General features: G+C 45.7%; 1 protein-coding gene across 2 annotated transcripts; it reads right to left on the reverse strand.

Annotated features, from left to right (window-relative positions):
• Nucleotides 1-1,024: 1,024 nt before the first annotated feature.
• Nucleotides 1,025-68,178, reverse strand: DAB2 (DAB adaptor protein 2). Of its 2 annotated transcripts, XM_072135422.1 has the most exons (15): nucleotides 67,946-68,178; nucleotides 34,276-34,465; nucleotides 32,393-32,532; nucleotides 32,207-32,305; nucleotides 29,538-29,669; nucleotides 29,289-29,372; nucleotides 28,296-28,322; nucleotides 25,936-25,989; nucleotides 22,315-22,377; nucleotides 16,882-17,562; nucleotides 12,390-12,561; nucleotides 11,656-12,294; nucleotides 4,738-4,838; nucleotides 3,654-3,744; nucleotides 1,025-2,701 (listed from the first exon to the last, which is right to left on the reverse strand). In XM_072135422.1, exons 2-14 carry the CDS (start codon nucleotides 34,361-34,363, stop codon nucleotides 3,676-3,678), a joined length of 2,349 nt encoding a protein of 782 aa, XP_071991523.1. In that variant the 5' UTR covers nucleotides 34,364-34,465; nucleotides 67,946-68,178; the 3' UTR covers nucleotides 1,025-2,701; nucleotides 3,654-3,675. The 2 variants fall into 2 exon arrangements, with proteins under 2 accessions (XP_071991523.1, XP_071991530.1); XM_072135429.1 differs by lacking the exon at nucleotides 16,882-17,562 and having other exon boundaries at nucleotides 67,946-68,175.
• Nucleotides 68,179-144,179: the final 76,001 nt, after the last annotated feature.

Below are 144,179 nucleotides of genomic sequence, written 5' to 3' on the forward strand. Positions count from 1 at the left end.
AGGAGATTACTACATATTGTATATACAGCCACCACTAGGGGGAGCTCAAGAGATTACTACATACTGTATATACAGCCACCACTAGGGGGAGCTCAGGAGATTAATACATACTGTATATACAACCGCCACTAGGAGGAGCTCATGAGATTACTACATACGGTATATACAGCCACCACTAGGTGGAGCTCAGGAGATAACTACATACTATATATACACCACCACTAGGGGAGCTCAGGAGATTACTACATTCTGTATATACTGCCACCACTAGGAGGAGCTTATGAGTTTACTACATACGGTATATACAGCCACCACTAGGAGGAGCTCATGAGATTACTACATACTGTATATACACCACCACTAGGGGGAGCTCAGGAGATTACTACATACTGTATATACAGCCACCACTAGGAGGAGCTCATGAGATTACTACATACTGTATATACAGCCACCACTAGGAGGAGCTCAGGAGATGACTACATACTGTATATACACCACCACTAGGAGGAGCTCAGGAGATGACTACATACTGTATGTACACCACCACTAGGAGGAGCTCATGAGATTACTACATACTGTATATACACCACCACTAGGAGGAGCTCAGGAGATTACTACATACTGTATGTACACCACCACTAGGAGGAGCTCATGAGATTACTACATACTGTATATACAGCCACCACTAGGAGGAGCTCAGGAGATGACTACATACTGTATATACACCACCACTAGGAGGAGCTCAGGAGATGACTACATACTGTATATATACCACCACTAGGGGGAGCTCAGGAGATGACTACATACTGTATATACACCACCACTAGGGGGAGCTCAGGAGATTACTACATACTGTATATACAGCCACCACTAGGAGGAGCTCAGGAGATGACTACATACTGTATATACAACCACCACTAGGAGGAGCTCAGGAGATTTGTTTTTGTAAAAAAGAATAACATTGACTTCCCAAATGTTTAACATAAGACTGTAGATTTTCTCATTGATGATGATGCACAACAAATTAATGCATATATCTCTCTTTTAATACATTATATTGGTCACACAAGAATTAAAAAAAAAAAATGAAAAAGAAGTCTATTACATTTCCAGAAATCATAGATTGGTTTATTTTACAAAAAAAGTGCATTGATAGGAGAAGTATATAGGGAGGGGCACATGACCCCTCTCAAGAAATCAACACCGATGATTCAATTCCAGTTTACCAAGAGTAAATATATATATATTTTATGCGATTTATTGGTCATTTCCTATTTCCAGTTTACAAATATTACAGTTTATCAAAAGTCACGTTCAGCCGCAATTTCGAGCTGATACCAGATCAACTACCGGGCAAAAACAGATACAAAAATATTCCATCGATAGGTGGAGTTTGGTTTTAGAATTTGTAGCCATTGCAGAAGAGTTCCGGAAGGTTCCACGCCCTGGCCGGTGCTATGGTGGAGGCCGTGCCTCAGGTTTCATGGTTCCTTCTCTAAGTATCAAATATCTTCCTCAGTCGGGTTACAAAAATTGTCTGCCACAGTCCTGGAGGTATTTCAGAAGAGTCCACATTTCCAAAATTCCGGTCGGGTTGTCGGGTGATGAGCAAATGAGTTATCAGTGATAATGTGATAAAAAAAAACAAAAACATAAAAAGCCACAGAAGTATTTCCAAAAATACAAAAGGGGTTCTATACCCTAAACTTCTCAATGAAGAACCGATCTCAGGAACTCAGTTTCCCTGTAGTGCCCCCTGAGGTGAAACGGTGTATGACACTTTTCACTTAAAACTTCTGTAACACATGAAGAAGGGTTTTGGGGGTTCTCCAGAATAAGCAGTGCCCACTTTGGTTATTAGATGAACAAGAGACCCCACCCCTTTAATAGGGTATTTAAATAGTGCATTTCCTTTAATCTGGCATCTTTTCAGCACAGCAGCTCCCCTGTGATTTATGTTCTCTATGAATGGCCACAAATATCATTACATATTGATGCTGCACTGGGGGGCGTGTCCTTACACTGCTGTGCTCTTAGCTCTCTGCACTGAATAGCTCCAACCCCCCACCCCCCATTTGCTCTGAATAAAAGTGATCGAGCATTTCTAGTTCCGTCACTTACAGCTGAGGAGATGGGGATGTGGAGCAGTTTAATGCACAGAGCTGAGAGCACAGCAGTGTGAGGACCAAATGTTTTTTAATGCTGGGGATGCTGAAGGGTCCAGTAGTGTTAAGACCACCCTAGTCCCCTCAGTAGGAGTGAGAGATAGACAAAGCAGTGCTGAGCTTGTCATGTGGCACACAACAAGATAAAATTTAAGAAAAAGCGGATCCCAGTCGTGCCTGAGGGACTCCTGACTCCTAGTATGGCCTATGCATTTCTGTGCAGCATGATGGGCCTTGCTGGGGTCCATTTGGCAATTTTGGGATCTGTCACCTCTGGATAAAAGACTAAAGACATGTATCAGAAGAGTATCCCAATTAAGGGAGCGAGCGAAAAAAAGAGGAACAAAGATGGAGGAGCGTGATCCCACAGTGCGGGGAATTACAGGTTAAATCTGTGGATATCATTTGGTTTTCAACTTTCACACTTTTTGACCCAATAATTTGATGTAAAAAAAAAAAAGGGCGAGCGTGATAGCGGCAGGGGGGTCGCTGACGTAGATGACAAGGTGATCCCCATGTTCCTCTGGTGTCCATGTCTGCAATGTAAAGACAGAGAGATTGTACGTGATATCATAATATACCGCCATACCGTGCTAATGCTATTCTGTCCACATCCATCATTACCGTATATACTCGAGTATAAGCCGACCCGAGTATAAGCCGAGGCCCCTAATTTTACCACAAAATACTGGGAAAACCTATTGACTCGAGTATAAGCCGAGGGTGGGAAATGCATTGGTCACAGCTTCCCCAGTATATAGCCAGCCAGCCCCTGCCCCAGTGTATATAGCCAGCCAGCCCCTGCCCCAGTGTATATAGCCTGCCATACCCTGCCCCAGTGTATATAGCCTGCCAGACCCTGCCCCAGTGTATATAGCCTGCCAGACCCTGCCCCAGTGTATATAGCCTGCCAGACCCTGCCCCAGTGTATATAGCCTGCCAGACCCTGCCCCAGTGTATATAGCCTGCCGCCGCTGCCGGACAGATCGCACAGAAGATATACAGGGGTCGCCGGAAAAGTGAGTTTAGATATATTTAGTTTTTTGACTCGAGTATAAGCCAAGTTTGGGTTTTTCAGCACATTTTTTGTGCTGAAAAACTAGGCTTATACTCGAGTATATAAGGTATATACATTATATGTAGTGTGTAGCGGTATAAAGTATTTGTACTGTGTTGCAGTCTTGTTATGTTAGCGTATATTGGTATTAGGTAGGTGTACAATATGGCGGCACAATCTATAGCATACTGTGATATTGTGGTTAATTGGTATTGTATGGCGTCAGACAGTATAGTCTGTTTATACTTCTTAGTCGAATTATTTTACTGTATTACCTTTTATTTAATGGCTCTCTATGGTGACATTAGTCCTGCGTACACTATTATGTTATTTGGGAATAATGGGAGTATTATTTTATGGTACTGGATGAGTTGTATGCAAAATTTGGCTCTACTTTTGGGATATTCTTAGCCTAAGGAAGGGTTACTTACAGCAAACAGAAAAGATGTATTCCTAAGCAAATGGATTTCCAAAAGGGTCCCCAAATGGATCAGACGCCTTTATGGGATGTGCCATTGAGTTCTGTGGAGAAAAACATAGCATAGAGAAATATGAAGAAAAAGATACCATAATGTCAGGAAAAAAATGAGGAGATCACAGCCCTGTGCCACTGCTCATGTGTTACTAAAAATCATCTTCTGGTCATAGAAAACCAATTCAATCTGCCTAAAAGTACACAGACTGCAGGAAGGAAGTGTGTGTCTCCAATATGTCCTCCCCCTATACAGACAATACAGGAAGGAAGTGTGTGTCTCCAATATGTCCTCCCCTATATAGACAATACAGAAAGGAAATGTGTGTCTCCAATATGGCCTCCTCTATACAGACAATACAGGAAGGAAGTGTGTGTCTCCAATATGTCCTCCCCTATACAGCCAATACAGGAAGGATGTGTGTGTCTCCAATATGTCCTCCACCTATACAGACAATACTGGAAGGAAGTGTGTGTCTCCAATATGTCCTCCCCTATACAGACAATACTGGAAGGAAGTGTGTGTCTCCAATATGTCCTCCCCTATACAGACAGTACAGGAAGGAAGTGTGTGTCTCCAATATGTCCTCCCCTATACAGACAATACAGGAAGGAAGTGTGTGTCTCCAATATGTCCTCCCTTATACAGACAGTACAGGAAGGAAGTGTGTGTCTCCAATATGTCCTCCCCTATACAGACAATACAGGTAGGAAGTGTGTGTCTCCAATATGTCCTCTCCTATACAGACAATACAGGAAGGAAGTGTGTGTCTCCAATATGTCCTCCCCTATACAGACAGTACAGGAAGGAAGTGTGTGTCTCCAATATGTCCTCCCCTATACAGACAGTACAGGAAGAAAGTGAGCACACCACTAGTGTTTTGTTTTTCTTGGTGGTCACCTCAAAAGTTGACAAAACCTTTAAAGCTGCCCTTTGAGGTTATTCTTGGATTGTTCGCAAGCAGACAATAAGGCTGCAACTTGCTGATACCATATCTATATTTTCTTCATATATTAGAATCTATTGGTAGAGTTTTACTCACTGAGTTTTGAAGAGCAGCCCCGAATGAGCCTGATCCAAATGGGGATGCAAAGAGACCGTCTGTGGGCAGTGTGTGCGCTCGTGGAGCTGGAACTGGTGGCTCTGTATGTTACAAAAAAATAAGATAAATTAAAATCTTGAGAAGAAAAATCTGATATGTATGGTAGTATCAGCAGAATACAGGCTGTGTCTATAGTAGTGTCAGCAGAATACAGGCTGTGTGTATAGTAGTATCAGCAGACTACAGGCTGTGTGTATAGTAGTATCAGCAGAATACAGGCTGTGTGTATAGTAGTATCAGCAGACTACAGGCTGTGTGTATAGTAGTATCAGCAGACTACAGACTGTGTGTATAGTCGTATCAGCAGAATACAGGCTGTGTGTATAGTAGTATCAGCAGACTACAGACTGTGTGTATAGTAGTGTCAGCAGAATTCAGGCTGTGTGTATAGCAGTATCAACAGAATACAGGCTGTGTGTATAGTAGTATCAGCAGAATACAGGCTGTGTCTATAGTAGTGTCAGCAGACTACAGGATGTGTCTTTAGTAGTGTCAGCAGACTACAGACTGTGTGTATAGTAGTATCAGCAGAATACAGGCTGTGTGTATAGTAGTATCAGCAGAATACAGGCTGTGTGTATAGCAGTATCAATAGAATACAGGCTGTGTGTATAGTAGTATCAGCAGAATACAGGCTGTGTCTATAGTAGTGTCAGCAGAATACAGGCTGTGTGTATCTCAGTATCAGCAGAATACAGGCTGTGTGTATAGTAGTATCAGCAGAATACAGGCTATGTCTATAGTAGTGTCAGCAGAATACAGGCTGTGTGTATAGTAGTATCAGCAGAATACAGGCTGTGTGTATAGTAGTGTCAGCAGAATACAGGCTGTGTGTATAGTAGTGTCAGCAGAAAACAGGCTGTGTCTATAGTAGTGTCAGCAGAATACAGGCTGTGTGTATCTCAGTATCAGCAGAATACAGGCTATGTCTATAGTAGTGTCAGCAGACTACAGGCTGTGTGTATAGTAGTGTCAGCAGAAAACAGGCTGTGTCTATAGTAGTGTCAGCAGACTACAGGCTGTGTGTATAGTAGTGTCAGCAGAAAACAGGCTGTGTCTATAGTAGTGTCAGCAGAATACAGGCTGTGTGTATAGTAGTATCAGCAGAATACAGGCTGTGTCTATAGTAGTGTCAGCAGACTACAGGATGTGTCTTTAGTAGTGTCAGCAGACTACAGACTGTGTGTATAGTAGTATCAGCAGAATACAGGCTGTGTGTATAGTAGTATCAGCAGAATACAGGCTGTGTGTATAGCAGTATCAACAGAATACAGGCTGTGTGTATAGCAGTATCAACAGAATACAGGCTGTGTGTATAGTAGTATCAGCAGAATACAGGCTGTGTCTATAGTAGTGTCAGCAGAATACAGGCTGTGTGTATCTCAGTATCAGCAGAATACAGGCTGTGTGTATAGTAGTATCAGCAGAATACAGGCTATGTCTATAGTAGTGTCAGCAGAATACAGGCTGTGTGTATAGTAGTATCAGCAGAATACAGGCTGTGTGTAAAGTAGTGTCAGCAGAATACAGGCTGTGTGTATAGTAGTGTCAGCAGAAAACAGGCTGTGTCTATAGTAGTGTCAGCAGAATACAGGCTGTGTGTATCTCAGTATCAGCAGAATACAGGCTATGTCTATAGTAGTGTCAGCAGACTACAGGCTGTGTGTATAGTAGTGTCAGCAGAAAACAGGCTGTGTCTATAGTAGTGTCAGCAGAATACAGGCTGTGTGTATCTCAGTATCAGCAGAATACAGGCTGTGTGTATGGTAGTATCAGCAGAATACAGGCTATGTCTATAGTAGTGTCAGCAGACTACAGGCTGTGTGTATAGTAGTATCAGCAGACTACAGGCTGTGTGTATAGTAGTATCAGCAGACTACAGACTGTGTGTATAGTCGTATCAGCAGAATACAGGCTGTGTGTATAGTAGTATCAGCAGACTACAGACTGTGTGTATAGTAGTGTCAGTAGAATTCAGGCTGTGTGTATAGCAGTATCAACAGAATACATGCTGTGTGTATAGTAGTATCAGCAGAATACAGGCTGTGACTATAGTAGTGTCAGCAGACTACAGGATGTGTCTATAGTAGTGTCAGCATAATACAGACTGTGTGTATAGTAGTATCAGCAGAATACAGGCTGTGTGTATAGTAGTATCAGCAGAATACAGGCTGTGTGTATAGCAGTATCAGCAGAATACAGGATGTGTGTATAGTAGTATCAGCAGAATACAGGCTGTGTGTATACAGTATCAGCAGAATACAGGCTGTGTGTATACAGTATCAGCAGAATAGAGGATGTGTGTGTAGTAGTATCAGCAGAATACAGGCTGTGTGTGTAGTAGTATCAGCAGAATACAGGATGTGTGTATAGTAGTGTCAGCAGACTACAGGCTGTGTGTGTAGTAGTATCAGCAGAATACAGGATGTGTGTATAGTAGTGTCAGCAGAATACAGGCTGTGTGTATAGTAGTGTCAGCAGAATACAGGCTGTGTGCATAGCAGTACCAGCAGAATACAGGCTGTGTGTATAGTAGTATCAGCAGAATACAGGATGTGTGTATAGTAGTATCAGCAGAATACAGGATGTGTGTATAGTAGTATCAGCAGAATACAGGATGTGTGTATAGTAGTATCAGCAGAATACAGACTGTATGTATGGCAGTATCAGCAGAATACAGGCTGTGTGTGTAGTAGTATCAGCAGAATACAGGCTGTGTGTATAGTAGTGTCAGCAGAATACAGGCTGTGTGTATGGTAGTATCAGCAGACTACAGGCTGTGTGTGTAGTAGTGTCAGCAGAATACAGGATGTGTGTATAGTAGTATCAGCAGAATACAGGATGTGTGTATAGTAATATCAGCAGAATACAGGCTGTGTGTATAGTAGTATCAGCAGACTACAGACTGTGTGTATAGTCGTATCAGCAGAATACAGGCTGTGTGTATAGTAGTATCAGCAGACTACAGACTGTGTGTATAGTAGTGTCAGTAGAATTCAGGCTGTGTGTATAGCAGTATCAACAGAATACATGCTGTGTGTATAGTAGTATCAGCAGAATACAGGCTGTGACTATAGTAGTGTCAGCAGACTACAGGATGTGTCTATAGTAGTGTCAGCATAATACAGACTGTGTGTATAGTAGTATCAGCAGAATACAGGCTGTGTGTATAGTAGTATCAGCAGAATACAGGCTGTGTGTATAGCAGTATCAGCAGAATACAGGATGTGTGTATAGTAGTATCAGCAGAATACAGGCTGTGTGTATACAGTATCAGCAGAATACAGGCTGTGTGTATACAGTATCAGCAGAATAGAGGATGTGTGTGTAGTAGTATCAGCAGAATACAGGCTGTGTGTGTAGTAGTATCAGCAGAATACAGGATGTGTGTATAGTAGTGTCAGCAGACTACAGGCTGTGTGTGTAGTAGTATCAGCAGAATACAGGATGTGTGTATAGTAGTGTCAGCAGAATACAGGCTGTGTGTATAGTAGTGTCAGCAGAATACAGGCTGTGTGCATAGCAGTACCAGCAGAATACAGGCTGTGTGTATAGTAGTATCAGCAGAATACAGGATGTGTGTATAGTAGTATCAGCAGAATACAGGATGTGTGTATAGTAGTATCAGCAGAATACAGGATGTGTGTATAGTAGTATCAGCAGAATACAGACTGTATGTATGGCAGTATCAGCAGAATACAGGCTGTGTGTGTAGTAGTATCAGCAGAATACAGGCTGTGTGTATAGTAGTGTCAGCAGAATACAGGCTGTGTGTATGGTAGTATCAGCAGACTACAGGCTGTGTGTGTAGTAGTGTCAGCAGAATACAGGATGTGTGTATAGTAGTATCAGCAGAATACAGGATGTGTGTATAGTAATATCAGCAGAATACAGGCTGTGTGTATAGTAGTATCAGCAGAATACAGGCAGTGTGTATAGTAGTATCAGCAGAATACAGGCTGTGTGTGTAGTAGTATCAGCAGAATACAGGCTGTGTGTATAGCATTGTCAGCAGAATACAGGGTGTGTGTATAGTAGTATCAGCAGAATACAGGCTGTGTGTGTAGTAGTATCAGCAGAATACGGGCTGTGTGTGTAGTAGTATCAGCAGAATACAGGATGTGTGTATAGTAGTGTCAGCAGAATACAGGCTGTGTGTATAATAATATCAGCAGAATACAGGCTGTGTGTGTAGTAGTATTAGCAGAATACAGGCTGTGTGTATAGTAGTATCAGCAGAATACGGGCTGTGTGTGTAGTAGTATCAGCAGAATACAGGCTGTGTGTATAGTAGTATCAGCAGAATACAGGCTGTGTGTGTTTTAGTATCAGCAGAATACGGGCTGTGTGTGTAGTAGTATCATCAGAATACAGGATGTGTGTATAGTAGTGTCAGCAGAATACAGGCTGTGTGTATAATAATATCAGCAGAATACAGGCTGTGTGTGTAGTAGTATTAGCAGAATACAGGCTGTGTGTATAGTAGTATCAGCAGAATACAGGCTGTGTGTGTAGCAGTATCAGCAGAATACAGAATGTGTGTATAGTAGTATCAGCAGAATACAGGATGTGTGTATAGTAGTATCAGCAGAATACAGGCTGTGTGTGTAGTAGTATCAGCAGAATACAGAATGTGTGTATAGTAGTATCAGCAGAATACAGGCTGTATGTATGGCAGTATCAGCAGAATACAGGCTGTGTGTGTAGTAGTATCAGCAGAATACAGGCTGTGTGTATAGTAGTGTCAGCAGAATACAGGCTGTGTGTATTGTAGTATCAGCAGACTACAGGCTGTGTGTGTAGTAGTATCAGCAGAATACAGGCTGTGTGTATAGTAGTATCAGCAGAATACAGGCTGTGTGTATAGTAATATCAGCAGAATACAGGCTGTGTGTATGGTAGTATCAGCTGACTACAGGCTGTGTGTGTAGTAGTATCTGCAGAATACAGGCTGTGTGTATAGTAGTGTCAGCAGAATACAGGCTGTGTGTATAGTAGTATCAGCAGAATACAGGCTGTGTGTATAGTAGTATCAGCAGAATACAGGCTGTGTGTATGGTAGTATCAGCTGACTACAGGCTGTGTGTATAGTAGTATCAGCAGAATACAGGCTATGTCTATAGTAGTGTCAGCAGAATACAGGCTGTGTGTATAGTAGTGTCAGCAGAATACAGGCTGTGTGTGTAGTAGTGTCAGCAGAATACAGCCTGTTTGTATCATAGTGTCTGCACAATAAATGCTGTGTTAAAGAACATCAGTATAGCAAAGATTTATGCATATACAGTAACAGAAATAGAAATAGAAAAATACAGTTTATCTGCACAATGAAACAATACAGACCAGCCACCTCAGTTAAGGTGAAAGAGACGGCATCATTGCACAAGAAATGCTCCATCAATAATTACACATGATGTAGATGAAATATCGCAGTCGCAGATATGCCCTTATTTAATCTCACTTTAACCTTCACAGTTCTCTACACCACTGCAAAGTTTGCAGCATGAAGGCGCCCTACAGCGCCATGCGAAATTATTCATCCCCCTTGAACTTTTCTAAATTTTAGGCTAGATAAAGCGCCGGATGGCGCGAAACGGCTGTCGCCTTTGTATGTAGCCTAAAGCCGGATTTGGATACAAAAAGATTTCACAAACGTTAAACCTCCCAGTGAGCCGAGTGCAGGCGCCATATTGTAATGGAAGGAGCATCAGACCCTGCAAATCTACCAAGACCCGGCCGCCCCTCTAACCTTCATCTCACACAAGGAGAAGACTGATCAGAGATGCAGCCAAGACGCCCCCGACCCCTCTGGATGATCTGCAGAGATCTACAGCAGAGGCGGGAGAGTCCGTCCATAGGACAACAATCAGTCCCTGCACAAATCTGTCCTTTATGGAAGAGGCAAGAAGAAGCCATTTCTCACAGATATCCAGAAAAAGTCTCCTGGGAGACACCAAACATGTGGAAGAAGGGGCTCTGCTCAGATGGAACCAAAATGTAACTTTTTGTCCACAATGCCAAACAATATATTTCCCATAAAAGCAACACAGCTCATCCCCCTGAACACCCCACCCCATTGTCGCACATTGTGGGGACAGCATCAGGGTTTGGGCTTTTCTTCAGCAGGGATAAGGAAGATTGTTAAAATTGATGGGAAGATGGATGGAGCCAAATCCAGGGCCGTTCTGGATTCCACTTCACAAATGTGTTCCATTTGTTCTTGATTCTTTACCAAAAAATTACAATTTTACATCTTTATGTTTGAAGCCTGAAATGTGGCAAAAGGTAAAAAAGTTCAAGGGGGGCGAATACTTTCACAAGGCGCTGTATTTTACTTTCTAAGGACACATAGACACATTTACGAAATTTTAATCCATCAAGTCGATGTTTCGGTGTAATGCTACACCTACAATGCTTGATAAAGGTGTAGCATTACACTGAAACGTCGCCTTGATGGAATAAAATATCACCCCTTTCAACAGATTCCGAGTGCTGACTCATCACTGAATTTATTTTCGGACCCACCCCAAGGGATCATCGGCTTTTGCATCCACTGTTAGCAGTGCTGCTCTGGACTTTCCATTTTTATCTATCTATCTAGAAAAAACGAAAGTCCAGCAGCACAGTCTATCCAAAAAAAAACAAAAATCGAGAAAAAGTAAGGGTGCTATCCTTCACTCTCGCCAACAGAGTCCATCCATCAATCCATTTACCTATTTGTCTTCTACCTGTATTCTGCTCATATTCCCTTACACACAGCCTGTAATCTGTCTTCAATATATCATTCCTCTGGGGAGAAAGTAAAGTGTTGCAGTAATACAAGTTCCACTTATTCTTGCAGAACATTAGGGGACACCTTACCATTCATTTTAGAAGACAGTTGACTAATATCAAAATCATCGTGGTCCGCGCTTTCTTGGGGAATCCCAACTTTACTATTAAAATAATTGGTGAAAGCTCCAGATGCTCCGATAGAGTTATTCTGCTGTTCCCCGCGCCTCGCCGGTACGGCAGGCGGCTTGGCCAGCTGATAGTCTTTGAACATATCTTTCACGTTCTTCCTTTCCTTCTCCCCTAGTGGATCCAGAGCGGTGAAGGCATCACTTTCCTTCTTTGGTGACTCCTTCAGCGGTGCCGGTCTTGGCGGTAGCTGCGGAGGATTTGGTAAGGCAGGAACTGACTGGATGAGTCCTGGGGTTGAGTTGAGTAAAGCTGGTGGTCTAGCTGGAAACATGTTCACTTGGAATGGGTTGGTGGGCTGTTGGTTCCACGTTGGCACCGGCTGACTCCACATGGGTGGGTTCTGTACAGGTGGAGGAACTATGAACGGTGTTGGCTGATTCCAGGAAGGCACTGCTGATGGAGCCGAGTACACACTAGACTGACTGAATCCGTTCTGTGCCACCAAAGCTGGGTTAGGAATTGTGACTGGTGGTTGGCTATAGAGTAAAGGCTGTGGATTCCACTGCTGAGTCGGAGGTGAATTCAACGGTAAAGAACCTGTGAGAGATACATAAAGTTATTACAGTTATGTAGGAGGTGGTGGGGATTCCTATGAGAATCACGTTATGGGGTCTCCATATGTAGCCACTCACCAGGAGCTCCAATGGGTGGAACAGTGGACAGACCGGTCTTACTGAACAGATCCAGAGGATTGGGTTGTACAGAGCTTGGTGGAGCCGGTACAGCTACCGATGAGGCCAGCTCAGGGTTCGTTCCGGGATTGGAGGAAAAAATATCTGACCCAAATAAGTCATCGGAAGTTTGCTGCATTAAAAATAATATCAATGGAAGAGTCACAGACTATGAATATTATAATGTAAAGCAACTTGCAGGCTTAGACAAACATGGCCTCTTTCTTCTAAAAACAGCACCACACATGTCCTCAGGATGTGTCTGGTATTGCAGCGTAGACCTATTCACTGTAATTGATCCAAGCCTCGATATCATACATAACCTATGGAAATCCCTTTTAGTGTGATACATATGTAGTGATAAGGGGGCACAAACTTTATTAAAATCATTAGAATATTCCAATAGACATCATAATAACTGACAAAAGGTTCACCACATTACATATAGTAGGATGGAAATCCTGTACTCACCCGCTCTACACGGACATGGCAGCACAAGGCAACAGATAGGACAGGAATTATTAGATTATTCATGGAAAATCTAAATGCTATGTGTAAATGTTGAAAAATAAAAGTCTACTAAAAAACACCTAAAATAATAAATTGGCAACATTTCCTTCATATATTTTTTTTCAATTGTTTATTTTATTTTTAGAAGACAAATGTTCTTTAAAGGGAACCTGGTTTAGGGCCCACAAACCCCCATCATGCATGTTATGAGAGTAAGTGCATTATATACGTAGGTGCATTGTAAAGGTGAAGGTAGGTGAATTATAAAGGTGAAGGTAGGTGCATTGTAAAGGTGTAGGTAGGTACATTGTAAAGGTGTAGGTAGGTGCATTGTAAAGGTGAAGGTAGGTGCATTATAAAGGTGAAGGTAGGTGCATTATAAAGGTGAAGGTAGGTGCATTGTAAAGGTGTAGGTAGGTGCATTGTAAAGGTGTAGGTAGGTGCATTGTAAAGGTAGGTGCATTGTAAAGGTGGAGGTAGGTGCATTGTGAAGATGAAGGTAGGTGCATTGTAAAGGTGTAGGTAGGTGCATTGTAAAGGTGTAGGTAGGTGCATTGTAAAGGTGTAGGTAGGTACATTGTAAAGGTGAAGGTAGGTGCATTGTAAAGGTGAAGGTAGGTACATTGTAAAGGTGTAGGTAGGTGCATTGTAAAGGTGAAGGTAGGTGCATTGTAAAGGTGAAGGTAGGTGCATTGTAAAGGTGAAGGTAGGTGCATTGTAAAGGTGAAGGTAGGTACATTGTAAAGGTGTAGGTAGGTGCATTGTAAAGGTGAAGGTAGGTGCATTGTAAAGGTGAAGGTAGGTACATTGTAAAGGTGTAGGTAGGTGCATTGTAAAGGTGAAGGTAGGTGCATTGTAAAGGTGTAGGTAGGTACATTGTAAAGGTGAAGGTAGGTGCATTGTAAAAATGAAGGTAGGTGCATTGTAAAGGTGTAGGTAGGTACATTGTAAAGGTGAAGGTAGGTGCATTGTAAAGGTGTAGGTAGGTACATTGTAATTGTAAAGGTGAAGGTAGGTGCATTGTAAAGGTGTAGGTAGGTACATTGTAAAGGTGAAGGTAGGTGCATTGTAAAGGTGAAGGTAGGTGCATTGTAAAGGTGTAGGTAGGTGCATTGTAAAGGTAGGTGCATTGTAAAGGTGGAGGTAGGTGCATTGTGAAGGTGAAGGTAGGTGAATTATAAAGGTGAAGGTAGGTGCATTGTAAAGGTGTAGGTAGGTACATTGTAAAGGTGTAGGTAGGTGCATTGTAAAGGTGAAGGTAGGTGCATTATAAAGGTGAAGGTAGGTGCATTGTAAAGGTGAAGGTAGGTGCATTGTAAAGGTGTAGGTAGGTGCATTGTAAAGGTAGGTGCATTGTAAAGGTGGAGGTAGGTGCATTGTGAAGGTGAAGGTAGGTGCATTGTAAAGGTGTAGGTAGGTGCATTGTAAAGGTGTAGGTAGGTGCATTGTAAAGGTGTAGGTAGGTACATTGTAAAGGTGAAGGTAGGTGCATTGTAAAGGTGAAGGTAGGTACATTGTAAAGGTGTAGGTAGGTGCATTGTAAAGGTGAAGGTAGGTGCATTGTAAAGGTGTAGGTAGGTACATTGTAAAGGTGAAGGTAGGTGCATTGTAAAAATGAAGGTAGGTGCATTGTAAAGGTGTAGGTAGGTACATTGTAAAGGTGAAGGTAGGTGCATTGTAAAGGTGTAGGTAGGTACATTGTAATTGTAAAGGTGAAGGTAGGTGCATTGTAAAGGTGTAGGTAGGTACATTGTAAAGGTGAAGGTAGGTGCATTGTAAAGGTGAAGGTAGGTGCATTGTAAAGGTGTAGGTAGGTGCATTGTAAAGGTAGGTGCATTGTAAAGGTGGAGGTAGGTGCATTGTGAAGGTGAAGGTAGGTGCATTGTAAAGGTGTAGGTAGGTACATTGTAAAGGTGTAGGTAGGTGCATTGTAAAGGTGAAGGTAGGTGCATTATAAAGGTGAAGGTAGGTGCATTATAAAGGTGAAGGTAGGTGCATTGTAAAGGTGTAGGTAGGTGCATTTTAAAGGTGAAGGTAGGTACATTGTGGAGGTGAAGGTAGGTGCATTGTAAAGGTGTAGGTAGGTGCATTTTAAAGGTGAAGGTAGGAGCATTGTGAAGGTGTAGGTAGGTGCATTGTAAAGGTGAAGGTAGGTGCATTGTAAAGGTGTAGGTAGGTACATTGTAAAGGTGAAGGTAGGTGCATTGTAAAGGTGTAGGTAGGTGCATTTTAAAGGTGAAGGTAGGTACATTGTGGAGGTGAAGGTAGGTGCATTGTAAAGGTGTAGGTAGGTGCATTTTAAAGGTGAAGGTAGGAGCATTGTGAAGGTGTAGGTAGGTACATTGTGAAGGTAGACACATTTTGAAGTTAAAGGTAGGTGCCTGGGATCTACCCCTTTTTTTCTTCTGAAACCTACTGAAAACCTCCGTAAATTGAAAAAACCCTGCACCAATGTTTATTAGTAAAAGAACTGTTCCAGCCTCACTGCTGTGCTCTAAGCTCTCTGCACTGAACTCTTTCACTATCCCTCCCCTGAGTGACAGCTATAGCAGGCTTCTGGTTGCTTACTACAGCAGTCACCCAAGCAGAGGTGTGGAGAATGAGTGCAGCTCTATGTACAGAACTAAGAGCACAGCAGTGTGAGGAGCCCTGGGGCAGATAAAAAAAACACTTTTTAAATTGTTTATAATTGTGGAAATTTAAAGATAGTTTTCACATTTTTACTTATTTATGAATGTTTGGTTTAAGTGTTTTGCAGCAGAACTATTTGAGGAAGAGGAGTAATAATTACCATAGATCCCGCCTGAGAGCCGAGTGAAATGTGTGAAATGCTTTGAACGCTCTGAATAGATTTCCATGAATATGTGCATGTAACGGGCGCCACAGAAGTGCATAGAACATTGTGCACAGTCATGGCATTCCCCTTCAGCCATTCCTTAAAGGGGTCGTCTAGCACCACACGGCTGTCAAGCCTGCTGCAGCCCTCAAATATAGCTAGACTAGACAATGCTATCAATGCTCTAGGAGCTAAACAGCCTGGACCCCAGAATGATACATTGTAACAAACTAGCAGAGAGCGTTGTGCAGCTGCTGATGATGTTTCAATCTAGAGTCCAGGCTGTTTAGCTCACAAAGCATTGTCCAGACTGGATACAATTGTCTTCATTCAGAGGCAGTGACCCTGTACATATCTAGTCCTGCTCTCAGCTGGTAAGTGGAGACAATTGTATCGAGTCTAGGCAATGCTCTGTGAGCTAAACACATCTAGCAGCGGCACAGATCTCGCTGCTTGTTTGTTACAATTTATCAGTCTGCAGCCCAGGCTATTACTTCACAGAGCATTGTCTAGACTGGATACAATTGTCTCCATTTCTCAGCTAAGAGCAGGACCAGCTATGTACAGGGTCACTGCCTCTGAATGGAGACAATGGTATCCAATCTAGACAATGCTCTGTGAGCTAAACGGCTTGAAAGCCAGACTGATACATTGTAACACACCAGCAGAGATTTGTGCAGCTGCTGATGTATTTAGCTCACAGAGCATTGTCTAGACTGGATACAATTTTCACCATTCAGAGGCAGTGACCTTGTACATAGCTAGTCCTGCTCTCAGCTGAGAAGTGGAGACAATTGTATCCAGTCTAGACAATGCTCTGTGAGCAAAACACATCAGCAGCAGCTGTAAAGATCTCTGCTGGTTTGCTACAATGTTTCAGTCTGGAGTCCAGACAATTGTCTCCACTTCTCAGCTGAGAGCAGGACTAGCTATATCACTGTCCCATTCACTGTCAGCATGCAGAGATCTTGGATGGTAATGGATTGTTACATAAAGTTTTTTTAGAACTTTCCAAAACTGAAACCGTATAATAATAACTTGGGTTCTGTTACATCTGCACATTACAACGTTGGATCATACAGACATTACATACAGCACAGTAGTCACCTTGACACTTCTCCTTCCTCTTCCAGGCTTGGCACTCTGTGGCGGGGGGCTTATAGTTATGGGGTCTGCAGGATGCGGACTGCTATTGTCCTTCTTGTGATTGGCGCTCCCCTCTGAGTTCCTCCGTGATCCGTTGTGCACATGCCCTCCTTGGGGTGAGGGGTCGGGCTGCGGTCTGCTCCTAGAGCTACATTGTCCTACCACACCATTGTGAGTCCTGCACCCGGGCCCTGCCTGGCTAGCTGGGAAGGGCCACTGGTCTGACTTGACCTCTTGCTTACCAGACTGGCCCGATATTTGGTCAAACTGCTGTCCAAACTGAATGTCGTCAGCGAGGGCGCCGTTAGGGCCGCCGGGGCCATTCATGACGCTTTTTACATTTTCCGCCTTATGATTGAGAGATTTGGAAGAATCAAATGAAGAAGAGACAGAGACTGATTGGTCTTTAGAGGTGAACGGGTCATCACAGAATGGATCTGGATTAGGTGCGGGGAAGAAGCTGAGTTTGCTAGAAAATGGGTTTTCAGGCGAGAAAGGTGAATGCGCTGCGGGATGAGGAAGAGAAGAGGAGGAGGAGGGAGCGTGGAGGACGCCATTGGAGGTGAAGGGGTTGCCTTTTACACAGTTCTGATTGGTGTCGATTTCAGTGTTTAGATCCACTAACAGGATATCATTACTTTCCTGGTGACACGAAGAGAAATGAAATGAGACGTTAGATAATCACACATGCAAATCAGAGAAATCAAATGAGGCCGAAAAAGAATGTGCCCCCCTCCTGATATTTCCTGTGATGGTCTTTAGATAAGACGTCCATTACTCCAGTGGTGGATTTCCTTATAACACATCTCATTCCACTGCATGGGACCCCAGGGACCATGGGGGCCCGACGCAATTGTGGTATCACTGTTGTTTAAAAGGAGCTGATGAAAGGTCTCATTTAAAGGGCTTTTCCCATGAAGGCAAGTTAGCTAACTTGCTGATCAGTGGGGGTCTCAGTGCTGAGACCCCCGCAGATCGCGAAAATTAGGGGTCCAATCGACGCCCCTCAGACTAATGGCGCAGACCGTTGTGCTCCAGTAATCTCTATGGAGCTGACGGAGATCATAGTATCATAGTTTATACGGTTGATTAGATTGGTGAATGCGGCGCTTGGCAATTACCGTCCGCTCCAAAGAAAGTACCGGAGCAGAACGGTCATGCGCGGGCGTCTGCCCCATTAGGAGCGTCAAGGGGTCGGTTTGTGATCTGCAGGGATTTCAGCACTTAGACCCCCATGGATCAGCAAGTTAGGCCCCATCCCGTATGTAGGGCTTAACTTGCCTTCGTGGGAAAACCCCTTTAAGGGGCATTTTGAACCTGTTTTTGGTCTGTTTTTAAGCATTCCGTCCAATAACGCATTTGTTTTTGACAGGTTCTACCAATTATCGTAATTAAAACTGGTCAAAAATGGATGCCTTTTTAAAAACCGCATGCGTTTTTGGGTGGACTGCTTAAAGAGGACCTGTCACCTATACTTTCGGCACTAGGAGCTGCTTACTAAAGTAAGCAGCTCCTAGTGCTTGATCAAACGCCGCAGTGTTAGAGTGATAGCGTTACCGGAAACCTCTGGTAACGCTATCCAACACTGCGGCGGGGTACAGTGTAATCATCGGATGTATTCATGAGGGGGCGGTCCGAGGCGCTGCCTCTTCCCCGGACCGACCCCGCTGGCTCCATAGGCTGGCAGTCACCGCCCCTAGCCACGCCCCAACCCTGCCCCCTCTTGAATACGTCGGACAGCTTTGCGAATTACATCCTACCCCGCCGCTGTGTTTGATAGCGTTACCGGAGGTTTCCGGTAACGCTATCACTCTAACACTGGGGTGTTTGATCGAGCACTAGGAGCTGCTTACTTTAGTAAGCAGCTCCTAGTGCCGATAAATTGGGTGACAGGTCCTCTTTAAAAACAAACCAAAAACGGGTTCAAAACGCCATGTGTGGCATCACCCTCAGGGTGTTGTCCAATTTCTGCATAAATGCCATAGACTAATGTTTAAACAGCATAAGGAGACATTAATAGACCCACAATTAGAAGCCCCTCACCCTCTGCTGAGGTGGACAAGCGGCATATTTGGAGTCCTGCTGTGACCTACCCGAGACGCAGCGGTCACCACATATGACACTCAGTTAAGCAATAGATGAACTTTGATGGTTTGTCCTCAATAACAAACATCAGACATTTCCAAAAATAATATGGCCGGTGGTTAATGAAAAACGACTGCGAGTTAAAAGGTGACTCTGTACCAACAGGTAAATATTAATATGAAGCCGCTGCTGACATGTACAAAGCCAAAGGTCACCAGACGCGTCTACGAGCAACACATCAACAGGAGGGACATATAGAGACTGGTATCTGGTACATCAGTCTTAATTCACCTCCCCGCGCTTGGAGGTGGCCACTTAGTAGATCCTGATAGCATTCAGAAATGCCCCCCCCCCTTCCCCTCACCAAACTTTAGGTGTGACAGGACATAGAAAACAAAAAAGGTGGTGTTAATGGGTCGTGTTATATGCCATGTCCACCACAAAGCTAGAAGATAAGAAAAATCTCCTCCAGTGGGTTCACCCCTCCTCATCACTGACCTCCGAGGTCTCTAGGATGAGGCTCATCTGCACAAAAGTGAATCGTTTGTCATCACAATATTAATGAAAATATCCCCTTTTGGGATATCGCTCTAGTAGTCAGAGCTATGTTTTACTTACACAAAACTTCAAATCCTCTTCAAAGTCATAGAATAGCATGAAGGGAAGCTCAGGGCATACTTTATTTTCAAAGTCAGAATTCTATGTTTAAACAGCATGTAGAAATCTCCTGAGCTCCCCCTAGTGGTGGTGTATATACAGTATGTAGTAATCTCCTGAGCTCCCCCTAGTGGTGGTGTATATACAGTATGTAGTAATCTCCTGAGCTCCTCCTAGTGGTGGTGTATATACAGTATGTAGTAATCTCCTGAGCTCCCCCTAGTGGTGGTGTATATACAGTATGTAGTAATCTCCTGAGCTCCCCCTAGTGGTGGTGTATATACAGTATGTAGTAATCTCCTGAGCTCCCCTAGTGGTGGTGTATATACAGTATGCAGTAATCTCCTGAGCTCCCCCTAGTGGTGGTGTATATACAGTATGTAGAAATCTCCTGAGCTACCCCTAGTGGTGGTGTATATACAGTATGTAGTAATCTCCTGAGCTCCCCCTAGTGGTGGCTGTATATACAGTATGTAGTAATCTCCTGAGCTCCTCCTAGTGGTGGTGTATATACAGTATGTATTTATTATCTCACCCTAATAGTGGTGGCTGTATATACAGTATGTAGTAATCTCCTGAGCTCCTCCTAGTGGTGGCTGTATATACAGTATGTAGTAATCTCCTGAGCTCCCCCTAGTGGTGGCTGTATATACAGTATGTAGTGATCTCCTGAGCTCCCCCTAGTGGTGGCTGTATATACAGTATGTAGTAATCTCCTGAGCTACCCCTAGTGGTGGTGTATATACAGTATGTAGTAATCTCCTGAGCTCCCCCTAGTGGTGGTGTATATACAGTATGTAGTAATCTCCTGAGCTACCCCTAGTGGTGGTGTATATACAGTATGTAGTAATCTCCTGAGCTCCCCCTAGTGGTGGTGTATATACAGTATGTAGTAATCTCCTGAGCTCCCCCTGGTGGTGGTGTATATACAGTATGTAGTAATCTCCTGAGCTCCTCCTAGAGGTGCTGTATATACAGTATGTAGTAATCTCCTGAGCTCCCCCTAGTGGTGGTGTATACACAGTATGTAGTAATCTCCTGAGCTCCTCCTAGTGGTGGTGTATATACAGTATGTAATAATCTCCTGAGCTCCTCCTAGTGGTGGCTGTATATACAGTATGTAGAAATCTCCTGAGCTACCCCTAGTGGTGGTGTATATACAGTATGTAGTAATCTCCTGAGCTCCTCCTAGTTGTGGCTGTATATACAGTATGTAGTAATCTCCTGAGCTCCCCCTAGTGGTGGTGTATATACAGAATGTAGAAATCTCCTGAGCTACCCCTAGTGGTGGGGTATATACAGTATGTAGTAATCTCCTGAGCTACCCCTTGTGGTGGTGTATATACAGTATGTAGTAATCTCCTGAGCTCCCCCTAGTGGTGGCTGTATATACAGTATGTAGAAATCTCCTGAGCTACCCCTAGTGGTGGGGTATATACAGTATGTAGTAATCTCCTGAGCTCCTCCTAGTGGTGGTGTATATACAGTATGTAGTAATCTCCTGAGCTCCCCCTAGTGGTGGCGTATATACAGTATGTAGTAATCTCCTGAGCTCCCCCTAGTGGTGGTGTATATACAGTATGTAGTAATCTCCTGAGCTCCTCCTAGTGGTGGTGTATATACAGTATGTAGTAATCTCCTGAGCTCCTCCTAGTGGTGGTGTATATACAGTATGTAGTAATCTCCTGAGCTCCCCCTAGTGGTGGTGTATATACAGTATGTAGTAATCTCCTGAGCTCCTCCTAGTGGTGGTGTATATACAGTATGTAGTAATCTCCTGAGCTCCTCCTAGTGGTGGTGTATATACAGTATGTAGTAATCTCCTGAGCTCCCCCTAGTGGTGGTGTATATACAGTATGTAGTAATCTCCTGAGCTCCTCCTAGTGGTGGCTGTATATACAGTATGTAGTAATCTCCTGAGCTCCCCCTAGTGGTGGCTGTATACACAGTATGTAGTAATCACCTGAGCTCCCCCTAGTGGTGGTGTATATACAGTATGTAGTAATCTTCTGAGCTCCCCCTAGTGGTGACTGTATATACAGTATGTAGTAATCTCCTGAGCTCCTCCTAGTGGTGGCTGTATATACAGTATGTAGTAATCTCCCAGGCTCCTCCTAGTGGTGGCTGTATGTACAGTATGTAGTAATCTCCTGAGCTCCTCCTAGTGGTGATGTATATACAGTATGTAGTAATCTCCTGAGCTCCCCCTAGTGGTGATGTACATACAGTATGTAGTAATCTCCTCGGCTCCTCCTAGTGGTGGTGTATATACAGTATGTAGTAATCTCCTGAGCTCCCCCTAGTGGTGGTGTATATAGAGTATATAGTAATCTCCTGAGCTCCTCCTAGTGGTGGTGTATATACAGTTTGTAGTAATCTCCTGAGCTCCCCCTAGTGGTGATGTATATATAGTATGTAGTAATCTCCTGAGCTCCTCCTAGTGGTGGCTGTATATACAGTATGTAGTAATCTCCTGAGCTCCCCCTAGTGGTGATGTATATATAGTATGTAGTAATCTCCTGAGCTCCCCCTAGTGGTGATGTATATATAGTATGTAGTAATCTCCTGAGCTCCCCCTAGTGGTGATGTATATATAGTATGTAGTACATCAGGAAGAGAAAAAAAGTTGAGATAATGGAGTCAAGTACTTACTGTTGGACTGTTGAGATCTGGCGGTGTGGACATATCACCAAATAAATTCATCTGGTCAACACCCTTAAAAAATGAAGGAGAAGAAGAGATTTACCACAATGGAGGGGGAACAGATACATAATTCCTTATGTAATTCGGCAGACTTTGTAAAGACCACCCCTCTATAAGACCATTGAGTTTGTGTGTGGTCTTCTGAAGGAGACCAACCTTCTACCAAGAAATAGCCACCACCTATGGACCTTCTTCAGATATGACCTTAGCGACCTCTTGGATGTCAATGTATCCTAACCAATGATCTTCCAGATCTACGTCAATAATAGACTAAGACTGCAAACTTTTTTTCAGAAATTGCGCCCCACTTGTCCAGAGGTTGTGTGTGGTATTGCAGCTCACCCTTATTCATTAAGATGAATCTGAGCTGCAATACTAGACATGACCTATGGACAGGTGTGGTGCTATTTGAGACAAATTATTTTACTATACTAGGTATAGTCAACAGTGGTCAGTGGACACAACGTGAGCATGCACTGAAGAAATAAAAAAATGTGATGTGAAGCACAAAAAAAATACCCAAACTGGTGAAAATTGATGAGTTTCAGAAGTTTCTGCATTGCGATGAAAAGTTGGTATTGTACTGGAGCTGGATACAGTCAGCCTGCGCACAGGGGGGCAGCCACAACATTGCTGCATTTCTTCCAAAACAGCGCCACACTTTGTGCATGGGTTGTGTCTGGTATTGCAGCCTCTTCTAAACTGATTTGGGTTCAGCTGCAATACCACAAATAGCCTGCGTGTATGAATGAGCGCTGTTTTCGGGAGAAAGCCGCCAGGTTCCTCTAATTTTACACCACTCTATAAAATCTACATATGATAGGGGCTGATTGTTTGCTTTTTGACCACTAAGACCTTCACTAATTACAAGGAGAGGCCAAATTGGGCTGCACCTGTACCTGGGACTGTCAGAGTCCTATAGGGAAAGAATGGAAGAGTATATTGTATGCTGTTTCCTTTAGATTGGGGAATGGGACCCTTGCCTTTGTGGTCGCAGCAGTCAGACCCCCAGTGATCATCAAGTTATTACCTAACAATTATAATTTGTGCCACCCCTTTAAGTGCCACTCCACCTGGGACATAACCTATGAATTTAGAATTCCCCTTTAATCTGCCTTAAAGGGATCAATAGGATTTTATAATGGGCTCACCCCCTGGGTGCAGGCATAGGGTTCCCTTGTACATAGATCCCTCCTGAAGGGACATGATGTAAAGCAGCAAATGTATACAAAATATTATACAAAATTATACAAAATGTATAAAAACACTGCCCTAAATAAAGTGGGAAAATCATAATAAAATATGGGAAAAAGTTATAAAAGTGATCAGACCAATGATACACGACAGAGCTTAGTGCAATAGTGACATAATGGAGAGCAATGTAGAGGTGAAAGTCGGGAGTGAAGTTGCTCTACTACAACCCCCATAGAGATCAATGACATATTCAGCTCTGCTACATCTATTCAAGTCAGTCCTGATTCCCTTCCATGTTAGGATGTGGTTTGAGTTGTTTTTAATGGTTGCGGTGGAAGGTACATCATAGGTCAGGATGTAATACTACATTTCTCCTCTAGGGGCCTCTTGCCTCAGTGGGGGACATGTATCTTAGTTTTTTTTTTTCTTTGGTGCATAATTGAGACTTTTGGAAGGTCCTTTTTGCACCTTATGCATGATCATGTCTTTTTTTCTTGTGATACATATTAAGTTTTTCCTGTTTTTCTTGTGACTTTGCCTTTTTTTTGAGACTTTTTATTGCAAATGACTCAAATCCACATGGACACAAGCCATGAGAGGGGGGGGGGGGGGTTATATACAGGAGTGGACAGTACTTTTAATATTGGATTTTTGAGGCTGAGACCTGCATTTTTTAAGCAATCTAGCCACACCCCAGGGAGATGATGACATATGAGGGTGCGGTCACACATGGCGTTTGCGATGCTTTTATAAAACCATTGTAGGAACGGCTGGTTAGAAAGCGTTTCGATAAACTGTTGGAAGTGTAAGCAGCTGTGTTAACATTTGACTGGTTAGAAAGCGTTTCTCTTCAATGATGGAAGTGTAAGCAGCTGTAAAAAAAAATGCCTTCTAACCAACCAAACGTGTGGTTACATGTAAAACACATGCGTTTCGGTGATGCTTTTAAAAACACATCACAAACGCCACGTGTGACCGCACCCTTGGAAGTAACCAATACATTTCAAAATGTGAATGCAAAAATTTTTTTACAATTTAAAGCATGTGAAATAATTCCAAATTACAAGTTGCCCTGCCCTGGCGCAAAAATACAGGGGAAAAAATGATACACAAGTGAAAAGTTGCCCGGAACATCTTGAAAATAAAGATACATAAGATGTGCCAATGTGTGCTAGGGAAACGACAGCAAAAGTTGCAGTAAAAAGTCGCAATTAAAAAAAAAAGTCGCAAAAAAGATTAAATAAAGATACATGTCCCCCGGTGACTCCTGTTATTCTCCTTATTATTCTCAATCTGACTACATCTACTGCTTGATGTCTTCTTCCAATTTGGCCAGGACTGCACCAGCCATGAGGTGAACCTCTTGCCTCAGGCAGCACCTCCTACAGAGAGATGGGGGGTGGCAAAAATATTAAGTGATATTTATTATATGCCAGCGCTTGTGATAGCCGTCACTTCAGGCGCAGCCGAGTACATCAAAAGATCAAAAGACTCTTGATGTATTCGGGTGGGGGTGGGGGGTTAACTTTTTAGGTTACTCACTACCTGTCTGGAGCTGGTGTTAAGAGAAAATAATCTCATGTGCTAGGTATAGGCTAGCAGTTGCGATTTTTTTGTGGTTTCTACGCCATTGTCTAGGCGCAGAAACCCTGATAATATCCCCTGATATGATGGGTGTGAGACACTGCATGGAGAACCCACCTGATATATTACTACAGGATGGGTCAGAGGGGGCGCCGTTCTATAGTGCACCTCAGGCAGCAGCACCCCTGACTTTGGCTTTATCCTAATTCTCCCGATTCGACTTCCTCCAGGTTATTGCTCCGTTTTTGATCATCTGCTTCGAGATTTTCACCTATAACTTAGGTTCCTATGTGGATCCCTAGAGGTGACTGTAGGAAGTGCAGCTATTATAGATAGAATGTGATGGGAGAACCGCTCTGCGTAGACCCAGGGACGTCTCCTATATCAATCCTATAAGAGGACCACCACACACAGCTTATACTATAGGGCACTGTGATATTACATAACCCCTTGTTGTCTGGATGAGCTTTCACACTCTACAATCCCTTCATGTCACTATTGCACTGTGCACTATGACACTTACCGACACATATTCAGCCTTAACAATCTTTGTTTTTGGTCTGACAAGGGAAGGAAAGATTGAGATTTAGTGAAGAGGAGGGGGAGGGGGGGGGCTGGTGTGTTCTCATGTATTATAGTAGTTCATATGGGGGGATCACAGTGATATTATAATACTATCCCCCACCGCAGAGTATAGGAGAAGATTATTATAATACGGAGGAGCTGCTCATATACATGAGAATCACTATACAGCATACACATGGAGGAAACCATCAGCAGGCGGCTACTTACTAATTTCATTTTGTCGACGTCATTGTCAATGCTGAGCAAAGCATCGCTTCCATTCTGTAAGAGACGACGCCGATGTTTAGATATAACATCCATAAGATACACGGCTGAGCAACTATGTCACTTGTATGTATTTAGCTCAGCAGTGTTGGAATATAATATAGGGCGGTTTGGGTGGTAGCCCAGGGGAACAAGCCTTCTATGGGGCCCATGGGCAACCAAACCACCCACCAAATGTTATACTCATGAAATCCTCAAATATCAGTTCCTGATCTCAATACACATGTACATAAGAGCCATTTCAGGACATTTGAAGGTCCTCCAAAGGTCCTGAAGCTGCAGATTGAAAGCAGGCAGAAAGGACACATCCTCCATTCCCCAAGAAGCTGATGAAGCATAGTACCAGATGTAGGAAGTGATTCCCGACTTGTAGGGACTATAATTTCCATACAGCCCAGGGCCCATCCGCCCATGTTACTCACTAAGTGAATCACTGCAGATGCTGCTGTAAGAACAGGATAATATGTATGTATCTTTCAATCCTTGCTCATTATTTCTACCTCCTCTTCCATCCGTTCTCCCCTGTTACCACCCTGATCACACATCCCATTGACACTCCATTGCACCACAGTCTAATTGTATCTGTGCAGATGCTGCTGTAATCACAGGATAACCTGTATATGTGTAACTCCTATTGTTTGCTCCCATTACAATTCCACCTGCAATTTACTTCCTTCATCCCCTATTAGTTCATGTGTTGTCACACATGTCTCTAACACTGGATCTGTGCAGATACTGCTGTAATCACAGGACAACTTGTTTTTTTTATTGGGTGCCCTGATAACATTTCTACCTCCTCTTCCATACTTTCTACCCTGTTAATTGTTTAATCACTCATCTCTCTGACAATGTACTAGGGCAGTGTAACTGAATATGCGCAGGTGCTGCTGTAATCACAGGACAACTTGCTTTTTATTGGGTGCCCTGATAACAATTCTACCTCCTCTTCCATTCTTTCTACTCGGTTACTTCTTTAATCACACATCCTTCTGACAATGCATTAGGACAGTGTAATTGAATCTGCGTAGATGCTGCTGTAAGCACAGGACAACTTGCATGAAAGTATCTCTTAATGCTTGCTGACATTACAATTCTACCTCCTCTTCCATGCTTTCTTTCCTTTTACTACTTCTGTAATCACACATCCCTTTGACACTGCTTGGAGACAGCTTAATTGTATCCATGCAGATTCTGCTGTAATAAAAGGACAACCTGTGTATTTGTAAGTCCTTTTATTAGCTTCTATTACAATTCTACCATATCCTATCTCGCTTCTCTCCCACTAGTCCGTGTGTTGCCTGATGTTGAATTAGTGCTGATGCTGCTGTAATCACAGGACACTATTAACTTTAAAAAATTACTCTCCAGTCTCAGAAATACCTTGTTTTTTGTATTAATGTATAAAATATATCCATTAGTCCATCTACTTTAATCCATTGCATATTTTGCTACCTGCCTCTTTGTCTTCTATTGAAACAGAGAGGAAGTAAATTACTGCAGTATCACAAGACTCATCCCGCTTTGTCCCAATGGGGGTCATTTACTAAGGGCCCGATTTGCGTTTTCCCGACGTGTTACCCGAATATTTCCGATTTGCGCAGATTTCCCCTGAATTGCCCCGGGATTTTGGTGCACGCGATCGGAAATGGGGGGGGGCGTGGCCGAACGAAAACCCGACGGAATCCGAAAAACCGCCGCAGTAAAAAAAAAAAAATGTGTCGCGGAGATTTACTTACCCGATCCATTCGCGATCCAGCAGCGTGTTCTCTGCGCTGGATTCGGGTCCGGCCGGGATTTATTAAGGTTGTTCCTCCGACGTCCACCAGGTGGCGCTGCTGCGCTGAAGTTTCCCGGAACGCACTGGATTACACCGAGCTGGGCTGAGTGATGGTAAGTGCAAGCTCCGCGACACATTTTTTTAAAAAAATGCAGCGGTTTTTCCGAATCCGTCAGGTTTTCGTTCGGCCACGCCCCCTGATTTCCGCCGCGTGCATGCCAGCGCCGATGCACCACAATCCGATCACATGCGCCAAAATCCCGGGGCAATTCAGGGGAAATCGGCGCAAATCAGAAATATTCGGGTAACACGTCGGGAAAGCGCGAATCGGGCCCTTAGTAAATGACCCCCATTGTCTCCATTAAATGAGTTTTAATTTTCAGGACACTGCCTCTGGATGAGCGCTCTATTCTAGTGTTGACAATTATTAACAACCTCATTGGCTACAAGACACTTCTATCCCTGATCATTTTGCTTACAATACAATTTAAAGGCACAGAAAAAATATATTTTTTTTTAACTTTACCTCGACCGGCTGGTTACCTTCTTCATTCTAGAGAAAAAAATACACAAATAAATAAATAATATATGAAGTATGATACAAAATAGAATTAGAATAATTTTCTTGTTACTGTGGGATGACTACGACTACAAAATTTGACAATGCATGACACTGTAACAGTCAGAAAATGTTTTTGTCCGAATATATAAATCAATGTTATTCCATCTGTGACCACTAGAGGGAGCCATACATTAATCTAGAATGAAGCAGGGTGAGAACTTTTGTTATCAAAAGACAATTTTTTTTAAATAAAAGAAATCTTTAAAAAAATACATATTGTAGGACATATCAGGTACAAGTACACTCGAGGAACTTCAGAAGAGTCCCAAAAATTGTTAGTAATATCTTGGTGATATTCCAGTTTTGTTTGTGTGAATGGGCTGAGCTGCAGTATCAGGTGTGGACACACTGCCCTGTGTGGTGCTCTGTCTGGATATACAAAAATGGGGGGGGCTGTGTTCTACTGAGGGGGGGAACCCAATCCCCTATGATTACTATTTATTCTAAGGATTGGCCATCACCTGAAAATTTTAGACAACACAACACTAGGAAACCCAGCAATAATCTCTAGAAGATCCAATAGGTGATTGATCTCCCTACAGCACCCCCACAGGAAATGTGAAGTATTACACAAATTATTACAGTGAACTGGTCACTGCCAGAGTTCCCACTGAAAGCACCAAAAAGGTTTAAACACAATATCAAAAATTAATCCAAAATCCAGCTCCCCCTGTCTGTGGGGTCGGCGATTTTTAACTCTATCATCTCCAGAGTGCACACCCACAATGATACCATGTAGTTTACATGTTCTGTGTATATCTGACATGTAGGTATATGTGGAATTAGCCCCTTCATTGCTCCAGATATACCAGAATTAACCCTTGCACCACCCTAGACCACCCAGGACGCTAGAACTGACGCACTATATGCGCTTTTCATCTGGGACACAGGACGCACCTTCTTCTTATCCTCATCTTCCTTCTTCTTTGTGTTATAGATGACCTGGAATAAATCCTTCAGATCCACAACCAGAGGCTCAGCCTGAGGACAAAGAGAAAACCTATAAAAGTAAGGAACGGAAACTGTACAGGATCCCTGACCTGACACAGATACAGATGTAGCAGAGCCGAGCTTGTCATGTAGTTTACACGTTACCATCGTTAGTAACTCTTATATTCCTATGACCCCGTGCACACCGTGCTGTACCTGCTGCGCTGTTTTAATGGCAAAGAACTGGTGCTGTCCTTCAGCTCCGCAGACATAGCCAAACGCTCGGTTGTCGGTCACATCTCGGGCAATGAAAGAAATCTTATTAACAGGATGTTCATGTTCGATGACCTGGAAAGTGATGACAGGGCAGAGTAAGGATTCTGTATATAGGAAGTCTAATCATCTTACTGCCCTCACACTGCTGTGCTCTGAGCTCTGTGAATTCAACTGTTCTGTAGTCCCTTCCCTTTGCTTGGAGTGATAGCTTAATACTGGCTGCAGAGAGCACAGAGCACAGCAGTGTGAGAACAAGCCCCTAGCACACTTGGAGAAGTCACAATCCTTGAACATAAATCCATATTTCACAGTCCTGCTGCTACTAACAACTAACACAATGGCATGATTGCACGTCTCTAAGAAGAGTACACTGGCTGCAGTGAGCATAGAGCACAGCAGTGTGAGGACACGTCCCTAGCGCACTTGTAGAAGCTACAATCCTGGAATATAAATCTATATTTCCCAGTCCTGCTGCTACTAACATACACAAATGTATTAGTATGCATCGCTACATGGATAATACTGAACACTGTTTGCAGAGAGTTCAGAGCACAGCAGTGTGTGGATACTGGCAGCAATCTGCAAGGTCAGTTATTGAATGTTGGTTACCCGCCTACCCACCAGGGATTATTTTTGGAGTATTTTTGTGGACGGGACCAGTAGGGTGGACACAATGTTATTTCTGTGTCCTGTAAAGATCGTGCGGCTGTTACTGGATTCTGAGTGAACTCCCCGCCGCCCCGAGCCGCCTCCTCACACCATCGCTCCAGGACATATTTAAACAGCTGGGGGTCATAAAAGTGCGTCACCCCCTGACGGCCGAGGCGTCCAGCCGCATCTACCGGGACGTTGTGTTCCAGATGACTAAGGCTTTGGTTGCGCAAGTGTTAGAATATTTCTGTTTAATTCTCACTTCATTTTTTTCCTCAAATATCTGTGAAAAAAAAATATCCAGAGCGGAATTTTCTGGACGTTACTCCTGATGGAATGTGGCCTGCTAGGAACGTCCCCATACATCTGCACCCTAAGTAACCCACTATAACCAGAACCTTAAATAACCCGCTATTACCTGCACCCTGAGTAACCTGCACCCTAAGTCACCCGCTGTAACCTGCACCCTAAGTAACCCACTATAACCAGCACCCTAAGTCACCCACTATAACCAGCACCCTATGTAATCCGCTATAACCAGCACCCTATGTAATCCGCTGTAACCTGCACCCTAAGTAACCCACTATAACCAGCACCCTAAGTCACCCACTATAACCAGCACCCTATGTAATCCGCTATAACCAGCACCCTATGTAATCCGCTATAACCAGAACCTTAAATAACCCGCTATTACCTGCACCCTGAGTAACCTGCACCCTAAGTAACCCGCTATAACCAGAACCTTAAATAATCCGCTATTACCTGCACCCTGAGTAACCTGCACCCTAAGTCACCCGCTGTAACCTGCACCCTAAGTAACCCACTATAACCTGCACCCTAAGTCACCCACTATAACCAGCACCCTATGTAATCCGCTATAACCAGCATCCTTTGTAATCCGCTATAACTTGCACCCTAAGTCACCCTCTGTAACCTGCACTCAAAGTTACCCACTATAACCTACACCCAAACTAATCCGCTATAACCTGCACCCTAAGTAATCCACTATAATAACCGGCACCCTGAGTAATCCACTATAACCGGCACCCTGAGTCCACCGCTATAACCTGCACCCTAAATAACCCACTGTAACCAGCACCCTAAGTAACTTGCACTAACCTGCACCCTAAGTACCCAGCTATAACCAGCATCCTTAGGCCCGTTCCACACTTGCGAGTGTGATGCGATGAACTCGCATCACACCCGCAACGCGAGCTGCCGGGAACGCACGGCCCGAATGCTGCACACCGGGAGTGAACTGACATGCTGAGTTCACTCCTGCGGTGCATCGTTCGGGTCGTGGGTTCCCGGCAGCATGCGTTGCGAGTGTGATGCGAGTTGGTCAACTGCTTGGTCAACCCTTGGTCAACTGCACCCTTGGTCAACTGCTATTACTTGCACCCTAAGTAACCTGCTATAACCTACACCCTATTTAACCTGCTATAACCTGCACCCCGCGATACCTGATATATCCTGCACCTTAAGTAACCTACTATAACCTGCAACTTTAGTAACCCTTTATAACCTGCTCCCTAAGAAACCTGCTGTAACCTGCAGCCTAAGTAACCCACTATAACCCACATTAACTTGCACCCTAAAAAACTAATATAACCTGCACCCTAAATAATCCTCAATTACCAGCACTCGAAGTAACCCACATTAACCTGCACCCTAAGTAACCCATTATTACCAGCACCCTAAGTAACCCATTATTACCAGCACCCTAAGTAAACCATTATTACCAGCACCATCAATAAATAATCTACACCCTTAGTTACTGGCTATAACTTGCACCCTGTGTAACACACTATAAACTATATATATAGTTTGTGTAACCCACTATATATGCACCCTAAGTAACCCGCTATGACCAGCACCCTAAGTAAACCAACACATTTGTGGCAAATTAACACTAATCCATTCTTATAGGTAAAGAAAAAAATTTTATAAAAACTTACGCCCGTTTTCTCGTCAATGATTTTAATTCCGGAAAGTGAAATGTTCACCCAGATCCGCTGCTTGTGTTGTCCCTGAGATCGAGCGGCGACTGCCATACCCTGCAAGATATCACGCCATATAGTGCTGTTACCGGGAGGGGGATACATTGCATTACTATAAAGTCTACCAGGGGGGGCAGCTCTTACCTTCAGCTTCATCATGGAGTCCTGGCTCATCTTATCTCCACGCGCCTCCGGAACATCATCGATCCCAATTAATTTGGCTTTATACCGTACTCCATCCCCTTTAAACCTGGCTAGAAGAAATTCATCGGTTTTCTCTGGACCTGGGGGAATAGCAGATGGTCAACTCCTTTCTCGAATGTGTGGAGGACTAGAACCCCCGACATGCCAGGGCTTGGAAATGTGGGGAATCTGCAGTATAATACCGCCATGCGTGTGAGGTAACCCAATACTCTGCACAGCATGGCGGCTCATTTCAGTGGTCACACCGGGTCCCTCATTCAGCACATTACATGGGAGCCAGATGTTTGTGGGCTCCAGGACACATGGCTTGGATTAACCAGAGAGGTTCTGTACTATGTTTGCTCCTTGACATGATCTTGAAGAAGCCTGGAGGTGGTGAGGATGTTCACCTGTCATAACACTGTCCTGCGGCTTCTCCTTCTGCTCGGCCTCATCCACCACCACAAACATCTGTTACATTTTCCGCTCGGCTTATAACTAGATGTCTGATGATCCTCTATTACACGGCAGGTCCAAAGACCTACTGCAGAGTTCCTCAACTGGAGGACAGTGGTCAGAAGCCAGACCAGCTGTCTAGATCCTTGAGAACTTCTTCATAGAAACACCAGAGGTGGCCAGTGTCTCCACCAGTGTAACTATGACATCGGACCTACTTCTGGAGCCAGGAACACAATGGGGCAGATTTATCAAGTGTCTGAAAGTCAGAATATTTCCAGTTGCCCATGGAAACCAATCACAGCTCAGCTTTCTTTTTACCAGTGCTCATGAATATTTTAAAGGGGAGCTGTGATTGGTTGCCATGGGCAACTGAAAATATTCTGACTTTCAGACACTTGATAAATCTGCCCCAATGTTCTGGTCGTAACAAACATGAGAAGCTTCTCCTGTAGGACAATGCCCAGTGTACAGGAACCAGGAACGCTGCTAGTGGACAGTGGTCAGAATCTGGACCTGTTGTCTAGATCCTTCCAAGTTCCACATAGAAGCTCCAGAACAGCGCAGTGTCTCCACCAGTATAACTATCACATCAGACCTATTACTGGGGCCAGGAACAAAAGATTCTGGTCCGAACAAACAGGAGGAGCTTCTCCAGTAAGAGAATACCTAGTGTTCAGGAAGCAGAAATGCTACTGGAAGACTGTGGTCAGAAGCTTCAAATCCAGATCCTTGAGACTTCCTGGGGTCTGAATAAAATCTCCAGTGATAAAACCTTCCTCCTACATTTGCCTTAAAGGGACCAACTCTTTATAGTCCTAAGTGTCAGCATTTAAAAGAATATATGGGGAACGTATGGGGAGGGACCTTTGCTGTGTGCTCTACTTCAGTTTGTGGTATAATGTCTTTGGAATTAGTCATGAGAACTTCGTCTCTTCTCAGTGAGCTGGATCATTATAAAGAGCCGGCTCTTCCAGCTCCTGAACTGCTCCCTATTTAATATAATTTAGGGAGACTCCCTTCAGGGGCGGAGTCACCCGTGAAGGGACGAGGGTTTACTGAGTTATTGGCTCCCTGCCCGGAGTCAGCTAGTACACAGAAAATATTTTATATAGAGAGGGAGGGGTCAGGGGGAGGAGCAGGAGAGCCCCCAATAAACGTCACATGTTCCGTCCTCCTGCTTGGCCCGAACCTCTTTAATGTAATTTTAAAGAAGTGGCTCACTGGACCAGCTCTCAGGCGGGAGCCGGCTTTCACCGTTGACTAAAAAAGAGCTGGCTCTGTGCCGGCTCGGTCCCGAACGACCCATTACTATTTGGAATGGACCCTTGTGGTCAGGAGAGTGTAGTAGGGGGCAGATGTATATTTTTTATACCACACTTTTGTACCTTTTTTCTTTTCCTTTTTGGTGGCCGGTTTGGCGGCTGGTGCCAGGTCTGTTGAAGTGCTGGTGCAGGATTCTACATCGGTAGACATGATTGGAGGCCGGCCTCACAATGTCAGTAACATTAAAAAAACGCAATGAACCAATTACAGAGGAACGTCCCCGAAGCTTTCAAAGAAAGGTCATAGTCACACCTGCAAGAGAGAAATAAGACCAAATTAAGGTTGGCAAATATTAAAGATCGCTCAGGATCTGACTACACAGGGTTTGTTTGTAGTCTGTTACCATGGAGACACATAGGTCGTTTTAGAAGCTATAAATAATAAATTGCAGGAGTTGTTTTTAATCGGTATGATACATAAAGTTGCTTATTGAGGCTTCTACATCATGGTGGAGACAAGGTAGGTCACCATGATATCTTTGTATAGTCCCTGCCCGGTCCAGGTTCAGAACGGCCATTAATTGATATGCCGTGTTATGGCGAGTGACATAATCTAATAATATAGTCTGCAGCGTAATCTCAGGATGACGCCATCTCTCTGATTTATTATAACAGCGCCCCAGGAAGGAGACGCATTTCTGTTCCTTGATGGAATCCTGTCTGGTTTTTATTAGTTCTCTGCTGAGCATCCGGATCTTATGAGGACGGGCAGAAATGTCATGTTTTATGAAATTAAGAAAGTGAAATTGAAATCTTAGCTATGAATTATGGAACATGTATAAGTCAGTGCCTAGAGGAGCAGATGTATGTAAAAGAGATGGGGCCCTATTATGTGCCGGAGTTTGGCCCCAAGAAGAGAAGGGTTTGATGCTTCTCTTTGACCCCTTGTTTCTTTACAATACGATTCCTCCGGACAGGGGAGTCCTGAACAGGTTCTCACTACCCAAGGTGCGGAACCAAGAAGAGCAGGTCCTACGTCCTAAAAGTCCCATAGCAAATCCACACCTAAAATAAGGGGCCATGTCACTTTATGGGGTCACCTGTCCATGGGTCCTGCATGCACAGCGCTGCACATTGGGTTATGGCTGAACTTGGTCCTGTAATTCACTCAATTCAGGTTGCAATACCAAATGCAGCCACAAGTAAATGTATTGCGCTGTACATGTTAGCCAAAAACTATAGCTGGGATCCTAACGGTGGCACCGCCAATGCCCATATGTGGGGCTGTATGTAAAAGAGATGGGGTCCTAGATCAAAGGAAACCCCTTTTATAGTGCAGGATTTGACCCCTGAGAGAAGAGGCTTTGATGTTTGGGGCTATTCTCCACCCCATGGTTTTCTTACAATGCAGTTCCTATGAACAGGACAGTCCTGGACAGGTTCTGCACCACGCATTGGGTTGTGGTTGAACCCGGTAGTGCAGCTCCTGGGTTTGAGTGCCACCCAGGTCAACATCTGCAAAGAGTTTGTATGTTCTCTCCGTGTTTGCGTGGGTTTCCTCCAGGTCACTGGTTTCCTCCCACACTCCAAACATACTGGTAGGCTGTTAAGATTGTCCCATTGGGGACAGGGACCAATTTGACAAGTTTTGTGCAGCGCTGCGTAATCTGTGTGCGCCATATAAATAAAGGATTATTATTATTATTATGAGGACCTTCCTGCAGTACCAAACACAACCACAACCCAGTGCATGGTGCTCTGCATGGTAAAAGAGCAATGCTGCCCCATAATTTGTCTGAGGTCCATAAGGTCGGACGACCACTCACCGGACATCCATGTCCTCATCCAAGATCTAACCTAAAGATTTGCATATTTCTTTTTCTTGGATTTTTGGAAGTGACGGAGCAGTGTTTTTGATTTTTGATGAGATTTCAGTTTTATTTCAAGAAATCATTTGGAAATTTTCTGGAATAAAGGTTTCCCGAAAATAAAAAAAACTATTATCCCCACACTTGGTAACAGGGATATAAAGAAGTCTCTACCAGAAGTGAATTACGGGAAGATGGACCCGGGAGACGGAGACTTCAGAGCAGCTGTCAGCCTTACATAACCCCCCACCTCCTCCGAAACACTCTGTACCCTCCAGCACCGTCTGCACAGGGACATAAGCTCCCGGCAAATCCAATATGAAGCTCCCAACAACCGTCAGAGAAAGTTTGTCAGCGTAAATGAGCAGAGAGTGAAGCCGATGATGGCTCCAGGGTCCGAGAAAATGATACTGATCGTGATAAGTGATAACCCTCTCAGCACTTAAAGGGGAAGTCCAACCATTGAAAGGTATGGCACCTTCAGAGGCTGATATAAAGTCACATGACTATATAAGTCAGTCATGTGCACCAATCACTGACAGACCTGACAGGCCTGCTGGCCGCCATAACTGAGCCCCACAGCCCGCTAGGATTATATGTATGACAGCGAGTCCGGTAGTTAGAGCGCATGTCCAGTACATATACTGTGAGTTACAGGTCTGGAGCAGAACAAGTACTGAAGGAGAGATGTGAGGGGGGGCCACAGGTCCTGGTGTGTCTGCTCCATCAACAGCCACATTGCTACACCCTGAGCTAACAAACTACAGCCCCAGGGTGCCCCCATTTCCACTCATGTACCTTGATGTACCCCTTATTATGTACCTCCAATGTATATCCCATGCGCCCCCAGTGTACTCGTCATGTACCCCCCAGTGTAATCATCATATACTCCTGGTGTACCTCTCATATACCTGACATATACTCCCAGTGTACACCCATATAATCCCAGTGTCCTAATTATCTACCCCTCATATACTCCCATTGTGCCCCTAATGCATTCTCAGCTTACCCCTCATGTACCCCCACTATTCCCCTTTTGTACGCCCTCAGTGTACCCCTCATATACTCAGTGTACCCCTCATATACTCAGTGTGCCCCTCATGCACCCCTCATATACTCCCAGTGTGGCTTTCATTTACATCCACTGTACCCCTAATGTACCTCAAGTGTATACCTCATGTAACCCTCATATACTACCAGTGTGCCCCTCATATACCCCTCTTATACTCCCACTGTACTCATTTACCCCTACTCCTCATGTACCCCCCAGTCCTCATGTACACTAATTGTGCCCCTATGTACCACTGTGTGCTTTTCATGTACCCCTAGTGTACCCACCATGCACCCCTTATGTACTGCCAGTGTATACCCACCATGCACCCCTTATGTACTGCCAGTGTATACCCACCATGCACCCCTTATGTACTGCCAGTGTATACCCACCATGCACCCCTTATGTACTGCCAGTGTATACCCACCATGCAGCCCTTATGTACTGCCAGTGTACCCACCATACACCCCTTATGTACTGCCAGTGTGTACCCACCATGCACCCCTTATGTACTGCCAGTGTACCCACCATGCACCCCTTATGTACTTCCAGTGTATACCCACCATGCACCCCTTATGTACTGCCAGTGTATACCGACCATGCACCCCTTATGTACTGCCAGTGTATCCACCATGCACCCCTTATGTACTGCCAGTGTATCCACCATGCACCCCTTATGTACTGCCAGTGTATCCACCATGCACCCCTTATGTACTGCCAGTGTACCCACCATGTACCCCTTATGTACTGCCAGTGTATACCCACCATGCACCCCTTATGTACTGCCAGTGTATACCCACCATGCACCCCTTATGTACTGCCAGTGTACCCACCATGCACCCCTTATGTACTGCCAGTGTATACCCACCATGCACCCCTTATGTACTGCCAGTGTACCCACCATGCACCCCTTATGTACTGCCAGTGTATACCCACCATGCACCCCTTATGTACTGCCAGTGTATACCCACCATGCACCCCTTATGTACTGCCAGTGTATACCCACCATGCACCCCTTATGTACTGCCAGTGTACCCACCATGCACCCCTTATGTACTGCCAGTGTATACTCACCATGCACCCCTTATGTACTGCCAGTGTACCCACCATGCACCCCTTATGTACTGCCAGTGTATCCACCATGCACCCCTTATGTACTGCCAGTGTATCCACCATGCACCCCTTATGTACTGCCAGTGTACCCACCATGCACCCCTTATGTACTGCCAGTGTATACTCACCATGCACCCCTTATGTACTGCCAGTGTACCCACCATGCACCCCTTATGTACTGCCAGTGTATACCCACCATGCACCCCTTATGTACTGCCAGTGTATACCCACCATGCACCCCTTATGTACTGCCAGTGTATCCACCATGCACCCCTTATGTACTGCCAATGTATCCACCATGCACCCCTTATGTACTGCCAATGTATCCACCATGCACCCCTTATGTACTGCCAGTGTATACCCACCATGCACCCCTTATGTACTGCCAATGTATCCACCATGCACCCCTTATGTACTGCCAGTGTATACCCACCATGCACCCCTTATGTACTGCCAGTGTATACCCACCATGCACCCCTTATGTACTGCCAGTGTATACCCACCATGCACCCCTTATGTACTGCCAGTGTACCCACCATGCACCCCTTATGTACTGCCAGTGTATACTCACCATGCACCCCTTATGTACTGCCAGTGTACCCACCATGCACCCCTTATGTACTGCCAGTGTATACTCACCATGCACCCCTTATGTACTGCCAGTGTACCCACCATGCACCCCTTATGTACTGCCAGTGTATCCACCATGCACCCCTTATGTACTGCCAGTGTATCCACCATGCACCCCTTATGTACTGCCAGTGTACCCACCATGCACCCCTTATGTACTGCCAGTGTATACTCACCATGCACCCCTTATGTACTGCCAGTGTACCCACCATGCACCCCTTATGTACTGCCAGTGTATACTCACCATGCACCCCTTATGTACTGCCAGTGTATCCACCATGCACCCCTTATGTACTGCCAATGTATCCACCATGCACCCCTTATGTACTGCCAGTGTACCCACCATGCAGCCCTTATGTACTGCCAGTGTATACCCACCATGCACCCCTTATGTACTGCCAGTGTATACCCACCATGCACCCCTTATGTACTGCCAATGTATCCACCATGCACCCCTTATGTACTGCCAGTGTACCCACCATGCACCCCTTATGTACTGCCAGTGTACCCACCATGCACCCCTTATGTACTGCCAATGTATCCACCATGCACCCCTTATGTACTGCCAGTGTACCCACCATGCACCCCTTATGTACTGCCAGTGTACCCACCATGCACCCCTTATGTACTGCCAGTGTACCCACCATGACCCTCAGTGTTCCCTCCAGCGTACCTCTCATGTACTCTTCATGTACCCCCGGATTATCCCATATTAACCCCCATTATACTCTTCATGTACCCCCACTTCTGTGAAGGATTATTTTATCTGATTAAAGATTTCTAAAAATAATATATTACTGATAAAATATGGAATAAATGTAAAATAAGGTAACGCCATATAAAAAAGGACAAAACGGTTGATTGTTTTCAGCCTCTGCTAATGCCCTGATAATGCTGCGCTGTTTCCATTGGCAGTGACCCCAGAGCAGGATCATCTTCTGTTTTCCTACATGTTTCTGTTCTGCTGACATCACGCTTTATGCTGGCTGCAGGGCGTTTTCATTCACTATTTTACTGCCAAAATCCAGAAGGATTCAATGTGAGTCTCCACCCTTCAACGTGATGTTGTTTTAAGCCTCGAAATCCTGCACTGATTCATTTCATAAAAAATCAGAGCTCAATGTTTTCTTTATATATATATATAGAGTAGATATATCATTACATGGGATTCTCTCTTCCCGCAGTCACCACTAGGAGGAGCTCCTGTGCTCACTGTATACTGTATATACAGTGACTACGTGGGGGGGAGGGGTGTATACTGCCTGATTATAGAATTATATGTATAAACAGTCTGCAGTAAGATCCTGAGCTCCCCCTAGTGGTCACTTTTTTCTCTAGTGCTCAGTCACATAAGGGATCCTTCAAACAGTTTAGACTCCACTATCATCCACATACTTTCCTGACCCTTTCTCAGACTCCTCTATCTTCCTCCAACCTCCTCTGTGCTCCTCCAGAATCCTCTCTCCTCTCCAGAATCCTCTGTCCCCCTCCAGAATCCTCTGTCCCCCTCCAGAATCCTCTGTCCTCCTCCAGAATCCTCTGTCCTCCTCCAGAATCCTCTGTCCTCTCCAGAATCCTCTGTCCTCCTCCAGAATCCTGTCCTCCTCCAGAATCATCTGTCCTCTTCAGACTCCTCTGTTCCCCACCAGACTCATCTGTCCTCTCCAGACTCCTCTGCCCTCCTCCAGCATCCTCTGTCCTCTCCAGACTCCTCTGCCCCCCTCCAGACTCCTCTGCCCTCCTCCGGAATCCTCTGTCCTCCTCCAGAATACTCTGTCCTCCTCCAGAATACTCTGACCTCTCCAGACTCCTCTGTCCTCTCCAGACTCCTCTGTCCTCCTCCAGACTCCTCTGTCCTCTCCAGACTCCTCTGTCCTCCTCCAGACTCCTCTGTCCTCCTCCAGAATCCTCTGTCCTCTTCGGAATCCTCTGTCCTCTTCAGAATCCTCTGTCCTCTCCAGACTCCTCTGTCCTCCTCCAGAATCCTCTGTCCTCCTCCAGAATCCTCTGTCCTCCTCCAGAATCCTCTGTCCTCCTCCAGACTCCTCGGTCTTTCTGTCCCACTTAGTAAATTTTATATCTCTCCAGGATCCTATGTTCCCTACAGTCCACTTCATGACAACAACAAATTTCTCTGTTTTTCTGCATACTATTCTTTTCCTCAATACTTCTCCATTCCCTTTCAAACTCATCTGATACCCTCTGAATTGCTCCGACCCCTCCAGACTCCTCTGACTCTTCTACATCACTTTGTCCCCATAAAACCCCCTGTAGCAGTCACATATCTTACAAGGGAACACATAAACAGGAATATGTGGAAATCCACCATGCTGCTCCTATTTTTCCCGGCAGGAGAGGTTCAAAAGATCACAATGAATCTGTGTTTCCTGTGGAAATTGTCGGGTTTGGCCAAACAACCCCTCTTAGACAATGTCCTGATGCAGCAAGGAACACAGCCGGTGCTGGTATCAGGACTACAAGCAGCTGTCACTGATTTAGATACAACTCTCCATATCCCCTGCATAGAATAAGACCTACATGATAAAATTCAGCCAAAAGTGTAGCCACCACTAGGGGGAGTTAAAGAGCTCACTGCAGACTACATTATAGAGTTCTTTGTTTAGAAGCTTCTGAGCTCCCCCTAGTGGTGCCTGCAGTAGAGAACAAGTTTCCATACTGTCTATATGTCTATTCATGAGATTTGGAGCTTTGTATCAGATAATCCAAACACCACTACATGCCTAAAATACTGTGCACTCAGCAAATCATGTCAATGAATTCATGTCATGTCCAAAAACATGTTACTTTTGAACAGAATGTGATAAGTTTACGAGGGTCATGTCCGTGTCAGCTCCATCCTGGACATTTCCTGCAGCTATTTGTACCAGAAAGGAAGAGTGCTCCGAGCTGGAGGGAAGCGAGTTTCCTCTGTGAATGGAAAGTTAGTGCGAGGTCTTGGAGCGATGATAGCGAGGGGTGGGGGTGGGGAAGTGGGGACCATAAACTGGACACTGCCATAGTAAACACAAGTTCTTTGCACCCTAGAACCTCATGTTGGTTCCACTAGATTTTGTATTTAGAAGTTTTTTATACAATATCACTGTTTTCCAGAAAAAAAATGACAAGTCCCTCTACATATTGCACAAGGATCTACCTTGATCTACCAACTCCTGGGCCCCCAGTCCAAAGCCTGTGACACTCTTACCTGCTATAGTGTGCACCCCGGCCCCATAATACCAGGACCCTGGGGAACTACTGCCAGAAGGATATTGTTTTACACCCACCACCTCACTTTCATAATCACCTAATTGCAAGTAATTGAAGTGAATGAGTTGCACTACCAAGCATAGCCACTATACAACGTATGGCGCTGTGCAAGGTAAGTAGCAACAAGAACACAACACTTGACAGAATGCTGTGGTCTCTGAATAGATGAAACTAAAATACCCCTTTAAGTTACATATCAATATCAGGTAAATCCATAGTCCCTAATATTTGGGTAAAATCAGTCCAGGCTAGTTGGATACTGCCTGATATATTGTATTGTTGAAGGAGATAAGCAGTGCCAACTGTATCCGGTAGCTGCTTATCTCCCTTGTTCAGAGATGGTCACAAGTCACTGGGGCTCAATTACTAAGGGTCCGAACGCCGGTTTTCCAAATATTTCCGTTTTGCGGCGAATTGCCCTGGGATTTTGGCGCACGCGATCGGATTTCGATGCATCGCGCCGGCTTCCACGCAACAGAAATCGGGGGGGGCGTGGCCGTTGGACAACCTGACGGATTTGGAAAAACCGTGGAATTTAAAAACCTATTTGTGTAACAAGATCACACACTTACATGGACCGGGAAGAAGATGGTGAACTCCGGGGACCTCGGCGCAGCAGCGACACATGCAGGATATCGGGCGCACGGACCTTAGTGAATCCCGGCAGACCCGAATCCTTGTCGGACAACGCGCCGCGGGATTGCGACTGGACCGGGTAAGTAAATGTGCCCCACTATGTTGCCAAGGCTTAAAGGGAGTCTCCCAGCTTCCAAATCATTCTACAAGTTAAAACCGTACCCTATATAGCACATTGTAGGTTTCCCAGGTATGTCCTGTTCCCCAACGATCCCAAAAATCATTTTTACCTTCATGAAAATAAAGTTCTTGGTGTACTGGGTGTGGGATTTTGACTTCTTTCTGCTACATAATTTAATGGATATGTCAATATAAGAGTAAAAGATGGTGAATTGTGCTGATGAGAAGCATAAAGAGAGAAACAAAGGTGCAACAAAAGGAATGGCTCCGCCCACAGAGCCGGACATACAGGACATCACCAGGACATAGAGATTAAAATGTCATTTACTCTAAAATGAAGGATCTCAGGAAAACAGGGAAGCTCTTTCTGGGAAGCTTAGAAAGTGTCCTATACAATGGTGCTTATACTTGGGAGATGATTCAGGAGCAGGTAGACTCCCTTTAAGGGAGAGATGCAATAATAAGCAGCACCAATACAGCTTGATAGCCCCTTATCTTCCCTCTGCAACGCAGCCAGGAATATGATTCCATCCTTAGCCTATGATCATCAGATAAATGACGTCTAAGATCTGGCAGCGGCGGTGCTGACGGTACACAATCCGGTCTACCACCATGCTAGCAGCGGGCAGATAACAGCCCGCTCAGCATTTTCCACATTTCCCCAGAATATCTGTCATTTCTAAACATCAAGCACATCCTGAATTCCCTCTTCAAGCATATCTGGGAAATAAGATCAGATGACACAGCAGCCCCCTCCTGATATTACTGAGAGGATACAGCAGCCCCCTCCTGATATTACTGAGAGGATACAACAGCCCCCTCCTGATATTACTGAGAGGATACAGCAGCCCCCTCCTGATATTACTGAGAGGATACAGCAGTCCCCTCCTGACATTACTGAGAGGATACAGCAGCCCCCTCCTGATATTACTGAGAGGATACAGCAGCCCCCTCCTGATATTATTACTGAGAGGATACAGCAGCCCCCTCCTGATATTACTGAGAGGATACAGCAGCCCCCTCCTGACATTACTGAGAGGATACAGCAGCCCCCTCCTGATATTACTGAGAGGATACAGCAGCCCCCTCCTGATATTATTACTGAGAGGATACAGCAGCCCCCTCCTGATATTACTGAGAGGATACAGCAGCCCCCTCCTGACATTACTGAGAGGATGCAGCAGCCCCCTCCTGATATTACTGAGAGGATACAGCAGCCCCCTCCTGACATTACTGAGAGGATACAGCAGCCCCCTCCTGATATTACTGAGAGGATACAGCAGCCCCCTCCTGATATTACTGAGAGGATACAGCAGCCCCCTCCTGACATTACTGAGAGGATACAGCAGCCCCCTCCTGATATTACTGAGAGGATGCAGCAGCCCCCTCCTGATATTACTGAGAGGATACAGCAGCCCCCTCCTGACATTACTGAGAGGATACAGCAGCCCCCTCCTGATATTACTGAGAGGATACAGCAGCCCCCTCCTGATATTACTGAGAGGATACGGCAGCCCCCTCCTGATATTACTGAGAGGATACGGCAGCCCCCTCCTGATATTACTGAGAGGATACAGCAGCCCCCTCCTGATATTACTGAGAGGATACAGCAGCCCCCTCCTGACATTACTGAGAGGATACAGCAGCCCCCTCCTGATATTACTGAGAGGATACGGCAGCCCCCTCCTGATATTACTGAGAGGATACGGCAGCCCCCTCCTGACATTCCTGAGAGGATACAGCAGCCACCTCCTGACATTACTGAGAGGATACAGCAGCCCCCTCCTGACATTACTGAGAGGATACAGCAGCCCCCTCCTGACATTACTGAGAGGATACAGCAGCCCCCTCCTGACATTACTGAGAGGATACAGCAGCCCCCTCCTGATATTACTGAGAGGATACAGCAGCCACCTCCTGACATTACTGAGAGGATACAGCAGCCCCCTCCTGACATTACTGAGAGGATACAGCAGCCCCCTCCTGACATTACTGAGAGGATACAGCAGCCAACTCCTGACATTACTGAGAGGATACAGCAGCCCCCTCCTGATATTACTGAGAGGATACGGCAGCCCCCTCCTGATATTACTGAGAGGATACAGCAGCCCCCTCCTGACATTACTGAGAGGATACAGCAGCCCCCTCCTGACATTACTGAGAGGATGCAGCAGCCCCCTCCTGATATTACTGAGAGGATACAGCAGCCCCCTACTGACATTACTGAGAGGATACAGCAGCCCCCTCCTGATATTACTGAGAGGATACAGCAGCCCCCTCCTGACATTACTGAGAGGATACAGCAGCCCCCTCCTGATATTACTGAGAGGATGCAGCAGCCCCCTCCTGACATTACTGAGAGGATACAGCAGCCCCCTCCTGACATTACTGAGAGGATACAGCAGCCCCCTCCTGATATTACTAAGAGGATACGGCAGCCCCCTCCTGATATTACTGAGAGGATACAGCAGCCCCCTCCTGATATTACTAAGAGGATACAGCAGCCCCCTCCTGACATTACTGAGAGGATACAGCAGCCCCCTCCTGACATTACTGAGAGGATACAGCAGCCCCCTCCTGATATTACTGAGAGGATACGGCAGCCCCCTCCTGACATTCCTGAGAGGATACAGCAGCCACCTCCTGAAATTACTGAGAGGATACAGCAGCCCCCTCCTGACATTACTGAGAGGATACAGCAGCCCCCTCCTGACATTACTGAGAGGATACAGCAGCCCCCTCCTGACATTACTGAGAGGATACAGCAGCCCCCTCCTGATATTACTGAGAGGATACAGCAGCCCCCTCCTGATATTACTGAGAGGATACAGCAGCCCCCTCCTGATATTACTGAGAGGATACAGCAGCCCCCTCCTGATATTACTGAGAGGATACAGCAGCCCCCTCCTGACATTACTGAGAGGATACAGCAGGCCCTCCTGACATTACTGAGAGGACACAGCAGCCCCCTCCTGACATTACTGAGAGGATACAGCAGCCCCCTCCTGACATTACTGAGAGGATACAGCAGCCCCCTCCTGATATTACTGAGAGGATACAGCAGCCCCCTCCTGACATTACTGAGAGGATACAGCAGCCCCCTCCTGACATTACTGAGAGGATACAGCAGCCCCCTCCTGATATTACTGAGAGGATACAGCAGCCCCCTCCTGATATTACTGAGAGGATACAGCAGCCCCCTCCTGACATTACTGAGAGGATACAGCAGGCCCTCCTGACATTACTGAGAGGATACAGCAGGCCCTCCTGACATTACTGAGAGGATACAGCAGCCCCCTCCTGACATTACTGAGAGGATACAGCAGCCCCCTCCTGATATTACTGAGAGGATACAGCAGCCCCCTCCTGACATTACTGAGAGGATACAGTAGCCCCCTCCTGATATTACTGAGAGGATACAGCAGCCCCCTCCTGACATTACTGAGAGGATACAGTAGCCCCCTCCTGATATTACTGAGAGGATACAGCAGCCCCCTCCTGACATTACTGAGAGGATACAGCAGCCCCCACCTGACATTACTGAGAGGATACAGCAGCCCCCTCCTGACATTACTGAGAGGATACAGCAGCCCCCTCCTGATATTACTGAGAGGATACAGCAGCCCCCTCCTGATATTACTGAGAGGATACAGCAGCCCCCTCCTGACATTACTGAGAGGATACAGCAGCCCCCTCCTGACATTACTGAGAGGATACAGCAGCCACCTCCTGATATTACTGAGAGGATACAGCAGCCCCCTCCTTTCACTATGTATTCTGGCAGATGTTTAGTCATGGTCAGTCGGCCGCGTCCACAACCTCCAGGGCTCAGCAAAAGTCCCACAGAAATGTCACATATTAACCCAATAAGTGACCAGTGACAGGACTGGGGATCACTGGGTTGGATCTTTGGGTTGCCTCCAACTTTGCAGAGTCGTCACTTTTATTGGTTATAGTAACAAACTGTGGTCAATGAATTGTATCACTGCAATCCCCCCATTGTATCCCCCCACTTCAGGCTCTAAAAGGGGCGCAAGCAGGGTCCTGAAGATGTAGCAGAGATGGAGGTATAGGACTGAAAACCAAATCAGCACTGCTACATCATCAAATCAACTAAAGGCCTCATAAGGGTTAATAGAGGGAGGGGCTGGACTACAATTTATCTATGTAGTAAATGAGTGGTGAATTACTGGGACCCCCTCTTATCTCGAGGGAATATATATTGAGATCTGATGTCATGCATATTGAAGGGCCTGGGGTCTGCTACTTGTTCTGGGGTCTCATATTAATATAATAGTTTGGTCTGGGGTCAGATATTTCGAGTCTACTATATACTGAGATCTGCTCTGTGGCGTGTATATTGAAGGGTCTGGGGTCTCGTATGAATAATGGGGTTTGTGTTGTGTTATATACAGGGGGCTGTAATTTGTAGGGGAGTTGTGTTTGCTGGCAAATTCTTATAGTGTACAACCAATAACAATGTCAGCTCTGCTACATCAGTAAGGGCTGAGCTGGTACAGGAATGGCTATGATTAACCCTTTTGTATAATCGTTGGTAATAGATGAAAATGGAAAGAAGACTTCTCCGTCCCATTAAATAGGGGGGGGGGGGTCGGCACATATTCTAGATTAGTCCATACTGTAATACAATGCACTGCTATTCCTGCTGCGTTCCTTCATACACTGACCTTCTGTCCATGAGGAATGTACTGCACAGAGCTGCACAAATACAGCCCTATGTGCTGCCTGACCTGCATGGACATGGAGGGGTTAATCATTCATTATATATAAGAAGTAGTCAGGATGATTACAGTGGTGGGGTTCTGCTGCAATGGATCAGGAGGAACTGGGGGCACACGGCCACTATTATATGGATCCCTACAATATAAACAGCATGGTAAATACTGGTGGAGCAGAATATCCCTGTACTGTGACATCACTGTGTGTATTATCCCTGTACTGTGACATCACTGTGTGTATTATCTCTGTACTGTGACATCACTATGTGTATTATCCCTGTACTGTGACATCACTGTGTATATTATCCCTGTACTGTGACATCACTATGTGTATTATCCCTGTACTGTGACATCACTATGTGTATTATCCCTGTACTGTGACATCACTGTGTGTATTATCTCTGTACTGTGACATCACTATGTGTATTATCCCTGTACTGTGACATCACTGTGTGTATTATCTCTGCACTGTGACATCACTATGTGTATTATCCCTGTACTGTGACATCACTGTGTGTATTATCTCTGTACTGTGACATCACTATGTGTATTATCCCTGTACTGTGACATCACTGTGTGTATTATCCCTGCACTGTGACATCACTATGTGTATTATCTCTGTACTGTGACATCACTATGTGTATTATTCCTGTACTGTGACATCACTGTGTGTATTATCCCTGTACTGTGACATCACTGTGTGTATTATCCATGTACTGTGACATCACGGTGTGTAGTATCCCTGTACTGTGACATCACTGTGTGTATTATCCCTGTACTGTGACATCACTGTGTGTATTATCTCTGTACTGTGACATCACTGTGTGTATTATCCCTGTGACATCACTGTGTGTATTATCTCTGTACTGTGACATCACTGTGTGTATTATCCCTGTACTGTGACATCACTGTGTGTATTATCCATGTACTGTGCCATCACTGTGTGTATTATCCCTGTACTGTGACATCACTGCGTGTATTATCCCTGTACTGTGACATCACTGTGTGTATTATCTCTGTACTGTGACATCACTGTGTGTATTATCTCTGTACTGTGGCATCACTGTGTGTATTATCCCTGTACTGTGACATCACTGTGTGTATTATCCCTGTAATGTGACATCACTGTGTGTATTATCCTTGTACTGTGACATCACTGCGTGTATTATCTCTGTACTGTGACATCACTGTGTGTATTATCCCTGCACTGTGACATCACTATGTGTATTATCCCTGTACTGTGACATCACTGTGTGTATTATCCCTGTACTGTGACATCAGTGTGTGTATTATCTCTGTACTGTGACATCACTGTGTGTATTATCCCTGTGACATCACTGTGTGTATTATCTCTGTACTGTGACATCACTGTGTGTATTATCTCTGTACTGTGACATCACTGTGTGTATTATTCCTGTACTGTGACATCACTGTGTGTATTATCCCTGTACTGTGACATCACTGTGTGTATTATCCATGTACTGTGACGTCACTGTGTGTATTATCCCTGTACTGTGACATCACTGTGTGTATTATCCCTGTACTGCGACATCACTGTGTGTATTATCCCTGTACTGTGACATCACTGTGTGTATTATCTCTGTACTGTGACATCACTGTGTGTATTATCTCTGTACTGTGGCATCACTGTGTGTATTATCCCTGTACTGTGACATCACTGTGTGTATTATCCATGTACTGTGACATCACTGTGTGTAGTATCCCTGTACTGTGACATCACTGTGTGTATTATCCCTGCACTGTGACATCACTATGTGTATTATCCATGTACTGTGACATCACTGTGCGTATTATCCCTGTACTGTGACATCACTGTGTGTATTATCTCTGTACTGTGACATCACTGTGTGTATTATCCCTGTGACATCACTGTGTGTATTATCTCTGTACTGTGACATCACTGTGTGTATTATCTCTCTACTGTGACATCACTGTGTGTATTATTCCTGTACTGTGACATCACTGTGTGTATTATCCCTGTACTGTGACATCACTGTGTGTATTATCCATGTACTGTGACGTCACTGTGTGTATTATCCCTGTACTGTGACATCACTGTGTGTATTATCCCTGTACTGCGACATCACTGTGTGTATTATCCCTGTACTGTGACATCACTGTGTGTATTATCTCTGTACTGTGACATCACTGTGTGTATTATCTCTGTACTGTGGCATCACTGTGTGTATTATCCCTGTACTGTGACATCACTGTGTGTATTATCCCTGTAATGTGACATCACTGTGTGTATTATCCTTGTACTGTGACATCACTGCGTGTATTATCTCTGTACTGTGACATCACTGTGTGTATTATCCCTGCACTGTGACATCACTATGTGTATTATCCCTGTACTGTGACATCACTGTGTGTATTATCCCTGTACTGTGACATCACTGTGTGTATTATCTCTGTACTGTGACATCACTGTGTGTATTATCCCTGTGACATCACTGTGTGTATTATCTCTGTACTGTGACATCACTGTGTGTATTATCTCTGTACTGTGACATCACTGTGTGTATTATTCCTGTACTGTGACATCACTGTGTGTATTATCCCTGTACTGTGACATCACTGTGTGTATTATCCATGTACTGTGACGTCACTGTGTGTATTATCCCTGTACTGTGACATCACTGTGTGTATTATCCCTGTACTGCGACATCACTGTGTGTATTATCCCTGTACTGTGACATCACTGTGTGTATTATCTCTGTACTGTGACATCACTGTGTGTATTATCTCTGTACTGTGGCATCACTGTGTGTATTATCCCTGTACTGTGACATCACTGTGTGTATTATCCCTGTAATGTGACATCACTGTGTGTATTATCCCTGTACTGTGACATCACTGTGTGTATTATCTCTGTACTGTGACATCACTGTGTGTATTATCCTTGTACTGCGACATCACTGTGTGTATTATCTCTGTACTGTGACATCACTGTGTGTATTATCCTCGTACTGTGACATCACTGTGTGTATTATCCCTGTACTGTGACATCACTGTGTGTATGATCCCTGCACTATGACATCACTGTGTGTATTATCTCTGTACTGTGCCATCACTGTGTGTATTATCCCTGTACTGGGACATCACTGTGTGTATTATTTTTGTACTGCGACATCACTGTGTGTATTATCCCTGTACTGTGACATCACTGTGTGTATTATCCCTGTACTGTGCCATCACTGTGTGTATTATCCCTGTACTGTGACATCACTGTGTGTATTATCCCTGTACTGTGACATCACTGTGTGTATTATCCCTGTACTGGGACATCACTGTGTGTATTATCCTTGTACTGCGACATCACTGTGTGTATTATCCCTGTACTGTGACATCACTGTGTGTATTATCCCTGTACTGTGACATCACTGTGTGTATTATCCTTGTACTGCGACATCACTGTGTGTATTATCCCTGTACTGTGACATCACTGTGTGTATGATCCCTGCACTATGACATCACTGTGTGTATTATCTCTGTACTGTGCCATCACTGTGTGTATTATCCCTGTACTGGGACATCACTGTGTGTATTATCCCTGCACTGTGACATCACTGTGTGTATTATCCCTGTACTGTGACATCACTGTGTGTATTATCCCTGTACTGGGACATCACTGTGTGTATTATCCCTGTACTGTGACATCACTGTGTGTATTATCCTTGTACTGCGACATCAATGTGTGTATTATCCCTGTACTGTGACATCACTGTGTGTATTATCCCTGTACTGTGCCATCACTGTGTGTATTATCCCTGTACTGTGACATCACTGTGTGTATTATCCTGTACTGTGACATCACTGTGTGTATTATCCCTGTACTGTGACATCACTGTGTGTATTATCCCTGTACTGGGACATCACTGTGTGTATTATCCTTGTACTGCGACATCACTGTGTGTATTATCCCTGTACTGTGACATCACTGTGTGTATTATCCCTGTACTGTGACATCACTGTGTGTATTATCCTTGTACTGCGACATCACTGTGTGTATTATCCCTGTACTGTGACATCACTGTGTGTATGATCCCTGCACTATGACATCACTGTGTGTATTATCTCTGTACTGTGCCATCACTGTGTGTATTATCCCTGTACTGGGACATCACTGTGTGTATTATCCCTGCACTGTGACATCACTGTGTGTATTATCCCTGTACTGTGACATCACTGTGTGTATTATCCCTGTACTGTGACATCACTGTGTGTATTATCCATGTACTGTGACATCACTGTGTGTATTATCTCTGCACTGTGACATCACTGTGTGTATGATCCCTGTACTGTGACATCACTGTGTGTATTATCCCTGTACTGTGACATCACTGTGTGTATTATCCATGTACTGTGACATAACTTGTTTAAATATTGTAATATTAGTCCTTACGCCCTTGATGAGAGCAAATAGGTGTGAAGGATATCTGGCAGTGCACTAATAATAATCTAGGTGGAGTTCCTCCTCAGGTCGTGTGTGTGCTAGGATTTGAGGAGCTGAGAGTGAGAACTTGTGAGACTTGTAACAACTTCGGAAGGAACTCCGGGTGACTGTTTCCTTCCTGAATGGAGCTTGTGTGAACGTTTTGTCTTCTCCATCTCCAGTAACACACGAGATGAGTCTTACTCTGTGTGAGGTTCTTCCATACAGAAGGGTCCAGGGAGGAGGGATTGGTGGATATTGGGCAGATTTAAAGGGCATGTTCTATGGATGGATAAAGATGGATAAAAATGTTGTAACTGATCCAGTAGGACCAAGAAATGGGATAAAATGTACAGAGCAGGACCAATCAGCAGATCCATTTCACCCAAAGAAGGATGTTGCCTTTTCTTGAGTCCTTAAAGGGGTTTTCATCTATTTAGTTGGACGTACAGAGAATAAATCATTGTGGGGGTCTCCAGAATTCCTACTGCATAGCTTAGATCCAAGACCATATCCCCTAGATTTAACAATTCTGACCCCAATACAAACTCCTTAAAGGACATCTACCACCAGGATGAAGGATAATAAACCAAGCACACTGACATACTGGTGTGTGCCCCCTCTGGCAGGAGCTGTTCTTCTTTTAGCTTCTAACGCCCTATTGGGCTCCGGACTCCATAGGTGTTAATGGAGCTTGGAACCCCTTGGGCTCATTTGCATAATTTTTAGAGCCTTAAAAAAGGGGGGCATAAGAAACTTATAGAAGAATGAATCCTGCCATAGGGGGCACACACCAGTATGTCAGTGTGCTTGGTTTACAATCCTTCATCCTGGTGGTAGATGTCTTTTAATAAAGAACCCAGGCCCGACCCAGTAAATTCTGACCTCAGACCAGACCCAGATCCCAGCCCAGTTTTTAAACCCCAGACCCTAAAATGCAGACCCCCTGATCTCATAATTTACATCCCAGGCCCCATATTTACCTGATTCCATAATTGACATCTGAGATTTAAAACCAAATTCCAGAATTCAGGCCCCAAACCAGACTAGACCCCATAATGCAGACCCCAGACCTCATCCAATAATTCACAAGCCGGACCCCCGAGCAGAGACCTTAGTTCCCCTCTCTCACTCCTGTATACAGATATCCAGCATCGGCTCCATACAAATATCAATAGGTGTCCCACAACATTAACCCTTGGTAACCCCAGCTCATGGCGCTGTGTTCACTCTCTATGTATCACGCTAGACAAATCTTCATTGAGACCAGACGGGCGGCTCTGAAGACACGAATGTTTAGGAAAGGAAATGCAGTAATGGGGGAGGAATTCATAAGACGTCTTGTAAATTCCTGCAGCACCTCAATCTATTCATTCATGTGAGGACCCCATGGTAATGGCTGCTCCACACCGCGTCCTACAGAGGGGAAGTGTACTGACCATACACTAACATTATTCCTGCTCTCAGCTCAGACAAGTCTAGACAATGCTCTGTGAGCTAAAGACATCAGCAGCAGCTGCAAAAATCTCTCTGCTGGTTTGTTACAATGTATTAGTCTTGATTATTGGCTATTTAGCTCACAGAGCATTGTCTAGACTGGATACAATTGTCTCCACTTCTCAGCTGAGAGCAGGACTAGCTGTGTACAGGATCACTGCCTCTGAATGGAGACAATTGTATCCAGTCTAGACAATGCTTTGTGAGCTAAATAGCCAAGAATCAAGACTTATCTCTGCTGGATTGTTGCAATGTATATCTGTACAGCTGCTGATGTGTTCAGCTTACAGAGCATTGTCTAGAGCGGATACAGGTGTATGCAGTGACCCTGTACACAGCTAGTCCTGCTCTCAGCTGAGAAGTGGAGACAATTGTATCCAGTTTAGACAATGCTCTGTGAGCTAAACAGCATGGACTCCATACTGATAAATTGTAACAAACCAGCAGAGAGAAATCTGTTCAGCAGATGCCGTAGACTGGGTACAATTGTCTCCAGTTCTCAGCTGCACAGATCTATGCTGGTTTGTTACAATGTATCAGTCTAGAGCCCAGGCTGTTTAACTCACAGAGCATTGTTTAGACTGGATACAATTGTCTCCACTTCTCAGCTGAGAGCAGGACTAGCTATTTACAGGGTCACTACCTCTGGATGGAGACAATTGTATCCAGTGGAGACAATGCTCTGTGAGCTAAACAGCCTGGACTCCAGACTGATACACTGTAGCAAATCAGCGGATAGATCTGTGCATCTGCTGCTGATGGGTTATGTCGCCATTCATGTTCCTGGGTCCCAAGCCCTTCTATAAACCCTGTTAGGATACAGGGACAGGGTTATGTTCATCTGAGGCCCCTTTAATAAGTAATGAAGCTGCTCATGTGCTAATGAGTATTCTTGCGGTAAGTGCTGATGACGGATCCTTCGCTGCAGAGGTTTCCAAATTCTATTTTATCAGTAATTAAAGGAACTTGGATGAAAACAAGCGGATGCGACAAAGGTTTCGCTGTCTCGTTAATTGTCTAATTGCCGGTGCCTGGTGCCCATTTCCATCGCTGACACATTCGCTGCGCTGCGGACGCCCACGGGGCGCTGGAACGAGGGTTTATTTGGCTTCGGTGGTAACGGTTTGGCCAAACAGAGCCTTTCCTCCCCCACCAGCGGGTGTAATGGATAGCAGCAGGGTGGGGGGTGCAGGGGGGTGCAGGGGGTGGGTGCTGCAGACGCCAGGTTACAGTACGCAGCCTATACTGCCTGGCAGCCGCACCTTATTGTGTCCTCACGTAAAGGTAATTTCGCCAATGTTTTGCATAGCTGAGGAGTGATTCCTCCTGACTTCCAGCGCGGGCGTGCTCAGGATCTGTGGAATCCCGGGAGATAAGAAATATTGTCCAAAACATTCTCCAAAAATAAGATGAGAAACGGCTTCTGCTTGTTCCTTGTACATAGTGAGTCAATGGTGAGGATCAGCCAAATGTCTTTAAGGAGATGTTTTACAAAATCCTTCCCTCTATATCTCATTAGTGCATTTGGACGTGGTATGGGGAGAGTTTTGCTCCAAATGGCAGATGATACTAAGTGTCAGCAGCTCCCAGGGCCGGGACGAGGCTGCTGCACTAGGCAGACCAGAAAGTGCACCTACAAGATGATAACAGACGTCTCTTCACTAGAAATGGAGCGGCTGTCAGGTTACAGCAACCCACTACTGAGAGCATAGCAACTAATTACTGCATCCCACCAATGCAACAGAGCGGCTGTCAGGTTACAGCAACCCACTACTGAGAGTGTAGCAATTAATTACTGCATCCCACCAATGCAACTGAGCAGCTGTCCGGTTACAGCAACCCACTACTGAGAGTGTAGCAATTAATTACTGCATCCCACCAATGCAACAGAGCAGCTGTCAGGTTACAGCATCCCACTACTGAGAGTGTAGCTACTAATTACTGCATCCCACCAATGCAACAGAGCGGCTGTCAGGTGACAGTATCCCACTACTGAGAGCGTAGCAACTAATTACTGCATCCCAGCAATAAAAACTGAGCTGCTGTCAGGTGACCACATCTATTACAATGAATGCTGTCAGATCACAGCATTCCACTACTGAGAATGGAGCGGCTGTCAGGTTACAGCATCCCACTACTGATAGTGTAGCAATTAATTACTGCATCCCACCAATGCAACAGAGCAGCTGTCAGGTTACAGCATCCCACTACTGAGAGTGTAGCAACTAATTACTGCATCCCACCAATGCAACAGAGCAGCTGTCAGGTTACAGCATCCCACTACTGAGAGTGTAGCTACTAATTACTGCATCCCACCAATGCAACAGAGCGGCTGTCAGGTGACAGTATCCCACTACTGAGAGCGTAGCAACTAATTACTGCATCCCAGCAATAAAAACTGAGCTGCTGTCAGGTGACCACATCTATTACAATGAATGCTGTCAGATCACAGCATTCCACTACTGAGAATGGAGCGGCTGTCAGGTTACAGCATCCCACTACTGATAGTGTAGCAATTAATTACTGCATCCCACCAATGCAACAGAGCAGCTGTCAGGTTACAGCATCCCACTACTGAGAGTGTAGCAACTAATTACTGCATCCCACCAATGCAACAGAGCAGCTGTCAGGTTACAGTGTCCCACTTCTGAGAGTGTAGCTACTAATTACTGCATCCCAGCAATAAAAACTGAGCTGCTGTCAGGTGACCACATCTATTACAATGAATACTGTCAGGTAACAGCATCCCACTACTTAGAATAGAGCAGCTGTCAGATCACAGCATCCCACTACTGAGAATGGAGCGGCTGTCAGGTCACAGCATCCCACTACTGAGAATGGAGCGGCTGTCAGGTCAAAGCATCCCACTACTGAAAATGGAATGGAGCGGCTGTCAGGTCACAGCATCCCACTACTTAGAATAGAGCAGCTGTCAGATCACAGCATCCCACTACTGAGAATGGAGCGGCTGTCAGGTCACAGCATCCCACTACTGAGAATGGAGCGGCTGTCAGGTCAAAGCATCCCACTACTGAAAATGGAATGGAGCGGCTGTCAGGTCACAGCATCCCACTACTGAGAATAGAGCAGCTGTCAGGTCACAGCAACCCACTACTGAGAATGGAGCGGCTGTCAGGTCACAGAATCCCACTACTGAGAATAGAGCGGCTGTCAGGTCACAGCATCCCACTACTGAGAATAGAGCGGCTGTCAAGGCACAGCATCCCACTACTGAGAATAGAGCGGCTGTCAGGTCACAGCATCCCACTACTGCGAATAAAGCGTCTGTCAGGTCACAGCATCCCACTACTGAGAATAGAGCGGCTGTCAGGTCACAGCATTCCACTACTGAGAATAGAGCGGCTGTCAGGTCACAGCACCCACTACTGAGAATGGAGCGGCTGTCAGGTCACAGCATCCCACTACTGAGATTGGAGTGGCTGTCAGGTCAAAGCATCCCACTACTGAAAATGGAATGGAGTGGCTGTCAGTTCACAGCATCCCACTACTGAGAATGGAGCGGCTGTCAGGTCACAGCATCCCACTACTGAGAATGGATCGGCTGTCAGGTCACAGCATCCCACTACTGACAATAGAGCGGCTGTCAGGTCACAGCATCCCACTACTGACAATAGAGCAGCTGTCAAGGCACAGCAGCCCACTACTGAGAATAGAGCGGCTGTCAGGTCACAGCATCCCACTACTGCGAATAGAGCGTCTGTCAGGTCACAGCATCCCACTACTGAGAATAGAGCGGCTGTCAGGTCACGGCATCCCACTACTGAGAATAGAGCGGCTGTCAGGTCACAGCATCCCACTACTGAGAATGGAGCGGCTGTCAGGTCAAAGCATCCCACTACTGAAAATGGAATGGAGCGGCTGTCAGGTCACAGCATCCCACTACTGAGAATAGAGCAGCTGTCAGGTCACAGCATCCCACTACTTGGAATAGAGCGGCTGTCTGGTCACAGCATCCCACTACTGAGAATGGAACGGCTGTCAGGTCAAAGCATCCCACTAATGAAAATGGATTAGAGCGGCTGTCAGGTCACAGCATCCCACTACTGAGAATAGAGCAGCTGTCAGGTCACAGCATCCCACTACTGAAAATGGATCGGCTGTCAGGTCACAGCATCCCACTACTGAGAATGGAGCGGCTGTCAGGTCACAACATCCTACTACTGAGAATGGAATGGAGCAGCTGTCAGGTCACAGCATTACACTACTGAGAATGGAGCAGCTGTCAGGTCACAGCATCCCACTACTGAGAATGGATCGGCTGTCAGGTCACAGCATCCCACTACTGAGAATGGAGCGGCTGTCAGTTCACAGCATCCCACTACTGAGAATGGAGCGGCTGTGAGGTCACAGCATCCTACTACTGAGAATGGAATGGAGCGGCTGTCAGGTCACAGCATCCTACTACTGAGAATGGAATGGAGCGGCTGTCAGGTCGCAGCATCCCACTACTGAAAATGGAATGGAGCAGCTGTCAGGTCACAGCATCCCACTACTGAGAATAGAACGGCTGTCAGGTCACAGCATCCCACTACTGAAAATGGAATGGAGCAGCTGTCAGGTCACAGCATTACACTACTGAGAATGGAGCAGCTGTCAGGTCACAGCATCCCACTACTGAGAATGGATCGGCTGTCAGGTCACAGCATCCCACTACTGAGAATGGAGCGGCTGTCAGTTCACAGCATCCCACTACTGAGAATGGAGCGGCTGTCAGGTCACAGCATCCTACTACTGAGAATGGAATGGAGCGGCTGTCAGGTCACAGCATCCTACTACTGAGAATGGAATGGAGCGGCTGTCAGGTCACAGCATCCCACTAATGAAAATGGAATGGAGCAGCTGTCAGGTCACAGCATCCCACTACTGAGAATAGAGCGGCTGTCAGGTCACAGCATCCCACTACTGAGAATGGAGCGGCTGTCAGGTCACAGCATCCTACTACTGAGAATGGAGCAGCTGTCAGGTCACAGCATCCCACTACTGAGAATAGAGCGGCTGTCAGGTCACAGCATCCTACTACTGAGAATGGAGCGGCTGTCAGGTCACAGCATCCCACTACTGAGAATGGAGCGGCTGTCAGGTCAAAGCATGCCACTACTGAAAATGGAATGGAGCGGCTGTCAGGTCACAGCATCCCACTACTGAGAATGGAGCGGCTGTCAGGTCACAGCATCCCACTACTGAGAATGGAGCGGCTGTCAGGTCACAGCATCCCACTACTGAGAATGGAGCGGCTGTCAGGTCACAGCATCCCACTACTGAGAATAGAGCGGCTGTCAGGTCACAGCATCCCACTACTGAGAATGGAGCGGCTGTCCCTTGAATATATATCACAAGTGTTAATGAAGCTGCTGTTATCTGCAGCAAATAAAGAAGTTTCCATGTTACCCCTAGGTCATCAAGATCACCAGTGACCCGGACAATAACTCCTGCACTCTCTGCTGTATTTCAGCTGGGTTTCTGCTCCTTTGTGACTTCCTATTAACAATTTTCTATAAAACATGTAGCAATAAATCTGATCTCTTTACAGCCGATTATTCTGCAGGACTTACTGCCCCCATGGGATTCTATCATGAGGTGAGAATAAATATTTCAGTAAAAATTCCTTTCACTAGAATTTCTTGTAGCCGAACATGCGGCGCGCCAATAACATCTGCTTAACCCCTTCAGAACCAGTACAGTTCTGCTCCCAATACTTCCAAATGACCAGTCAGTGACTAATATCTGTGTTCTCCAAGTGTGTCTAAGGATCAGCAACTGCAATGTCTTCCGCATCTCTCCTTAAAGGGATTGTCTAGGATTCAAGTCAACAGAGCGGAGCTGCAATACCAGACGAAGCCATTAACAGAAGTGGAGCTGTTTATGGAAAAATGTGAATTTTCTTCTAATTTTAGACAATCCCTTTAAGAGGCTGCAGGACGACATGAATCAGACAGGAAGGGGTTATATGCCTTTAAGAGTATAATGAAGCATAAACCATGTATTAGAAAGCTGCATAAATACTCCACCCCTTCCCTTTATGGGTGGGGAAGGAAATTAAAGGCACTTAGTTAAGTGACTGTTCCCTGCGTTCTGGTGATGGATTTCCTTATCCCTCTCCTCTTGCTTTTAGGTCACATGACGCTTTGTGTGGTAAATTCTGGCTATGCGCCCCCCCCCCCCCCCATATAGTGAGCAGTATATAAATCACTATAGATCCTGTGCTGCAAAAAGTACCTGAATAAAATTATAAGGTACCGCACAATCCAATGTCTAAATAATACTGATAATTGAAACCATGCAGTGCCTAATAGTAGTGCCACATAATGCCCACAGAGACACCGCCATATGGTGCTCAGGTAATACCAATACACAGTGATTTGCACCGCTGTGACAGGTATTTAACTGGGGATTGTGTCATACACAATCGGATTTTGGCGCAGCTGTGCCGGCTTTCATGCAACAGAAATCAGGGGCCGGGCCATCGGACGATCCGAATGATCTGGACTGAGCGCGGGATTTAAGATTCAAATTGTGCCACAAGACAATGCACTTACATGCACCAGGAAGAAGATGGTGAACTCTGACGGACCTGAGCGGGGAAGCGACACATGCAGGATATCGGACGCACGATCTTAGTGAATCGCAGTGCAGTGCATTCTGGTCGGACAATGCACTTTCGGTGAACGCACAGGACGGGTAAGTAAAGTAATTAAACAATAAAGTGCATAGGTAACAATTGTATACAGTGAATAACTAAAAACATCAATGAAAAACTACACTCACCGGCCACTTTATTAGGTGCACCTGTCCAACTGCTCGTTAACACTTAATTTCTAATCAGCCAATCACATGGCGGCAACTCAGTGCATTTAGGCATGTAGACATGGTCAAGACAATCTCCTGCAGTTCTCCCGAGCATCAGTATGGGGAAGAAAGGTGATTTGAGGCCTTTGAACGTGGCATGGTTGTTGGTGCCAGAAGGGCTGGTCTGAGTATTTCAGAAACTGCTGATCTACTGGGATTTTCACGCACAACCATCTCTAGGGTTTACAGAGAATGGTCCGAAAAAGAAAAAAACATCCAGTGAGCGGCAGTTCTGTGGGTGGAAATGCCTTGTTGATGCCAGAGGTCAGAGGAGAATGGGCAGACTGGTTCGAGCTGATAGAAAGGCAACAGTGACTCAAATCGCCACCCGTTACAACCAAGGTAGGCAGAAGAGCATCTCTGAACGCACAGTACGTTGAACTTTGAGGCAGATGGGCTACAGCAGCAGAAGACCACACCAGGTGCCACTCCTTTCAGCTAAGAAGAGGAAACTGAGGCTACAATTTGCACAAGCTCATCGAAATTGGACAGTAGAAGATTGGAAAAACGTTGCCTGGTCTGATGAGTCTCGATTTCTGCTGCGACATTCGGATGGTAGGGTCAGAATTTGGCGTCAACAACATGAAAGCATGGATCCATCCTGCCTTGTATCAACGGCTCAGGCTGGTGGTGGTGGTGGTGTCATGGTGTGGGGAATATTTTCTTGGCACTCTTTGGGCCCCTTGGTACAACGCCACAGCCTACCTGAGTATTGTTGCTGACCATGTCCATCCCTTTATGACCACAATGTACCCTGTAACATCTGATGGCTACTTTCAGCAGGATAATGCGCCATGTCATAAAGCTGGAATCATCTCAGACTGGTTTCTTGAACATGACAATGAGGTCACTGGACACAAATGGCCTCCACAGTCACCAGATCTCAATCCAATAGAGCATCTTTGGGATGTGATGGAACGGTAGATTCGCATCATGGATGTGCAGCCGACAAATCTGCGGCAACTGTGTGATGCCATCATGTCAATATGGACCAAAATCTCTGAGGAGCTTCCAGCACCTTGTTGTATCTATGCCACGAAGAATTGAGGCAGTTCTGAAGGCAAAAGGGGGTCCAACCCGTTACTAGCATGGTGTACCTAATAAAGTGGCCGGTGAGTGTATAAGTTCTTAATAACACTGCTATATCATCTATATAGAACCTAATCTATAGTGCCACTCAGTGCCCATGTGAATACTGTGATACTTTGCTCAGTTAACACCAGTATAGGATTTGTCCCCATCTCTTATAATCTTATAATACGTTTTGGGTACATGTTAACTAAGTTATGCTCCCCCCTCCCCCTACACAATCATGAATCCATACGTTCCCTATTCCCATGGTTTCCTGTGCCCTCCATCAACTGGGCAGGCGTCCTGCTGTTTGTAGACAGTTGAGAGCGTGATGAATGGAGAACTACTGTGTACTACATGGGCCGCAGAGTCTGGGAGGGGTCTACTAGGCCCCTGCAATCTGATTTATCTCTCTGACTGCACTTTCAGTGTCTCCTTTTCTGGATCTTTCTCTTCTCATCTTCCTCTCAGTGTCGGGAGTCCTCAGGGGTCAGTCCTAGGTCCTCTCCTCTGTGTCGGGGTCCTCAGGGCTCAGTCCTAGGTCCTCTCCTCAGTGTCGGGGTTCCTCAGGGCTCAGTCTTGGGTCCTCTTCTCTACTCCCTCTATACTGCCCCCATTGGACAAACCATCAGCAGATTTGGTTTCCAGTATCATCTCTATGCTGATGACCCCCAGTTATATACTTCTGCACGTAACATCACCCCTGCCTTACCCAGAACACTAGTGACTGTCTCTCTGCTGTCTCTAACATCATGTCCTCTCTCTTCTTCAAACTTAATCTTTCTAAGACTGAACTTCTTGTCTTTCCACCATCTACTAACCAACCCAACCCTGGCCTCTCCATCTCAGTCTGTGGGGTCACTATAGCACCGGGGCAGCAGGCCGATGTCTTGGGGTTGTGCTGGACTCTGACCTCTCTTTTTCACCATATATTCAATCTCTTACTCGCTCTTGCCGGATGCATCTCAGAAACATCTCCAGAATCTGACCGTTTCTGACAACTGAAACTTCGAAAATGCTAATTGTTGCACTTATTCACTCTCGACTAGACTCCTGTAACTCCCTACTAATCGTCTTCCACTCGCTAAACTCTCTCCTCTTCAATCTATTCTTAATGCAGCAGCCAGGATCGTCTTTCAGGCCAAACGCTACGCGGATGCCTCCAGTCTGTGCCAATCACTGCACTGGTTGCCATTCTTCTTCTGAATACAGTTTAAAATAATAACCCTCATCCACAAAGCTCTGCACGGTGCTGCACCTTCTTACCTCTTGTCTCTCATCTCAGTCTATCGGCCTTCCCGTACTCTTCAATCTCTACCTTAAATCAAACCTCTCACACACGTCTCCAGGACTTCTCCCGAGCTGCACCAATTCACTGGAATGACCTTCCTGGGAGTCTCAGACTAATACCCACCCTCCAAAGCTTCAAATGTTATCTTAAGGCAGATCTATCACACTCTCTAGCTACATGAAATGTCAAGTCTCTCTTTACTAACCCGTCCTGGTGCAACCACCAGATATAGACGACCAGGTTTCTCTGCAGCCACTTTCACCTTGAACCTTGTATATAAGATGGTGCCTGATGACTGGTTCAAGCAGCAGAATTTTTATTTATTAAATTATTTTATCCTGTTACCTTATAAAGTATGGCTGCACCATTATACAAGCTCATGTGTCCCCCCTCATCCTCATAGACTGTAAGCTCTTGTGTCACCCCCTCATCCTCATAGACTGTAAGCTCTTGTCACCCCCTCATCCTCATAGACTGTAAGCTCATGTGTCCCCACCTCATCCTCATAGACTGTAAGCTCTTGTGTCACCCCCTCATCCTCATAGACTGTAATCTCTTGTGTCACCCCCTCATCCTTACAGACTATAAGCTCCTGTGTCACCCCCTCATCCTCATAGACTGTAAGCTCTTGTGTCACCCCCTCATCCTCATAGACTGTAAGCTCTTGTCACCCCCTCATCCTCATAGACTGTAAGCTCATGTGTCACCACCTCATCCTCATAGACTGTAAGCTCTTGTGTCACCCCTCATCCTCATAGTCTGTAAGCTCTTGTGTCACCCCCTCATAGACTGTAAGCTCTTGTGTCACCCCCTCATCCTTACAGACTGTAAGCTCCTGTGTCACCCCCTCATCCTCATAGACTGTAAGCTCTTGTGTCACCCCCTCATCCTCATAGACTGTAAGCTCTTGTCACCCCCTCATCCTCATAGACTGTAAGCTCATGTGTCACCACCTCATCCTCATAGACTGTAAGCTCTTGTGTCACCACCTCATCCTCATAGACTGTAAGCTCTTGTGTCACCCCTCATCCTCATAGACTGTAAGCTCTTGTGTCACCACCTCATCCTCATAGACTGTAAGCTCTTGTGTCACCCCCTCATCCTCAGACTGTAAGCTCTTGTGTCACCCCCTCATAGACTGTAAGCTCTTGTGTCACCCCCTCATAGACTGTAAGCTATTGTGTCCCCCCATCATCCTCATAGACTGTAAGCTCTTGTGTCACTCCCTCATCCTCATAGACTGTAAGCTCTTGTGTCACCCCCTCATCCTCACAGACTGTAAGCTCCTGTGTCACCCCTTCATCCTCATAGACTGTAAGCTCTTGTGTCACCCCCTCATCCTCATAGACTGTAAGCTATTGTGTCACCCCCTCATCCTCATAGACTGTAAGCTCTTGTGTCACCTCCTCATCCTCATAGACTGTAAGCTCTTGTGTCACCTCCTCATCCTCATAGACTGTAAGCTCCTGTGTCACCCCCTCATCCTCATAGACTGTAAGCTCTTGTGTCACCCCCTCATCCTCATAGACTGTAAGCTCTTGTGTCACCTCCTTATCCTCACAGACTGTAAGCTCCTGTGTCACCCCCTCATCCTCATAGACTGTAAGCTCTTGTGTCACCCCCTCATCCTCACAGACTGTAAGCTCCTGTGTCACCCCCTCATCCTCATAGACTGTAAGCTCTTGTGTCACCCCCTCATCCTCATAGACTGTAAGCTATTGTGTCCCCCCCTCATCCTCATAGACTGTAAGCTCTTGTGTCACCTCCTCATCCTCATAGACTGTAAGCACTTGTGTCACCCTCTCATCCTCATAGACTGTAAGCTCTTGTGTCACCCCCTCTTCCTCCTAGACTGTAAGCTCTTGTGTCATCCCCTCATCCTCATAGACTGTAAGCTCCTGCGTCACCCCCCTCATCCTCATAGACTGTAAGCTCTTGTGTCACCCCCTTTATCCTCATAGACTGTAAGCTTTTGTGTCCCCCCTCATCCTCATAGACTGTAAGCTCTTGTGTCCCCCCCACATCCTCATAGACTGTAAGCTCTTGTGTCACCCCTCATCCTCATAGACTGTAAGCTCTTGTGTCACCCCCTTATTCTCATAGACTGTAAGCTCTTGTGTCACCCCCTCATCCTCATAGACTGTAAGCTCTTGTGTCACCTCCTCATCCTCATAGCCTGTAAGCTCTTGTGTCACCCCCTCATCCTCATAGGCTCCAAAAACAATAGAGATCCCCATACCTGACCTCTAGAGTAATTAGACAAACCATACCTCATCTACAGCCAAACTATCGTCTAACAAAGAAACTCAGAACCCCCAAAATTCATGCCAAAATAAATACAGACCCCAAAGCCTAAACCTTAACCTCTGAACCAATACAAACCCTCCCGTGACCCTAAATCTAATGCAGACCCCAGAATTCATTAGTCTAAAAATCCAGAAACCCCTCCTTAAATAAATACAGTCACACTTGACTTCTAATCGAACAAAGACCCCAGACCAGAACCCTGTAACATAATAGAGAACCCAAACCACCTAAAAGACAAGCTAAAAAAAACATGTGACTTGTCTGTGTCCCTCACTCCTCAGGTATCAGCGTTGTGTACAGGAGCACAAAGGTGGGGGCTGAGAGCTGAGGAGTGAGCAGCACAGACAAGTCACACGTACTTTGAAATGCATCCAAACTAAAGCCCAACCCCTGGGACTACATAGAGGATTCTGTCAGGGTGTAAGGTTATAACACACAATTATATTGTAATGCGAATGCTTAGAGAAGGCAGAAAGGCAGATGTGCACTGCTGGTGTGATGGGCTTCTGCAATCTGTCTTTAGTGAAAATCAAGTCCCTGGGGACAGGTTCCCTTTAAATAACAGACCAGAGCCTAGTTTAGACCCCAAAAACAAGGTCTCTATTTATAGACCCCTTTACAGTAAAGGTGAGTATAGAGGACTTCTGGGAGATTTGCTGACTCTTCCGGAAATCTGGGAGATGTCTCCTTCTTCTGGGAGGGATGTAATGTTACTGTAACCAAATATTATGACCTGTGTGAACTACCCCTAATGACTAGGTCCACATTTAGGATGAAGCCTTGTAAAATACGAGCTCTTCCCGCTCCTCCCTGCTAAGTACTACTACACCTACAATAGGAGATACTAGCAATGTGTCCCCAGGTAAGATTCATAGGGCTCCTACTGGGCAGTGAACCCCCCAAAAAGCTAATAACGACAAATTGTAAGGGGGGGGCAGTATTGTACAATCCCCCATGTGCTACTGTAACAGAAGAATTTGTTAGTAGCAGCAGGACTGTGAACTTATATTCCATGAATATAGCTTCTCCAAGTGCACCCTGGGCATGTACTCACACTGCTGTGTTCTGTGCATTCTGCAGCCAGTGTTATGTTTTGTCCCTGGAGATCTGTGTACTTATATTTTGGGGTATGTTGTTAGTAGCAGCAAGACTGTGAACTTATATTCCATGAATATAGCTTCTCCGAGTGCACTGCAGGCATGTCCTCACACTGCTGTGTTCTGTGCATTCTGCAGTCAGTGTTAGTTATTGTCCCTGGAGAGATATTTAATCAAACCTTTGTCTATGTTGTTAGTAGCAGCAGGACTGTTATAAACTGATTTATTTTCCAGGATTATTCTGGGGGGCGGGGGGTGTCCTCACACTGCTGTATTATAAACTGAGAGGTGTGTAATCATACCTCTGTGTATATTGTTAGTAGCAGCAGGACTGTGAAATATGGATTTAGATTCTAGGATTGTAGCTTCTGCAAGTGTGCAGGGGGCACATCCTCACACTGCTGTGCTTTGTGAATTGAGCTGCTCCAGGGCTATTTCCTCAGCTTTGAGTAAATACTGTAGCAGGCTTCTGGTTAGGTACTACAGTAGTCACTTATAGCAGAGGCAAGAAGCTTAGGGGCAGGTTAAGAAAAAGAGCTAAGAGCACAGCAGTGGAAGAAAAGTCCCCAACCTCTTAATTAAATTCAACAAACTAATGTCATAGAAAACCAACTAATCTAACAAATAGCTCTGATACCCTTCTATAATAAGACATCCAGAAAACACTTCTCTGAAAACACACCTTGCAGCTCACTGCAGAGAGCAAAGAGCACAGCAGTGTGAGGACGCCTAAAATCAGCTGGTTGCATCAGTAATTTTAACTGCCTGCAGATGTCTTTAGGGTGAATTCACACAGTGCAGAAAAGAATTGTATTAAACTGCATTGGAAAGAACTTGCCGCATGGATGCAGTGTCCCCTGGACAGTGTGAACACCCCCTTAGCTCTATCTGCCCGCACAATCGGAAACATAGATATTCAAACTATATTTTGGGGAACGCTAATAAAGGAATTCCTAAAAATGTGGCTCCCCGCAAACGTCACATCGCCGCCACCTTCGTTCTACGGGGATAAAGAAATGGAGACGTCTCCAGAATTATTATTCTGCAGATTTGTGCGGCTTGCGCAGAGCATCGCCACTGCCAGCAGAGCGGACGGCGCAGAGCATTGTCACCCTACACCGCACTGCCACTGCGGGGGACAATGCAACAATGTATCTCCTACAGACACTACGACAAATATTTACTATAAAACGTTACAACACAAAGATTCATCCATGAAACCCAGGATGGAACCCAGAAAACCTGTGACATACATGGAGATGTAGCAGAGCCGAAGGTGCACACCAAACGACAAACCCACCGCCTCTACATCTGCAGACCTGGAATGTTTTAGGAAATGTTTTTGTTGCGGAGCTGAAACAAAGGCAGCATTGCCTAACCCCCAAGATGACGGTGCAGAGCCGGCAGAAATGAATGATTCGGTCCCACATAATCCCCGGATTTTACCCCCTAGACCTTGAACTGTTGAGGAATGCCTGGATTAGCATGGAGAAGAAGGAGGGGGGCTTTGAGAGGATATTATGGAAGGGGGGGGGGGCATATTTTACACATAATTATAGGATCTACCATCCATATATATATATACGATGGAATGAATGAGGGGGGAGATATCTGGGGAACTCCTGTTGTAGGAGACCCCCAACCCTTCTTCTTCATCCTATTCCGCATCCATATAATATGCATTATGTATATACGGGACGGGGACCCCAAAGGATGACACGACCAGACCCTGCGGTGTCATGGCTTTGGGTTCCTATTACTAGAGGTGCAGGAATGGACTCACCAGCCTCTGGATACGTCGTCCTCTGCTGAGGTCTGTGCTGTCAGTGGTGTGCAGCCCCCTCTGTCTGCCCAGTCCTTCCTCCTCCTCCTCCTCAGCCCCCTGGATACTGTATGCTTCTAATCAGATGCTGGCAGCCAGTGAGGCCAGGAATGTGCTGTGCAGCCCGGCTACTCCTCCACTGTTAACTATTAATAGGCTGCAGCACATCCCCTGGTGTGGGGCTGCATCCTGTGCTGGAGGCTGCGGGGAGGTGCTGCTGCTGCTGCATTACAAGCTGTCACTGTGGATCTCATTTTTGGGGAGGCGCTGGCTACAGTGTGGCTCTTGTTTTCCCTCCTCAGCAACATTTTGTAACAATCTTTATAGATGGAAAGGGAGCGGACTCCTCTCCATGTATACAACGTTTCATCTTCTTGGATTACAATATTGCAAATCTTAAACTGGCAGTGAAAGGGTTAAGTAAAAGCCGCAGCAAACCTTAACTTGACCTTTTTGCATTGGTTTCAAAGGCTTTTGTTGCGAGATGTCATCTGTGTATCTGGACCTGGTGAAGTTTGGTGACAACCTACAGTAGATTGATCTGTTTGGCAAGAAAATATATGATTTATTGTGGCTTAAAGGGGTTGTCCAGCCTTTAAATATATATATATATATATATATATATATATATATATATATATATACATATATATATATATATATATATATATATATATATATATATCCAGCTGCAGTGGGGGGAGGAGGGCTGTAAAAACAAAAATAAGGATGAACCATGATGGACCCTCCTCTATCACCCAGGATGGTCTCTCCTTATGGAGAACCTGGATCCTGCCAACAGTGTGGCGGGACAACCCCTTTAACATTGTGACAGTAAAGAAAAAGTCCTAATCTTGAAGGGGACCTACACTTAAAGGAGTTTTCCAGTCACCTGGAAAATCCCTTTAAGATTAGTCATCAATATCAGACTAGTGAGGGTCCAAATTTGGGAGCACTGGCTTTCAGCTATATCAGGGGTAGGGAACCTATGGCTCGGGAGCCAGATGTGGCTCTTTTGTTGGCTGCATCTGGCTCTCAGACAGATCTTTAATAAATAGCAATGGCTGCTGTGTGTCTGGGTCAAAGAGAAGAGTGTGGGAGAGATGAACTGGCTGCAGGGAGCGCTGGTAAGTGAATATTCTTTTTTTTTTTTGCTGTGACTTCCTATCTACTTGGGGCGTGTGCTGTGGCTACCTATTTACTGGGGAGCATGTAATGTGGCTACCTATCTACTTGGAGGCATGTGCTGTGGCTACTTATCTACTTGGAGGCATGTGCTGTGGCTACTTATCTACTGGGAGTATGTGCTGTGGCTACCTATCTACTGGGAGTATGTGCTGTGGCTACCTATCTACTGGGAGGTATGTGCTGTGGCTACCTATCTACTGGGAGGTATGTGCTGTGGCTACCTATCTACTGGGAGGTATGTGCTGTGGCTACCTATCTACTGGGAGGTATGTGCTGTGGCTACCTATCTACTGGGAGGTATGTGCTGTGGCTACCTATCTACTGGGAGGTATGTGCTGTGGCTACCTATCTACTGGGAGGTATGTGCTGTGGCTACCTATCTACTGGGAGGTATGTGCTGTGGCTACCTATCTACTGGGAGGGATTTGCTGTGGCTACCTATCTACTGGGAGGGATTTGCTGTGGCTACCTATCTACTGGGAGGGATTTGCTGTGGCTACCTATCTACTGAGAGAGATTTGCTGTGGCTACCTATCTACTGGGAGAGATTTGCTGTGGCTACCTATCTACTGGGAGAGATTTGCTGGGGCTACCTATCTACTGGGAGAGATTTGCTGGGGCTACCTATCTACTGGGAGAGATTTGCTGGGGCTACCTATCTACTGGGAGAGATTTGCTGGGGCTACCTATCTACTGGGAGAGATTTGCTGGGGCTACCTATCTACTGGGAGAGATTTGCTGGGGCTACCTATCTACTGGGAGAGATTTGCTGGGGCTACCTATCTACTGGGAGAGATTTGCTGGGGCTACCTATCTACTGGGAGAGATTTGCTGGGGCTACCTATCTACTGGGAGAGATTTGCTGGGGCTACCTATCTGGTAGCCGCCGGTCTTTATAGGAACCCAGGAAGTGGGCAGAGCCAATCAGCGGCGCCCTGGCCTTTTAAATCCGCAAGTGCTTGGCCACCGGGAAGGGAGCTGGAAAGTGGTGGGTTGAGTGAGCTTGGAAAGGGGCAGGGGTGTGCCTGCGATCCGAGACCTAGATCACAGGGGCACCCGGGACACTCGTACTACCTATCTGCTGGGGGTCATGTGCATATGGTACGGCTCTTACGAAATAACATTTTAAAATATGTGGCGTTCATGGCTCTCTCAGCCATAAAGGTTCCTGACCCCTGAGCTATATTAAGGAGAAGCTGAATTTAGTATATTTTAAAGGGGTGGCCTAAAATTTGAAAAACGGGACCGATCTTGTAACAGCTCCACCACTGTCCATAGGTTGCACCTGTTATTGATCTGTTCAGTGTGAACACCGTCTAAGGTTTGTACGATGTGTACAATGGAAAAAGGGCTAAATGTTGCCAAATACTTAACACAATTTGGGGGGTCCCCGACATCTTAATAAACATGAGTATATAAGGATTCTTACTTCAGACCTCACACCCAATCATTTACATGTTTATGGTTGCAGCACCTGAAGCCCCTTTAGCCTCGTGGTTACAGAACCCGGGTCACTTTACAGTGTAAACATCCACAGCGCCATTACTACAATACTGACCAAGCCTGGTACTGCAGCCTAGAGTTACCCATCCTATGTGCAGGCTGATTTTGCAGTCATGCTTCTATGTAAATGCATAAAGGGTGAGGTGGAAGAGAGAATTAAACAGGACTACAAAGGCTTTGTTTGTAGTCTGTTACCACGGAGAAACATACATCTATCGCACGGCCCGAACGCTGCAAACCGGAGCGGAACTCAGCATGTCGGTTCAGTTCCGGTTTTCATCGTTCGGGCCGTGAGATCCGGGCAGCATGTGGTGCGAGTGTGATGCGAGTTTGTTGCCTCACACTCACGAGTGTAGAAGGGGCCTTATTGTTTATACATTGAGAGTGCCATATGTCCTAGTGTGGCTATGCCTGGTACTGCAGCTTAGTTCCATGTAATTCAATAGTACCAGGTCCTGACACCAGTATAGAGAAGGCGCTGTACATAAAGTTCCCATCATTGTTAGCACGGACAGCGTCACACATAGCACTGTGGCAGTGCCTGGTACTGCAGCTCATTTCTATGCACTGTCCCTTAAAATTCCTAGCTATAAGAGATAAGATTAGAAACATTGTATCAATATATTATTAAAGCCTGGTACGAGACAGATACAATGTAGACCCTGGATGGAGTTTGACCTAAGGTTCTGTATCAGGTCCAGCAATGCCGGGAAGCCTCATGTCGAAATGCTGAATCACTTAGTAAATTCCTCTTCTTGACGTCTCTTCCTTCCTGTCAGCGATCTGCAGTTTATTCAGGAGAAAGATGGGGGCCAGAACAATGGTGCAGAGTGACTGATGGGGGACAAGGGGTTAATCGGGGCATGTCACATGATAGGAGACAGAGGTTACAGTATGTCATCCTGTTGAGGTGTAAATCAGTCCTTAAAGGGACTCTGTCCCCCTACTGCTGAGTAAGCATGCACACAATAATAATAATTCTTTATTTATATAGCGCACACAGATTACGCAGCGCTGCACAAATGTCAAATCAGTCCCTGTCCCCAATGGGGCTCACAATCTAAACAACCTAACAGTATGTTTTGGAGTGTGGGAGGAAACTGGAGGACCCAGAGGAAACCCACACAAACACGGAGAGAACATACAAACTCTTTGCAGATGTTGACCTGGGTGGGATTCAAACCCAGGACCCCAGCGCTGCAAGGCAGAAGTGCTACCCACTCAGCCACCATGCATTCATTAATATTATTTCCTGACTGTAAGATTTTATATATTTTTTAAATGTTTTCTTCTGATTTGGGTTCGGCCAAAAGCAGCAGCAGAGATTTATTTGCTTTACAACAAAAAAAAAATGGATTTAAAGGGAATTTCTCACTATTGATATTTAGGACATCCTGCGCTCCATTGGTTTCTATGGGACTTCCTATGAAGTTTAGGGACACTTTGGGGGGACGTACGACATGTAGGATTCCCACAATCAGACATGTATGCCCTAGCCTCTAAATAAATTGACAAAAATTACATAAGTCACAACTTATCCTACAACCCGAGTGACATTGTGTCATCTGCAAATGTTTCTGTGTTATTTCCTTCAGGTTGTCCCATTTTGGGGGTGGAGCCTCCTCTATATGACATCAGGGGGAGGGCTTATGACATCATCAGACACAAGAACTGGACAATCCCACTGTCATAGAGCCATGACCCAGCATAAAGTATCAGCAATTCACTAACCCAAAATGTCAAAATTTCTTAGAGTGAAACTTTTTGTAAGATGTGGAGCCTTTTGCACCTGGGGTAGGGTTATGGGGGCAATTATTTTTGTAATAGGTGCATTGTGTTCTCATGCTACATTTCCGATCTCTACTATATGTGTGACTATAATGTATACGCTATAGAACGTTCAGCCCCTCCTATGTCTTGTTATAGCACTGTGCCTCCGGCGGAGTGTCACTGACTTATGCATCGGGTCCCAGAAATCCTAAAATAAGTGACACAGCGGTGGCTCCTGTATGGTAATGGATTCCGCGCAGCCCATTGTTCGTGTAATCCTCGCCTGACCTACTTACCAGGGTTTATTACAGAACTTATAAAATGTAAAGAAGAAACCAAGACTGAAAATAGAAAATACATGCAGCATTTTAAAAAAAGTTCTTTCATTAAAATGAACCTGCTATGTATTGTCCCTGGAGTCGTGTAATCAGACCTTTGTGTATGGTGTTAGTAGAAGCAGGACTGTGAAATATGGAATTATATTCCAGGATTGTAGCTTCATCAAGTGCACGGGAGGTGTGTCCTCACACTGTTTTGCCCTGTGCTCTCTGCATTGTGTTAGGTATTGTCCCTGGAGAGATGTGCAATCATAGCTTTGTGTATGTTGTCAGTAGCAACAGGACTGTGATATATGGATTTATATCCCAGGATTGAAGCTTCTCCATGTGCACTGGCAAGTGCTATGTATTGTCCCTGGAGATGTGTAATCAGAACTTTTTGTATGGTGTTAGTAGCAGCAGGATTGTGATATATGGATTTAGATTCCAGAATTGCAGCTTCTTCCAGTGCACTGGAGGTGTGTCTCTGCATTAGTGCTAGATGTTCTCCCTGGTGAAATGTGCATCATAGCTTTGTATATGTTGTTAGTAGCCTCAGGGCTGTGATCTATGGATTTATATTCCAGGATTGAAGCTGCTGCAACACCCCTGCCAACGCAGTGCAAACCTAGTGTTGCGAAATCAACATCCTCCTTCCATTCAAAAGGGGCTTTCTTTGAACCTGATCCATTCAGGGACACCTCCAGTGTCAGGAAATAGTAATGCAGCTGGTAAATATCTGCCTAATTATGTAACCAATGAGATGCATTGTTATTATTATAAGAGAGTGCTGGTTGGACGAGAAGATTGCCACCTCACAAGGGGAGTTTATAGAACCCCTTGTGGCTGAAAAGTTCCAGGTTAGTTCAGGAGTGTAATCAGACCTTTGTGTGTGTTGTTAGTAGCAGCAGGACTGTGAAATATGGATTTATATTCCAAGATTGTAGCTTCTTCAAGTGCACTGGGGGGGGGATGTCCTCACACTGCTGTGCTGTGTTCTCTGCGGCTAATGCTCCATCCTGTGCACTAGCTTTTTAATACTACCCTTGTGTATGTTGTTTGTAGTACGGGTTGAATACTACAGCAATCACTCTCACCAGTGGGGAGGAGCTTTGAAGCATCTCCGTGCAGAGAGCTAAGAGCACAATAGTGTGAGGATATACAATATGCCTCCCATTTACTATTAATCAAAACAGGAATATTTTTTTCCAGTTACAACTGATACCACTAGCAACACTAACTACAATAACTCCTCACTGCCCTACACCCTGAAGAAGACCTCTATTGTCCCAGTAACATCCAAGTACAATCCCCTTCTGGGTTCTCACTGCAGTCATCGTCCATCATCTGCATAAATCGCTTTGCCAAAATAAATCATCTGTTTCCCTTAAAAATAGAAGCGACGTCCTGCAGAGAATGAATATCAATGACCCGTGAAGCGGACATGGCCAGGATCGCTGAACAAGGAGAGGGAGGCAAATAGGGAGTCATAATACCTGACCCCATAGCACCCTGGTGACTGCTGCCACTGTACCCCATATATGCCCCTGTATACCCCAGCCCTGTCTATTCCCATTCTTCTATCTCATGTATACACAATGTCAGGAGGGCTCCAGAAAGCAAAGACAAGAGAAGAAATGTGCACATCCTTGAGTCCAGTCTGAAGCTTGTGGATCAGAATCGGACACCGCAGGATGGCCTTCCCCTCGGTGACAGCCAGGATGAATAATGGCAGCTCTGGCAGGACGGATTATTTTCTGCAGATGTGATTAAACCAGCCGTGAAGACCTGGAGTCATCAGCTGAAGGTCGGGAATGGTTAAATATTAATAATTCCTTAGTGCCAGGGGGAAAGATTTTAACAAAAGGAAAGAGTTCATTGAAGACAAGAATCATTGCAGAAAAGAGTTTGAGTTGCAATACCGCGCTTGGCCAATGGGTAAAGGAGGCGCTGTTCTGAAAAATGCAGCTACTTGCTTTAATATCAAACAGCCCAATTCATATTTGACTGTCAGTCCCCGATGTGACCAAGTTCAGTATCTGAGTATGTTTTTGTGTTCTTAAAGGGGATCTCTGGACACTGCTACCAACTTCATCAATTTGCACCCATTAATAGGTGTCTTACTACTTATTCGGGAGCAGTTGGAATTTTTCCTCTAGCCCAAACTATTCCCAAGCAATTACTGCACCAATATGCTAATTTGGCACTTTACTGTCACATGGGCAGTGCCCAGGACCACCCACATGTCAATATATAGGTAGATTAGTATGTTGAGTGATGAAACTAATGGAAGTTATTGCTCGAGAAGTCCTATCATTTCAATGAGTGTCATGCAATACCTGCTTTGTCCTGCGGAGGCACTGCAGGGAAACCATACAGCTTCTCCTGTAGATTGCAGGGGATTGCTGGGTTTCTCTGAAGCCAGAGATTTGTGGATTAGTTTATTTTGCGGTTGAATTTTTCCAACTGGAACGATGTGTTCTCTGCACCAGGGACGACCTGTTAATATGTTACTGTGACACCAGGAGGCGCCACTATTATAAGTCACAGGTTGCGCCTTTCCTAAACTGAGGTCTCGTTAATGAGAGTGAGACGCGGCAGGACATAGACTGTGACCAGTGATCGTTACAATGAATCATTAATAATAGAAGGCAACAATGTTACAGATTTACAACAATAACAGAACTTGTGGTTTTTCTGCTTAAATACAGAAGTGCAACTCTGCAAAATCTGCCCAAAGGTCTAAAGGTTTATCAAATTCGTCATCACAATCACTCCCTTCATCCTCATCATCATCACCCTCTTCATCATCATCACATCATCACCCCATCATCACAATCACCCCCCTTCATCATCATCTCCCCCCTTAACATCATCACCCCCTTCTGCATGATCAACCCCATCATTTTAATTATCACCCTCTCATCATCATCATGATCATTACCCCCATCATCCTCATAATCACCATCACCCCCTTTATGATCATTATCACCATCAACCCCATCATCATCATTTTTATCATCACCACCTCTCCACTACCTCCATCATCCTCATAATCATAATCACCCCCTTCATCATCAATACCTTCATTATCATCATCACCCTCATTATTCTCATCAGCATCCTCCTCCTTCTCATTAATATTGTCTCTACGCCATTCCTCATCATCACTCCCATCATCATCACATTCATCACCCCATTCATCATTAAAACCCCTATCATCACCCCATCATTCTCATCATCACCCCCATCATCACAACTTCATCATAATCAACACCCATAATAATCTTTTTGTTTATATAGTGCCATCATAATCTGTAGCGCTTTACAAATCATCACCCCTATCAACACCCTCACCCCATTCATCATCATCACCCCCATCATCCTCATCAACACCCCATTCATAATATCAATCACACAATCACCCCCCTCATCATCATCACATAGTAGTAATACAGTAGTCTGCTGTCAAACATACAGTAGTGTCACCCTTATCAATTGATTCCCCTTCCTGAATCAAGTATCAGATTGGTGGTCGTAGGGTCCCAAATAGATAGACCCTAGTACCCTAGAAACAGAGATGGTTTTAGTATTTTTTGAGTCCAAATTAAAGTCTGAGTGTCCTGAAATTCATAGCTCCAGTGGGGAAGAGTTAGGCGTCCTCCATTGCCATCACATTGGGCTGTATCAGGGTCCTGAGGATGGATGTGCGGCCCCCCCTAATCTTCTGAGCCATTGGAATAGCATGTGTCATTATGGGTTAATAGACCTATATTAGTTTATCTTCTACTGGATTTCTGGGGGCCACCGGAGGATCCTCTGGTGGGTTTCTCCATCCATGGACTGTGGACTTGGCTTGTGATGTTGGCTTCTCCTTAAGGAGAGATTGCCAATTAAGGCCACCTTAAAGGTGTGTGGAGACTTAAAGCCATAGATGCTCCACTAGGGAATTCTGGGAAGAATACAAATATATTTGCATTCTTCCCTTATCATTTGGGAAAGACACCAAAATCCAGGCCTGTCCTACTGAATCCAGGATGCTTTGAGGTTTCTACACTTTATGGGTTGATGGTGAACCCCATTATGGCTGAATCCTGTGGACCCCGGTGCGACACTGATGCTAGGTCTCTGGTTGTCCACCGAGCCAGAAGACGTCGACACCAGAAGCTGTCATTCCTGGCAATGTTATTTCGGGAGCATTCTCTGTGCCTGGCATGGTATGTGTCGCTGCCTGACAAATGTTTTCCACCTCACCCCCGGAGCAGTGAGAGTGAGCGCCGCCTGGCATGGACGCCGTGTACCCGCTGCCGCTCGTCTGGATGGCACAGCAGAGAGTTTATGACTCCTCATTCACAAGTGACTTCAGTATATAATAGAGTTGTCTTATCATAGACATCCCCTTTAAACCTGAGGGTCCCCCCTGAGACCCCAATACATAGAGAGAAGGACAATACAACAATGGATTTGGCCACTGTGTATGGGAATGGCTCAAATCTGATGCAACAAGAGCCACTGCTTGTCACATGTCTTACAGGGGGTCCGTGTACCCTCAAGGAAAGATATATTCTGGATAATTCTGGTCATTTTTTATATATTCATCCCCCGCACCGGTCAGTATAAGAACTGCAGGCCCAGCCTTACCTATGCAGGACCTATATGGCTGTAAGGTTAGTGTCCCCTGACTGTACAACCCCCAGCAATCAGTTATAATGGGGCACATTTACTTACCCGGTCCCTGCGTGATCCCCGAGGTGCGTTGTTCGGCGAGGATGAAGTCTTCCGCCATTCAACAAGATGCGCCCAATATCCTGCATGTGTCGCTTCCCCGCTCAGGTCCGCCGGAGTTCACCTTCTTCCCGGTGTATGTGGGTGCATTGTCTTGGAACACAATTAGAATTGTAAATCCCACACGTTGTCCGAATCCGTCGGATCGTCTGTCGGCCCGCTCCCCCAATTTGTGTCCTGTGGAAGCCAACGCGATTGCGACACAATCCCCGGCGCGATCCCCGAAAAGTCGGGAAACCCAACTAAAATGCGGCCGCGGGACCCTTAGTAAATAAGCCCCACTGTGTACAGGAACCTTGGGGCAAATTTACTTACCCGGCCCATTCGCGATCCAGCGGCGCGTTCTCTGCTCTGGATTCGGGTCCGGCCGGGATTTAAGAAGGTAGTTCCTCCGCCGTCCACCAGGTGGCGCTGCTGCGCTGAAAGTCATCTCATCGCACCGGAATCCACCACCTCGGGCCAGGTGAAGGTAAGCGCTCCCCAAGCGACACTTTTTCGGTTTTTAAATGCGGCGGTTTTTCCGAATACGCCGGGTTTTCGTTCGGCCACGCCCCCCGATTTCCGTCGCGCGCGTCCCGGCGCCGATGCGCCACAATCCGATCGCGTGCGCCACAATCCCGGGGCAATTCAGGTACAATCGGCGCAAATCGGAAATATTCGGGTAACACGTCGGGAAAACGCGAATCGGGCCCTTAGTAAATGACCCCCCTAGTGTTCAGCTTCACTATAGTGCCCCTACAGGAGAAATTAAGCATTACACCGTGTCCCCTGATCGGTCTGGGTGATGCAGGTCAGAGCAGGTCTTCCAGACTAAGAGATGTCTCTTGTATCGGCTCTATACGCTTGAAAATTCAAGGGGATCCTAATCAAAAGACCCCCTGTCCTTGGTTGATCCAGATCTCCCTTATGTAATACCAAGACAAAAAAACTTCAATAAATAATTCATGCAGATTTAAAGATAGGATAATATCTCTATCCCCACCAGGAAGAGGAATAAGATTCTGATGGGTCCAACCATTAGATCTACAGTAGATATGAGAAGGGGCCTGTGGTGTAGGTGAAACTTAAGCTTCATTCACTTCTATGGGGCTGTGGCACATAGCACCCCAAAAGTCCCATGGAAGTAGAGGACCTCAGTTTGTAACATATGGCCCCATAGATTGTACGATACGACGAGGAAGCAATTCCTGAAGCTTTTCCAACATGTCGTCTCTGTGGTCCATGGCCGTGGGACCTGCTGGTTCTCTCGCTCTCCTCCGGATCTGTATTCCTTCCGTCTCTCCGAGAGATAATTATTCCTCCATCAGCGCTCTTCCCGGTGGCAGCGGCTTTATTTATTCTGCAGGCCGCTCGCTCCGTCGTGTGTCGTGAATGGCGGTATTTTTTTTTCTTCATAGTGGAACAAAGTGCTGGAACATGAAGAGGAAAGGTTAATAACATTCGGAGAGGAAGCAGCAGGGGCATCCTGGAGATCTCCATACATCAGCAATACCGTGATCCAACAACAACAGCCCCAGAACGCCGGTCATCTCAGGAGACACCTATAGGGGGCGCACAAGAGAATAAGAGGTCCCCAATACCAGAGCTGTAGCCATAGGGGTGCAGTCACTACTGGGTATTGGAGTCCAAAGACCTCAATGTAAGGCACCAATATTGTGACTGGCACATAAAGGTCGCGGCTGGAAGTGATTTGACATAAAGACCCGGAGCTTGAAGTTACACATCAGACCAATACTATAAATGAAGTATTATTATTGTTATTATGGGCCCCACTTACACAATTGCCTATTTACAGTGCAGAAAGGACCAATACCATATAGTATCTAACTGACCCTACGAGCTTACAATCTACAAAGAGGAGGTACAAGAAGTGGGGGGTGAACTAAGAGTCTACCAGAGGGGCTTACACTCTATAAGGCAGAGATACAGAGAGGTGAGGGAATAATTAGAGTATTGACCATAGGAGCTTACAATCTATATGGGAATCCAAGAGGAGGAGGTAGTAAGAAAAATATAACTATAGGGAGCCTACAATGTATAAAGAGTAGGTACAGGAGGTAGAAGAGGAGTTCTGGCCATAGAAGCTTACAATCTATAAGTAGGAGGTACAAGAAGTGGGGGTGGATTAAGAGTCATGACCATAGGAGCTTACAATCTATAAGTAGGAGACACATGAGTTGAGGGAGGAATAAGAATCCAGACCATAAGAGCTTACAATTTAGTATGAGATACAAAAAGTGGGGTAGGGTTTACAGTCCTCTTGACTAATGGAGCTGACAATCTATATGGAGGAGATACAAGAGGTTTAGGAGGAGTCCTGACCAGAGGAGCTTACAATCTATAAGGAGGAGTTACAGGAGGTTTAGGAGGAGTCCTGACTAGAGGAGCTTACAATCTATAAGGAGGAGATACAGGAGGTTTAGGAGGAGTCCTGACCAGAGGAGCTTACAATCTATAAGAAGAAGTTACAGGAATAAGAGCCTTGGCCGCAGAGTGGATGCGTTCCAGCAGACAGGTGCAGCACGAGAGAAGTCCTGTTGATTATTACTTAGATTTTTCAGTCTCACAATTGAGAAATGATCCCAGTACTGCAGAATTATATGTTTTTATTGCCTATGACCGCCATACTGTGCACCTAGGGGCACTAGAGAGGACGACCTTGTAGGGTTCTGTGTCGGCTTTTCTTCCACTAAAACCTTTTGCCACATTTATGTGACTCTATGTAAATGATTTCTCCTCTTCCACATGTTATACATCACACGGCTGCCTCTTATTGTAGCAAGGTTAGAATGGCGCATAAATCCCTGGCTGTCGCCCGCTATACTGCGCTTCTACTATCTACGTGACCGTGTTCACAATGAGCCTCATTTCATCCTTTTGCATTTCGTTTTTACAGATTTTTCATTTTAATTTTCGGACTCGTTTTCCGCCTCGGACTCCTATAGCAGTAATAAAAGTGATTATGCCTCAGCGTGGCGCATAGTCCGACCTATTTCTGGCTCTTTTTTGGTGAGGTATGAGGTAGGTCACCTTGGCCCTGAGCCCGGAATCAGACAGTGGGTGTCTTGTGAAATGTGAAGCGACATGTGTGACTCTGGTGTATGGGAGCTTTCGCTCAGCCGATCCGTCAAGGACTTTACTGCTTTGAAATCATCTTCTTAAAATAGTCATATGGAAGTCATTAGAGGCTCGGAGAAGGAGGAGGCCGCCGCTCCGGCAAAAAACCCAAAGCTAAATACCTAGTTATAAATATACAGTAAATCCAGCTTGTTAATATGACACTGATAGGGGCACATGTATGGGGGATCCGGGGGGCGTCACATGGTCCATGTATTATGTGCAGGGGAAGGGGTCATCCTCCATTGTCACCCCCTGAGCTGTGCATCCAGCCATAAAACAATAAAATGTTGAGGATTCCTAGATTACATGCCATGTAAGTAATGTATTAGGATACAGAGCCCCCTGGTGTTCTTACTGTGTATCTGCAGAATATCCACCTATTCTGTAAAGGGCAGTGGTCACACATGCTCATATAATCTGAATACAGAGCAGTTCCAGTGACAATGCAGCATGGAAAAGATGGAAAAGAAGATTCTCAAATATATAACAGCTGGTGCCATCACAAGTATATGACAGCAGGGGGCGCCATAACAAGTATATAACATCAGGAGGTGCCATAACAAGTATATGACAGTAGGAGGTGCCATCACAAGTATATGACAGCAGGGGGCGCCATAACAAGTATATAACATCAGGAGGTGCCATAACAAGTATATGACAGTAGGAGGTGCCATAACAAGTATATGACAGCAGGAGGTGCCATCACAAGTATATAACAGCAGGAGGTGCCATAACAAGTATATAACAGCAGGAGGTGCCATAACAAGTATATGACAGTAGGAGGTGCCATAACAAGTATATGACAGCAGGAGGTGCCATCACAAGTATATAACAGTAGGAGGTGCCATAACAAGTATATAACAGCAGGAGGTGCCATCACAAGTATATAACAGTAGGAGGTGCCATAACAAGTATATGACAGCAGGAGGTGCCATCACAAGTATATAACAGCAGGAGGTGCCATAACAAGTATATAACAGCAGGAGGTGCCATAACAAGTATATGACAGTAGGAGGTGCCATAACAAGTATATAACAGCAGGAGGTGCCATAACAAGTATATGACAGCAGGAGGTGCCATGACAAGTATATAACAGCAGGAGGTGCCATAACAAGTATATAACAGCAGGAGGTGCCATAACAAGTATATAACAGCAGGAGAAGCAATAACAAGTATATAACAGCAGGAGGTGCCATAACAAGTATATAACAGCAGGAGGTGCCATAACAAGTATATAACAGCAGGAGGTGCCATAACAAGTATATAACAGCAGGAGAAGCAATAACAAGTATATAACAGCAGGAGGTGCCATCACAAGTATATAACAGCAGGAGGTGCCATAACAAGTATATAACAGTAGGAGGTGCCATAACAAGTGTATAACAGCAGGAGGTGCCATCACAAGTATATAACATCAGGAGGTGCCATAACAAGTATATGACAGTAGGAGGTGCCATAACAAGTATATAACAGCAGGAGGTGCCATAACAAGTATATGACAGCAGGAGGTGCCATCACAAGTATATAACAGCAGGAGGTGCCATAACAAGTATATAACAGCAGGAGGTGCCATAACAAGTATATGACAGTAGGAGGTGCCATAACAAGTATATGACAGCAGGAGGTGCCATCACAAGTATATAACAGTAGGAGGTGCCATAACAAGTATATAACAGCAGGAGGTGCCATCACAAGTATATAACAGTAGGAGGTGCCATAACAAGTATATGACAGCAGGAGGTGCCATCACAAGTATATAACAGCAGGAGGTGCCATAACAAGTATATAACAGCAGGAGGTGCCATAACAAGTATATAACAGCAGGAGGTGCCATCACAAGTATATGACAGCAGGAGGTGCCATAACAAGTATATGACAGCAGGAGGTGCCATCACAAGTATATAACAGCAGGAGGTGCCATAACAAGTATATAACAGCAGGAGGTGCCATAACAAGTATATAACAGCAGGAGTTGCCATAACAGGTATATAACAGCAGGAGGTGCCATAACAGGTATGTAACAGCAGGAGGTGCCATAACAAGTATATGACAGCAGGAGGCGCCATAACAAGTATATAACAGCAGGAGGTGCCATCACAAGTATATAACAGCAGGAGGTGCCATAACAAGTATATGACAGCAGGAGGCGCCATCACAAGTATATGACAGCAGGAGGCGCCATCACAAGTATATGACAGCAGGAGGCGCCATCACAAGTATATAACAGCAGGAGGCGCCATAACAAGTATATGACAGCAGGAGGCGCCATCACAAGTATATAACAGCAGGAGGCGCCATAACAAGTATATGACAGCAGGAGGTGCCATAACAAGTATATAACAGCAGGAGGTGCCATTACAAGCATATAACAGCAGGAGGTGCCATCACAAGTATATGACAGCAGGAGGCGCCATCACAAGTATATGACAGCAGGAGGCGCCATCACAAGTATATGACAGCAGGAGGCGCCATCACAAGTATATAACAGCAGGAGGCGCCATAACAAGTATATAACAGCAGGAGGTGCCATAACAAGTATATGACAGCAGGAGGTGCCATAACAAGTATATAACAGCAGGAGGTGCCATAACAAGTATATAACAGCAGGAGGTGCCATAACAAGTACAGGGAGTTGTTCTTAAGTTGAATTTGTATGTAAGTCGAAACTGTATATTTTATAATTGTAGATCCAGACAAAAATTTTTTTAGCCCCAGTGACAATTGGAGTTTAAACACTTTTTGCTGTAATGGGATGAAGGATTATCAATAAAGCTTCATTACAGACACCTTACAGCTGATCATTGCTGTCTGGGACTATAGTAAAGAATTCAGAAAGCTTCACCAGAGGTCACAGGGGGCAGAGGGGTCCGTCTGTAACTATGGGTTGTCGAGTGTCCTTAAGTAGGGGACCGCCTGTATATAACAGCAGGGTGCACCATAACAAGCATATGACAGCAGGAGGTGCCATAACAAGTATATAGCAGCAGGAGGTGCCATAACAAGTATATAACAGCAGGAGGTGCCATAACAAGTATATAACAGCAGGAGGTGCCATAACAAGTATATAACAGCAGGAGGTGCCATAACAAGTACATGACAGCAGGAGGTGCCATAACAAGCATATGACAGCAGGAGGTGCCATAACAAGTATATAACAGCAGGAGGTGCCATAACAAGTATATAACAGCAGGAGGTGCCATAACAAGTATATAACAGCAGGAGGTGCCATAACAAGTATATAACAGCAGGAGGTGCCATAACAAGCATATGACAGCAGGAGGTGCCATAACAAGTATATAGCAGCAGGAGGTGCCATAACAAGTATATGACAGCAGGAGGTGCCATAACAAGTATATGACAGCAGGAGGTGCCATAACAAGTATATGACAGCAGGAGGCGCCATCACAAGTATATGACAGCAGGTAGCTCCTCCCCTCAGCTGGCCCTGAGCGGGCCCTCTGAGTCACAGTCTGAGCCCCGGAAGCGGGGAGAGGTGGAAGTGAGACTGCTGTAAGGAAACAAAGAATAAAGACAAAAAACAGAGACAACGGAGGGCGGCGCATCGGGTGATATCGTAAGCCGGCAATTAGTAAATGTGAAGAAAGTCCTAAATTGGGTGCTCACCATTAGCCACCTTGGCTAGTATGCATGGAGCCCTATAACAGGGTAGCAAGGGTATGGACGCGGTCACGGTCTGCTGCTCCTCTAGCCCAAAAACGAAGACGCCAATTCCAAGAAGCGGAGTTGGCGGTATACAGTATATAAAGATGGGTTGGCTAGATTCTACAGGCGCGGTGGTCAGCGAATGTATCACTGATTACAACTCCAAATTGGTAGAAATAATTTATTGATAACACCAAAATGGTAAAACAAAAGTACAGGAATGTATAGTATATCCTCCTAACGCGTTTTGAGTCCTATGACCCTTTTTTAAAGATAGGAATACTGTAATGGTAAGTATACAGGTACACATGTCTAGGACAATTAGTGACATCACTTACAGGCAACCAATCAATGGTGTACTGGGCATAATTAGCATATGTAAACATCTCTACATTTGTACATAAACAGGCCTTATACCTACAAATATAAACAATCAAATCACATCATTGCATAAACAGCATAGTATAGGGTTCCGGCGGTATGTGCAAATGTTTCGGCGCTTACCGCTCCTGTCACTGTTCTAGACCAAAGCTGGAAGACCTCCGTGCAGGACCGGAAGTAGATCATAGCGTAGGCAGCTCGATATAATTAGGGTAGACGCGCACCCAGGAGTACGAGGCGGCATGCAGCGAGGGCCATGATCGCTAGTGCGCCTGTGCAGATCGTATTGGTGTTGGCGCATGCGTGCACCGCAGACGGGGGCCATAGTCACTGGTGCGCCTGTGCGAACAAGAATGTCAGTTGTGCTGCATATGATAATGTGTAGGGAATGGCAACAATTATGTCGTTTTTTTATAATATATAATATAGGTGTATTGGCCTATGAGGGTGACGAGGGGTCAAATCGTATAATTATATATATAAAAAGGATATAAAAAGTGTATTAAAATATAATATAAGCAAATGCACAAATACTTTGCATATTAAATCCCTGGAAACATATATAAATAATTAGATAAATAGAATAAAATACATATAATAAATTACACCGTAAATTGACATACAGAAAATATAAAACCAGCAAATTAGAATGTTTACGGGGCGATTGTATACATATATGCGTATGTAATGCTGTAAGGGAACAAAGGAAGGTAAGTAACATGTTTTTTTTTTTGTTTAATACTCCGAAACAGGGGACAGGAGGCCATAATAAGGGGAGGCTGAAGGATGGCGGACCACAGGTAGAGGAGGCCACACTGGAGGACAGGAGTCTACAGGTGGAGGCTGGAGGTATTTTGAATGGTCACATGGGGTGTGAGGAGGGGCTGTATGTAATGAATGGGGAATGAGGAGTGGTCTGTATATAATAAATGGGGGGGGGGCTGTATAAAGTGAATAGGGGGAGGGGGCTGTATATAATGAATGGAGGATGAGGAGATGTATGTATATAATGAATAGGGGATGAGGATGGGCTGTATATAATGAATAGGGGATGATTAGGGGGCTGTATATAATGAATGGGGGATAAGGAAATGGATGTATTTAATGAATGGACGGGATGAGGAGGGGGCTGCATATGATGTATGGGGTGTGAAGGGGGCTGCATATAATGTTTGGGTGGAGAGGAGGGGGCTGCATATCACCCATGTCGGGGAGGGGCTGCATATAATGTTTGGGGGATGATGAGGGGGCTGTACATACTGTGTGTGCTGAGGAGGGGTCTGCATATAATGTATGGGGTGAGGTGGGGGCTGCATATAATGTTTGAGGGGAGAGGAGGGGGCTGAATATAATATTTGGGGGGAGAGGAGGGGGCTGCATATAATGTTTGAGGGGAGAGGAGGGGGCTGCATATAATCCATGTTGGGGAGGGGTGCTGCATATAATGTATTGGGTGAGGAGGGGGCTACATATAATTTTTGGAGGGGAGAGGAGGGGGCTGAATATAATGTTTGAGGGGAGAGGAGGGGGCTGATTATAATGTTTGGGGGGAGAGGAGGGGGCTGCATATAATCCATGTTGGGGAGGGGGGCTGCATATAATGTATTGGGTGAGGAGGGGGCTGCATATAATTTTTGGAGGGGAGAGGAGGGGGCTGAATATAATGTTTGGGGGGAGAGGAGGGGGCTGCATATAATTTTTGGAGGGAGAGGAGGGGCTGCATATAATCCATGTGAAGGAGGGGGGGCTGCATATAATGGGCGGTCATGGGGATGCATATAATTTAATCCATTTGGGTGAGGGGGGCTGCATATAATTAATTTATGGGGGTGAAGAGCCTGTATATAAAGAATCCATGCCACTACGCAAGTTTACTGCAAAGGGGCCCACTGAGGATCTGTCGCCTGAGGGCCCGACAAAACCTGGAGCCGGCCCTGGCTGGAGGACAGGAGGCCACAGAAGAAGGCTGGAGGAAAGGGGGCTACAAGAGAAGGCTGGAGGACAGGAGGCCACAGTAGGAGGCTGGTGGACAGGGGGCTACAGGAGAAGTCTGAAAGACTGGAGGCCACAGGTAGAGGAGGCTGTAGGACAGGGGACTACAGGAGGAGGCTGGAGGACAGGAGGAGAGGGGGCTACAGGAAGAGGCTGGAGGATAGGGGCCACAGGAGGAGTATGAAGGACAGGAGCCCACAGGAGGAGGCTGGAAAACAGGAGGCCATGGGTAGAGGAGGCTGGAAAACAGGGGGCTACAGGAGAAGGCTGGAGGAAATAAGGCCACAATATGAGAAAGGATGAAGGACAGGGGACCACAATATGAGGGAGGATGGAGGACAGGAGACCACAATATGAGGGGGGGTGGAGGACAGAGGGGCACAATATGAGGAGGCTGGAGGACAGGAGGCTACAGGAGGAGGCTGGAGGAAATAATGCCACAATATGAGAGAGGATGGAGGACAGGGGACCACAATATGAGGGGGGATGGAGGACAGAGGGTCACAATATGAGGAGGCTGGAGGACAGGAGGCTACAGGAGGAGGCTGGAGGAAATAATGCCACAATATGACAGAGGATGGAGGACAGGAGACCACAATATGAGGGAGGATGGAGGACAGAGGGCCACAATATGAGGAGGCTGGAGGACAGGGGACCACAATATGAGGGAAGATGGAGGACAGGGGACCACAATATGAGGAGGATGGAGACTGTAGGGACTTGTAGACCAATGACCACAAAACTGAGGCTCTTGACCAGGGGATTTGCCATGCCCCCAAAATATAAAAAACCTTCGCCCGAAATGGCAGCTTCTGGACGGCAGACGTCATGTGGGGACCTTCGTTTTGCCTATGGGCATGTGAAACTCCGCCAATGCTGTGACATCTGAAAAGACAGAGAAAACAGCCAGAAACCGGAATGACAAAAAAAAACACCTGAAAAGAAATATAACCTGAGGGCAGGGTGGGTGACTTCTCGCTGCTTGGTCCAGAGGGCAGAAGGAAAGAGGACCCCCCCACGTGCCCCCAACGCTTTTAACACCACGGGGTGGGTCTGCAAGCCGGCCCCCACCTCCTTTAGTTACTGCCCAAAAAAAGGGGCCAATCGCCTCCTTCTGCATCCTTTGAATCTTAAATAAGTCCCCCCCAAAAGGGGCGGGGCTTTTCTATGTTATTTGGGGCTAGTGAGGACAGGAGGCCACAATATGAGGCGGATGGAGGACAGTCGGGTATTATATGGGTCCATAGGGGGTGTTGGCCACAGTGGGTCCCATTAAGGTCAATATTATACTATGCTTGCGGGTGGGACAAGGGGGCGTGGCTTCAAAAAAAGGGGGAGAGACTTCGTATCCCACTCTTTCTCTCGCCCAAAAGTTGTGAGGTATGCAACAGGGGCACAGTGACAAGTATGTAACAAGGAATCCTGATGGGGAAAGATTAATGTGGAGAGGACGGAGGAGTCTGAATTGGACACAGGGGCCTGGATGGATGAAGGTGACTCGAGGAAACATAGAGGTCTGAAGGGGACAGAAGTCCCAGGGAAACAGAATGCTCTTTAGCTGCAAGGGAGCCTAAAAGAGACAGGCGGGTCTAGTGGAGACAGGAGAGTGTCACTGGGGGACAGGAGGGCAGAGAAATCTGGAGGGGACATAGGGGTCTGGAGAGCAGAGAGAGGAGTCTAGATGAGACTGATGTCTGGAGGGGACAGAGGGTCTGGAGAGCAGAGAGAGGAGTCTAGATGAGACTGATGTCTGGAGGGGACAGAGGGTCTGGAGAGCAGAGAGAGGAGTCTAGATGAGACTGATGTCTGGAGGGGACATAGGGGTCTGGAGAGCAGAGAGAGGAGTCTAGATGAGACTGATGTCTGGAGGGGACAGAGGGGTCTGGAGAGCAGAGAGAGGAGTCTAGATGAGACTGATGTCTGGAGGGGACAGAGGGGTCTGGAGAGCAGAGAGAGGAGTCTAGATGAGACTGATGTCTGGAGGGGACAGAGGGGTCTGGAGAGCAGAGAGAGGAGTCTAGATGAGACTGATGTCTGGAGGGGATAGAGGGTCTGGGAGGGCACAAAGTTTTCCTTTCATAGAGCACATGATGTGCATCATAATTTTAGTTATTGATGTACTCTGGACCTTAAAGAGTTAACAGCGAGCGGTGAGGTATACGGAGATGCATGACAAGGTTTATTTTTCTAGAATAGTCACTTGCCTGAAGGACTGAATTGTCCTCTGTAGCGATGGTTTACAGAAACTGAAGAAACCTGTGAAGAAGCCAACACACCTGTAATGCTGAAACCATCTTATGAAATATTTGTTATGGCTGAGCCCTGTGTCCTGAGAAGTGGCTGAGGCTCTTACTTGCCAGATTTTAAGGACACCAGGGAGGTCCTTGAGCTAGTATTAAGATTTGACTGTTTTGCAGTCTGCCTGGCTAAGCATGGGTGATGTGGTCCAGTCCTTGTCTGCAGAAAACTTCACACCCTGCTCTTGGACTAACGTCTACATATGAAGGCAGCTTTTTTCAGGCAGCTGACCACTCAAAGGTGTCTGAACTATAGGTTCTGGGCTGACAAGATCATGTGAAGGTCTTCTCCTTCTTCGCTGTGCCCTGAGTTGCTCTATGTTCTGACCTTGGCTTGTCTGTGTGACTCTGCACCCGTATCGCCTGTACACTATGATGGATAAGCTGTGCCTAACCTCGGCTTGTCCACTGACCACTCCTCCTGACTGTGCCCTTGCTGACACCATACAGACCTCACTAACTAAATATAGACCCCTAAATATTCACAAACATCCTAAATAAATACAGCCCCCCTAGAGTAGACCCCCTCAAAAATATACAAAACAAGATTAGATCAACTTAATCATTCTGAACCCCTAAATTTATAGAGACCACGGATCAGACACCTTGAATAAACACAAACTAAACACCAGATCCTTCACTAAATACAGACCCAAGACTTGAGATTTTAAGTAGAAACAGACCCCAGACCAGATCCACTAAATAAATACAGAGCCTAGACAAACCCTTTAATTAAATATAGATCCAATCATAGATCCACTGAAGATGCACAGAGAAGAGACTGGACCCCTAAATCAACACAGATCCCCTAATTCCTCAATCAAACCTCTAAATAAATACAGACCCATGCCCCAATCATCCTGTGCAAAATTTTCCCCAAAAGTTTTCCAAAGTGGAGCTCCCCTTTAAGGTGTCTTTTAATAGGTTGGAGGTGGATGTAATAGTGAAGATATTTCCATCTTGTGGTGAAGGTTGTGCAGTCACTGGTTTGGTCCTGGTGTAGCTGAGGTCTCGGAGGACCCCCATATTTCTGTGCATGTGTGGGGATGTGGTCCTGCGGTGCCTGTAGCTGCACCTGCTGATAATAAGGAGGACAATTCTCCTCTGGGAAATAAGCAGCAAAGATCTGAGGAACAGACTGTGCATGTGGCTGGTGGATGTCTGACGGCATCTGTCACTGAAATAACAAAGTGTTCTGCATCCCCGCTGCTCGACAGAGACACGAGCGAGAGGGGGGGAACCTGCGCCGTGGTGGTGGGGGGATACCCAATCTGTTTATGTATCGATGCCACACATCTGTACAAACAGATCGCATTGTTACCCCAGAGACTCCATGATGGAAGGAGATCAGAGGCCGCTCACCACTAAGATGTCCATCTATGGATACAACAGGATACATCCCATAATGGAGACTACTGGAAAGTGAATCGCCATGTATCAGATTGGTGGGGGTCTGACACTCGTGATCCCCGAATTATGATTAGCTGATAAACAAAACCAACTGGGGGTCATTTACTAAGGGCCCGATTCACGTTTTCCCGACGTGTTACCCAAATATTTCCGATTTGCGCCGATTTCCCCGGGATTGTGGCGCATCGGCGCCGGCATGCACACGACGGGGGCGTGGACGAACAAAAACCTGACAGATTCGGAAAAACCGCCGCATTTAAAAAAAAAAAATGTGTCGCGAAAATTGCACTTACCTTCACTCGGCCCGGCTCTGTGTATTCCAGTGCGTTCCGATGCTCTTCAGTGCAGCAGCACCACCTGGTGGACGGCGGAGGAACTACCTTAATAAATCCCGGCCGGACCCGAATCCACCGCAGAGAACGCACCGCTGGATCGCGAATGGACCGGGTAAGTAAATCTGCCCCACCGAAGAATAGCTCAATCCTTGTGGCCAAACTGTGTTACTGCATCTCATTTTCCCATTACAAAATCTGCAAAGTTTAGCTGATCAGTGAGGGTCCAGGTGCCGGACCCCCACCAATAAGATGGTGATGATGACCTATCATGTATGGTGTATAATGGAAGGCCCATGAAAGTCACTGGACCACATGACAAGTTCCAGGGGACTTGACTTGACCCATTCTTCTGATCATGGGGAGGTCTCAGTATTTTGGACTACCAGGGCCAGGCATTTAAATGTCTATAATAGGAAAACCCCTTTAAGGTGATATAATAAAGATTGTAGGTAATTGTAAACTTATATCATCATTCATAGTAAGGGAAACAAACTTCAGCTGCTGCGGAACTTATTTATACTACAGTCATGTCAGGCAGACCCTTGCTGCACAATGTTCATACACAACGAGGAGACAAGCAGTGCCATGTAACGCCGCTCCTCTTAATATTCTCAGGATCTGATGGCTATACATCCTGGTCAGACGGCCGAACTTGAACGTAATCTATACTTCCTAAATTACACTCACTAAATTGATTCATTCACATCTTCCCAACATCTGCCGGACATGAACGTGGGCAAAAAAATGGGGGGGATGTCCAGGAAAAGTGCTGTATGTGCAGTAAATACCCACTAATTGGGGGGGGGGGGGGTATTTATCCAACGTTGGCACTCGTGGAGCACAGGCAGAAACTTCTAACACTTAAGAAGCCACTGGCTGTAGCGAATGTTAGCATGGAGCCATCCGCAGGTAGGCGGAGCGCGGCCATGACGGGGCGGGCTGGGAGGGGGGGGGTAGTGGGAGGGGGGAGGCGCTAGTTTTGGGGGTGGAGGATAGGTTTAAACTGATAGGTGGGTTTATGGTGGGGGGTGGAGTGAAGGGGTTTTTAAGGGACGGCAGGAAGGGCCAGCCATCTTTGGTGGCAGAGCAAAAATTGTCTGCGGAGGGGTAGATAGGAGCGGTAGATAGTTAGGGAGTTTGCGTACTCACCGGGATGATGGAGGACTTTCTGGCGCAGGTCCAGGCACAGGCGGAGGCGAGGGGTCCAGGTTGGATGCAGGAGCAGCTGGCAGCCTTTTCAGCGGGTGCCGCTGCGGCGGGGCCTAGCCCGCGGCCGGTACGGGCATCAAGATCGAGGCCACCGGAGAGGCTGAGTCCTGAGCCTTCCCTGGGCAGAGGATCGAGGAGCGGCGGTCGCACGCCGTTGGCCGGCAGCACGGGGAGGTCATCGGCAGTGCGAGCGGGCGGCAAGAGGAGTGGAGTGTCAACGCCGGGGACCCAGGGAAGCGGAGCCAAGAAGAAGAGCCGGGGAGCGTCTGCGCCTGAAGATCGGAGGGTTCCAGCATGTGGCGCACGGAATGGAGGATCCTCGGCGGGACGCGGGTCGGGAGATGCGGGAGGCAAGATGGCTGCGACACGTGGCAGGAGTGGAATGGCGGCCGGAGCGGATCGGAGGCGGAGCAACAGCCGGCGGGAAGCGGAGGTGGAGGACGATTGGCCGCAGAGGAGCAGCAGCAGCAGCAGACGGTCGGTGAGGAGTGAGGAGGATGGCGACACCAGGCGGGCGGTGAGTCGCAGAAGCAGCGGGGGTGGTGGGGGGCTTGTCGATGGGGGAGCGGAGTCTGGGGAGGGATCGGCCCCCAGTAGTCCAGGCAGCCAGGTGGGCGAATGTGAGGTGCTCTCAGCCAGGTCGCCCAGGGTGGCTGAGAGTGGAGAAGAGCGCAGAGCGGTGGGGGGTGGAGGTCGGCTCCCTCCGCCAGGGGCGCAGCACAGCGAGCGGCTAGGTCAGGATGGTGTGCTCTGTAGGTGTGGATGGCGGACCAGGGGCAGGGGACCCCGGTGTCCAGGGCTGCTCAGGAAGTGGGGTGGGGAGTGGGGTCTGGTGTTGATGGAGTTAGGGCCGCTGGTGGTGCGCAGTCGTATCCAGCTACCACGGACAGGGGAGAGGGGTCAGGTGGGGCACCAGGGGTGCCGCCAGGGGGAGACCCGAGTTGTGTACGCGGTGTGTCTTCGGTGTTTTTTCCTTTGCAGGGTCAGCGCAGCGCCGAGGCCATGATGCTGGACAACGTGCTTCGCGCTTGGGCTAGCAGCGGCAGGAGACGGTCTGGTTCAGGGACCTGTGGCAGGATCCCGAGCTCCGACAGCAAACGAGGCGGCACCGGTGTCGAGTGGGATGCCGGTAGGACCCGGAGGTGCGTCCGGGGCAGGGGCGGGAGCCCTCGCTTCCCCTTTGGCGGCTCCAGGCGGTGGCGGAGCAGCGATGACAGGTGGGTCAGCAGCTACACCAGCAGCACATACATCCACGGGAGGTCCCACTAACACGACAGACTGCGGGGTGGGGGGAGGAGGAACCCCACTTAACCAATTTATGCAGGGTTTACAGCGGTTAATGGCTGAGTTTGAGAAGTCAGGGGGGTCGCAGCTTGATGGCCAAGGGACAGCCTCATCGGGGCCGGGAAGAACGAGCGTAGGGGAGGTACAGTCGGGGGCGGCTGGGGGTGCAGTCGTAGGGGCAGGAACTGCTGTGGCAGGACAAGCAGAAAAGCCAGATACGGCAGAAAAGTCGGTCGCCTTACAGACTGATATGACAGTTGCAGTGGCTAAGCCGTTACCGGTATCTGATGCGGCAAAGGGTAATTTATACATCTGTTTTAACAGGCCACTGGGGGGACACTTAAAAGCTGAAGTGAAAGAGAAGATTTGGAAGAGGGAGAATTTATACATATTTACGTTGCTACCTTTAGAGCGTTTCAGCATAGAGCGCTGGGAGAAAGGGAAAGAACATAGAAAGGAAGAGGATGAGGAGCGGCGCCGGTACAGGCTGATACCGCGAAATTTTGGGAATTGGTTGCATGCCTTTTCCATATTGGGGAGTGTGCTTGGGGAAAAGCACCCGGAGTGTTGTTCGGGTTTGTTTTGTCATCAGGAGACTATTTGGGAGGCGTATAAGACGTATGGCGGGACAGCTTGGCTGAAATATGATGAGCAATTCCGTCAGAGGATGTCTATACAGCCGTCACTGCAATGGGACCACAGAGATATGTCGCTTTGGCTGCAGATAATGACAGCGCCGAAGCCTGCGGTAAAGGGAGGTTCTTTTGGCGGGGTAGCGGTAGCAGGTACGCCTTTTCAGTCCGTCCCGACGGCGCTAAGTCAGGGGGTTCGTCGGGCGGAAACAAGAAAGGGGTGTGTTGGAAGTTCAATGAAGGGGGTTGCTCCTGGGGGACATCTTGTACGTACAAGCACGAGTGTTCCGGTTGTGGCGGGTTCAACCACCCCTTGTCCAGATGTTTTAAACGAAAAGGACCGGGACAACGCTCCAGGGACAGTTCTCAGAAAGGGAGTGACTCCAGTGAGGTTAGACGTCATGATGCCGTGGCTCGAGAGGTACCCAAATAGGGAGAAGGCGGTGTTGTTAATAGAAGGTTTTCGGGAGGGGTTTCAGATTCCATTTAGGGACTGGGCCCCGGTTATGTTTGCAAAGAATTTGAAGTCAGCTGTGGACTGCCCTGGGGTGGTTAGGGAGAAGTTGCAGAAAGAAGTGAGTTTGGGGCGCATGCTGGGTCCATTCGCTAGCCCTCCGGTGGAGGGTTTGAGGGTTTCTCCCTTAGGGGTAGTGCCGAAGAAGGAAAAAGGGAAGTATAGGTTGATTCATCATTTGTCATACCCAAAAGGTGGGTCGGTTAATGATGACATTGATTCGTCTTTGACTTCTGTTTCTTATACTTCCTTTGACACAACAGTGGGGTTAGTGAGGGCCGCTGGGCAGGGGGCTCTTATGGCCAAGGCTGACATCGAAGCGGCGTTCCGTTTGTTACCTGTGCATCCCAGTTCAATGCATTTGTTGGGGTGTTGTTTTGAAGGGGAATTCTTTGTGGACAGGTGTCTTCCAATGGGCTGCTCCATATCATGTGCTTATTTTGAAGCGTTTAGTTGTTTTCTGGAATGGGCAGTTAGGGAGCGGGTTGGAGGTAAGGGAGTCATACACTATTTGGATGACTTTCTGTGTGTGGGACCAGCAGGGAGCTTTAGGTGCCAGGTGTTGTTGTCCACGTTGTCGGAGTTGTTTGCTGAGTTTGGGGTACCGTTAGCAGTGGAAAAGACAGAGGGGCCGACTACAACACTCTGTTTCTTGGGAATTGAGATTGATTCACTAGCAATGGAGTGCCGGTTGCCTTTGGATAAGTTGGAGGAGTTGAAATTGGGGGTACAGGAGGCGTTGGTGAAGTCGAAGTTGCCATTGAGACAGCTGCAATCGTTGTTAGGGAGACTGAATTTCGCCTGCAGGATTATGCCGATGGGGCGGGTTTTCTGCAGACGACTGGCCCAGGCTACAGCCGGCGTCAGGAGGCCGGAGCATTTCGTTCGGTTAAGAAAGGAACACAAGGATGATTTGAAGGTGTGGGACGAGTTTCTGGTGACATATAACGGGAAGACTTTGTGGATGGCGAACCAGGTCTCCAATAAGGAGCTTCATTTGTTTACTGACGCGGCTGGGTCTGTAGGATACGGGGCCTATTTCCAGGGCGAGTGGAGTGTAGGCGAATGGCCGGTTTGGTGGCGGGAGCACGGCCTGACGGTGAACCTTTGTCTGTTAGAATTATTCCCCATCGTGGTTGCCATGGAATTGTGGGGGGACAGATTGGCCGTTGCGTGGCCTTCCATTGTGACAATATGTCGGTGGTTGAGGTGATTAACAGACAGACGTCTTCTTCACCTCCGGTGATTGTGTTCTTAAGGCATCTGGTTTTGTTGTGTCTTCGTTTGAATGTCATGTTTCGTGCAGTTCATGTCCCCGGTGTGGATAATGAGGTGGCGGATGCTCTGTCTCGATTGCAGCTGGACAGATTCCGGGAACTGATGCCTGGAGCGGAGGTCGAGCCGAAGCATTGTCCGGATCGTTTTGGGGGATGGTGCGGTGAGATTTTTGTCTTGGATTCAGAAGTCTTTAGCCCCGGGGACTTGGGTGGCATATCGGAAGGTATGGCGTGAGTGGTTCTTACTGGAGGATGAATGGCGGGCGGCAGGTTTACCGGAGGGCCGGATTTCAATCCTGTTTTGTTATTTGAGCAAGTTGTTCGACATGCAGGGTTCGGGTTCAAGGGTGCAGCGGGCATTGGCTGCGCTTTCGTTTTTGTTTAAGTTGATAGGGGGTGGTGATGCCACGCAGAATTTTATTGTCAGACAGGCGGTAAGGGGCTTTGTAAAAGGCCGGACACAGGAGGATGGGAGACGGCCAGTGTCGTTTAAATTGTTGCAGGAGATATTGGTGCAGCTTCGGGGGATTTGTGTATCCGAGTATGAATACTGTTTATTCGCATTAGCGTATTCTTGGGCATTTTTTGGGGCGTTCCGGATTGGGGAGTTGGTCAGCAGGAGTCGACACCGGGCGGGTGGTATCCAAAAAGATCAGGTTCAATGTGTTGATGGGGTGATTTCCATTGTTTTGTTGGGATCTAAGACTGACAAATCGGGACGTGGTTTTGTGGTGCATTTAGGCCCAGTGCGGGGTTTTAGTTGTTGTCCAGTGTCATGTTTTGAGGAGTTCATGTCAAGGCGGGTAGAGGGTACAGCTTTGTTGGTGCATGCAGATGGAACTGCGCTGTCCATCTTCCAGTTTATTGCGGTTTTTAGGAAGTGCTTGGGGAAATTAGGTTTGGATGGGAAGGAGTACTGCTCTCATTCTTTCCGCATTGGAGCTGCAACGGAAGCGGCTAGGTGGGGGTTGCCTGAAGAGGATATCAAGCGGATTGGGCGATGGGAGTCTCGGCGCTTTCGTTCTTATGTGCGCATGCATAGGTTGGAGCGGTGAAGTGTTAGTTGAGTGTGGGGGGGTTTTGAATTTAATGGTTTTATTTTGTTTAATAGGTGTTAAGAAAGTTGTCATCTGGATTTTCGGGCACTCTTTCATTTATTGGGCAGAAAAGAGAGCGCAATTGCGCCTGGGTGGTAGGTCATTAGGGCTGCCTGAGGAATTGGTAAGTGTATGGTGGCTGGGTTACAGGGGCCTTCAGTGGGGAGCTGTGCGTTCTCGCTTGCGGAGTGGTTTTGAGAGATGGGGTCAGCCGAATGTGTTGATCATACATGCCGGTGGGAATGACTTGGGCTCTTTTCCGATGAGAAATTTGGTGAAAGATATGAAAAGAGATGTGTTGTGGTTGTTGGCGGAATACCCGGATGTGTTGCTCGTATGGTCGGAAATGGTGAGGAGGGAGCGATGGAGGAATGCGGTATCAGTGGCAGCGTTGAATCAGGCCCGCATAAAGATTAACAAATGTATGGGGAAGTTTGTACGTTTGAATGGAGGCCTAGTGGTTAGGCATGGACTGTTGGAGGGTGATCGCAGCTATACGGGTAAGGATGGTGTGCATTTGACTGACTTGGGTCTGGATGTTTTTAACTATGGTCTGTCTGAGGTGGCTAATTTTGGTTATCGGGTGTGGCGGTGCATGGCGCCTTGAGGGGTCAAGTCGTCATGCGGTGGCGGGTACTTGGCAACAGTTATACGGTAAGAAGGTAAATTGGTGGTGATGATTTTGGTTATGTCCGGCTTTACTATTAAAGTTCTTCATAGACTGCTTGAGGGGGTGTACCTCAGCAGTTGGTTTGGTTATATGTTTGGTTGGTAGCCACATTCTGCTCTCGCCACTCGCCAGGAGGTTAGCGGCTTGTGGATATGGTAGTTGTGGTTTTTTGCACGCTGAGCGTGATTTGAAGCGGTATTACAACTATGGTTGGTTGGTAATGGTGCCAGACTTAGGTGTTAATTATTAATTTTAAAATGATCCAGATTTGTTGTCAAGTACTCGACCACTTAATTTAATATATTAATATGTTTGTTGAATATAATGTCATTTTATTATTATGTGTTAATAAAGTTTATGTTTTACAGATTATCACAAGATTTGAATAAAGCTGTGACCAGCACTTTTCCAACAGAACATTGTCGTGTCTTATTTAGTTAGCATATGTCAGGAAGGCGTGTTTGTTTATAATGTACCCCCTCCGGTTCCCCCCCCCCCCGCCCTCAGCTCAGCCCTGCCCCGCCCCGGTCATGTGCCGGTACAGGTACAGGAACGCCCTGCCGTGCCCACTCCTCCACCGGTTGCACCAAACTTCATGCCCCTCCATACCCACCTGACGTGAAGATGGCGGAAAGGGGCAAATAATCTCAAGCGCTAGCGATACACTGGCATTTACGATTATTGATAAATATCCCCCACTGTGCCTAAGATTAAAGTTACATCTTTAACTCCTTAGATTCCATGGTCAACGGCGACTGCAGCATCTGAGTGGTCTTTGGCCCTCCACCAATGAGTCTTTTGATGGGTTGGATGGGTTCCTTATTGAAATACATTGTGGGAAAGATAAAATGAAAAGCCTTCCCACAAAAAACAAGCCCTCTTATGATAAAAATCAGCACAGGGGATAACATATCAGTGATATGGGTGGTCCGATCACAAAAACAGGAGTCCTGTTTCCCCTTATTAAGAGAGCCCCCCTGTCGCTCCTGTGGAATGGGAATAACACTTACACTGGAGACTTTCCCTTCATCTCAGATGATGACTGGATCCCCTGTCCGGGGGTGGTCACAATGTGATGGTCTCGTGCTCTGGATGGGGGTCACATCAGGAAAGTGTTGACGTGTTTATCTCTGATCCTGGTGTTTCCTTCACGTGATGATCGCTGCGGCGCTGCGTGGACTCCGCGTCATGTGATCGCATCGTGTTATGTGGGAACCGGACAATTCCTGCCTATTGTCCCCTCTTTCCTGTTCCAGAGGAAGTGAAAGGGAAACATAACGGATGGTTCCTGTATGTGCGAGGAATCTGCAGGACGACTCCAAATCTGCCTCATCAACATAAGCCGCATCCGATAACTCAGGACTCAAATACTTAAAGGGATCTGCATTAAAGGCACAATAATATTCTTTAAATTATATCATATTTCTTTGAGCCGTGCAAAAGGAGTCTGGACCTACCAATATGACTGACTCTAACTCTAATGCTCTGCTTAAGCCCTTTGATTATCTTTATCACAATTTTCTGACATTTTCAGGGATTGGGCGGCTGTGACAGGTATTTAGCACTGGATTGTCTCACATGCTATCGGATTATGGAGCAGCTGCGCCGGCTTTCATGCGACATTGGTGGGGCGTGCCATCGGACGATCCGACTGATTCGGACTGAGCGCGGGATTTAACTTTCAAATTGTGTCACAATATCAAGCACTTACATGCACCGGGAAGAAGAAGGTGAACTCCGGGGACCTGAGTGGGGAAGCGACACATGTAGGATATCGGGCGCACGATCTTAGTGAATCACGGCACAGAACATTATCGTCCGACACTCCGTAGTTCGTGAAATCCCCCAGACGGGTGATGTAAATTGTCTGTGACATCATCTATGATGTCATCGGGATTTCAAAAGCAGAAGAATGAATTGAGATTCATCAAGATTCAACAAGACAGGACCCCCATATCCAAGGATCCATTCTAATGGGCAAGAACCTAATATTCAGAGAGAAGCAGTAGCAGCTCATAGCCTCAGGGGGCAGCAGAGCACATAGGAGAAATCACAGTTTGCAAACAATGACACTTATAATTATGAGCCACCAGGGGGCGGCAGAAGCAAACAAAATCATTATAAACCACTAGTGTGTTTGGGGTTCATAGTTGTGCTGATGGCTATTTAACCCCTCATGTTGTGGGCCCCTAAGGCTTCAGACATCTTGTGACAAGTGATGTAGGGTGGGGGAACACGAAGCATAAATCAAATGCTGGTATTAACATTTTTTTTATTTTTCATGTGATTTTGCTTTATTTTGCGATTTATGAAATTTTGAAGTTTTCACACTGACCCCTGAGCCTCACAGTAGGATAATAGGTAAATGTAGTAGACTGTGTAGTCTATAGATGATGTTATAGCACATCTCCCTCCACCCTGCACTTTCACCTTTACAGGTCACAGAGCATGCCCACAACAATCTCCACTGGTAGTGAATAGGTGACCGTCACATCTTACACAATTATCTCTGCACAGATCACAGAGCATGCCCACAAACTCACCCCCACTAGTCAATAGATAATGGATACAGTTTTCCCCAATGCCTCCATGCAGAGGTCACAGAGCATGCCCACAAAATTCACCCATTGATATCCATTGATGATGTCACAACTTACCTCCTCCCCCTCCCTGCACATTAACCTCTGCACAGGTCGCCGAGCATGCCCACTACACAATAGAATTCAATAGACACCTCCAGGCTACAGCTTCCCAGGGTCCATATGGCTGCCCTACTGCATCACAGAAGTTGTTTGCCCCCATTATTGTGTACAGGAAAAAAGTTACAACCAAAAAAAGTCAAATTAAATGAAGACAATCGCTGTGAGCACATGAGCCGAGGGAAAGATCTGGATTTAAAGCCGACTCCCTGGAAAAGTGCGCCACCTGTTGTCACTTACTGGAATATACACCCTAAAGCGCAGATCTCATAGCACAGTAGTAGAGCGCCGCCTATAGGAGACAAGCAATATCTCCCCATATAAATCTGTGTCCTTCTCCACCCGTAATATTCCCCATTATAAACACAAATATCAGAGTTGCCTAGGCCCATAGCATAAAGGGGGCCCCCTGCTCCCCATCACTGGACATCCCCTGCTCTGCTATACTACACCCTGCTTATCTTTGAGAGTCATCAAGTAATCAATTTGGTTGTAAAACATAAATGTAATATGTGTGTATGTGCATTGTGTTTTAGAGCTACAAAAATGGTCTCAGAACTTACTCCACCCTCACATAGTGCAATTCCCCTCTTAGTACCCCCTCATATCCCCCTCACATTGTGTCCCCCCAGCTCCACCCTGAAATACATTCTGACATTAACACTACAATTATTCATAAAATTTCATCATCTGTGTCCAGTTCTTACATCTGTGTGCGCCATAGACCAAGCATCAATCCCCCAGCTCCCTATCACAGTGTGACCCTCTTGTACTCCAGACCCCTGATATTGTGTCCCCAGCATCTCCTCACATATTATGGTCCCCCAATAAGCTTACCTTAACACTGTCCCCCCCCACCCAGCAGCTTCTTTTCGTACTCTACCCCCAACCCAATAACTCCCTTTCATACTGTGCCCCCACCCAGTCTCCATTTCGTACTTGGTCAAGCTAAGCATACATGTGTATGTGGGAGTCAGAAGAGATGGGTATCAGATGAATGAATGTTGGGCCATCAGGTATCTATGTGTTATTGGTCTATTCTCTTCCTGTGCCATATCTACAGCATATCTCACATATAATGATCACACATCATGGATATTATAATTTGCGATTCCACTGCAAATAGGAATATCTTAGCAACATAGAACTAAAACAGCACTTCAGCGGCATAAAAATGTAACATATATTGCAGGTGGGCCCTCTGCACCCCCGTGTGACTCTGCTTGGACCTCGGCCCTGTTGGCTATTGTTCCGCATTACTGCACATCTGATCCATTGCTTTTACATCTGAGCTTCATCCTAGCAAACGCTTCTCCAGCAGTCAGGTGGTCGTGGTTGTTTATTGCAGGAAAGATAACAAATGTTGTAACATAACATAAACATTAAATTTTAACCCTTCAGTAGTAAAAATGATATTTACTGCAGGTGTTGACACCTCATTTGAGCAGTAGATGGCAGCAGAGGACTATAGCACAGCAGGTGATGGTCTGGGTGCTATCCCAAGGTGTAATCCAGAAATCCCCTGTGGTACAGGCAGACCCCAGGTTGTGTACAACATAGGTTCCATAGGTTTGTTCTTAAGTTGAATTTGTATGCAAGTCGAAACTGTATATTTTATAATTGTAGCTCCAGGCAAGAAATTTTTTTGCCCCAGTGACAATTGGATTTTAAAAATTTTTTGCTATACAGGCAGTCCCCAGGTTACGTACAGGATAGGTTCTTTAGGTTTGTTCTTAAGTTGAATTTGTATGTAAGTCGGAACTGTATATTTTACCATTGTAATCCCAGCCAGAATTTTTTGGGTCTCTGTGACAATTGGGATTTAAAAATGTTGGGTTGTCATAAGAACCAGGAGTAACAATAAAGCTTCATTACAGACACCTGTGATAACTGTTACAGCTGATCATTGTAGCCTAAGGATAAAGTACAGTAACTTTACCGTTGTTTACAGTAACATCCAGAGATCCGTTTGTAACTAGGGGTCGTCTGTAAGTCAGGTGTTCTTAAGTAGGGGACCGCCTGTAATTAGATCAAGGATTATCAATAAAGCTTCATTACAGCTGATCATTGCAGTCTGGGACTATAATAAAGCATTCAGAAAGCTTCACCAGAGGTCACAGGGGGCAGAGGGGTTCGTATTTAACTAGGGGTAATCTGTAAGTCAGGTGTCCTTAAGTAGGGGACCCCCTGTATAGCAGAAAGCAGGCTGCACTCCAATAGATATGGTGAAACGAAGTGGCTTTATTCACCCATGCAGCTACGTTTCTCCTTATCCCATACAACATTCGCTTGATAATCTGTATGGATCAGCCGAAACGTGAATAAAGCCACTTTGTTTCACCATATCTATTGGAGTGCAGCCTGCTTTCTGCTATACTATAGCGACTATTAGCTATCACACCAAGGGAACTTCTGCTTTAAAGGGGAAAGAAATTTAAAGGTGTCATGGAAGGGTTGGCCAAATCCTCTCCAGCCAACCAGGAAACTAACTGCAGCTAAATTTAGTGATGACCCATCCTGCGGGACATTACACTACCATTGAGTAGATGAAAGCTATAGGACATAATGGTATAGCCCCACAGAGTTGCATACATTTAATAAAGTAGAATTCTCTCCACTTTTTCTCAGCACTTCCAAATATTTGATTGTATTTTGCTTCTGCATAGTCCTATAACTATTTTTATGACGCGCCATTTGTTCACAATGCATTTTGTGCCACAAAATGTGTTCTGTGTTACAAAATTAATTTTGTGATCCCAGAATTCATGTCATCACAATATTTTGTGCTAACAATTATAGGTTTTGACCACACAATTCTTTTCGTCACCAACACGAAACATTTTCTGTGCGCACAAAATCAGTTCCATTTTTACCGAATGTATTATACAAAACATTATTTTGTGATGCTTTTAATTTTCTTTGTACAGAATTTACATTGTGTCATAAAATGTCATTTTCTTTCACTACACAATGTCGTTCTGTCGCACAAAATACTTTTTGTTATGTTGTCAGACAAACAGGGTGTTGTCATACGGAATTCACCAAACATCAATTTTGTGCCACAAAATTAATTTTGTCACACTAAAGTCACAAAATGCATCTGTTTTACAGAATAGTATGGAGTGCTAGTTTAGGGTTTATAAAAGTTATTGAAGTCTTTGGTGGCAACAAAACATGAGACTCCTGTCGAAAAAGTGACCCGTTCCAATTTTCAAGACGTGTGAAGACACTATGGGGCATGTTTACTAAGGCCCTTGCGCCAGTTCTCTGTCAGACCTTGCACGTTCTTTCTAGTGAAAACTGCTTGCACGTGTATTTAAGAAGTGTCCACGCCACATTTGGGTCACGCACAAACGTTTTGTGGCGCGGCACAAATTTCTGCATTGAATGGGGCGTTCCGGTGCTCAGTTGTACCATGTGCCAGATTTATCATGCAATATCTTACAGAATTGTGTTGCACGCCCCATGTTAAAGGTGCACCAAAAAAAAAGTGGTACACTCTGTTGGGGGCAGTGCAGGGGAGTACCCCCGGCACACTACACAGGACACTGCACATAGTGTTTTTGATAAATGTGACCCTGTGGCCCAGATTTAACAAGCAAACTACTCCAGAAACTGGTTGCACATGTATTTATTTAGTGTCGGTGCTATTATTGTGTGTACTATGCCGGCCATGACACAATCCTGTGCACACAAAGGGGCTTTCTGGTGTGTATCCGCACCAGACGCCACATTTATGCTGGCAAGTCTGACAGACAATGTGGTGCACTTCCCTTGAACTGAGTGCACCAGGAAAATCTGGTGCACACAGTTCATGCACTTTGGGTGCGTGCATGCGCGCCACATTCATGAAGAAAGAGATCCAGGCTGCTGCACATTAGTGACACGAACTGCACGTAGTACACACTGGGGCTCATTTACTAAGGGCCGCAGATCGCACTTCCGGCAGTTTTGGGATTTGCGCAGCTTTGACAGGTATCTAACAGGTGTCTGCCCTGGGATTGTGTCGCACGCCATCGGATTTTGGCGCAGCTGCAACATAAATTGGGGGGCGTGCCGTCAGACGATCCGACTGATCGGACTGCGTGGGATTTAAGTTTCAAATTGTGTCACAAGATTAAGCACTTACATGCACCAGGAAGAAGAAGGTGAACTCTGGGGACCTGAGCGGGGAAGCGACACATGCAGGATATCGGGCGCACGATCTTAGTGAATCGCGGCACAGTGCATGATCGTCAGACAATGCACTTTTGGTAAACTTCATCGGACAGGTAAGTAAATGTACCCCACTGCCTCACTCATAGTAAATCCGGGTCTCTGCCTTGTGCAGCAGTTATCACCACTAGGGGGCAGTATGTCGCCACTCATCCGATAAGACCTGGCTGCTATTATATACACAAGTGAGAATATTCCTCTAATGATCTGATTCCTCAGAGCGGAGTGAAGAGCTCTTGACATTCATTACACTAAAAGCCGCTGCTCCTGCGCAATTCCCACCGACAAACTAAACGCTGCCTGCGCTGACACCTTCCATCAGCAGATAACTGCAGAGATCCGGAGTTACGCTCTTATATTACAGTAATGGGCCCTTTACTCCTGTGTATAGTTATTACACAGTTATTATATCCATCAGTGGAGCGGTATAAGCTATAATCACCCCCAATACCCTCATAGCCAGGTCTATGATAGAGAATACAACACGGGGCTCAGTCACACGGCGCAAAACTGCAGCACATTTATCACAGGACCGTGCCAGATTTCTCGCCAGTCCCCACCTGAGCCCAAGTCAATATGGCTGGAGGTGCTGGAGCCGAACAGAGAGCGGGAATGTATAGATAGGGGGGCCTTAGGTGGAGACTGACAGATCAGGAGGGTGACACACAGATTTCGGATTGTAGTTGGATAAACTTTCTCCACTGCATTAGGGACCTATTGTTGTCTTTAGAAGGTAGAAAATACTCACGGTTGATAACCATAAAGTGCAGTGACTCTGCGTAGACTGTAACTGTAAAGAGTGTAACTGCATCTGATGTAACCGCAATATACTTCATCATCATTTCCTGCTAAATCTGTCAGCAGGTTAGACCATACAGGCTGTGTGTAGGTGTTTGTGTGTGTTGTTAGTAGAAGCATGACTCAGCAGAGAGCACAGAGCACAGCAGTGTGAGGACACCCCCCCCCCCCCAGTGCGCTTAGAGAAGCTACAATATAAATCCATATAGCACAGTCCTTCTGCTACTTACATTATACACAAAGGTATGACTACACACCTCTCCAGGGACAACACCTAACACTGGCTGCAGAGAGCACAGAACACAGTAGTGTGAGGACACGCACACAGCACAATCCTGGAATATAAATCCATATATCACAGTCCTTCTTCTGCTTACTTCATACACAAAGATTTGGCTTCACATCTCTCCAGGGACAACATCTAACACTGGCTGCAGAGAGCACAGAGCACAGCAGTGAGAGGACACGCCCCCAGTGCACTTAGAGAAGCTACACTATGGGGGTCATTTACTAAGGGCTCGATTCGCGGTTTCCCGACGTGTTACCCGAATATTTCCGATTTGCGCCGATTTTCCATAAGTTGCCCCGGGATTTTGGCGCACGCGATCGGATTGTGGCGCATCAGCGCTGGCATGCACGCAACGGAAATTGGGGGGCGTGGCCGAACGAAAACCCGACAGATTCGGAAAAAACGCCGCATTTATAAAATAAAAATTGGTCACACGGGCCATACTCACATGCACCAGGAAGAGATCAGTGAACTCCGACGCAACTCGGCGCAGCAGCGACACCTGGTGGACATCAGGCGCAGGACCTTCATGAATCTCCGGAAGACACGAATCCTCGCCAGAGAAGCCGCCGCTGGAACGCGAATGGACCGGGTAAGTAAATGTGCCCCTATAAATCCATATGGCACAGTCCTTCTGCTACTTACATTCTACGCACAGGTATGACTACACACCTCTCCAGGGACAACACCTAACAGTGGCTGCAGAGAGCACAGAGCACAGTAGTGTGAGGACACCCACACAGCACAATCCTGGAATATAAATCCATATATGACAGTCCTTCTGCTACTTACTTCATACACAAAGGTCTGATTACACATCTCTACAGGGACATTGCCTAACACCGGCTGCTGTCTGTATGGTCACTCCTGATGACAGGTTCCCTGAGAGTGAGTAGAAGCTGTAGATCTCATCATGTATAAGACAGATGTGTTTGAGTGAGTTACATGAGGATCAGACCTCGAGGTGCACAGAGAGGCAGAATGTGACCACAACTGAACATGTGCAATCAAAGAACTAAAAAACAAACACAAAGGACGTTTTCTAGAAATGAGAGCGGAGTCCTGGCAGATGATGAGGGCAGTGACTCACGTTGTCTTGTGCAATTTACCCCGGAGGTTTTATGTAGAATTTTGCTTTAATCTGCAATCATTTCCCCTGATGACACCTTCTGTAAATTATACTTATCCTTGGATGACCACAGGGAGACACCATTATACTGGCAGGTCCTGAGTCTCTAATACAGAGCTCTCCACCCAGGGGCGTAACTAGGAGAGACTGGGCCCCATAGCAGATTTCTGAATTGGGCCCCCCACCCCATGTAAAAAAAATATACATACTATACATATTAATATACTTATATATACAGTATATAGACATACAGCATATACATACATATAGTATACACACACCACATATACTTACAGTATCATATACACCCATGCAGTATACACACATCATATATACACACATACAGCATAGATATACAGTATTCAAACACCACATATACATACATACAGCATATACACACATACACACTATACCATAAATAGACATACAGCATACACATACATTATATACACACCACATATACATACATACAGCATATACACACATACACATTATACCATATATAGACATACAGCATTCACACACACACACATATATTATATACACACCACACACAAACAATACCCCAGATGCTGGGGCCCTCTCACACTGTGGGCCCCATAGCAGCTGCCATGGCTGCTACAGCTGTACAGCTGTAGTTACGCACCTGTCTCCACCCCCTACACCTGGAGTCACACAGTCACATACAGTCACAGCATCAATCTCTTCTACTCACATATAATGGAATTGCAAGTGAGGGAAAAACCTTTAAAAAGGACCTGTCAAGGCGAATTTGCATTTCCTCCAGAAAAATATGATTTTGCAACAGATCACAAAGTGATATTCTGCGGGGGAGGTTTATCATCAAGTTTCTGAGGTAAAACTGTTGTTGTTGGCCATGGACACCAATCAGAGCTCAGCTGTAAATTTAGAAACAGCTGTGGGAAAATTAAAGCTGAGCTCTGATTGGTTGCCATTGCTGCTCCCGGTGGTTGTGATGTGAATTGCAGCTCATCCAGGGATGATTATTTAATGTTACCAGTTTGTCTCTATGGTAAGGCGGTGGACAGATCTTTATGGCCGGTTTTATAATCCTAAATCTTCAAGTCCGTTAATGGATGAAAGCAGCGGGGGTCCGCAGCTGTATATGGTTGGTGGGGGAAGGGGGGGGGGGTATATCCAGCTGCTGTCTCTCCATCACACAGGATGTTAGAGAAGACATGTCCTGCAGAAATTCTATGAAGAAATCTGCTTATGGCGGAGGGTTTGGTGGGGTTGGGGGGCTTGGCCCGGATAAACAATCTGCGCAGTTTACAAACAAGATGGGAGCGAGGCGCATGTGGGATGAGTTACTGGAGAAGTCTGGAAGCCGCTGACTGAGCAGTGAGACAGATCCACATTGCGCTCTCATGGCTGTCACTGAGCGCACAGCTGTCTACATCCCCTGGGCGAGACATGCACGCCAAGGCGCAAATCTCACATGTTGTAGCTGCTCGATCCGAGTGTGAACTAAAGTCTGCTTATATGGACACTCCAGCCCCAAATATCTCCTGCCCTCGGCATGCATGATAAATGCTCTAGCTGAACGAGCTTTTGCGCCATTTGCACCAGTTACCGCTCTAGTTAATCTAGTTTTTGTAGCGGATGCTTCAGTCACCGCTCTACTTGCACCTGTAAATCTGTGTTTACATGCATTGTCAACTCAATTCAATCACATTTACATTGCATTTACATGATGTTTAAATGCATGTGTTAACATTGTGTTAACAAACACATGCGTTAATGTGATGTTAACAAAGGAGTTGCACTAGTTGCTGCATTTGCACTGGGTACTGCTCCACTTTCTCCAGTTATTGGCACAGTTTTATAAATTACTGCTCCCGCTGTGCTATATACTGCGCCATATGCACCGGTAACTACTTCAGTTGCGCCAGGAGATCCTCTTGTTGCAGAAATGACCGCTGCAGCTTAAAGGAAACCTACCACTTGAAGTGGCAGGTTTCCGATGGCAATACCGAGCACCAGCTCAGGGTGAGCTGGTGCCGGAGCTTATTTTAGTTAGTGTTTTAAATCTCGGTATCGCGGTTTAAAACACTTTTTAAACGTTATAGCCGGCGCAGGCAGGTACGCGCTCGGCGCGGCTCTCCCTCACTTCCTATGTAGCCGCGCGCACGGTAAGCGCCGAGCGCGTACCTGCCTGCGCCGGCTACAAAGTTTAAAAAGTGTTTTAAACCGCGATACCGCGGTTTAAAACACTAACTAAAATAAGCTCCGGCACCAGCTCACCCTGAGCTGGTGCTCGGTATTTCCATCAGAAACCTTCCACTACAAGTGGTAGGTTTCCTTTAACTTGTTATATTTGCACCATATACTGCTGTAGTTGAATAAGTTGCTTCTCCAGTTGCTTCAGTTACGGCTTTTTCCACCAGTTACTAATCCTGTTGCATGAGCTACTGGTCTAATTGCACCACTTCCGGCTCCAGTTAAACTAGTTACTGCTCCATTTGCCAGTTACTGTCCCAGTTTCACTAGTTTCAGCTCCACTTGCTCTAGTTACTACTGAAGTTACAATGGTTATTGCTCCAGCTGCATTGGTTGATCGTCTTGGTGCATAAGTTACTGCTGCAGGTGCATTAGTTGTTTGTCCAGTTTCATCTGTTACTTTTTTATTTACACCGGTTAACTACTCCATTTGCCCCAATTACTGGCGCAGTCTTATTAATTACTGCTCTAGTTGTGCTTTGTATTGCTCCATTTACACCAGTAGCTATTATAGTTACATCAGTTACTGCTTCAGTTGCTCCAGTTCATACTCTTGTTGTATACGTTGCTGCTGCAGGTGCACTAGTTGCTGGTGCAGTATAACCAGTTACGGTTGTAGTTGCACCATATACTGCTGCAGGTGCACTAGTTGCTGGTGCAGTATAACCAGTTACGGTTGTAGTTGCACCATATACTGCTGCAGGTGCACTAGTTGCTGGTGCAGTATAACCAGTTACGGTTGTAGTTGCACCATATACTGCTGCAGGTGCACTAGTTGCTGGTGCAGTATAACCAGTTACGGTTGTAGTTGCACCATATACTGCTGCAGGTGCACTAGTTGCTGGTGCAGTATAACCAGTTACGGTTGTAGTTGCACCATATACTGCTGCAGGTGCACTAGTTGCTGGTGCAGTATAGCCAGTTACGGTTGTAGTTGCACCATATACTGCTGCAGGTGCACTAGTTGCTGGTGTACTATAACCAGTTACGGTTGTAGTTGCACCATATAGTGCTGCAGGTGCACTAGTTGCTGGTGCAGTATAACCAGTTACGGTTGTAGTTGCACCATATACTGCTGCAGGTGCACTAGTTGCTGGTGCAGTATAACCAGTTACGGTTGAAGTTGCACCATATACTGCTGCAGGTGCACTAGTTGCTGGTGCAGTATAACCAGTTACGGTTGTAGTTGCACCATATACTGCTGCAGGTGCACTAGTTGCTGGTGCAGTATAACCAGTTACGGTTGTAGTTGCACCATATACTGCTGCAGGTGCACTAGTTGCTGGTGCAATATAACCAGTTACGGTTGTAGTTGCACCATATACTGCTGCAGGTGCACTAGTTGCTGGTGCAGTATAGCCAGTTACGGTTGTAGTTGCACCATATACTGCTGCAGGTGCACTAGTTGCTGGTGCACTATAACCAGTTACGGTTGTAGTTGCACCATATAGTGCTGCAGGTGCACTAGTTGCTTGTGCAGTATAACCAGTTACGGTTGTAGTTGCACCATATACTGCTGCAGGTGCACTAGTTGCTGGTGCAGTATAACCAGTTACGGTTGTAGTTGCACCATAAACTGCTACAGGTGCACTAGTTGCTGGTGCAGTATAGCCAGTTACGGTTGTAGTTGCACCATATACTGCTGAAGGTGCACTAGTTGCTGGTGCAGTATAACCAGTTATGGTTGTAGTTGCACCATATACTGCTGCAGGTGCACTAGTTGCTGGTGCAGTATAGCCAGTTACGGTTGTAGTTGCCCCATATACTGCTGCAGGTGCACTAGTTGCTGGTGCAGTATAAACAGTTATGGTTGTAGTTGCACCATATACTGCTGCAGGTGCACTAGTTGCTGGTGCAGTATAGCCAGTTATGGTTGTAGTTGCACCATATACTGCTGCAGGTGCACTTGTTGCTGGTGCAGTATAACCAGTTACGGTTGTAGTTGCCCCATATACTGCTGCAGGTGCACTAGTTGCTGGTGCAGTATAGCCAGTTACGGTTGTAGTTGCACCATATAGTGCTGCAGGTGCACTAGTTGCTGGTGCAGTATAACCAGTTACGGTTGTAGTTGCACCATATACTGCTGCAGGGGCACTAGTTGCTGGTGCAGTATAGCCAGTTATGGTTGTAGTTGCACCATATACTGCTGCAGGTGCACTAGTTGCTGGTGCAGTATAACCAGTTACGGTTGTAGTTGCACCATATACTGCTGCAGGTGCACTAGTTGCTGGTGCAGTATAAAAAGTTATGGTTGTAGTTGCACCATATACTGCTGCAGGTGCACTAGTTGCTGGTGCAGTATAGCCAGTTACGGTTGTAGTTGCACCATATACTGCTGCAGGTGCACTTGTTGCTGGTGCAGTATAACCAGTTACGGTTGTAGTTGCCCCATATACTGCTGCAGGTGCACTAGTTGCTGGTGCAGTATAACCAGTTACGGTTGTAGTTGCACCATATAGTGCTGCAGGTGCACTAGTTGCTGGTGCAGTATAACCAGTTACGGTTGTAGTTGCACCATATACTGCTGCAGGTGCACTAGTTGCTGGTGCAGTATAGCCAGTTACGGTTGTAGTTGCACCATATACTGCTGCAGGTGCACTAGTTGCTGGTGCAGTATAACCAGTTACGGTTGTAGTTGCACCATATACTGCTGCAGGTGCACTAGTTGCTGGTGCAGTATAACCAGTTACGGTTGTAGTTGCACCATATACTGCTGCAGGTGCACTAGTTGCTGGTGCAGTATAACCAGTTACTGTTGTAGTTGCACCATATACTGCTGCAGGTGCACTAGTTGCTGGTGCAATATAACCAGTTACGGTTGTAGTTGCACCATATACTGCTGCAGGTGCACTAGTTGCTGGTGCAGTATAACCAGTTACGGTTGTAGTTGCACCATATACTGCTGCAGGTGCACTAGTTGCTGGTGCAGTGTAGCCAGTTACGGCTGTAGTTGCACCATATACTGCTGCAGGTGCACTAGTTGCTGGTGCAGTATAACCAGTTACGGTTTTAGTTGCATCATATACTGCTGCAGGTGCACTAGTTGCTGGTGCAGTATAACCAGTTACGGTTGTAGTTGCACCATATACTGCTGCAGGTGCACTAGTTGCTGGTGCAGTGTAGCCAGTTACGGCTGTAGTTTCACCATATACTGCTGCAGGTGCACTAGTTGCTGGTGCAGTATAGCCAGTTACGGTTGTAGTTGCATCATATACTGCTGCAGGTGCACTAGTTGCTGGTGCAGTTTAGCCAGTTACGGTTGTAGTTGCACCATATACTGCTGCAGGTGCACTAGTTGCTGGTGCAGTGTAGCCAGTTACGGTTGTAGTTGCACCATATACTGCTGCAGGTGGACTAGTTGCTGGTGCAGTATAGCCAGTTACGGTTGTAGTTGCACCAGAGTTGATCATTTCCCCCACTTGTCTTGCGTGTATAATATGAATCCATAGCACTGCTTTCTGTTTCGGATCAGCCTCTTCCCCCTCTTCTGTCAGGACCATGTGGGAAAGTGCAGGCTGCTCGGATCTCATCCCGTCTGGAAATATCTGATGTGAGTCACAATTTCTTTTTTTTTCACTTGGAATCTGATAACAGATAAGATTATATCATATCGGGGGGGGGGGATCAGAGCCTCCTCCATCCCTACTGCTGGAATCATGAACAGGGCCGTCATACCAGGGGGCGAAACTCCAGACTTGTTTATCAGAAAAATCGCAGCGCTGGTTTATTTCATGCATTCCCCTCCAAAATAGTAAAAAATGAAAAACTATTTCTGTGATACATGTCCAAAAAGAATGTTCTATCCATAGGGTGACAGCTGTGTTCCCCAACCAGATGGGAATGTCCTAAGCAAATTGATACTGAGTCACAGTTCTGGTATCTGACCATTCCATGACTTGTATTCTGCATTGTATAGACCTTAGCTGTGTCCTATATAAACAGGATAGGAGTAGTAGTACTGTTCTGTGCCCATATATATACAGGATAGGAGTAGTAGTAGTGTGCTGTGCCCATATATATACAGGATAGGAGTAGTAGTACTGTTCTGTGCCCATATATACAGGATAGGAGTAGTAGTACTGTTCTGTGCCCATATATACAGGATAGGAGTAGTAGTACTGTTCTGTGCCCATATATACAGGATAGGAGTAGTAGTACTGTGCTGTGCCCATATATACAGGATAGGAGTAGTAGTACTGTGCTGTGCCCTATATATACAGGATAGGAGTAGTAGTACTGTTCTGTGCCCATATATACAGGATAGGAGTAGTAGTACTGTGCTGTGCCCATATATACAGGATAGGAGTAGTAGTACTGTGCTGTGCCCTATATATACAGTATAGGAGTAGTAGTACTGTTCTGTGCCCATACATACAGGATAGGAGTAGTAGTACTGTGCTGTGCCCATATATACAGGATAGGAGTAGTAGTACTGTGCTGTGTCCTATATATACAGTATAGGAGTAGTAGTGCTGTTCTGTGCCCATATATACAGGATAGGAGTAGTAGTACTGTGCTGTGCCCATATATACAGGATACGAGTAGTAGTACTGTTCTGTGCCCATATATACAGGATAGGAGTAGTAGTACTGTGCTGTGCCCATATATACAGGATAGGAGTAGTAGTACTGTGCTGTGCCCTATATATACAGTATAGGAGTAGTAGTACTGTTCTGTGCCCATATATACAGGATAGGAGTAGTAGTACTGTTCTGTGCCCATATATACAGGATAGGAGTAGTAGTACTGTGCTGTGCCCATATATACAGGATAGGAGTAGTAGTACTGTGCTGTGCCCTATATATACAGTATAGGAGTAGTAGTACTGTTCTGTGCCCATATATACAGGATAGGAGTAGTAGTACTGTGCTGTGCCCATATATACAGGATAGGAGTAGTAGTACTGTGCTGTGTCCTATATATACAGTATAGGAGTAGTAGTACTGTTCTGTGCCCATATATACAGGATAGGAGTAGTAGTACTGTGCTGTGCCCATATATACAGGATAGGAGTAGTAGTACTGTTCTGTGCTCATATATACAGGATAGGAGTAGTAGTACTGTGCTGTGCCCATATATACAGGATAGGAGTAGTAGTACTGTGCTGTGCCCTATATATACAGTATAGGAGTAGTAGTACTGTTCTGTGCCCATATATACAGGATAGGAGTAGTAGTACTGTGCTGTGCCCATATATACAGGATAGGAGTAGTAGTACTGTGCTGTGTCCTATATATACAGTATAGGAGTAGTAGTACTGTTCTGTGCCCATATATACAGAATAGGAGTAGTAGTACTGTGCTGTGCCCATATATACAGGATAGGAGTAGTAGTACTGTTCTGTGCCCATATATACAGGATAGGAGTAGTAGTACTGTGCTGTGCCCATATATACAGGATAGGAGTAGTAGTACTGTGCTGTGCCCTATATATACAGTATAGGAGTAGTAGTACTGTTCTGTGCCCATATATACAGGATAGGAGTAGTAGTACTGTGCTGTGCCCATATATACAGGATAGGAGTAGTAGTACTGTGCTGTGCCCATATATACAGGATAGGAGTAGTAGTACTGTGCTGTGCCCTATATATACAGGATAGGAGTAGTAGTACTGTTCTGTGCCCATATATACAGGATAGGAGTGGTAGTACTGTGCTGTGCTCATATATACAGGGTAGGAGTAGTAGTACTGTGATGTGCCCATATACAGGATAGGAGTAGTAGTACTGTGCTGTGCCCATATATACAGGATAGGAGTAGTAGTACTGTGCTGTGCCCTATATATACAGGATAGGAGTAGTAGTACTGTTCTGTGCCCATATATACAGGATAGGAGTGGTAGTACTGTGCTGTGCTCATATATACAGGGTAGGAGTAGTAGTACTGTGCTGTGCCCATATACAGGATAGGAGTAGTAGTACTGTGCTGTGTCCATATGTGCAGGATAGAAATAGTAGTACTGTGCCCCATATATAAAGGATAAGAGTTGTAGTACTGTGTGGTGTTCATATATACAGGATAGGAGTAGTCCTGTGATGTGTCCATATAAGCAGAATATGAGTATTTGTACTGTGCAGTGTTCATTTATACAGTATAAGAGTAGGAATACTGTGAAATGTCCATATATACAGAATAGGAGTTGTAGTACTGTGCAGTGCACATGTATACAGGATAGGGGTAGTAGTACTGTGCTGTGCCCATATATACAGGATAGGAGTAGTAGTACTGTGCTGTGCTCATATATACAGGATTTGAGTAGTAGTACTATACTGTGCCCATATATACAGGATAGGAGTAGTAGTACTGTGCTGTGCTCATATATACAGGATTTGAGTAGTAGTACTATACTGTGCCCATATATACAGGATAGGAGTGGTAGTGCTGTGCTGTGCACATATATACAGGATAGGAGTAGTAGTATTGTGCTGTGCTTCTATATACAGGATGTGAGTGGTAGTACTGTTTAGTGTCCGTATACAAGATAGGAGTGGTAGTACTGTGATGTGCCCATATATACAGAATATGAGTATTTGTACTGTGCAGTGATTATTTATACAGCATAAGAGTGGTAATACTGTCAAGTGTCCATATATACAGGATAAGAGTTAAAGTACTGTTCTGTGCATATATATACAGGAAAGGAGCAGCAGTACTGTGTCCATGCTGTATATACAGGATAGGAGCGGCAGTACTGTGCTGTGTCAATGCTGTATATACAGGATTGGAGCAGCAGTACTGTGCTGTGTCCATGCTGTATATAAAGGATAGGAGCAGCAGTACTGTGCTGTGTCCATGCTGTATATACAAGATAGGAGCGGCAGTACTGTGCTGTGTCAATGCTGTATATACAGGATTGGAGCAGCAGTACTGTGCTGTGTCCATGCTGTACATACAGGATTGGAGCAGCAGTACTGTGCTGTGTCCATGCTGTATATACAGGATAGGAGCAGCAGTACTGTGCTCTGTCCATGCTGTGTATACAAGATTGGAGCAGCAGTACTGTGCTGTGTCCATGCTGTATATAAAGGATAGGAGCAGCAGTACTGTGCTGTGTCCATGCAGTATATACAGGATAGGAGCGGCAGTATTGTGCTGTGTCCATGCTGTATATACAGGATAGGAGCGGCAGTATTGTGCTGTGTCCATGCTGTATATACAGGATTGGAGCAGCAGTACTGTGCTTTGTCCATGCTGTATATACAGGATAGGAGCAGCAGTACTGTGCTGTGTCCATGCTGTATATACAGGATAGGAGCAGCAGTACTGTGCTGTGTCCATGCTGTATATAAAGGATAGGAGCAGCAGTACTGTGCTGTGTCCATGCAGTATATACAGGATTGGAGCGGCAGTACTGTGCTGTGTCCATGCTCTATATACAGGATAGAAGTAGACACACACAACACATGTACAGACTGCTATTGTCACGTCTGCATTTGCTTCATCTTCTATCCATGCTAATAGGTTTAGGAAAAGTTAAGTTTTTCTCTCATTGAAGGTCCTCTAAAGGTCCTGAAACCATAGATTGAAACAAGGCAGAAGTGACACATCCTCCATTTCACAAGAAGCTGATTCTAGTACCAGATGTAAGAAGGTAATTGAATAATCAGGATGTAAATAAATAATTGAATAACCTGATGGATGAGAGTGACTGCGAAACTCACCTGTGGAGAAATGTTCCCTGTTATTTACAATCATAGTGCTCCCATCTATTTATACCGCACAGTGATGCAAGTGCTCAGCAAATATCATCTACTTTTATATTACTCATTACCTGCCCATTAATATAAAAGTCTAAATCTCCAGACACCCACAGCCACGAGAAGTTCTGAAAGGAATTGAAAACTTTTTAATTTAATGTTAGGAGGAGCGCAGGAGATTACTACATACTGTATACACAGCCACCACTAGGGGGGGCTCAGGAGATTACTACATACTGTATATACAGTCACCACTAGGAGGAGCTCAGGAGATTACTTCATACTGTATATACAGCCACCACTAGGGGGAGCTCAGGAGATTACTACATACTGTATATACAGCCACCACTAGGGGGAGCTCAGGAGATTACTACATACTGTATATACACCACCACTAGGGGGAGCTCAGGAGATTACTACATACTGTATATACAGCACCACTAGAAGGAGCTCAGGAGATTACTACATACTGTATATACAGCCACCACTAGAAGGAGCACAGGAGATTACTACATACTGTATATACAGCCACCACTAGGAGGAGCTCAGGAGATTACTACATACTGTATATACACCACCACTAGGAGGAGCTCAGGAGATTACTACATACTGTATATACACCACCACTAGGGGGAGCTCAGGAGATTACTACATACTGTATATACACCACCACTAGGAGAGCTCAGGAGATTACTACATACTGTATATAAAGCACCACTAGAAGGAGCTCAGGAGATTACTACATACTGTATATACAGCCACCACTAGGAGGAGCTCAGGAGATTACTACATACTTTATATACAACCACCACTAGGGGGAGCTCAGGAGATTACTACATACTGTATATACAGCCACCACTAGGAGGAGCTCAGGAGATTACTACATACTGTATATACAGCACCACTAGAGGGAGCTCAGAAGATTACTACATACTGTATATACACCACCACTACTTGGAGGAGCTCAGGGGATTACTACATACTGTATATACACCACCACTAGGAGGAGCTCAGGAGATTACTACATACTGTATATACAGCCACCACTAGGGGGAGCTCAGGAGATTACTACATACTGTATATCTTTATATACAGCCACCACTAGGAGGAGCTCAGTAGATTACTACATAATGTATATACACCACCACTAGGGGGGGCTCAGGAGATTACTACATACTGTATATACAGCCACCACTAGGGGGAGCTCAGGAGATTACTACATACTGTATATACACCACCACTAGGGGGAGCTCAGTAGATTACTACATAATGTATATACACCACCACTAGGGGGGGCTCAGGAGATTACTACATACTGTATATACAGCCACCACTAGGGGGAGCTCAGGAGATTACTACATACTGTATATACACCACCACTAGGAGGAGCTCAGGAGATTACTACATACTGTATATACACCACCACTAGGGGGAGCTCAGGAGATTACTACATACTGTATATACACCACCACTAGGAGAGCTCAGGAGATTACTACATACTGTATATACAGCACCACTAGAAGGAGCTCAGGAGATTACTACATACTGTATATACAGCCACCACTAGGAGGAGCTCAGGAGATTACTACATACTTTATATACAACCACCACTAGGGGGAGCTCAGGAGATTACTACATACTGTATATACACCACCACTAGGAGGAGCTCAGGAGATTACTACATACTGTATATACACCACCACTAGGGGGAGCTCAGGAGATTACTACATACTGTATATACACCACCACTAGGAGAGCTCAGGAGATTACTACATACTGTATATACAGCACCACTAGAAGGAGCTCAGGAGATTACTACATACTGTATATACAGCCACCACTAGGAGGAGCTCAGGAGATTACTACATACTTTATATACAACCACCACTAGGGGGAGCTCAGGAGATTACTACATACTGTATATACAGCCACCACTAGGAGGAGCTCAGGAGATTACTACATACTGTATATACAGCACCACTAGAGGGAGCTCAGAAGATTACTACATACTGTATATACACCACCACTACTTGGAGGAGCTCAGGGGATTACTACATACTGTATATACACCACCACTAGGAGGAGCTCAGGAGAATACTACATACTGTATATACAGCAACCACTAGGGGGAGCTCAGGAGATTACTACATACTGTATATCTTTATATACAGCCACCACTAGGAGGAGCTCAGTAGATTACTACATAATGTATATACACCACCACTAGGGGGAGCTCAGGAGATTACTACATACTGTATATACAGCCACCTCTAGGGGGAGCTCAGGAGATTACTACATACTGTATATACACCACCACTAGGAAGAGCTCAGGAGATTACTACATAATGTATATACACCACCACTAGGGGGAGCTCCGGAGATTACTACATACTGTATATACAGCCACCACTAGGAGGAGCTCAGGAGATTACTATATACTATATATACACCACCACTAGGGGGAGCTCAGGAGATTACTACATACTGTATATACACCACCACTAGGGAGAGCTCAGGAGATTACTAAATACTGTATATACACCACCACTAGGAGGAGCTCTGGAGGTTACTACATACTGTATATACAGTCACCTCTATGGGAAGTTCAGGAAATTACTACATAATGTATATACACCACCACTAGGGGGAGCTCAGGAGATTACTACATACTGTATATACAGCCACCACTAGGGGGAGCTCAGGAGATTACTACATACTGTATATACACCACCACTAGGGGGAGCTCAGGAGATTACTACATACTGTATATACACCACCACTAGGGGGAGCTCAGGAGATTACTACATACTGTATATACACCACCACTAGGGGGAGCTCAGGAGATTACTACATACTGTATATACACCACCACTAGGGGGAGCTCAGGAGATTACTACATACTGTATATACACCACCACTAGGAGGAGCTCAGGAGATTACTACATACTGTATATACACCACCACTAGGAGGGGCTCAGGTTATTACTACATACTGTATATACAGCCACCACTAGGAGGAGCTCAGGAGATTACTACATTCTGTATATACAGCCACCACTAGGGGGAGCTCAGGAGATTACTACATAATGTATATACACCACCACTAGGGGGATCTCAGGAGATTACTACATACTGTATATATAGCCACCACTAGGGGGAGCTCAGGAGATTACTACATACTGTATATACAGCCACCACTAGGGGGAGCTCAGGAGATTACTACATACTGTATATACAGCCACCACTAGGGGAAGCTCAGAAGATAACTATACACTGTATATACAGCCACCACTAGGGGGAGCTCAGGAGATTACTACATACTGTATATACACCACCACTAGGAGGAGCTCAGGAGATTACTACATACTGTATATACACCACCACTAGGAGGGGCTCAGGTTATTACTACATACTGTATATACAGCCACCACTAGGAGGAGCTCAGGAGATTACTACATTCTGTATATACAGCCACCACTAGGGGGAGCTCAGGAGATTACTACATAATGTATATACACCACCACTAGGGGGATCTCAGGAGATTACTACATACTGTATATATAGCCACCACTAGGGGGAGCTCAGGAGATTACTACATACTGTATATACAGCCACCACTAGGGGGAGCTCAGGAGATTACTACATACTGTATATACAGCCACCACTAGGGGGAGCTCAGAAGATAACTATACACTGTATATACAGCCACCACTAGGGGGAGCTCAGGAGATTACTACATACTGTATATACCTCACCACTAGGAGGAGCTCAGGAGATTACTACATACTGTATATACAGCCACTACTAGGAGAAGCTCAGGAGATTACTAGATACTGTATATACAGACACCACTAGGAGGAGCTCCTCAGGAAATTACTACATACTGTATATACAGCCACCACTAGGAGGAGCTCAGGAGATTACTACATACTGTATATACAGCCACCACTAGGGAAAGCTCAGGAGATTACTACATACTGTATATACACCACCACTAGGAGGAGCTCAGGAGATTACTATATACTGTATATACACCACCACTAGGAGGAGCTCAGGAGATTACTACATACTGTATATACCTCACCACTAGGAGAAACTCAGGAGATTACTACATACTGTATATACATCCACCACTAGGTGGAGCTCAGGAGATTACTACATACTGTATATACACCACCACTAGGTGGAGCTCAGAAGATTACTACATACTGTATATACAGACACCACTAGGGGGAACTCAGGAGATTACTACATACTGTATATACTGCCACCACTAGGAGGAGCTCAGGAGATTACTACATACTGTATATACAGCCACCTGTAGGGGGAGCTCTGGTGATTACTACATACTGTATATACACCATCACTAGGAGGAGCTCAGGAGATTACTATATACTGTATATACACCACCACTAGGGGGAGCTCAGGAGATTGCTACATACTGTATATACACCACCACTAGGAGGAGCTCAGGAGATTACTACATACTATATATGCACCACCACTAGGAGGAGCTCAGGAAATTACTACATACTGTGTATACACTCACCACTAGGAGGAGCTCAGGAGATTACTACATACTGTATATACAGCCACATGTAGGGGGAGCTCAGGAGATTACTACATACTGTATATACACCACCACTAGGGAGAGCTCAGGAGATTACTACATACTGTATATACAGCCACTACTAGGAGAAGCTCAGGAGATTACTAGATACTGTATATACAGACACCACTAGGAGGAGCTCCTCAGGAAATTACTACATACTGTATATACAGCCACCACTAGGAGGAGCTCAGGAGATTACTACATAATGTATATACAGCCACCACTAGGGGAAGCTCAGGAGATTACTACATACTGTATATACACCACCACTAGGAGGAGCTCAGGAGATTACTATATACTGTATATACACCACCACTAGGAGGAGCTCAGGAGATTACTACATACTGTATATACCTCACCACTAGGAGAAACTCAGGAGATTACTACATACTGTATATACATCCACCACTAGGTGGAGCTCAGGAGATTACTACATACTGTATATACACCACCACTAGGTGGAGCTCAGAAGATTACTACATACTGTATATACAGACACCACTAGGGGGAACTCAGGAGATTACTACATACTGTATATACTGCCACCACTAGGAGGAGCTCAGGAGATTACTACATACTGTATATACAGCCACCTGTAGGGGGAGCTCTGGTGATTACTACATACTGTATATACACCATCACTAGGAGGAGCTCAGGAGATTACTATATACTGTATATACACCACCACTAGGGGGAGCTCAGGAGATTGCTACATACTGTATATACACCACCACTAGGGGGAGATCAGGAGATTACTATATACTGTATATACAGCCACCACTAGGAGGAGCTCAGGAGATTACTACATACTATATATACACCACCACTAGGAGGAGCTCAGGAAATTACTACATACTGTGTATACACTCACCACTAGGAGGAGCTCAGGAGATTACTACATACTGTATATACAGCCACATGTAGGGGGAGCTCAGGAGATTACTACATACTGTATATACACCACCACTAGGGGGAGCTCAGGAGATTACTACATACTGTATATACACAACCACTAGGGGGAGCTCAGGAGATTACTACGTACTGTATATACACTACCACTAGGGGGAGCTCAGGAGATTACTACATACTGTATATACAGCCACCACTAGGGAGAGCTCAGGAGATTACTACATACTGTATATACAGCCACCACTAGGAGGAGCTCAGGAGATTACTACATACTGTATATACAGCCACCACTAGGAGGAGCTCAGGAGATTACCACATACTGTATATACAGCACCACTAGGGGGAGCTCAGGAGATTACTACATACTGTATATACATCCACCACTAGGGGGAGCTCAGGAGATTACTACATACTGTATATACACCACCACTAGGAGGAGCTTATTTGATATCCTTCTGTCCATGGTCTGTGATTTATTTGATTTATCCTCTCACTTTTCTCTTCTCTTAGTTGGGAGGTGATTTATACATTGGTTGCTCATTAGAATATACGCTCTTGCTCCAGCTATAAGGTGCAGTTTGTGTTCTGGGGCTTCTCACAGGCTTCAGGCTTTTATCACCTAATTTTGTTGATGTTTAAGTGAGATTTCCTGTTACTAATACATTTGCAATACGAATGGCTTTACACTTGTAGATAGAAGCTGAGAGTCCAGACTATAAACCATACAGCAGCGCGCTGCCAGTGAGGCTCCTCTGCGTCTGATGGATGGTGGGACGAATAGTTTACACTTCAAATGACCAGAATCTAAATCTTTAGTAAAGCCGAGAGACGAAGCTGAAATATTAGAGAAAAGAGCGGATTCCTGCCAAAACCCGAGTCCTGAGTGTAATACTGCAATATTGTACATATTAATAATCCACAGGCGTTTGTTCAAGTTTAACTTTCTGCGTATCACCAGGGTCATTTACATTTAAATGTTCTGAAAATAATTTCACTATAATTTATAACAATTCTTGTGTTTTCTGCAGAGAAAAGCTAATTTATGTACTCAGTGACTTCATCAGCAGAATAGTGAGTGCAGCTCTGGAGTATAATACAGGATGTAACTCAGGATCAGTACAGGATAAGTAATGTCATGTATGTACACAGTGACTGCACCAGCAGCAGAATAGTGAGTGCAGCTCTGGAGTATAATACAGGATGTAACTCAGGGTCAGTACAGGATAAGTAATGTCATATATGTACACAGTGACTGCACCAGCAGCAGAATAGTGAGTGCAGCTCTGGAGTATAATACAGGCCGCAGTACATTTAGTGCTGTGCTCTGTGTCCGGGAGGCAGTGGAGCAGGGCAGGGCTGGTAACTGGAAGGGGTACTTGCTGTCCTTGGATCAGGCAAAAGCGTTTGACCGGGTTAACCACGAGTACCTCTGGTCTGTCCTTCTGAGGTATGGCCTGCCGGGGGAGTTTGTCAATTGGCTGAAAGTTTTGTACGCAGGGGCAGAGAGTTTCCCGCTTGTGAACGGTTGGATTGGCCGCTCTTTTGAGGTCGGGTCTGGTGTTCGCCAGGGTTGTCCTCTGAGCCCACTTTTATACGTGTTCGCGATTGACCCATTCCTTAGGAGGGTTGATCGTGGGCCGTTGGTGGGAGTCGGGATGGATCGGGCAGCACCGGAAGCCACTCTAAGGGTGGTAGCGTATGCTGATGATGTCACCGTTTTCGTGTCTTCGGGAGGGGAGGCGCAATGGGTGATGTCAGAGGTAGACCGCTACTCAGAGGTTTCTGGGTCCAAGATCAACCGGGATAAGTGTGAGAGTCTCTGGCTGGGAGAGGGGGATCCAGGCTTTGATCTCCCGGACACTCTTACAGGGCCCCAGGACTCTTCTAAAGTTCTCGGGAATTGAATTTGGCCAGGGGGATTACCCCATGCAAAACTGGGATGGCAGGCTTAAGATCGCCGCTCAGAAGGTGGACCAGTGGAAGGGTTGGTCTTTGACCCTCAGGGAAAGGGTTAATCTGATCAAAACTTACCTGCTCCCATTGCTGATTTATCTGGGCAGTGTGTGCATGTTGCCGGAACCCCTCTGGACTCGGGTCTACAGTCTGTTCTTCCAGCTGTTATGGGGGAATAGACTGAACCTTATCAAGAGGGAGGTTACTTACCGCACGAGGAGACAAGGAGGGTTGTGTATGGTCAACCCTGTGGTGTTCCTAGTGAATACCTTTCTTAAGATCAATGTAGCAAACCTCTGGAAAGAGAGGGCTCCTCCGTGGGTATACTCCTGCAGGGGATGGTTTCGGCCTTTCTTCCAGGAATGGGAGACAGGAGGGCGAGTGAAGGATCTCCGCACACCGCATGGGCATCTTCCGGCTTACGCTACCCCGGTTCTGAAGGTGATTCGCCGGTGGGGTCTGGGAATGCAGGAGATCAGGACCATGCCGAGGAAAGTCCTTGACAAGAGGGTTCTGTTGACCCATTTCCAGAAGCCTCTGGCCCTCAGGGATTGCCCAAGTCAGGATCTGAGGGTGGGTTTGAGTTTATTGAATTCCATCAGGATCCCCTTGAAGTTTTGGGACGTGACTTGGCGCTGCTTCCATGGAAAGCTGTGTGTGAGGGACAATTTGAAGTGTAGGAGCTCTGAGGAAAGGGGTTGTCCCCGGGAGGAGTGCGGTGGCCTGCTGGATAGCATGGACCACTTCCTGCTTCATTGTCTCTTTAACACAGAGGTGTACAACCGGGTGGGCGCTTCCATCCATTGGCCCGGGTTGGCCGGTCTCTCCTATGCGGAGTGGGCCTATGGAGCATTCAGAGGCCTGGGTGGCCGGGACCGCTGCACATTATTCCTAGTTAGTCTAGTGGTCAGGTACCACACGTGGAACGCACGGTGTTTAGTATCGACGCAGCGTAAAATCCTCCCGGTGGATGAGGTGGTTAGGAACATTCTGGGTGACCTGGTGAAGGTGCGCTCTCTGGAGTATGATGGGCTGGGCACGGGGAGGGCCTCTCTCCTTTGGAGGGGGTTCTCCTTTAGTGTCCCTTAGTCTGTCATCTCCGCTCCTGGTGTTGGGCTGATGCTGCACAGTAGATTTTTGTTTTGTGTTCTGGGCATGTAGTGATGTTGGGCTTGCAGGCGCCGAACCTGGGCTTTATGTGGTTTGTATTTATGTTGTTCAGGTTTTATTTGTATTCTGTTTTCTTTATGTTGTGTTGTAAATACTGTATATATTGTATATATTGTATATAGTGGGGTTTTGGGTTCTAGTGTTAGGTTGAGAGGGGGGTGATGGTGGTGGGATTTTTGGATTTATGAACTGACCTTGGGCACTGGTCTGGACTACTTAACGCAAACTTTGGACGTTGGACCAGTGTCTGGGGGGAAGGGGAGGATGCGGGCGAGGGATCTAGTGCAGTGTAGTTATGTGTATTATGTGTTTGTTATTATATATTTGAAAAAAAAAAAATGGGTGTGGGGTGGTTTGTTATTAGAGGGTGTGGGGTGGGTTTATGTATATTTATGGTCATTTATGTTTATTTGTGGGTGTGGCTTGTCATTGTTTATTGTTTGGGATGTGATAATTGGTTGGGTGGGGGTTGTGTGGTATTTGGTGTTTATTCATTTTGGTGTACTTTAAGTTATTGTTTTTGCTAGGTGTGAATGTGGCTGGACCAGCAGGTAAGATTGTATATTTTGTATATATTGTACATTATGTTTGGTTTGTATTGTAATGTTTTTCATTTTTATATAAAATAAAAGCTCTACAGGATGTAACACCTTTCCTGTACGCACATGAGAACTTCATATATATGGTGACTCCCTGACAACCCACAGGTCGCTGCTTCTCATTCTGTAGGTGTCGTGTGGTCTTCATTGCCTCCATACATGATGATCTGGTGGCACAGACCGGGCCGTGGATGACTCCACACTGTCCTAATAACAGAATAACCGGATTATTTCTGCTTCATTAACCTCTATAAGGAAATGGGTGAAGACTTGTCTCGTCGTCTCTGTGATACCAGAACACTGGAGCACAAGACGTCATAGAGCCAGAGATTTCTTGTGTGATCTGTAAATGTATATTATGACCAGTGGACGGAGTCTGGGCTCACATTAAGATTAGGAAGATAACATACAGTGCTGGACCATCTCCCAGTACCTTTCCTTTAAGTTTCTTTGAAATGGCTGCATTGTACCCCTTTAATTTGTTCATAGGTAACATTGGAGGTCAGTGCTGATCACTTTCTTGTCGATGGGCACAACCACCAGTGTCCTGTCTCCTCCTCTATTAGACCAATTACAAACATACCTGCCTTGACCCCAGCCTGTCTGTGACTATCCTCTGCCTGACCCCTGGTGCTCCAGAATCCATAGCAGTTTTTTTTTTTTTCAACCCATGTGTCTCCATGGTAACAGACTACAGACAAACTTATGTAGTCATATGCTTCAATCTTAGTGACTGCCATCCTTAACATATCAAATGCGCCTTAGTCATCTTTGTGTCATTGGGCAGTATCATAGTTTATACGGTTGAAAAAAGACACATGTCCATCAAGTTCAACCAAGGAAGGGAAGGGATTGCATGAGGAAGGGATTTAGGGGAAACAATTCTATAGAACATAACCGTCAATGTTATTTCGGTGTAAAAAGGCATCTAGACCCTTCTTGAAGCTCTCTGCTGTCCCTGCTGTGACCAGCACCTGAGGCAGGCTATTCCACAGATTGACAGTTCTCATAGTAAAAAAGCCCTGTCACCTCTGGTGATTAAACCTTGTTTTCTCCAAACGGAGACAGTGCCCCCATGTCTTTTGATTTGCTTTAATCTGAAACAACTTACCACCATAGTTTTTGTATGGACCATTCATATATTTATATACATTAATCATGTCCCCTCTTAGTCGTCTTTTTTCCAGACTAAATAATTCTAGTAGTTTTAATCTTTCCTCATAACTAAGACCCTCCATACCCCTTATCATTGTTGTGGCTAAACATTGAACCCTCTCCAGTAGATATTCCCATTATCTAGATTGTGACCAGATTGTGACCAGATACAGTGGGTACACTATATGCTCCCTAGTCTGGATAGATTCCTCCATTCATCTGCAACTATTGTAAATTCCCACTAAACTTCTACATTCTACTTGATGATAACAAACCACTTGGAGCTGGTTAAATAACAAACAGCTGCCCTTGTTGATGTCCTCCAGGCAGTGTGTGGTTTTGGGTAAGCCATAGGCGGCTCTACTACATTACAGACCTGGCAGGGGTGAATCCTTTATGGGATCTACCGCGCATCCTGTTCCTCGTTCCGCCACCTCAGTCATCACAGATAAGCTCTTTACTTTGTGGTTTTCTTCATTGCGCCAAGAAAGTCATCGTTGATTGACAGAGGAAGATTTCCCATGGGCCTCTTTTTCCCACAAGGGTGAATTTGGTGCCAAAATATTTCCTTTGCAATTTTGGAGTTTCCAAAAGAACCGGAAGAAGTTAAATCCAACGTGAATAATATAAAGTTTTCAAGTTGTTGTATTGACTGCTGCTGAGACCAAGAACCCAATAGGAAGTTCTGACCCATAGTCACCCAGAGTAACCACTCAATGTCGGTGGCTTGTAAACTTTCTAGTGGGCACGGCCTCCTTTTTGTCTGTACTCCCGTCATCCCTTGGAGGTCCCCTCCTTAGAGGTCCAGCAGTTCACCTTCTATTCTGCCCCCAGTCAATCATTTCCAGTCCAGAGGTTCCTACAAAGGTTTCTAAGTTCTAACTGCTTTCCATGTTCCTAACTTTAACTTATTTTAGCAATTAAGTTTGATGTTCTGTATTAACCCTGGTTTGTCTGACTTACTAATCTGTGCTGCCCACCTTGATGAACAGTCTGGGTCCCACATCTCCTTGTTCACCTTTTACTCAAATATTCTGTCGCCTGTCCCATGGTACTTTACATTATTGTCTGTTGTTTTTAAGATGTCATCTACTCATTAATCTCTTCAATAGGTAGCGACCTCTTGATTTTCTAGCTGTCAACTCCAAGTTCACTTCAAGGGGATATCAACTGAGTGATCTGCCTGAAGTCGCTTCAAGAGGTAGTGTCCAGGTAACCCGCTAACAGTCACCCACATCATGTTGATCATTTTGAGGAATAGTAGCCTAGTGACCAGCTTGCTGTCACCTACACCAGGATCTCTTTAAAAGGTAGCCACCTGGTGATCTGCTAGTTGTCACACGCACTGGGATTACTTCAAAAGGTAGTGACCTGGTGATATGCTAGCTGTCACTTACACTGGAATAACTGCAAGAGGTAGGGACCTGGTGATCTGCTAGTTGCCACATACACTGGGATTACTTCAAGAGGTAGCCACCAGGTGATCTGCTAGCTGTCACATGCACTGAGATTACTACAAAAGGTAATGACCTGCTGATCTGCTAGCTGTCACTTACACTGGGATTACTTCAAGAGGTAGTGACCGGGTGATCTGATAGCTGTCACATGCACTGAGATTACTACAAGAGGTAGTGACCTTGTGATCTGCTAGTTGCCACATACACTGGGATTACTTCAAGAGGTAGTGACCTTGTGATCTGCTAGCTGTCACTTACACTGGGATAACTGCAAGAGAAAGCTACCCGGTGGCCTCCTTGCTTTGAAGTTCAAATCCTGTATGAGGGGTTCAAGGGTGGAAACCGCAGATGTTTAGGAGTGTCCCAAAGCCAAACTGGTTAGGTGACGCAATGGGTCTATAAACTGATGAATGTAACATTCAAGTATAAAGTACATCTGATACTTGTATAGTATTTATAGTTTTTCATTAAGAGCAATGACACTTGAAAAACTTGATACGTTGAACTTTTTGGAGTTTACTGTTGATGTCAAAGCAAAGAGCTTATGTAAAAATATACGTATATGGAGTGTGAAAGCCAATAGATAGGTGAGCATTAGAGATTAGGTCAAGATTTAGCAGTTTGGGTCAAAAGTAAAAAAGTCAGCACAGGACTCCAAATTACCGTCATCCTTGTGTTTCTGCGCATATTTCACTTGCATGTCTTATGTAAACATGTTAGTTTTCAGAAGAATCAGTCAGTAAAAAAAAAATCAATCTTCACCCTTCAAGAAATTGTCTAGTCATGGAACATAAGGCAAGCGAATAGGAGAGTATAACATGAGCAGCTGCTAGCAGCTGGACCCGACATTACACCAGACTGATGAAGAGCCCTGGCCCAGCTCACTGCACTACAAACATATGAAAAAGATTTGTCACTGATATAACCCATTCTCTGCCCTAGACCCCCATGAACAGCCGTAGACCAGCAGGTATGGTGTCAGTTACCCCATTCACTGCAAAACATTAATCAAAAGTAGAATCCTCACTTGCTGGGAAGGTCAGAATCCCTGCCCTAGACTAACTAGACCAGCACTGACCATTAACTTATTCTCTGTCCTAGACCACCATGGACACTGACATTAAAAAGGACTCTTTACACGTGGAGATGAACACGTAGGGCCTGCTACAGAGATTCAGAGGCACTTTGAATTTTATTTCTAGTCGTCACTGTTGTGGAGATATCAGTCCCAGTATCTGACCATTTTAATCCTCTCAGAGAGGAGGAGCTGAAGTAGAGGTAGGGGCCAAGGTCATGAGAATCTTCAACTTATCAGAGCAGATTAGCCTAACACACGCCCCCTCCCAGCACCTCGTCTGTGGCAGTAGAGAGGATTAAAATGGTCAGATACTGGGACTGATATCTCGGCAACCATGTGGGCTAAAAAAAGAAAATTCAAAGTTTCCCAAAATCTATGTAGCAGCCCCTAGAGTATTGAAAGGTGGTGAAAGGTCCACTGTAAATTATTCTCTTTCCTCTCTCCCTGACATGAACTCTTTTTCTGTCCTAGACACTCCCTCTGTGCACTACACTACCAGGGATGCTGTCATTAACCTCTTATTTACAGGGATGCTGTGAGGCTTCTAATGTCAGGTTTATGACACCCACTTACCCACACTACTTACTACAAAGGCTTAGAGAAAAGCAGTCACAAGGAAAACCTTTGGACCTGCTAGAACATAGGGGGTAATTTACTAAGGGCCCGAATCGCGTTTTTCCGACGGGTTATCCGAATATTTCCAATTTGCACTGATTTTACCTGAATTGCCCTGGGATTTTGGCGCATGCAATAGGATTGTGGCTCATCGGAATGCAATCGGGGGGCTTGTGCGTAAGAAAACCCGACGGTTGCAGCAGCGACACCTGGTGGACATCGGGGGAACTACCTTAGTGAATCGCCGGAAGACCCGAATCCTGTGCAGAGAACGTGCCGCTGGATCGCAAATGGACCAGGTAAGTAAATCTGCCCCTTAAAGTCCATAGTCAGATTTAAAGGGGCATACTAAAACTTTTATTCAACACCTGGCACCTCAGTGATCAACTAATGGTAGGTGTCATGGTGCTCAACCTGTAGCCTGTTCACTAGGTAAGTAGCACAGCACCATACATAGCATAGTGGCTGCGCCTGGTTTTGCAGCCCAATTCCATTCATTTGAAATGGACTGAGGAATCATGTGACGGACATGACAGCCGGACAGGAATCTCCTTACAGTCCACTTACTGCATGGAATGCCCAATTCCCGGAGATGGATCAGATTTCCTACTGGAAAAGGTCTCCACTGTGTAAACTTTACATGAAATATGGAAACTGTCAGCAAAATGTTATAGAGTGACATACAGATTGTGTCTGGTCCCATAAGCTGACATGTCTGGGGGTGATTGTATATACAGGGCAGCAAATGTATAACTTATTTATGATGCAAAATCGTCTAAATAATCATAATTAAGGAAATACACAGGAACAGCGGAATGTCGCCATGACTACAGACGTATCCACAGATGGAAGGACAATCCGGACATTCCTTGCAGTCAGATATTTAGGGCATATGGAGGTCAGGACCCCCCTGTATGAGCCTCTTACTGGGGGTTCCATGCATTATATGCATTGCCATTAAGTTCTATGTAGTAGTACCACACGTCTCCTGTAGGGGGCGGTGCAGTAGCGCTGAACTCAGTTCCAGTTGTCAGTGTTCCGGCCAGACGTTACATCCAGCACAAGCTGTGAGTGTGTGGTCAGTTGGATGCATTACAGTTTCTAGTATGTAAGTGGCCATAAGGTGTGATTGCAGACTGCAGCCAGTGCCAAGTATTGTCCCTGGCAACATATATAATCATACCTTTGTATGATGTTAGTAGCAGCAGGATTGTGAAATATGTTTTTTTTAAATTGCAGGATTATAGCTCAACCAAGTGCACTATGGATGTATCCTCACACTGCTGTCCTCTTTGCTCTCTGCAACCATTATTAGCTATTGTCCCTAGAAAGATGTGTAATCATACCTTTAACCCCTTAAGGACGGAGGGTTTTTCGCCTCATTTCTCGCTCTCCAACTTCAAAAATCCCTAACTTTTTCATTTTTCCGTGTACAGACCTGTGTGAGGGCTTATTTTGTGCGTAACGAATTTTACTTTCCCGCAATGTTATTTATTTTAACATGCCGTGTACTGCGAAGCTGAAAAAAAATTCCAAATGTGGAAAAATTGAAAAAAAACCGCACGTGCGTCACGTTCTTGTGGGCTCAGTTTTTACGACTTTCACTCTTCGCTCCAAATAACACGCCTACTTTATTCTTTGGTTCGGTGCGATCGCGGTGATACCAAATTTATATAGGTTTTATTGTGTTTTAATACATTTTCAAAAATTAAACGAATGTGTACAAAAAAGAAAAATTTTTTTTTGCCATCTTCTGACGCTAATAACTTTTTCATACTTTGGCGCACCATTTTGAGGTCTGTGCGACATTTTGATCATTTTTTATTTCATTTTTTATGTTATGTAAAAAGGTGTAAAAGTCGCATTTCGGACATTTGGGCGCCATTTCCCGCCTCGGAGGTCACCGCCGGCCGTAACCGTTTTTATATTTTGATAGATCAGGCATTTTGGGACGCGGCGATACCTAATATGTTTGTGATTTTTACTGTTTGTTATGTTTTATATCCGTTCTAGGGAAAGGGGGGTGATTTGAACTTTTAATATTTTATTGATTTTTTTTATTTTTTAAACTTTTTTTTTTCTTTTTTTTTCCACTATCTTTTAGACCATCTAGGGTACATTAACCCTAGATGGTCAGATCGCTGCTACCATATACTGCAATACTACAGTATTGCAATATATGGCATTTTTGCAGCACATTCATTACAATGAGCCACTGGCTCATTGTAACGAATATGCAGCTGCCAGATAGCCTCGTGTCAAAAGAAGACACGAGGCTACCATGGCAACCGATCGCCGCCCCCCGATGACGTTCGGGGGCGTGGCGATCGAAAAAAAGATGGCGGCGCCCGCGCGCCGCCGTCTTTTAAACGCCGCCGGCGACTTTGCCGGCGGCGTTTAGGGGGTTAATAGCCGCGATCGGTGCAGGCACCGACCGCGGTTATTAGCGGTGGGGGTTTTGTGCAAAATGCAAAAAACCCCACCTCTGTATGAAGAGGACTCAGCCCGTGAGCCCTCTTCATACATCCCTTATACCTCTGCGCCGTAGAGCTACGGCGCAGAGCGTTAAGGGGTTAAGTATGTTGTTAGTAGCAGCAGGACTATGATATATGAATTTATATTCCAAGATTGTAGTTTCTATAAGTGCACTGGGAGTGTGTCCTCACACTGCTGTGCTCTCTACAGCCAGTGTTAGGTATTGTCCCTGGAGAGATGTGTAATCAGACCTTTGTGTAAGTTGTTTGTAACAGCAGGACTGTAAAAAATGGATTTAAATTCCTAGACTGTAGCTCCTGCAAATGCTCTGGAGGCGTGTCCTCACACTGCTGTGCTCTGTGCTCTCTGTATAGAACTGTTCCCTCTGCTCGGAGCAAAATACAGGTGTTTTGTTCCATTAAAGAGCAGTCACTCAGAGTAGAGGGTAAGTTAGCGCTGTGGAGCAGCTCAGCACAGAGAGCTAAGGGCGCAGCAGTGTGAGTATGCAACAAAACAATCCTGGAATATACATCCATTTTTAACAGTTCTGCTGCTACTAACAATGTACAAAAAGGGAATTTTAACCCTGTGTGGAGAGGCTCAGTGCAAGATACTTGCAATCACCCTCCATTAAAACCAGAACCGGTGTCAGAACGGATCAAACAGCGCCATATTGTCAGAGTCCATAACAGGCAGTGACGTCTATTTATAACATATTTTACATTGGAGGATAATCTTAGAATAAAATGCACATTTGATAAGAATGTGACTGTATTAGTATTGGAGACGCCGCAGCCTGGACGCAGCAGGAGTCTGGCCATGACGTTGTGTCTAATTTATTGTACCTGTTTGTATATTTGTTGTGGGAGTAATTTTGGTAAGATCCTTTTTAGGAAGATTTACAGGCGCAGGTCTCCTCGCTGCGGGATGGAGACTGATTCTCGCGCACACAAACTTAATTGAATGGAGAATGTGACGGGTGTTCTGCGGCGCTGCCAGAGGAGGATATAAAAAGTGAAATATTCTCCGCTCACATAATGAAAAAGTGACGCCCAAGGTTATGAATGGCGCTCAGGAAACGACACAGTCATTGGGGATAAGGAGGATTGCAAGTACATAGGAGCTGTGCGGCTATGCAGGACCCAGGAATAAGGAGCCCGTGGTCACTGTACAAGCAGCCTCCAGATACCCCCTGGCCCTTGTTCAAGCAGCATCCAAGGTGCTGGCAAAATGGTTAACTTCTTTTGGTGTCTGCTTTTCATAAGTTAAGTCTACCCCAACATATATTGTATTACTTGTACTCTTCATGGGTGGGGCCTTCCATATCCTGTACTCTTCATGGGTGGAGCTTCCTACTCTGTAGTGTGTAGAGGTAGGGTCAACTGTTTCTGATATCTATTCTTGGATCCTTCAATCATTATTATTTTATTAGTAAGGCTTATGTACTTGTACTCTTTGTGAGTTCTCGCTTCATAGGTGCAATCTCTGTTCTCAGTCCTATTCACATGTGCAGACTCCATACCCTGTGCTCTTCATAGGTGGAGACTCAGAATCCTGTGCTCTTCATAGGTGAAGACTCTCTACCCTGTGACCCTGATAGTAGAGACTCCATACCCTGTGCTCTTCACAGGTGGAGACTCAGAATCCTGTGCTCTTCATAGGTGAAGACTCTCTACCCTGTGACCCTGATAGTAGAGACTCCATACCCTGTGCTCTTCACAGGTGGAGACTCAGAATCCTGTGCTCTTCATAGGTGAAGACTCTCTACCTTGTGACCCTGATAGTAGAGACTCCATACCCTGTGCTCTTCATAGGTGAAGACTCTCTACCCTGTGACCCTGATAGTAGAGACTCCATACTCTGTGCTCTTCACAGGTGGAGACTCCATAACCCATGCTCTTTACTGCTGGAGACTCCATACCCTGTGCTCTTTATAGGTGGAGACTCCATACTCTGTGCTCTTTACTGCTGGAGACTCCATACTCTGTGCTCTTCATAGGTGGAGACTCCATACTCTGTGCTCTTTACTGCTGGAGACTCCATACCCTGTGCTCTTTATAGGTGGAGACTCCATACTCTGTGCTCTTCATAGGTGGATACTCCATAACCCATGCTCTTTACTGCTGGAGACTCCATATCCTGTGCTCTTTACTGCTGGAGACTCCATATCCTGTGCTCTTTACTGCTGGAGACTCCATACTCTGTGCTCTTTATAGGTGGAGACTCCATACTCTGTGCTCTTTATAGGTGGAGACTCCATACCCTGTGCTCTTTATAGGTGGAGACTCCATACCCTGTGCTCTTTATAGGTGGAGACTCCATACTCTGTGCTCTTTATAGGTGGAGACTCCATACTCTATATTATTGGAGTGCAGTTTTTTCAACCTTTACTTTTTAGGTATAGCTTCTTTGCCTTCCTTTATTCATAAATGTATCCTCCTTGCCCTGTACTTTGTGTAGGTGGAGCCTTCTTCTCCTGTTCTTCTTGTGCAGATCCTTCAGGCCTTGTTTTTTCCGGTAATCTGAATGAATCTTCATGTTATGATTATCAACATGCATCATGGGTGGTTCCCCCACACCTTCATGGATGGAGTCTTACCCTGTGCTTTGCATAGATGATTCCTTACTGAGTTATTAATTAAACTCTTTTGACTGAATCTCGAGTGGGTCTCTCTTGTCCCCTTTATCATTATGGGTGGATCCCCCTACTATGTTCTCTTAACAGTCCCTCTTTATTCAGAACTGAAACTTCCTGTTCTCTTCATCCTCATGGCTGTATCCGACTTACTACTCTTCTCCTCATGGCTGTACCCTACCTACTACCTAATCTTCATGGGTGGAGTTTTCCTACTCTGTACTCTTGATGGCTGTGGCCTCCCATTCATTTTCTCTTCATGGGTGTATCCAACCTACCATGTACTCTTTGTGGGTGGAACCTTCTGACCCTGTACATCTCATAGGTGGAGCCTCCTTACTCTCTGCTCTTCATGGGTGTCTCCCTATTTTATATTCTTCATAGGTGGAGTCTCCTTACTCTCTACTCTTCATGGGTGTCTCCCTATTTTATACTCTTCTTTGGTGGAGCCTCCTATTATGTGTATGTGTTGTTCCTTCATACCTTGTTCTCTTTTAGGTCACTTTCTTTGTAAATGTTTACAATCATTTTACATGGCAGTCTTATCTTTTTCCCTCAACTTCTCCACCAACTTTCAGCTTATTATTCCCCTTTGAGTAGTGTTGGATTTGTAAAGGAGAAAACCTCTATATGAATAGAAGTTTATGTTAGGGGGGGCGTTTATTATTTGAGGAAGGTTTATATAAGGAAATAAGCTATATATGCAGCTCGGGGGCAGAGGGGACATGGAAGTATATTTATGGCTTGTTCATGCTGAGGCTTTCATGGTGGCTCCATTGTTAACATCAAAGCAATGAGGTTTGTGGTGATATGACTATAATGTGGCTTTGGTGGATTTTTTATATAGTATTTGTTCATTGTAGTTTTTGGTCTGGAAACGTCAATGATGCGCAGAATATTAATGAGGAGCAGATAACCTGGTGCTTTGTTCCTGGAGTTGTCAGAACAGTAAATGTTTCCAGCGCTCGGCTCCTGGCTTTGACTTGATGGGTCTATGGATAGATAGAAGCTTTGTTATATGTCCCAGTCACCTCATCACATCATCACATTACAGGCGCCTCGTCCGCATCATAGACATTACATGAGTTAGCAATTTTCTATAAAGCAGATACATTATAGGGTCCCATGGTGATCCAGGTTGGTGAAATCCATTCGTCGAAGTCTTAAACATGGCTGCCAGGAGGACAATTAGAAGCAATTTAATGAATGCAACGTCAGCAAAGTCTATTAAAGTACTGATGGGAAAACTTGTAATGAGAAGGTAATGAGTCTTCAGTAGAATAAGAGGAACCTTACATCACTACCAGGGGGTCTATAGATACACAGGTACCTACATCACAGATGGGAAATGTATCTGCTGGATACTAACTAGCAATTGTCCTGGATTCAATAGATGATACATTGTTACACGCAGTGGTTTGGAGGTTAATGCCGTATACTTAGTGGTATATAGTAATGTATGTTATAGTCCTTCTACCCCCTGACCTGTTCATAGAGAACCCCTGTTAGTCATTCTACCTTGTCTCATATAGAAAGCCTGTGAGTCCTGTTCCCTCCACCCTCTTATAGAGAAAGCCTGTGAGTCCTGCCTAACCCACCCAGTCATAGAGAAAGCCTGTGAGTCCTGCCTAACCCACCCAGTCATATAGAAAGTGGTTTGGAGGTTAATGCCGTATACTTAGTGGTATATAGTAATGTATGTTATAGTCCTTCTACCCCCTGACCTGTTCATAGAGAACCCCTGTTAGTCATTCTACCTTGTCTCATATAGAAAGCCTGTGAGTCCTGCTCCCTCCACCCACTCATAGAGAAAGCCTGTGAGTCCTGCTCCCTCCACCCACTCATAGAGAAAGCCTGTGAGTCCTGCTCCCTCCACCCACTCATAGAGAAAGCCTGTGAGTCCTGCTTCCTCCACCCACTCATAGAGAAAGCCTGTGAGTCCTGCTCCCTCCAACCGACTCATAGAGAAAGCCTGTGAGTCCTGCTCCCTCCAACCGACTCATAGAGAAAGCCTGTGAGTCCTGCTCCCTCCACCCACTCATAGAGAAAGCCTGTGAGTCCTGCTCCCTCCACCCACTCATAGAGAAAGCCTGTGAGTCCTGCTCCCTCCACCCACTCATAGAGAAAGCCTGTGAGTCCTGCTCCCTCCACCCACTCATAGAGAAAGCCTGTGAGTCCTGCTCCAATTTGTGGGCCTGCTACAATGTCATATGGATTTATATTCCAGGATTGTAGCTGTGGGGTAAGTCCTTACACTGCTGTGCTTTTGGTTCTGAGCATTTATCTCATCCATTTCCCCTCACCTCTTCTCTGTGAGACTGCTGTTGTATTCAACCAGAAGCTGCAACTACTTTTACATGGAAAAGAGAGGCATAACCAAATGCATAGAGCGCAGCAGTGTGAGGACATGTTCCCAGTGCAATTGGAGAAGCTACAATCCACATTACACAGTCCTGCTAATACTAACAGCATTCACAGATGTATGAATACACCTCTGCTGAGCCTCTCGCCTCAGGCAGCACCACCAGGAGCAAAGTGCAGTCACAAAGCAGGTCTTGACACTTAAAAATTATATCTCTTCACACCAATGTCAGTACAATAGGTGAACCTACCTACTTAAAAAAACCTGATTTATTTCTACTGCATGGGGTGGAGTGGGGTGCCGACCTACAGCTCACTTCAGGCAGCAGAGAGTTTAGATCTACCCGTGCTCCAGGGACAATACCTCACACTGGCAGCAGCAGACCCGAATCTTCGTCGGACATTCCGGATTGGTGGCATCAACGGGACGGGTAAGTAAATGTGCCCCAATATGTCACACCGGCGGCAGAGAACACAGAGCACAGCAGTGTGAGGACACTCCACCAGGGGCAATACTTAACACTGGCTGCAGTCTGTATGGTCGCACCTGCTGACAGGTTCCTTTAAATTACTTCTCTATGTGATGTCAGGTCCCCTTTAATCTCCCTGATGAATACAGTGCATAGAATGGACCCTCTTCTCCCATCAGAGCCCATGATGAATCACATGTAATTACTCCGCTCCGTCATGTCCCACAGCTGTGTATTCACAATCACACACAGGAAGAACAGTGCGTCTCCACAACCCTCCCGAAATCATGAGAAGCGACGCACACAGCTTCATTAAAGAGACACTCAAGGCTTTTTGTGTATTTTTCTTGGTATTTGATCATTCATGATGCATCTCACAAAAGTAAATAATGTGGATGTAATGTGTTAAGTGTCGCTCCATCTGTATGCTACGTTATTATTCTTCAGGACGACTTCTGATTGGTTGGAAAGTTTCCTAACTCTACATGACAATGAGTGTGAGTGCCACGGACCTGCGTAATACTCTGGAGAGCCCTCGAGAGGCCACCGTAACCCATGATTGCTACTTGTCCCCCTACCGTCTGTACGACATGAAATCTATTGTCAATAGAACTCAAAACAAAAATTAACAAAAAGATTTTTTCTTACAATCAAACTCCTCTTCAAGTGGATTGGATGGCGTCTGAGGTGCAGGCTCTTCTCATAGGATGTGCAGGTGCAGCTTTTATATACAACCTCATTATACTGCAAGACCATTAAGGAAGACTCGTAGTTTGTTTGGTCAAATATTTTTTAGAATTTCTAAAGGAGTTGACTGTCTGTAAGGAGATTGGGCTATCTAGTGATGGTCTGTAAGGAGACTGGACTATCTGGTGACGGTCTGTAAGGGGATTGGGCTATCTAGTGATGGTCTGTAAGGAGATCTGACTATCTGGTGACGGTCTGTAAGGAGATTGGATTATCTGGTGACGGTCTGCATGGAGATTGAACTATCTGGTGACGGTCTGTAAGGAGATCTGACTATCCGGTGACGGTCTGTAAGGAGACTGGACTATCTGGTGAGGGTCTGTAAGGAGACTGGACTATCTGGTGACGGTCTGTAAGGAGACTGGACTATCTGGTGACGGTCTGTAAGGAGACTGGACTATCTGGTGACGGTCTGTAAGGAGACTGGACTATCTGGTGACGGTCTGTAAGGAGACTGGACTATCTGGTGCCGGTCTGTAAGGAGACTGGACTATCTGGTGACGGTCTGTAAGGAGACTGGACTATCTGGTGACGGTCTGTAAGGAGACTGGACTATCTGGTGACGGTCTGTAAGGAGACTGGACTATCTGGTGCCGGTCTGTAAGGAGACTGGACTATCTGGTGACGGTCTGTAAGGAGACTGGACTATCTGGTGACGGTCTGTAAGGAGATTGGACTATCTGGTGACGGTCTGTAAGGAGATTGGACTATCTGGTGATAGTGCCCTACCAGATATGTCAAGAAGCTTGGGCCTTCCAATGAAACTGGGGTGGCCGTACATTTCTATGCCAGGTCCCCACTTGTGAAAGTTCCATGGTTGCAGCAAGTGTGCAAACCGGGGTAGGAATGCCTTGTCTAATCTGACCCCCCCCCCCAATTCACGCCCCATAGTTACGCCTCGGATTTGGGGACAATCGTTCATGGTACAAATATATTTCTTCTTTCCTTTACAGGGGAAGGACCCATAAGAAAAGTCCTATATTTTGTACAGGGCCCAGTGTTACCCCTCTTCTCCTGAGAGCTTGGGGGTCCCGGGCTGGTCCTGAATCGAGTAAGTGGTAACCCCTGAGTAAAGTCGCTTACACACTATTCCACCCCAGGGAATAGTCAACAATTGAAATCTCAGATCTTTGGCGAAAGTGAAATTTGTTCCGAGAGACGTTTCTTCAGATTGTTCTAATTAGAGCAAAGTAGAAATGTTCAATGGCAAAACCTGGCTCTGTGATGGGGTAAGTGCGTGACTCTACGGAGGAGACGGCGGGTACAAATTACCAAATATGTTCTCAATGTGGAGTAATTATCATGAGGGGGGTGGGGCCTGCATGGGAGCGGCGTACTCATCCTGCACCCCTTACCAAGCAGGATGTATAGTTATTCTGTATCCATATGAGAATGGTTTTCAGTTTTTGTATGAGTTTATTGCTGTTAATAAGGGATATTATTAACAGACTTTTTTTTTTTAAATGAATTCAAAAAATTAATTATTCATTACTCAAAAAATGTTTTGTTTTTTTTGTTTTAGTCCTTTCATACTTTGGTGTACAGGGCTAAATGAGGTGTTATGTTTGCAGGAAAACCTGAAATTTTAATTCCTGCCTTTTGATCACTTGTGTTAAAATATTTTAAAATGTATTACAGTAAAATGCAACTTTGCAAGTGATCTCTAAATACTTCAGGCTGAAAGATAGAAAATGAATGGAGGAACCTCCAGCCTCTAGATGTACAAAGAAGAATGGAGGAACCTCCAGCCTCTAGATGTACAAAGAAGAATGGAGGAACCTCCAGCCTCTAGATGTACAAAGAAGAATGGAGGAACCTCCAGCCTCTAGATGTACAAAGAAGAATGGGGGAACCTCCAGCCTCTAGATGTACAAAGAAGAATGGGGGGAACCTCCAGCCTCTAGATGTACAAAGAAGAATGGGGGAACCTCCAGCCTCTAGATGTACAAAGAAGAATGGGGGAACCTCCAGCCTCTAGATGTACAAAGAAGAATGGGGGAACCTCCAGCCTCTAGATGTACAAAGAAGAATGGAGGAACCTCCAGCCTCTAGATGTACAAAGAAGAATGGGGGAACCTCCAGCCTCTAGATGTACAAAGAAGAATGGAGGAACCTCCAGCCTCTAGATGTACAAAGAAGAATGTGGGAACCTCCAGCCTCTAGATGTACAAAGAAGAATGGAGGAACCGCCAGCCTCTAGATGTACAAAGAAGAATGGAGGAACCTCCAGCCTCTAGATGTACAAAGAAGAATGGAGGAACCTCCGGCCTCTAGATGTACAAAGAAGAATGTGGGAACCTCCAGCCTCTAGATGTACAAAGAAGAATGGAGGAACCTCCAGCCTCTAGATGTACAAAGAAGAATGGAGGAACCGCCAACCTCGAGATGTACAAAGAAGAATGGGGGAACCTCCAGCCTCTAGATGTACAAAGAAGAATGGGAGAACCTCCAGCCTCTAGATGTACAAAGAAGAATGGGGAACCTCCAGCCTCTAGATGTATAAAGAAGAATGGGGGGAACCTCCAGCCTCTAGATGTACAAAGAAGAATGGAGGAACCTCCGGCCTCTAGATGTACAAAGAAGAATGTGGGAACCTCCAGCCTCTAGATGTACAAAGAAGAATGGAGGAACCTCCAGCCTCTAGATGTACAAAGAAGAATGGAGGAACCACCAACCTCGAGATGTACAAAGAAGAATGGGGGAACCTCCAGCCTCTAGATGTACAAAGAAGAATGGGAGAACCTCCAGCCTCTAGATGTACAAAGAAGAATGGGGAACCTCCAGCCTCTAGATGTATAAAGAAGAATGGGGGGAACCTCCAGCCTCTAGATGTACAAAGAAGAATGGAGGAACCTCCGGCCTCTAGATGTACAAAGAAGAATGTGGGAACCTCCAGCCTCTAGATGTACAAAGAAGAATGGAGGAACCTCCAGCCTCTAGATGTACAAAGAAGAATGGGGTAACCTCCAGCCTCTAGATGTACAAAGAAGAATGTGGGAACCTCCAGCCTCTAGATGTACAAAGAAGAATGGAGGAACCCCCAGCCTCTAGATGTACAAAGAAGAATGGGGGAACCTCCAGCCCCTAGATGTACAAAGAAGAATGGAGGAACCTCCAGCCTCTAGATGTACAAAGAAGAATGGGGGAACCTCCAGTCTCTAGATGTACAAAGAAGAATGGGGGAACCTCCAGCCCCTAGATGTACAAAGAAGAATGGGGGACCTCCAACCTCTAGATGTACAGAGAAGAATGAGGGAACCTCCAACCTCTAGATGTACAAAGAAGAATGGGGGACCTCCAACCTCTAGATGTACAAAGAAGAATGGGGGAACCTCCAGCCTATAGATGTACAAAGAAGAATGGAGGAACCTCCAGCCTATAGATGTACAAAGAAGAATGGGGGAACCTCCAGCCCCTAGATGTACAAAGAAGAATGGAGGAACCTCCAGCCCCTAGATGTACAAAGAAGAATGGGGGAACCTCCAGCCTCTAGATGTATAAAGAAGAATGGAGGAACCTCCAGCCTCTAGATGTACAAAGAAGAATGGAGGAACCTCCAGCCTCTAGATGTACAAAGAAGAATGGGGGAACCTGCAGCCTCTAGATGTACAAAGAAGAATGGAGGAACCTCCAGCCTCTAGATGTACAAAGAAGAATGGAGAAACCTCCAGCCTCTAGATGTACAAAGAAGAATGGAGAAACCTCCAGCCTTTAGATGTACAAAGAAGAATGGAGGAACCTCCAGCCTCTAGATGTACAAAGAAGAATGGAGAAACCTCCAGCCTCTAGATGTACAAAGAAGAATGGGGGAACCTCCAGCCTCTAGATGTACAAAGAAGAATGGAGGAACCTCCAGCCCCTAGATGTACAAAGAAGAATGGAGGAACCTCCAGCCTCTAGATGTACAAAGAAGAATGGAGGAACCTCCAGCCTTTAGATATACAAAGAAGAATGGAGGAACCTCCAGCCTCTAGATGTACAAAGAGGAATGGAGAAACCTCCAGCCTCTAGATGTACAAAGAAGAATGGGGGAACCTCCAGCCTCTAGATGTACAGAGAAGAATAGAGGAACCTCCAGCCTCTAGATGTACAAAGAAAAATGGAGGAACCTCCAGCCTCTAGATGTACAAAGAAGAATGGGGGAACCTCCAGCCTCTAGATGTACAGAGAAGAATAGAGGAACCTCCAGCCTCTAGATGTACAAAGAAGAATGGGGGAACCTCCAGCCTCTAGATGTACAAAGAGGAATGGAGAAACCTCCAGCCTCTAGATGTACAAAGAAGAATGGGGGAACCTCCAGCCTCTAGATGTACAGAGAAGAATAGAGGAACCTCCAGCCTCTAGATGTACAAAGAAAAATGGAGGAACCTCCAGCCTCTAGATGTACAAAGAAGAATGGGGGAACCTCCAGCCTCTAGATGTACAGAGAAGAATAGAGGAACCTCCAGCCTCTAGATGTACAAAGAAGAATGGAGGAACCTCCAGCCTCTAGATGTACAAAGAAGAATGGGGGGAACCTCCAGCCTCTAGATGTACAAAGAAGAATGGAGGAACCACCAGCCTCTAGATGTACAAAGAAGAATGGAGGAACCTCCAGCCTCTAGATGTACAAAGAAGAATGGGGGAACCTCCAGCCTCTAGATGTACAAAGAAGAATGGAGGAACCTCCAGCCTCTAGATGTACAAAGAAGAATGGGGGAACCTCCAGCCTCTAGATGTACAGAGAAGAACCTACACATAAAACATTAAAAAATATATGGTAGTTTGGGGTGGTAATTTTTAAAGTAGAGGGAAAGTTGAAGGGGTGTGTAGACATTTACAAGTGGCTGTAGTGTCATACATAGTACATATGAGTAGTATATACAGTGATCAGATACACAGCGCCATCCTGATATGTGTTCTCTCGCTGATCCTTGGTTCTTCTCTTCTCGGCTGTTCTCTCCTCCAGGGATTCCTCCTCTTGGCTCACCATGAGAAGTCTCGGATGGACTCGGAGTTCTTCCCGTCTGGGTGTTTACATGTTGTATTCTGTGTTCTGCTAATGGGTAACACATGGTTTGTGGGAAGTAGACGGGAACTCATGTTAGTGATCCCCCGAGATCCTCGCCCTCCTCACTGCTGGATGCAACTTTCTCTGCACTGTGATGATGAGAGAAAACCTCCCCTCGTGGTGAGAGGAACTGAGTCATAATGACCAGACAAGACTACAGCAAGAAATACTGACACATAAATCATAGTGGTGAGTGTAGGACTTTAAAGGGGCTGCCTCATATTAGACAGAGGAGAGAATGAAGTGAACAGTACCGCCATACAGCGACTGATTTATACCGCCATACAGTGACTGATTTATACCGCCATACAGTGACTGATTTATACCGCCATACAGTAACTGATTTATACCGCCATACAGTGACTGATTTATACTGCCATACAGTAACTGATTTATAC

The sequence above is a fragment of the Engystomops pustulosus genome, chromosome 1 (genome assembly GCF_040894005.1).
Source record: "Engystomops pustulosus chromosome 1, aEngPut4.maternal, whole genome shotgun sequence".
Lineage (NCBI taxonomy): Eukaryota > Metazoa > Chordata > Amphibia > Anura > Leptodactylidae > Engystomops > Engystomops pustulosus.

Excerpts from the sequence above, each read along its gene's own strand:
- DAB2 (XM_072135422.1), bottom strand. The coding sequence starts at position 34,363 with ATGTCTACCGATGTAGAATCCTGCACCAGCACTTCAACAGACCTGGCA. Across the intron at positions 32,533-34,275 it reads CAAAAAGGAAAAGAAAAAAG|GTCCAGAGAAAACCGATGAA; the intron begins GTACAAAAGTGT and ends CTATTCCCCCAG. Across the intron at positions 22,378-25,935 it reads ACGTCGACAAAATGAAATTA|GGTGTTGACCAGATGAATTT; the intron begins GTAAGTAGCCGC and ends TCATTTTTTAAG.